Genomic DNA, 102,312 nt, shown 5'->3' with positions numbered 1-102,312 from the left:
GGTAGTTTGCTTTTTAATGTGCTTACGTGATGAAATGAAAAGTGGGCAACTCCACTGAAAGAGTGTGCCCAATGGATACAATCAAAATTTAAAAATTTGATTCTATTCCCCAATGTCCTGTTCACATTTGTTAGATACATCATTCCCTAATCCTGAATGAAATCTTGGGCATGCCCTATAGCTTCTCTACTGACCTTTAGTTAATAAGAGGTTCTCTGGTCACATTCACTCACAATAATAGTCTCTTTTTAGTAATATGTTCAAGCTACTTAATAATCAAAACTCCACACTTCATATTAAATTAGTGCTTCTCCTCCACCAGCTCAGACCTGCTCCAGGCGAGAAGCCTGTGGGGGAGGGAGAGATATGCTGACCTCCGTCCCTTTTAACCTTTCTAGCTGCCCTCCATGCCCCCACCCCACACACATAATGAGTTTTGGCTTCTGACTACACCAGGTTTGGGGACGAGAGGGAGTGACAGTAAAACAAAGGACTGGTTTTAATTAATGGTACAGCTGACATCTGGCTTTCCTCTGCACATGGCAGATATTTAAATTGCATACAGTGTTTGAAAGTTGCTAAGAGAGTAAATCTTAAAAATTCTCATCGTAAGAAAAAGAATTTTGTAACTGTGTATGGTGATGCATGGTAACTAGACGTACTGTAGTAATCATTTCACAGTGTATACAAATATCAAATCATTATGTTGTACACCTGAAACTAATATAACATTATACGTCAATTATACCTCAATTTAAAAAAAAAGAAAGATGATTCTTTTATGGGAGTTTTCATGTTATCCAGCCACATTTCTACCTCTCAAAATTTTTCTCAGTGGCCTATCACCATTCAAGACAAAAACAAAAACTTAATGAGTACCTACTGTGTCTCATGCACTGTACCAGATGCCAGGATATTTATCCAAACCTCTGGCATCCCAAAAACACAATGCAAAAGGACATACTAGAAAAATAAAATAAATTTTCAGTATCAATATTATGTTAACTTCTTTAACTTTTCAGCTGTATTTGGTCATGAAGTCTTACTTTACAAGATAATTGCTATTGTGAAAAAGGGCTAGGTCATTAATAGTCTCATTTCTCACATGCTATTTGATATATGCTCTAAATTATGTTACCTCCTGCATAGTGTGCACTTTGAACTTATAAGCATAAAAACTATCTTCAGACAGTATGCATTCTAATTCTTGAAATAAATGTGCCCACAAATTGCAGTTTAAGACAGAGTAGGTATGCTTATCATGTTTGAATTCAGTTGAATTTCAGAAAAGAAGCTAAGGAATTTATAAAAAAAGAACTAGAATAGCTTGGAATTTGTGTAGTTAGGTGACCTCTTGAACTTTAAAATTCCTCATCACAGTACAAAGTTAGTTCTAAGAAAAGAAATAGAGTAAGTTCTCTCCTAAGGAGAGACCTGACTCTGATTGCCCAGGGGCTGACTCAACTGGACATCATGGCGTTTGATGGTACTTGGAAGGTAGACCGGAGTGAGAACTATGACAAGTTTATGGAAAAAATGGGTAAGAGCTTAATTCTTTAGTGGCTCATTCTCGTGTTTCTCACAGACATTTTTCTTTCTACCTCCTTCTAAACCTCTGGGCTTAGAGAATGGCTCCTATTATGGCAGTGAGGATCCAGAATGTGTGATGGTTCAGAGTAGGGAAAACTATACCCTTACTTCTTACTTTAGGAAGAAAAGTTTCTTGGGTGCTGTCCTCTGAAACAAAAAAAAACATCCAGATATGCTTCATTCACATTAACTGCACATTGAGCCTATATCATTGAAAATTGACCACTTTTTTTTTGTTCAGAAAGTAAAAAATGGCAGTGCGTAATAACAACTTCCCTGGCCTTAAAACATTGAATTCTACAGGATGGAAAAGCAAAGACCATATAATAAAGCAATGGAAAAGAGTTCTATCAAAATTCACAGCTCTGAATAAATGAGACAATTCTCTTTTCCTCTGACTTCTAAAATTTGGGGAATAATCTCATGACACTATGTCGTTTCTATGGCAATTTTAACTGATTTTAATATCTATACTGATTTTAATATCTTTAATATTCTGGCAGCCCATACGCTGCACAAGACGGGCAAACAAACTTGTGTCATTCCCCAAAAATAAAAATCTGCATCAATTATATCCTATAGTTCAGGGATTCCAAGTTTAAATTTATGAAATTTGTACATACTTACAATAACAGATTTAACTATAATATTTGCTCATTTTCTCATTTTTGTGACAGTAAAAAATGCCACAAAAAGTATAGAGAATTATGAAGTTCAAAATTTAAAAGGTATTATGGAAAGCAAAGGAGTACTAAAAAAAGAACACTGTATACATGGAATTAAAGTTGTATACCCTTATAAATATATGAATATACTTTTTAATCCTTCATTTAATATTTCTGGAATTTGATTTACTTAACGCTGAAATGAGAAGTTTGATAATTTTTATAAATTACAATTTTTGTATAAATTACAAATTTTTTGGTATAAATTACAAATTTACAATTCTATGCTTCATTTAATTTTTCTTAAGTTTTGGAAAAATAGCTTGAATCAGTACTCTTGATCTGATTGAGCTTGAACTTTTTCTACAGAAGCAATCTGAATGCTCCTGTGCCAAGGCAACGCTGTTAGGTTTTCCTCCCTGCCCTCAAAATATAAATAAACGAACAAATAAACAAACAAATAAATAAAACAGAACTTGGAAAAATAAACACTTTCTATGGCATTTTGACTTTATTTTCTTCAACTTCTTTCTCTTTGCAGGTATTAATATAATGAAAAGGAGGCTTGCAGCTCGTGACAATTTGGAGCTGACAATTACACAAGAAGGAAATAAATTCACGGTCAAAGAATCGAGCACTTTTCGAACCATTGAAACTGTTTTTGAGCTTGGTGTCACTTTTAATTACAGGCTAGCGGACGGAACTGAACTCAGCGTAAGAAAAATTTTATAAGCAATGCATTCTTGATTTTTCTACACAATTCTAAAATAATCTCTGCTCTCTGTCATTGGATGGTTTACTTAATGTAGTCTCCTTCATTTACTGAGCAGCCAATGGAGTTTATCCATGTTATACATTGTACATATTGGGAGATTACTTAAATATAATGTTTTTATTTTCATATACATCTGTAAAGAACCTGGATTGAACAGTAAGAATTAGAAAAATACCCTTTGAGGGGGCTAGCCCCGTGGCGTAGCGGTTAAGTGGGTGCACTCCGCTGCTGGAGGCCCGGGTTTGGATCCCGGGCGTGCACCCAGGCACCGCTTGTCAGGCCGTGTGGCGGCGGTGTCCCACATAAAGTGGAGGAAGATGAGCACGGATGTTAGCCCAGGGCCAGTCTTCCTCAGCAAAAAGAGGAGGATTGGCATGGATGTTAGCTCAGGGCTGATCTTCCTCTAAATAAATAAATAAATAAATAAATAAATAAATAAATAAATAAGAAAAATACCCTTTGAATGACTGAGTATAGATCTAGTCATAAAGAAAACTAAAGCTCAGTGTTTTCAACTTTACACACCTGACAGCAACAGAAGATTTTAGAGTTATCTAACTTAAACAAAATGGGCATTTAACAAATGTACTGAAATAATAAAATAAATGAATAAATTAGTGAATGAGTGAGTGACCAAATGGAAAGGTCTAATGTTACATGGTTTAAGATATAAAATTCTAGAGAGGGGCCAGCCTGGTGGCGCAAGTGGTTAAGTGCAAGTGCTTTGCTGCGGCGGCCCAGGATTCACCAGTCCAGATCCCAGGCGTGCACCGACGCACTGCTTGGCAAGCCATGCTGTGCTGGCGTCCCATATAAAGTGGAGGAAGATGGGCCCAGATGTCAGCCCAGGGCCAGTCTTCCTCAGCAAAAAAAGAGGAGGATTGGCAGATGTTAGCACAGGGCTGATCTCCTCACACACACACAAAAAAGGTAACAACCAATGTAATTATGCAAGAAAAAGCAATAAAGGGTATATTTAAAAAAATACATAAAATAAAATTCTAGAGAGTCACATTTTTCAACTAATTTTTTAAAAACTTTTTTGTCCTCATAATTTTTCTAGTTAAATTATAGATGTTTGCAATGACAATTAAACTGTCAAATATTTTATCAATTGTGGCCATTTTTTAATTTCTACAATTATATAAATTAAAATAAGCATAGGGTTATTAGCCTCTCCATGAAAGTAATTTGAACCATGACTAAATTTAGGATACTTTTTTAAACATGAAAGATTTAGAAAAGAGAAGCCCTGATCATCTGCCTTTTTCTTTTTTTTTTTGGCAAGGAAGACCAGCCCTGAGCTAACATCCATGCCAATCCTCCTCTTTTTGCTGAGGAAGACTGGCCCTGAGCTAACATCCATACCCATCTTCCTCCACTTTACGTGGGACACCACCATAGCATGGCCTGACAAGCGGTGCATCAGTGCGTGCCCGGGACCCGAACCCGGGCCGCCAGCAGCAGAGTGCACGCACTTAACCACTATGCCACGGGGCCGGCCCTTGATCATCTGCCTTGAATTAAAATTCAGCATTTAGAAATTATTGAATGAGATGAGCATAATGGTTACCAGCACATACTCTAGAGCCCAAAAGCCTGGGTTTGATCCTAGCTCCATGACATTAGGTAAATTACAGTGTCTCAGTTTTCTCATCTGTAAAATGGAGATAATAATATCTACTTCATAGGGTCACTGTGAAGATTGAAGAAGTAGATCTATAGAACTCAGATCAGTGCCCAACACATATAAAATGCTAAAAATAATGCTATTTTATTATTATATTTTTATTTTTATATAGGGGTCTTGGAGCCCAAAAGGAAATAAACTTGTTGGAAAATTCAAACAGGTAGACAACGGAAACAAACTGACTGCTGTCCAAGAAATTACAGATGGTGAAATGGTCCTGGTGAGTTATAAAAAGATTATAGCTATTTCCCAAAGACAAAAACAATTACATAACCATACTTTTATTTTTGCGGTTGCTGAGTTACATCTTCAATAAATAGACTATTACTTTTCTCGTAAATCTTACTATTTTAAAAATATAGATATTTTCTGATGCCTATTTATTGAAGGAAATATACATATGTCAAATACACCGATGCCTATTTTTACTGAACATGTAAGTGACTACAAACCAAATGTCTTTTTTAAATGGGTGTATCCTGTGTCTGTATAAAATGTCTCTGTCAAGTACAAGAAAAAAATACCATAAATTCATTTCAAAGCTATAATAATACTAATATTTTTCTTAATTAGCCTTAAATCTTAATGGCAAATTCTTCTACATTTGTTAACATCTTTCAGACTTACGCATATGAAGGAGTAGAAGCCAAGAGGATCTTTAAAAAGGAGTGAGCACTGTTGTTGGAGCACAGCCCAGAACACAAAGCGATGGAAAATCTATATTGTACCAGAACTGTTTTTCTCTCATCAAGTATAAAGTTACTGACCGCTTGGTCCTTTTATGAACATTGGCCAATGGCTTATATTTCCAGTCTCGCCAAAGCAAAAGCAGTAAAAGCTAATTAGGATTTAACTTGTTTTACATTCTGTAAGATGTACATTTATTGGTGTTCTAAGAGAATTTGTGACATTTTTAAAAACAGATGAATAAATATTGTTCCCACATTGTTTTATACGTAGCCTCTTCTTTTTTTTATTTTTTAAAAAAAGCTATATGACACATACATTAATGGACTGGGTTTTTCCCCCATATTTGGTAAACTAAAAACATGGACTGCATGGGGGTCTTTAAAATTTTGTACTGGTTGGAAATATTTTCCTTCTAATATCTATTATTATAAAAATAATATATGCTCAACCAGAAAACTTAGAGATAAGAAAAGCAAATGCAAAATAAACATTTCCATAAACCCACAATCCAGAGAGCACCACCATTCTGACTTTAATAGATATCCCCCCAGTCCTCTTCTCTGGGTGTGGATATATATATTTCCCCATACATACTACTTTGAATAAAATGACAGGAAACAAATGATGCACTAAGTTAAAGAATTATATTATATTTTTCTACATGGTCAGTGATTCCCAGACCTGGCTGTGAATCAGGACCTGAGAAACTTAAAAATTTTTTGCATATGTAATCTCCACTGTTAACCTACTAGATCAGAATCTTTTTTTTTTTTTTTGTGAGGAAGATCAGCCCTGAGCTAACATCCATGCTAATCCTCCTCTTTGTGCTGAGGAAGACAGGCTCTGAGCTAACATCTATTGCCAATCCTCCTCCTCTTTTTTCCCCAAAGCCCCAGTAGATAGTTGTACGTCATAGTTGCACATCCTTCTAGTTACTGTATGTGCCACGCTGCCTCAGCATGGCTGGAGAGGTGGTGCGTCGGTGTGCGCCCGGGATCCGAACCCAGGCCGCCAGCAGCGGAGCGCGCGCACTTAACCGCTAAGCCACGGGGCGGCCCCTAGATCAGAATCTCTGAAGAACGAACCAGGGATTTTAGAAAAAAATCCCAAGTGATTCATTCAGATGCAGCAGGGTGACTAACCAGTCTTTGAGAACAACTGGGCTATCAGATACCAAAATTGTCATGTTCAATTGCCACCTCTTTTTTCTCATAAACACATACATTGCCAATTTGCCAGGGCCCAAAAAGTTTCCTTTTACTCATATTCTCACATGATGTACTACTTTATGTATTTCTACAGCAACTGCATTTTAGTGGGCATGTATTAGGGGATAGAGAAGAAGGTCAATTTTTTCAGCATTTAACTCTACAGACTTTCATTTTGATCTAATTTGTTAACTCTTTTTCATACCTATGAAGGTGACAGCTAACGTTTATATAGTTCTTACCACGCACCAGTCACTGTTCTCAGTGGTATATACACATGGCAGACACATTACAACATCGGAAGAAAAATGTTTGAGTACATGATGAAAATGAATAGATTAGAGAACACATATCTGGATCTTTTTTGTGCTTCAGAGGACAGCACTCAAATGATCTCTTCTTCCACTAGTGAGACAGTGTATTCTTCCTAATGCAAGAAGTGAGAATATGGTTTTCCCTACACTGAACTATCACACATTCTGGATCCTCACTGCCAGAACAGGAGCCATTCTCTAAGCCCAGAGGTTTATGACATGCAATCTTCTGCAAAAAACAAGAACTTAAATCCAATGTTCCTTTTATGACTTCATTAAAAACTTCACATCGAAAATAGTAATTATTTAGATTTTCACATGCTTTTTTTTTTTATAATTTTATTTATTTATTTATTTTTTCCCCCAAAGCCCCAGTAGATAGTTGTCTGTCATAGCTGCACATCCTCCTAGTTGCTGTACGTGGGACGTGGCCTTGGCATTGCCGGATAAGCTGTGCGTCAGTGCGCGCCCAGGATCCGAACCCGGGCCGCCAGCAGCAGAGCGCGCACACTTAACCGCTAAGCCACAGGGCCGGCCCTCACATGCTTTTTAAAATAAAAGTTCAAAGTACTTTTATTTCTCTATTCTTGTCTACTTATGTGAAAGAGGAAAAGGGCAGGTATTAATCTCATTTGAAAGTGGAGAAACAAAGGCACAAAGAAGTTTATTAGCTTATCTAACCTTGTACAGAGTCTACGATGAACAGGAACAAATGTCGGTCTTGACTTTCAGTCCAGTACGTTATGATCTATGCTATTACTCAGCCTGTTATAAACAAAAATATCTTAAGAAAAAAATGTCCCTTAATTCCTTAGTGCACCCAAGAACAGTACTCCAAATGAGTTAGGTCAGACTGTAAAATGGTGGCAATTAGTGGTTAGGCACTTTTCTATTTCTAGCCTTACTACAGGCTCACTTTTTTCACAATTTATATCCTTTCCAGTATTCAATGTCCACTATTTATTAGTATTGAAGAGCACCCCATCATTTGCTAAGTGACTGCCATTGCTATAACCCCTCTTTGGGAAATTGACCTTGATATCACCCCAACCTGATTGACCAAGAGAGCGTGACCCAGGAGCAGCCAACCAACCACAATTTGGGGAGCTTATGAACTCTGTGCAGAAAGAACCATACAACTAACTGAACTTAGAAAAATCTCTCTTTAGGGAGTTTGAATCTGAGAAACACACAGTTAGTAGTTGGTAGAAAGGAAAAAGGTTTAAAGAGGACAAAGAGGGCAGGCCGTGAGTTATTAAAGTCATGAGTATGGGAAACTACAAGCAAGCAGAAGCCATAGGGTAGAGAGCAGAATAGAGGGACAGTTAGAAGCAGCTGGAGTAGTAAAAGCTGAAACACTTACACATGAAATGTGGTATCTGGGATCTGCTTCAAATTGCTTCCTCTTCAGTCTGGAATTGGGGAGACAGTGGGGAAGGGTATCGGTGAAACAAGATTGGTCACAAGTTGACAACTGTTGCAGCTGTTGAAAAGTGCCTGACGCATGATGACACATGATAGGTTCACTGATGAAGTGAATGATGGAAATTCATTTTACTTTTCTTCCTACTTTTGAATGTATTTGAAATTTTCCATAACAAAAAGTTAAAAACATAATACTTAAATACATATATAACTCCAGAAGCCAACCACCTCCCATCACTTCCATTGCTATCACTTTGGTCTGAGTCACCATTGTCTTCCCCCTGGATTACTGTAATAACCCCCTAAAAAGCCTCCCACCTCTACGTTCCCTACCCTCCCCCCTTAGTCTCTTTTTCACTACAGCAGCCAGAAGGATCCTTTAAAAATCTAAACCAGATCATGTCACTCCTCTGAACAAAGCAGTGCAACGTCTCCCATTTCATTCAGAGAAAAAGCCAATGCCCTTAAATGGCCTAAAAGACCCTATGTGATCAGATCCACTATTACCCAGCTGACATGCATTCTATTTTCAAGGATTATCTGGCGGACTATCAAGTGGAGAAAACACTCTGGAACAAAGGCCCTAAGGCAGCAGCAATCCTGGTAAATTTGAAGAACATGGATAGCCTGGTAAGAGTCCCCAAGGTTGTCCAGAGCTGACTAAAAATAAGACCAATGTTCAGGAAATACAGGCTAACTCAGCCTTCCTAGAACTCAGAAATGATGTGGTAAAAAGAGAATGAGTTTTGGAATCACAGAGACTTGCTTAAACTCTTGTCTTTTTACTTATTGAAACTCAAGTTCTGAGCCTCAATTTTTCTCACTTGAAAAATAGGAAAAATAGTAATGATTTTCTGAGATTGTTGTTAATTGAGGTATTACATATAAAACAACTAGCATGGTGCCTGGCATATAGCTGGTACTCAATAAATGTAAGTAATACAAACCTGCACCCTTCTCTTGTTGAGAAGACAGAGAAAAGTATGTCTTGAGTAAATGGGAAAACTCTTTTCTCAAAATACCCTCCACTGAGCCTGTGTGGTAGAGCAAGCCTTGGCCTGATAAATGCAAACTCTTAGTTCCAGTCCAGTCTGTGACATAACTAGCTGGGGACTTTGGGTGACTCACTTCATCTCGTTGGAATTTAGTTCAATTATCTTTAAAATAAGGCTACTGGACAAGATGATCTCTAAATTTCTTTCCAGTGCTAAGATTCTATGATGTCTGAATAACATCCAGTGATTCTTCCTTTAAGTAGTCCCTTTGGTGTGTGTCACAGGAAGGTGTTGCAATGACAGAGGGTGGGTGGGGAGAGGGAGATATCTTTTAAGCTCTTAAGCACGGCTGGCTTCAAGGGCCTTGTGCTTGGTTTAATGCTTTGCTGTTACTGTCTTAAAATTCTCGATAAATTTTAGAACAAGGATCCCTGCATTTTCATTTCACACTAGGTCCCGCAAATTATGTAGCTGGTCCCGTTCCTATAAGCTGACTATGAGTAAATATAAAATATTTTCCAGTGAGCAACTGGAGACTGGCAGCAAGACATGCCTGGGCACCTGAAGAGAGGTGACTGGGTGGGTAAGACAGTTGTCTGGGGTAGAATGAAAGTGGGAGGGGGTTTTATGTGGATTGAGAGGGGAGGAAGGTGGTGGATGGACACTTCAACCAATTATGAAATGCTTCTTTACGTTCTGCTACTTGCTTTCTCTGAACCCTAGCATAAGACTGCCATCTACTGGTCAATGACACGAACTCTTTCAAAGACTTCCAATGCAGGGTCTCTGCGTTTCAGCGTCTTACACGGTGTGCCAGAAAGGGCCAATATACCATATTCTGCAGTTTGAAATGATAATTATTAACTTCTTCCTCAGTGCCAACTTCCAAACTAAAGTAATACAAAGACTCCTTTTCTGTCCTCCTGAACAATCCCCTAAAGCTGCTTTCATTTACTCAACAAAAGATAACTTTTAAAAAGTACTATGTGCCAGGCAACAAGTATTCAACGATGAACACCACTGGCAGAGATATTTAGGTCACTAAGAACTTCATCAAATGGATTCAGATTCTCAGGTTCATCTTGGGTCTGAGTCGGAATACCTAGAATAGCATCATCTTCAAAACGGGATGGTCATCTAGCAGTAGGGTTACACTTGCAGTGTGTGCTAATATGCAAGGTGGTGTATAGCTCTGACCTACAGGACCAATGACCCACCTTCAGGCTGTTGGCTGGAACAGACATTACCGCAGAATTGACTGGAAAAGAAGAGTAAGCAAGGGTGGCAGAAGATGAAGAAAGTTAGGGGCACAAATAAAGAACAGTGCCCCAGGGGCTCCACTCTTTCTGAGAGCTCCATCAGAATGAAGGGTACCAGAAATCCTCCCTTCTGTGATATCTAGATTACCAGGAAGAAAAGAGTGACCTTGAATACTTGTCCAGCAATTAGTGGTTTGGACTGCTGTGAAGGGACAAGAGTGGTAGAAATCTGAAGGAGGGCGAGGAAGGTCTCCCAGGATCTCAGCCCAGTTTCAAGGCCACATCTCTTAGATTACAGGTGGTTCTTTTCACACAATTCTGTACAATCATTACGCAAGCTGGAGAAAACACCTGAGAGCAGAAGAGCAGCACTCCTCCTCCACTCAAAAACAAACAAGTCCTTCAGGTAAAGGAGTATGCGCCTAATGCCATTTCTTGGTTTTGCTGTAGACAATTTTTTAAAACAAGATATCAAGATAACAAGGGTATGTGACACAGACTTTCTTCTCTTCAACATATCCTTAGAACAGACAGACCTGAGTGAGGACGGAGCTTATCTCACACTCTTGGTCCCCACTGAGTGTTCACCCTGTGTTCCCACAGCACAATGTGCTCGCCTGTATCATATACCATTGTTGGGTATTCAATTTGCTTGCCTGTCTCCTCTGAGCTCCACGAGGGCAAGGGCAGAGTCTTGTATCTATATCCCCTCTCCACACTATAACCCTCTAACACATAGTCAACCTTAATAATTGTAGTTGAATGAATAAATGGGGCATATGCTGGACAGCCTCAGCCTCACAAGCCAGCCTTCCCCATCCTGTATCCTGAAAACTTTTACACAGAAGCTCTACTGAAGGAATCAGCCCTAGCTGTTCCTTATGCACAGATAATCTTATTCTGAACCAGATCATTCCCACCTTGGCCATATCTGATTAGGCCACCTGATGCAAGGGCAGTCAACCTATATACTTGAGAGCAGCCTATAATATGAGAACTTTACCCAAGATCAATAATTCTAATTAATTAAACCAGTTAGGGTCTCTCTCTTGGGAATTTGACTTCAGTACACAGAAAAAGTCATCAGCTAGTAACGATGGGCAAAAGTTGAAAGACACAGAGGAAAGGCAGACAACAGTTGAGGCCATGAGGCAAAAGGGATCATGGTGAATTCTAGTAAACAAAAATCAGATAGAAGAAAAGAATGTGAGAGGACAGGTTCTTAGAGGTGGAAATAATGGATTCTTGCTTCTGATGGATAAAAATATAATTTGTTCACTACAGCTTCCTAGGATCCTGAGTGGCCAAGAGTACATATTTCTTTAACCAAATTGAATTAAGCATCTACCATGTGACAAATATGACATGAGTTTTACTGGTGAATAAGGCAAATTTTGCTCCCATGGAGCTTTGAATCCAGCTTAGAAGCTTAGAAGCTAGAGGTAGAAGACTGACATTGAACAAGTAAAAACAACTGAGATAAGCTTCACAAAGAAGTAGTGTAGGCTCTCACAGAAGCATATAGTATCTTGAATTATGTGTTCCATTGGCTTATTTTTCCTAAGATGCCTGATTAGATGGCCTTTCCTAATTCCAAGAGACCTAAGATTCTTTTCATCTGTAACCATCTACGAAAAGGCTAGTTTCCAGGGCATACAAAATCTTCAAAACACAAAATGGCTCCAAAATACAAAGAGAAAATTGTAAAATCTAAATAAATAAATGTTTTATCCAGAAAACATAGCACTAATTCAGATTCAGTTCAATCAACTCTTACTACCACTACAAGTTAACCCCTTCACGGTGTTTACAATATGCCAGACATTGTGCAAAGTGCTTTATAAAAATCAACTCATATTAATCTTCACAAAAACTCAATACAACAAGAACTAATACGACTATCCTCATTTTACAGATGAGGAAACTGAGAAAAAGAGTTATGTAACTTGGCTGAGGTCAACAGCCAGCAAATTGCTGAACCAGGATTTGAACCCTAGCAGTCTGTTTCTAGAGTCTAGATGTTCCAGAGTTCAGATTCAATTTTATTTAATGTGAGTATGTAGGTAAATTTTCTTTCACATATTCAGCAAATATTTATTGAGCATTTATTACATGTGGGTGCTGATCTAGGTGTTAGAGATACAACAGTGAGCAAAACATAAAACATTCCTGTCCTCATGGAGGGGATACAGACAATTTACAAGAGAAGGAAGTACAATATATATGGTACATTGGGTGGCATGGACGCTATGGAGAAAACAAAGCCAGGAAGAGGGATGACGAGTGCCAGGGGTCAGATCATGGGTACAATTTAAAATAGGATAGTCAGGGAAGTAACCTGAGTAGGTGACATTTGAGCAATAACCTGAAAGAAGCGAGGGAATGAGCCATTCTAAGTATGTTTTATATGATATCGGGTAGAGTAAGAGCCCTGGGTTTGGATCCTTGGACCCATGACAGTCTTAAAACAGTCCTAGAGTTATATTTAGTGAGTGTCTGGGATTTGCAATATAAAGAGCCTAACTAGTACATTCTATGAGGGCTAGAAGTTGCTAGCTTAGGAAGAGCAGAGCATTACTAAACAAGCAACAGCCTCTTCATTAATTTTGAGCTGGAATTTGTGTAGGATTACTTTGTGAATTGGCAATGTTGAAAACTTTATGAACCTGATTCTTCTCAGTTTCTAAAGTCAATACATGATCTATTTTAGTCTGCCTGGGTTACCAATTGATGTGTATATTCTGCAGTTACTGGGTAGAGTATTCTAGATATGTCTGTTAGGTCTACTTGGTTTATAGTGTTGTTCAAGTCTTCTACTTTCTTATTGATCTTCTGTCTAGATGTTTTACCCATTATTGAAAGTGGGGTATTAAGTCTCCAAATATTATTATAGAACTCTCTATTTCTCCCTTTAATTCTGTCCATGTCTTCATATATTTTGATTTAGCATTTGTTTGGTTGCTGTGAACCTCTGACTGTTTCCCAGAGTACAGACAAACCTGTTTCAGATAGTTTCTACTTATTTTTCAATGTTTCTGTGGAGGGATGGAGGCTTGGGGTTGCCTACTCCACCATTTTGAACATGGGTCTCCCAAGGTGACTTTTGACACAGCTCTCACCAAGGCAGAAAAAAAAGTAAATCTGTTTTCTAATGGGGCATATTTATAGTTACGAACATAAAAGATGAACTTCTCCAGTAGATGCTTGAAGTCTTATTCCCTACATCTGTCTCCTCCGTTTCATGTTGGCCCCTGAGTGATCACTGAGGAATCATAGAACTCCATGGAATGTAGTTTGAAAAGCACTATTATGTGTCTCTATAACACCTGACACTATGTGCCTAGTGCCTGTGATCTGATGTTAGAATAGCTAAATAATAATTTTGGCCTAGACCATCTCTTGCTTATTTTCTAACACACTTGTTTTCAAAAGACTTTCTTCCCAACTTGTAATGAATGCATTTTCACTGAGAAAACTTGGAAAATACGAAAAAGCACTAAGAATGAAATGATCTGTGGTTCCATCTCCCAGAAATAACTGCTATTAACATGTTGACACTTCCCACGCTTATAAAATGAGCCTAATTCTGGTTAATATTTTACACACAGCGGTTATCACCTTGGTATCCATTTACTTAACACTGTTACTCTAGTTCATGTCCATGTTAATATTGCCATGTCTACTCTTGGAAGCCTATTATATAATTTTATCAGAGAAGATATCATGTATTGACTAACCTTTCAATCTCCACCCTCATGACTGTCCCTCCAAAGTCTTTCAATAAAACAAAAACAGGTTAATTGCTGAGTTAATTAGCATAATGAGATTTCAACATCTTTGTCATCTTGACCTACCAATTAAGCTTTGCCCTACTGAAGCGGTTTTTAAACTTTAAAAAGCAGCAGAATGCCTTCTTTATTTTGAAATAAAAACTTTTATGAAACCCTAAAATACAAAATAACAAAACTGAGCTCTTACGGTTAAAGTCTGTACACGTGTAGGTAGAGGGAAGAGGGTAGACAGTTCGTTCAGAGCCAATCCTGCTTAGCCTTCCTAACACCCAAACCATTATGCAGAACTTCAGGGCTCTGGAACAGAATGTTTGAATATCCCATTGCTCTGTCAAAAGTCCTCAGTCAGTACAGCAGTTTCCCCTTATATACGGTTTTGCTTTCCAAGGTTTCCATTACCCTCACTCAACCATGGTCTGAAAATATTAAATGGAAAATTCCAGAAGTCAACAGTTCATAAGTTTTAAAATTCTTACCGTTCTGAGTAGTGTGATAAAACCTCTTGCTGTCCCACTCCATCCTGCTCGGGACATGAATCACCCCTTTGTCCAGCTGATCCATGCTGTATACACTACTCTCTGTTAGTCATTTAGTAGTTAGTCATTTAGTACACTACTCTCCGTTAGTCATTTAAGAGCAGTGATCCTGGCAATTCGAATATGCCAAAGAGAAGCCGTGAAATGCTTCCTTTAAGTGAAAAGGTGCAAGTTCTCGACTTAATAAGAAAAGAAAAAGAATTGTATGCTGAGGTTGCTAAGATCTACAGAAAGCATGAATCTTCTATCTGTGAAATTGTGAAGAAAGAAAAAGAAATTTGTGCTGGTTTTGCTGTCACACCTCAAACTGCAAAAGTTACAGCCACCGTGTGGAATAAATTAAGACAGAAATAGCATTAAATTTGTGAGTGGAAGACAGAAGGTCAAAGCAGCCTAACGCTACATCACAATGCCTACATCATTCACCTCACTTCACCTCATCACATAGGCACTGTATCATCTCACATAATCACAAGAAGGGTAAATACAGTACAACAAGATATTTTGCGGAGAGTCCACATTCACACAACTTATTACAGTATATTGTTATAACTGTTCTACTTTATTACTAGTTATTGTTGTTAATCTCTTACTGTGCCTAATTTATAAATTAAACTTTATCATAGGTATGTAGCTTTAGGAAAGAACATAGTATATGTAGGGTTTGGTACTATCCGCAGTTTTAGGCATCCACTGGGGGTCTTAAAACATATCCCCTGCGGATAAGGGGAGACTACCGTACTTCTAAACAGTTGGATGACTACTGCATCTATATCTCCTACGGCTCCTCAGACAGTGCCTGACACACAGTAGGAATTCACTGAGTATTTATTGAAATTAAAGAAGAGAAATCCAGGGGGCCGGCTCGGTGGCGCAAGCAGTTAAGTGCGCACGCTCCACTGCGGCGGCCCGGGGTTCGCCGGTTCGGATCCCGGGCGCACACCGATGCACCGCTTGTTAAGCCATGCTGTGGCAGCGTCCCATATAACGTGGAGGAAGATGGGCACGGATGTTAGCCCAGGGCCAGTTTTCTTCAGCAAAAAAGAGGAGAACTGGCATCAGATGTTAGCTCAGGGCTGGTCTTCCTCACAAAAAAAAAAAAAAAAAGAAGAGATATCCAAAAAGGGGGAATGGATTTAGTGCATATCCATTACTAGTACTTGAAAAAACCTTAGAAAGTATCCCCACTGAGAGTGGTAGATCAACAGTAATAGATCTTAGTGGTATCATTATACTATTATGTTACAAAAGAGATAATTCAACAAGTTTTTTTGTGTGTGAGGAAGATTGGCCCAGTGCTAACATCTGTTGCCAATCTTCCTCCTCTTCTTTTTTCTCCCCAAAGCCCCAGTACACAGTTGTATATCACAGTTGTAGAGTTGTAGCTCTTCTACGTGGGATGCCACCCTAGCATGGCTTGATGAGCGGTGAGTAGGTCCGCACCCAAGATCCAAACTAGTGAACCCCCGGGCCGCCAAAGCTGAACACGTGAACTTAACTGCTATGCCACCAGCCGGCCCCAACAAGTATTTTTTGACCAGGATTGTATTAGTAGTTTCAGAATACAACAAAATATAATTGAATAAATATTTAATTTTTTTTCCATGTTCAAGGTACTGTTTGAGGGACTTGTGGAAGCTGCAAAGATGGTAAAAATATAGCCTCCTTCCTAAAGGATATTTAATACTCTCATAGGGGAGACAATTTACATAAAACAGTGCTACAAAGCAAGCCAATGTGCCAAACAACATGTCAAGAAGATTTCAGTGTTTTTTGAGGTGAGGGTAGAGAAATTTTGAAAAATGACCAGTCCAATAGATAGCCTCATCAATAGGTGGGTGTTATAGAATGTAGAGGGTAATAGTAATGCAGAAGGAAGGCCAAAAACTATGGGAACAAATACTTCACTGCCTTGATCTTGAGAAGATAATCCTCTACATGACATATAAAGTAGTTGAAGATGAGTTAAAAGTGAAGTTTTTGCAATTTGTATGTTAGAAATACTGAGAATGGAGAGAGCAATGTGAATCATAGTGAGGGAGACTTTATGAAGTTGGCATTTGAATTGAAAAAGGATGGGTAGATTAGATAGGGGGGAAGCATTACAGTTGAATGAGAACAACATGCACCAAAGCCCAAAGGCCAAAAGGAGAACAGTTTCCGTGAGGAAGATAGAAGCAATCTGGCTGGAGCAAAGGGTGTTTGCTGGACACTAGGTTGGCTGAGTAGGGTGGAGACATATTAATAGTGGGGTATACAGATGGGAACTGACAAAGGCCAAGATGAAGATAAAAGAGAAGCTGCAATAAATAGCAATTAGTTATGATGACTGTACAACTCCCAAAGGAAACTATCATAGGTATGTATAGCAGTAATGATGAAAGAGAAAAAAAAAGAAATAGATAAAATTCCCCAGAAGACGGAGAAATAACTTGCTGTACCCATCAAAGGGTTATTGTTGGGACACTCATCCAATTTGGAAAGGAGGGAAAAATGAAGTGAAGATGAGAATGGGATGACTTAAGACAAACACATGTTTTCAGATGAAAATTACAATAGCAAAGTTTTTTTTACTGTTGGAGAGGTTACTCTGTAAAATTAGTTTAATTCCTAGGATGATCATGAGGATGCTTTACTATATGGACATAGTAGCCTAAAGAAATCTGCATTATCACCTTAGGTTAAAGCCAAACTTACCACATCCCTCTTGAGAACTTACTGCACTTGAACTTCAGAAGATTTGTCATGTCTTCTTAAAAATACTTTCCTAACATTGGCCTGTTTGTTACGGCATTCTCAAATACTATCTTCTCAACCCTAGCCCCAATCAGATTAATTGTGTTGATGGTATCATGAACATGTTGGATCGTGGGTGCAGTGTAATAATTCAATCTGTAATTCCTGGTACATATTTTTCACTTGAACATATAAGGTAAAAAAGTCTAAGGGGTAGGGAAAATGCTGAGCTTTTGCGTTGCTAACAGTGTACCTGGATTTCAGTAAAGTACTTTCTTGGAAATTAAATTGCTTTTAATTTAGGGACATAGCAAATTCCACAACAGACTCCACATTCATTTCTGTCTGTCATGTGGAGTGATCAAAGGGATTTTTACAGGGATGAAGTCTGAAGAGGTGACAAGACCTTTTAATTGAATTTAGTCTAAAGGACCCCTCCCTGTTTGCATTAATTACTCTCCCAAATGTGACAGATCTTCCTGACTCAAGAGATCAGACTAGAGTACCAACATCCTCTCAGAGATGAGTGGGTGACTCTGCCAAGGACAAGTTTAAACCATTTCAAACCTTTTTCTGAAATGGCTACTTCTACCCTGAAAAGTTCAATAATTTTTATCAATCCTATTTCAGTAATTAGAAATAATTGATCAACTCTTGCCATTGAGAAAGATGCGTCCATCTCTGCTATGGGCAATAGTTTACCCTCCCCCTGTAATTTTTATAAAGCCTCAATGTCACTTAAGATCAGGGTCTTTTCCAATCTACTACTAGCAGATAATCTGGGCTACATCATACAGTTCAGTTAAGTCTCAGGTGATGGTCTTCTCATTCCCAGAATCTACAAAGCAAAGGACAGTGGTATTTATCTCTAAGGAAGTACACTATCTTTGTCTCTATTATGGGGCAACTGATTTAGAGGCAAATTTAAGCGAAGTTAGGCATCTGTTGAACAGCATCAGGAAAACTGGATTCAGAGTCAATTTTAGGCTTTATAACTTTTTTTTAGTAACGTTAGACAATTCACTCTTTTTGTGTCTCATTTTCCAGTTCTGTAAAATAGAGTAATCACAGCTTCAAAGAGGTTTTACAAAGATTTAGTGGCAGTTTATTAAACACACACACAGTCACATCTTCATTCATCACACTAAGAGAACCACTTATCTGTCTAGATATCTGTATTTCTGAACAATCCAAGATTCATAATGTGATAAGGGGAGAGATGTTTAAAATTGGAGCCACCGGGGAAAATCCAGGCAGTACAGTGAAGGAGTTCAGAGTATGTCACCCCAAACACATGCCCCTTGAGCATATTATCTTGAGTTAAAGGCAGAAACAACAGGTGCAAGAAGGGCACTCTGACCTTTCTTTTTCTTCCTGAAAGAAGGAGATAAAACTCCCATGTGAAAGGTGCCCTCCCTATACCAGGAGGAAGGGAGACATTCTTATCACCAGAGAAGAGAAGTCCAGGCAGAGAAATCAGTACAAACACACCTTGTTAAACTGCTTGTCTCAATCTATTCTATTTTCCCTCTGATCTTCCACTATGGGCTCTCTTTCAAACTGTCTCTCACTCTTACGAACACTTACTGTTTTATCAACAGGTCAAGCACAGACCCAACACCCCCTTATACAGTTTTCCAAACCCTGGCCACATTAACTCATCAATCTGATTGCTGCTTATGTCAACATTTAGATCACACAAAAGAACCTGAACTAATTTTTGTTCTGCCAATGTGAGCACCTGGTGGACAAACTCTGGAAAACGAATGCATGACAGGGTACAGCATCCACAACCAAGAAAATACGTCACTCTTCCTCTTCTTTTGGTGAGTTGACTGGACACAGAAAAACCTCTGTGGAAGCTCAAGTACTGTCCTTTGTTCAGATAAAGACATTAGAAGGGAATTTTTCCCCTTGCGTTGAAAACTGTCATGGTGCTGGAACTTACTGAATAAAACCCTGTGGTTTGATTCCACAGGTAGCATCCTCCAGCCTCTCATTAAGGTGCTAAATGGTCTTAGCACTGACTCTTATGGTACAGACACCTGCCAAATCATCAGATGTTATGGCTGGCTCACAAGCCATCCCTGTGTAACCTGGGGTAGCTCAGTTGCTCCCCTAATTAGCTGCCGAAAACCAAAGATTACATAAATAGACCAAAAATCTAGACTAACTTGGGCAGGTAACAAAACCAAACCGTATAGCTGCTAAGGCCTAACTGCAGGCCTCCTATATCAGATATTTTGCAACCTGTTCTAATCCTACCGACTGATAGGGATACACGGAAGGTGGAGATGTGCAGATGCCAACATGACAGGTGACAAGATATACCAAACCCCAACCCGGTAGGTCACAAGTTCCATTCTGATCTTATCCAAGAACAATACTGGTCTTTTCATCTCATGTGATGACAAGATATATAAAGGGTTCCCACCTAGATGGTCAGGACAATATGGACTTGGATTCCTGACCCCCTCTGTCACCAGGTACTCCACCTTAAATGCCAGCCAAATTACAAACTTGGGCTCCTTTGTTCATAAAGTAGTGCCACACAAACACACTAGACGAGATGTCAGAGAAAACTGGCTTGTGTATCACAATTTTAAGTTCTTTTCAATACTGAGATCTGTTTTCCCAGGCTTTGGAAGTTACGAATTGGAGAAGATAGCTCTAAATCTTTCCATAGTAATAGAACAAGAGTTCAATATCACTCTGCAAACACTGAAGCCCTTCAATCAGAAGTTTTTAGCCTCTGTTGTACTCCCAAATCTCCTTGCCTTGGCCACACTGACCGCCCAAGAAGGGGAACCTTGTGCGGTCACTGGAGAAGCAGGCTGCTTCTACGTAAATCACTTGGGACAAACAGTGTCTAATCTGCACCTTTTGAAGGACAAGACAAACACTTGCCATTGATAAAGGAGGCTCAGCCAGTCTATCGGACCGACCTATTCCCAGGGACGAGAGACTGATTTAACGGGATATGGGGAAATGTGCTTAGATTTGTAATTTTCAGTTTATTCATTCTCATTCTAATCTGTTCTTCTCTCCCTTTGCAGATCCCTCGCCACTTGGCTACTAACCCAACTCTTCTCTCCACAGCCACCAATGCAGCTTTTATGTGAAACTTCTAGGGAAGTTTCAGACAGGGGAAATGAAGGAGTTCAGAGCATGTTACCTCAAAATAAGCCACTTTGGCATACTGATTATTTTGAGTCAAAAGCACCTGAGAAACAAGAGGTGTAAGGGCTCTGTGACCTTTTTTCTGCCTGAAAGGAAGAGGTAAAACTCTCATGTGAAAGGTGCCCTCCCTTGACTAGGAGGAAGAAAAACATTTTTATCACCAGAGATGGGGAATCCAGGCTGAGAAATCGGTACAAACAAACATTGCTAAACTAGCCCTTACCTTCCTAGTCATCTCTCCACAATTTACTGCCCCTTAGCCCAAACCCCTGTCTTGTTTCTTTGCCTAAAAGGCATAAAAGCTTTTGCTCTGGTCACTTCTTCAGGTCTTCATTCTCTTGCAAAAGTTCTCACGTACATGTAAAAAAATTTTAATAAAATCTGTATGCTTTTCTTCTGTTAATCTGTCTTATGTCAGTTTGATTCTTGGGCCCTGCTAGAGACCCAAAGTGGGTAGAGGAGACTTTTTCCTCGCCTACAATGGTCAATCATTTTTTCGGCCAGCACTTTAATCTCGCTGTGGATCACACTCCCAAACCCTTGCATTATTCTTAAATTCACTCCCATGAAGTACATGCAAAATTCTCATGTTTTGCTCTCTGGCCCCCTTAAAAACTCAACGCTCGTAATTAAGATGTCCACCTCATTAGAGCTTTTTCAAGGATTAAATAAAGTATGTGTAACCTGCTAGGGACAGTGCAAACCCCATCATAGGGGGCCCTCCTTAAACCTGGGCATATGGATCCAAAAGGAATACAGAGATAAGGAGAGGCGACCGTGGGCAGTTCCAGGGTGGAATTCATCACCTGACAGGAACGGAACGTGAGGGTGACTTCCGGCCCCGCCACAGAGTATTTCTTCTGGCAAAACCTGAAGACCCAGCTCTCCGCCAGGGCGCTGGAGGCGGAGCGGGCAGCTCATCTTCTTCCGGGCGGAGCCCGCGCTGCCTGCCGGCTGTCACGGAGACAGCGGACCGCCGGGCTGCGCCTGCGCGCTGGGAGGGAGCGGGACCCAGGGCCCATTTCCGGGGCGGGAGTAGCGCGTGCGCAGGGGAGCGCACTCTGTCCAGTTTCTGGCGACGGGAACGCGGAAGTGCGGTAACTGAGGGTTTTGCAGCTGTTCGAATTGCAGCGCGGCGACTGGTGCGAGATGGAGGTGGACGTGGCGGCCGAAGATGGTCGGGACGGTGCCCGGGAGCGGCGAGGCTTGGGTGAAGCTGGGAGGCAGCAGCAGAACCACGAAGTCCAGCCTCAGTCCGGGGCAGACCGGTTTCCGAAACAGTCCTACTGGCTGGATCTCTGGCTCTTCATTCTCTTCCACCTGGTGTTGTTTTTCATCGTGTATCTTTTGCCCTGGTGAGTACTCTGAATGCAGAGTTGAAGTGGTAAGGGGCTTGGAGACCATGTACTCCAGTTTTGGGGGGGAGGGGGCAAGGAAACTGAATTCCGGAGGGTGTGGTATGTCCAGGGTCATACAGCCGGTGTGGCGGGGTGGGATGAAGACTAGTGAAAGTGTCCTTCTTCAGCACCTTATGGGAGGGTCTTCGAAAAGGGGTGGCGGAAGCTTGGCTTCATAATTTTTTTCTTATGTTTTGGAATGAAATCAGCTGGATTTGAGTTCCTGCACTACCACTAGGAAACTGGAGAAGTTACTTAGCTTCTCGGAGCTTTATTTTCTCGTTTACCATTTGTGACCAATAGTAACCAGGTCATAGGGGTGTAGTGAAGATTAAATGAGAGTGATTTATCTGAAAGCGGTTTATTAGCATGATGCCTGGCAGCAGTAATCGCTCAGCTAAAGCTGTTGTTACTCTACAACAGTCTGACCATGAGCAGGCCACGCAGGTGTCTCAGGTCCAAAACTGAACTAACTTCTTTCCCAAATGTACTTATTTTTCAGTGTTCCCATTTCAGTAAATGTTAACTTTATTCACTCGGTACTCCTCCCAGAAGCCTGGGACTCTTTGACTTCCCTGTTTTTTACACACACCCACACATCCCCAAACACCAACTGATTAAGTCACGAAATTATGTAGGTTCCACTTGCAAAATCCATGCTGTCCATTTTCATTGCCACTAACTCTGAACAGACAGTTCTGGCAGGGAATAAAGGAAGGGAACTTAGAGAAGGGGGAGAGGGGAGCAGAACAAGAAGAGGGACACAGGACTGAGATGATAAGGGACAAGTTGAGAGAAGCAGTGAGCTGAAGAAGGGGGCGTGGAGGAAAGCAGTGCAGCTCATTTACTCTTTGGACTTGATTATTTACTCACCATGAGTTATCTTTTGGACTTTGGAGTTGATTGTTTACTCACCATAAGTAAACTTCTCTCAATCATCATGCTTATGAATTTGCACTCCTTGATAGGCAATTGTCTTCTTTCCCCACCCCCAAATTTTGGCAAAGATTTGGGCATAAGCTCATTGTATCTGAGGCCCGGTTGTCACTGATTTCTTGGATGGTGTGGAAAGTTAGAAGGCAGAGGGTCAAGTGGGGCAAATGGAAGAGGGGGGTATTTCTATAGAATCCTGTGTCAAGCCATTTCTAAAGGAAGAGTTTCCACTCTTCTCCACCTCCCCTCCTTTTTTGGTAGACTAATACCTCAACAAGAGTAATTTTATTTTTTTTTAATGGCCTAAATTTTCAGCTTTGGATTGAAAATGGCATCCTAAGAGCAACAGTCCAGGCCTTTTTTTTGCTCTTACCGATATGTAAATCATATAGGAGTAGGCAAGTGACTAAGACAATCAAGATTTTCAGAAGTTGGCATAAAGTATTAAGATGGGAAGATAAAGGAAACATTGTTGACAAATGTTTGGTTTTTACAGAATGGTTTGCCTGATATCTAAATTAAGAAGTTGGCTCCTGGAATGGATTCTGAAAATGACTACAAACTTCTTGAGGAAAGCAGACAGACAGGATTGTGCAACAGAAGAATTTCACACTCTAAGGGACCTTTTCATTTCACACATTCTGTAATTCATTTGGGGGACTATATTAAATGGGTTATGATCTCACCTATTCATACCTAAGTTCTTAAAACTAGACTCTCTGATTCATGTTTAAAAACTTTTTTTGAACATCTGATGGCTTTACAGGGGCTGAAGATAAAAGTATTTATACGTAAAGGTTTAGTGTATTACGAAATATAGTAATGTCTTTAACAGTTTTAAAAATTGGCCACGGTTTAACATGATGCAAATAACATGGTGAAATAATAAGGTGGAGTATTTAAAAATAAGTTACTCAAAAGCAAGGGAAGGATTTTGAGAAGGGAGTTAAAAGCTAGACAGAAAATGCAGGCCCACAATGTGTTGGCTCTAAGTACCAGTTTAATTTTTGGATTAAGTGGGCATCTCTTAGGGTTGCCAAACTGATACAGTCTTAGAGAATCCAGTATTGGAAAGCTAGCGTGAGTGTCCTCTTACCTCGATGCTTCCCCTCTTTTAAGCTCTTGAACTCCCTAAATTAGGACTGTGTGTTTCCAACCTATTTTTTATTATTATAGTTGCATTAAGAATGCTTGTGAGCAAAACATGTTTATTTTTATGTCTGTAACTTAAATACTTCAGCAAAGTCAGCACATTTCCTCATTCAACAAATATTTGAACACTTACTATGGGCCAGGTACAGCAGTGACCAAAACAAACAAAAATCCTTGCCTTCATGGAACTTACATTCTTGTTTTTTTATCTAAATATGTTAAAAATTGACATTCTAGGAGCGCTCAGCTGGCATTTAATCAGAAAGGCCACCCTCTCAAAGCAGCTACATAAGCCCTTCAGAAGCTATTCCTGTTACATAACAGATACTCCTTTATACAACAGATGTTAGAAATGGGCTCTTAGTCGTTGAAACTGGTGACATTTGATATATGTGAACTGCCTGGATATTGGGGATGTTCCCCTCCCTTAGAAACAGGGCAGAGATCTGGTAAGCTCCACATCCTGTACTTTTAGAATGGCATTGAGGTTAGAGTGAAATCTGGGGTTGACATCCGAGGATTTCAACTGCCCAGTGCCAACCAAAGGTTAACAGTATGCCGTCAGGGTACTGTTGAGTCTGCCTAAAGAGAACCTTTCATGCAAAGGTTGAAGCATCTAGAGAAACAGAACTGGGATTTCATTGAGGATACCAGACAGATTTATGAACTGTTTTTGTGCTGCTTGCTAGTAATTTTGTCCAATAAATGTTTATTGCATAGCTAAATTTGGTCTGATTTGCATTTGTTTTAACAAATTACTTGTAGTGAGGTTGTGAGAGGATTAACAGTTCTCATATAGTTTACTGTTAGGTCACATACAAAGACATAATCCATACTATCTTTCTGAGCCTATAATCAGCCTACTACCACTACTATTGAATATTCTGAAAATTTCTAGTACAGGGAAGATGGCGAGATCTTAGCATTAATGACATGACTGTAAATGTTATACAAAAATGGTGGCAGTATGAGGTTGAGTCTTTCCTACAGATGAGTAAGAGATTGTGCCTTCCACTGAACTGTGCCACCTCAAGCATAGTGACTGGTTACAGTACCCACACTTGAAGGCTTCTAAGTGGATAAATGGGACACCAAGAAGAGTTGGCAAACTTACTATGACAAAAACAAAGAGACATCAAAAGAATAACATCAATATAATTTTAATCTGATAAATTCCTTTGTAAATTTCACAAATTCATATAAGTGAAATAGTTGTATTCATAACCATTTGAAATGAACTGGCTGATTAGCAATTGTGAGGAAATTTTTAGAGGTCTGTTAGCCTGAAAACTTTAGGAAGTAAAGTGCTCCATATCCCTAGTCCCTAAATGGCATGGGAATACATTCAGAAGAGTTCAGGATATTTAGGGTCAGGATGAGCATTTAATGTCGAGATTATGCTCCAGGGCAAGGGTCATCAAACTGGCCAATGGGCCATATCTGGCCTGCTGCCTCTTTTTATAAGGCCTGTGAGCTAAGAATGATTTTTACATCTTAAAATGATTGAAAAAAATCAAAAGGCTAATTCATGACAGGAGAATTATATGAAATCCAAGTTTCAGTGCTGATAACAGTTTTACTGGAACGTGACATGCCCGTTCATTTATATATTGTTAATGGCTGCTTTCACCCTATGATGGCAGAGTTGTATAGTTATTTCAGAGACCCTATGGTCTTCAAAGCCTGAATTGTTTACTGTCTGGCTTTTCACAGAAAGTTTGCCAACTCCTGCGGGAACCCTGCTTTAGACTTTGCTGGAGTTTAACTATTAGGAGCCTCTTGTGATAACATTGTATGATCAGTGATATTCCAAGTGCTATAAATTAAGTTACATTTCCATAAAATACATAATCCACATGGGGGTGGGAGGGTGAGGAAGCCACAGTTCATGAATGCAAAGAAAAGTCCAGCCATATTAATTTAAAAATCAGTTTATCCTAAAAAAAAAATTTGAACCAGAAGAAACTGATTTCACATGAAAATATAACATTCTGAAGATAAGTATTTTGAACATTACGACAACTGCTGGTTGCATTATTTTAAATGTTATCATCATAAGCTTATAACCAGAAGAAAACATCTATAAAAATAAATAGGCACCCTAGAAATAAAAATTTTACATGTGAATGATTAGTTAGTAAATATGTATTCAATCTATATTTGGAGTGTTGAGTCAACATAAAAACAAATGGTCAGTTTCTGGTTTGTTAGTACTTATTATATGGTTCAGGAGGTTTCAACTGGACAGTACTTTAAATACGAAGAGCCAAAATCGGACATTTCTATTTGATGTTTGCAACTCAATTGTGAGTTGAAAATGCAAATTTCTATGAGACAGCTGTTAAATATCAGAAATTAGTTCAAATGTTTAAAGTAATACATTTAACTGAATATCTTGACCAAATAGAAATTAAAAAAACTTATACAAAGTTTTTGGAAGTTATTAAAAAATACCTGAAGCCCATTTTTCTAGTATTTTACAATGTTATAAAAGCAATAATTAAATACATGGACATTTCAAATACAATTTTACAAACTTTACAATATTTACAAACCATACTAAAAGTTATGTTAAAAATATGCTTTCTTAAAAGATAAAATTTTATTTAGTTGATATTCAAGTATTTCTAAATTAAGAGATTATAAAGTAATAATCACCTACAATTATAGTTAGAAAAGGCTATTAACTTTTCTAGGTGTAAGACAACATTTGACCAAGATTTGGTAACTGGGTGAGGTTAGACTTTTACAAACAATTATTTTCTATTTATCTAGAAGTATTCATTTTTCATCATTTACATTTTGGAATATTTTAACAATTTATGGAACTGGTCAAAATATTAAATTTACTGATTTACTTTATAGCATTATTAAGTTATATCTATAAAGTTTATCCATTGGTGAATATAAGGAAAATTTTAATTCTGTAATTCTCAAGTCTTTGGAGTGGACAATATAAAACTATCCAAAACCATAGTTTACCAGCTTAGCATAAAATCAAATGACAACCAGTTCAATAAGGCAATTAAAGTAACTTATTTTCACTTGTAAGGTCATCATAATAATGGAAAATTCCTTTATTTTTTAAAATAAAGGCCTCTCCATGCAAGTTGTTGGGATAAAATTACAATTTTTTTAGAGTAGAAAAAAGGGAGGGAAGCTCAAATTAAGACATTTCATTAAAATTAAACCCTTTATATGAGAGGCAGAAATTTAATCTGGAAACCCAGAAAAATTCTCAGATTCAAGAATCTGAAAATCACTAAAATGAGTTGACAACCTATAAACAGGTAACAGTGTAGCAGGGAAAATTTAGATAGTCACGGTGAGATTCCCAATAAGAGGGCCCTAGGTTAATTTCTAACACTGGTCATTAGCCCAAAGTAAACCAAACCAAAATAAAAACCTTTCCCATTTCATCTAAAATTAGAAAAAAATGTAACAAGAGAAATAAATATACTAAAGTTAAGCATTTTAATTATTTTTAGCTTACATGGCTGAAGTAGTGTTTATGAATACATACAACAGTCCAAGGCCTAATTTATGTTAGTGAGGCATTCTGAAGATAAAAGTTCTAAGAGCAAAATTAAGTTTTTTCTGTTCTGACCTTGAGAATTTAATTTAAAAACTGCTTTAATCATTAAGGCTTTTTTTCCCCAAATGCTATCAATTTCATGGGTCAATATTTTTTAAGACACTTAAAGGGATCATATGCAATAGACTATCACGGAAGTCAAAAGCACATGGGTGAAGCCCTCTTACTTACCCACTGGAAAGTGCTTCTCGCAAAGCAAATACTGCTTTCACTACACAAGCTATACATCACCTGGTCTTTTCAACTAGCATAGTTTACCAATCCACATACATGAGTACTAGTTAGTTTAATACTTATGGGTCTACTAGCCACAAAATAAAGGGACAAAGGACATTTTTATTCAGTGGCAGCATACGATCAATGACTTTTTCTATCCCCCTGAGTTTCTATTTTTCAAGGCATGCCAAAACTATGCAAAGTGAATTTCTAAAATATCCAAAAGTTGTTCAACATAAAATAAAAAATACAGATAGAAAGTTAAAGTGATTAGTGACTTTAAAAATGCCATGATTTTAATTTCATAATCACCAGGTTTGGTCAATCGATTCTTATTATATTTTAATGGCCTCTGAGAAGTATAAGGTTGCTGGTTTCATCATTTATCTATTACAATGTATACTAGGTTTATATCTTTGCTCAGAAGGGTAGTTTGAACCAAGACTATTTTGTAATACAGGTGCTAGCCCTCTTTCACTCTGAGATGGTGAATTATCATTACAAAAGCCACTGCTCTCTGGAAAACAGAGCTTGGGCCTCTGATGGTATTTCAATCTATATGTATCAGTCATGCAGCTATCAACTGAAAAATAGGTAGTTAATGAAACTGTCTCATTTGGACAGGTAGAACTAGAGTCTATTTCTGGTTGGCAAAATGTATCAACAACTGTACCCAAGTCTGCTTGAAAATCATTAGTTGAAGAGCTGGACAGGTGGTTTGGTGTGTTGCCAACATGCTCTCTTACTTGAAGTGTTGTTTCCGTAAGTCTTTCATCATTCACATATGTACTAACTTCTGAACCTGGTTCTGAAGCTGTACTTGAACTGTGCTTCGGAAGACTAGAAGAATTGGCTTTAAACATCTCTGTAAGTTTGACATCAGGTGTAGAATCATTTTTCTCTGACTGTGGCACACTAGTTATAGCATATTTCTTTGGTGGCAAAGGGGGCGGTAGATCCTGGCAAACAAGTTTTGGCATCTGACAACCATCAGATCTGCAGGTTGACTGAATTATATGTTCCTTGGATAGAGAGTTCTCAGAGCGACATTGTTCCATCATAGCATGCTGCTGGATGAGGGGAGCAGTTTCTGGCTTTAACCCAACAGTTCTCTTGTGTGAGGACCACAATGAAGATGGTGAGACTACTTCACTACTGTTCATTCTCTTTCCAGAAGCAGAATTATCATCAATGTGAAAAAGTAAACCTGTTCTCTCAGAATTTTCTATATTAAGCCTCTCAGAAAATTTGTATTCACTTGATTTTTCAAGTTTCTGTTCATCTGATTGGTGGATATGTTCTCTTGCTGTATGGTCCTTGAGTATTTGTGGACTGGACGAAGGGAATAACTTTCCATTGGATTCACATATATGTGACCTAAAATATAAAAACAAAACAAAGCTAAAAACACCATATGCAAATACGCAAAAGTGGAGGAAAAACGAACACTTGTCTTGTAGTTTAACTTCCCAATATATAATTTATGTTATTTTTGTAATATAACAAAAATGGAAAGATATTTGCAACCATTAACATGTTACACTCTCTGAATCTAAAATCTTTATGCCAGAATACAGGAATGCTTACCAGAAATGCCTGTCATTACCAAAATCAGATTTCTAATAATTAAAAGTATAATTAAAGGGGCCGGCCCGGTGGCGCAAGCGGTTAGGTGCGCGCGCTCCGCTGCGGCGGCCCGGGGTTCGCTGGTTCGGATCCCGGGCGCGCACCGAAGTACTGCTTGGTAAGCCATGCTGTGGCGGCGTCCCATATAAAGTGGAGGAAGATGGGCACCCATGTTAGCCCAGGGCCGTCTTCCTCAGCAAAAAAAGAGAGAGGAGGATTGGCGGATGTTAGCTCAGGGCTGATCTCCTCACAAAAAAAAAAAAAAAAAAAAAAAAAAAAAAAAAAAAAAAAGTATAATTAAAAAAACTCATTTCAACTTATAAACACTGAAATTATATTTATTTGTGATAAAATATAGCACAGACTTCAGGAAAATGTTACAAGCAAACAATTCAATACCCTAAAACACTTCCCAGCCAACAAGACAAAGTTTATAGCAATAGAGGTATTTTAATTTTGATATATAATGCTATAAGGATAGTATGCTAATTAAAAATAATTTAGTTAATCAAGATTATTTAGGTAATAATTAACTTGTTTGTTTTTTTTTTTTGAGGAAGATTAGCCCTGAACTACCATTTGTTGCCAAACCTCCTCTTTTTCGCCAAGGAAGATGGGCCCTGGGCTAACATTCATGCCCATCTTCCTCTACTTTATACAAGACGCCGCCACAGCACGGCTTGATAAGCAGTGTGGGGTCCACACCCAGGATCCGAAGCTGTGACCCCCAGGCCGCCAAAGCGGAGCACGAGAACTTAACTACTATACCACTGGGCCAGCGCCTAATAATTAACTTATAAGGTGAAGATAAATGATATCACATTGCAAATTATTTTTCCTCATATGATTAAATTATTTTTCTCATATGAATTATGTGAATTCAATTAGAACAGAATGATGAGAGGTGAGGCTTTGCTAGAGATAAGAGCTATATTCATTTCAGCTCCATTGCTTTGGGCAAATTACTTAATCTAAGCCCCAGATTTTCTTTTGTAAGATACCATCTACCTCATAAGAACACTGTGAGGATGAAAACAATCGTGTGTTGTACCTGGTACTTTGTAGGCCCTCTATCCTTAGGTCTACATCCTTTTAATGATCCCAATAAGACAGGCATTGTAATACTGTAGACCCACTGCTTTCAGAGCAGTAATATGTATTGATGACTTTCTGACAGAGTTCCTATAATACATGCAATTAATAAAAAAGATTTTAATATTTCCAAATATCTTTGATTACCTTTTTATCAAAGGATTTTTTACTTGTAGATGTGATTCTGGGTGGAACTCATGAGATTTACAGCCAACTTCCAAGTTTTTGAGTTCTTTTCTAAAGCCTGGGGAGGGAGGGAGAAAAACAAAATTATTTAAATCATCTTTTATAATTTACTCCATAATTTACATAAGGTTTTCTATAAACAAGTAATTCTCTTCCAATTAACAAACGAAGTCTAATTCTTCAAGACTCAGCTCAAATAACACCTCTTTTCTGAACTCTTTCTACAAAATGAATAACTCTTTCCTTGATTTGTTATCACTTGAAAATGTCAGCAATGCCCAAATAGTGCTATTCTCCCTGGATCGTGGGGAGCCATGTGTTTCCCCTGTTATATGAGACCACTCTTGCTGATGAAGTGGTGGGGAAATCCCGCATTTGAAGACAGATGACTTGGGGTGAAGTCTGGATTCATTACTTATTGGTTGGTAATTTTAAGAAAGCCTCTTACCCCTGAGAATGTTTCCTTGTTTATGAATTAAGATAATGATACCTATTTTACTCACCTCACAGGACTATTAGGAACATCAAGTGAATTACAATGGGTGGGAGGGCATTATGATAACATGTAAAATGTTATACCACCACTAACTAGCCACCATTTATTGACTGCTGACTCAGGTTGTAAGAAGTTGATAATTATTTCATTTAATCTTTACCATTGAACACCATTTGTACTTGAAAAGATGACAAACTTTGGTTATTCAGACTTGAGTATTCGACCAGAAATTTTCTTGAAAATGAAAGAAGCAAATCTGTCACTTCAAAGAAAACAACTGGCAGTATTTATTGCCAATGATAAAATTCAAGCTTTTAGATGAAAATAATAATTTTGGAAAACCGGTATCCACCACCATCAGTTTTGTGGCTTCCCAATAATTATAAAGACTTTCTGCTAATATTTGTGGTGATATTAACAAATGCGGTTTTTAAAAAGATATTATATAAAGAAATGTATCAACATTTGGAAGACTTGCATAATTTAGCAAACCAATCTTTTCCAAATGAGGATACATGGATGTTACAAAATCATGCATCAAGTAAATCATTCTTTAAACGAATATTTAAAATTTTCAGTTTTAATGTCTAATACAGCACATATTAATAGATATAACCTATAGAAACAAAAGCTCTTTGAGGTCCTCAATATTTTTTAAGAATATAAAGATATCCTGAGGTCAAAAGTTTGAAAACCACTGTTCCAGTTGATTGGAAATAGTTGTCTTTTAAAAATTTCAGTCACAACTATTCTGTGAAACAATTCCCCTTTTCATACCCAAGGAAGTTAAGTGACCTAACCAGTGTTACACAGCTGGTGAGTGGCAGCATTCAAACCAGTCCAAGGCTGACTCCAAAGCCAGTGCTCTTTCCACTACCTGCAAGCTCCCTTTCACATATGCCACTAAAATACAAGGGCATGATACAGCATCTCCTTCTGATGAAACTAGGCCATTAGTTTGAACATCAAATAACAGGATATATACTTTGATGTGCTAATGCTCACAGAGGATACCAAAATATTGGAACTAGCTTGAAGTTCCAATTAATTGCACATACTTCTGTACAATTCTAGTAAGTTTTCCTGTATTCTCCCTTATTTTTAGATGACGTTTTCATCATGTTCATTTATCTCAGTGTCCTTTCATCCTCATGCTTCTAATCTACTTTACACCAACCTATGAACTGAAGATCACAAAACCAAATTGAAGAAAACAAAACCAAAGTACCCTGTCACTCAAAATTCAACTGGAATCTATAGTTGAGCAAAAGACCTAAGTATTACTCTATGGAAAAAGAAAATCTGTATTTGTTTAGGATCAGGCTCTGCAAGTTAAATCTTGAAGTAATTTCCAAGAAAGAGTTGTGTAATATACACGAGAATTTAATACCCTATGTGATAGTGCTCACATAGTAAATGATATCTCCCAATAAAAACTTAAGATAGTAGAATAAGGGCAACTACAAGTCTGACACTCATTTGTTTAAGATTTAACGCTCATTTCCACTAGATTGCAGTAAGCTCTTTACTGTATGATATGTTCCCATTTTGTTGTTGTTTCCCCAGAGGCTAGCACAGTATCTAGCACATAGAAGGCATTCAGTGCAAGTCTGCAGGATGAATAAACAATTGCATGAAAAACATACTATTCTCCTTCCTTTAAATCACTCCCACCCTGTCCACCATGTTCCCAACTCATGGATCCAGGACAAGATAAGTATAAACTGAGACAAATTCTTACTTTTCTTCCCTACCTATCTCAAGTCTATCAGGTGCCCTACTAATAAAATCTTAAAAATCAAAGGCACTTTGTAATTTATCCCAGGGAGTCTTAGTTGCTTGTAAGCTTGACACACTGTCTGAGGCTCAAATAAGCCTCTCTTCGACAGTGACTTTATGATTTAAAAAGAAAAAAAAAAGTAGTGTCAAAAAGAACCTCAAGGGGCCGGCCCAGTGGTGGAGTGGTTAAGTTTGCGAGCTCTGCTTCAGTGGCCCAGAGTTCTTGGGTTCGGATCCCGGGCACAGACCTAGGCACCACTTATCAGGCCATGCTGTGGCAGACGTCCTACACACAAAAAAGTGGAGGAAGATGGGCACAGATGTTAGCCCAGGGCCAATCTTCCTCAGCAAAAAGAGGAGGATTGGCAACAGATGTTAGCTCAAGACTAATCTTCCTCACCAAAAAAAAAAAAAAAGAACCTCAATAATTTTTCAATCTTTAAAGCCTGAAAACTTTTTAATTGAAGTTACATTATAATTTTCCATCCACTGTGATTTTTAACTTCAGAATGTTTATTTTACTTCTGAACTTATCCATAATTTCAGAGTTTAATATTTGCAAACACAAGAATAAATAATACTTAACAAAAATAAAAAATTCTTTAAGAATTAAAGTATCGACACAATGGGCAGCAGGAGGCAGCAGAGGTTTTATAAATATACTTGAAATTTTAATATCACTATGGCAGGCATTCAACCAAGTAGTCTGACTTCAGAATTCCAACTAATTTAAAAATAGATGTGTTCTTTTTCTCTTCTGCTGACATAGACATCCATGTGTCTTTACTGGGAATTTTGGCTCCAGGTTCCTTGCAAATCTAAGATAGTCCAATTTTAACACTTGGCACAGAAGATATCTCAACGTCAAGGCAAGAAGCTTTAATTAATGTTAATTTTGATACTGTATACAAAAAAACCCAAAGCCCAACAGTCAAGAAATCATATATATATTTCATCTGAAAAGATGACCTAGGTTTAAAACAGACACATAACAATAAAACCAAACTGCTGGTCCAGATAATGTAATCTTCACTGGTCTTTTCTAGGGAAATTTCAGAATATAATGGGAATACTGCCTAAACATTCAAGAGCAATAATCTAATCAATGTCCTAATTTACAATAAAAAGACATTTAAATAAAATTGAATAGTTTGGAAAGATCACAAAACTTTAATTGGGTAAATATTCCCAGCTAAATTTAACATATACCAAAAGGAGTAGAGAAATACTTTAATATATAATAATCTACACTATCAGATACCTAAATCTGGGGACAATATAAAATAAAAAGGCAGAAGTCAGTAACTTCTTTTCTCACTGGGATTATAATTTAAAGAAAAAGCAAATAATGCTATTTTGCTACAAATTAAATTTCAATACTGAAAGTTTATGGTTTTAAAAGTACATAGATAAACATTTGGTGGTGGTGGACCAAGCAACAGAGAAGAATTATGTGTAATAAATTGCCTCTCAATAGTCTATGAGACTCTTAGAAAAAATAAATTTAGTTGGCATAGAAACAAAATCAACTGTTAAAAGTAACTCTTCCTCTAGATACACTTTCTTATGTATTTATTTTAAATGAATATACTCTGCAGTTTGCGAAAAACATCTTAGAGAAAATAATCAAACTTATATAGATGTACAAACTCTTCCAATAAATTTTTTTTTCATCTACTAATTCTAGGATTTAACAACATTAAAAGTAGTATATTTCACTTAACAAAGTGGAGGTACAGACTTTTTTATAATAATTAAGGGAGTTAACAGATTTTTTGAGCACTGATTAACTTCTTTCACTCTTGTCATTTCCAAGATCAGGATTCTCAGCTTGAACTAATCCTGATTTCTACGATCAACTGAGATTAAGCCAAGTATTGCCGCCTCCAAAGCAAGTGGCAAAAGTTCCAGAAAGACTTAATGATTCCTTTGTGATTTGTTATGTATAATCTGTAAAGATCCTAACATATATTTACTTCAGTAGATAACCTTACCTCACAGAGAAAAGAGTCCGTTAGGTATGAACTACTTTCCTGTCCCATCTAACGCAACACACACTGAAGGATACCTGCACACACCTTTATCGCCCCCTTGACAGGAAAGCTCCTTCCCTTAATTCAAAGCCTGTCTCTTTACCTTGTTTCATTCTTACTCTAACCCCAGGGATCTTACTCCATCCATTATTGTTCTGTTCTATTCTTATCTTCACACCTTTCTCTTCCTCTGCACATCACTCGTTCCTTACCTTCTCCAACATAAATGCCCAAGCTCTCCATTTAAAAACAAAACAACAAACCCAAAACTAAGCTCTTGGTTTCACTTTTGTCCTCTAGATACTGCTTCTTTGCTATTCACAGCAAAGGTTTTGACAGATGTGCTAAATCTGTTTCTTTACTTCTCTTTTATTTACTTTTCATTCTACTGTAATCTTTTTTAAAAAACTTATTTGAAAATAATTTCAAAAAGTTCAGGAAACATGAAAGATTAAAACTAGTACAAAGAATATCTGTATATCTTTTACCAGATTCACCTATGCTTAACATTTTACCCCATTTTTTCCTGAACCGTTTGAGAGAAAGTTATCAACATCATGGCCCTTTACTTCTAAATACTTCAGTTCTACCTCAATCTAGCTTCTATTTCCAATGTTCTTCTAACATTGCTTTTACTATATCACTAATGACTTACTAACTGCTAAATCAAACTGGCACTTTTTTTTTAACCCTTATTCTGCTTAATCTGTGACCACTTTTATTCTTGAAGCTCCCCATTTTCCTGGTTTCCCTGTGATAACCCTCTCCTGTATTTTCTCATACCTTTCCAGCTACTCCTCACACTTTCCCAAAGTCGCTCCTTCTCCCTATCCTTGGCTCACCTCTCTTACTCAGCAAACACATGTTCTTTTCCTCGTCTATTTTTTGCCCTGAAATCTCCAGTTTTCCTGAGTGATGTCATCCAAGTCTATGGCATTTAATTCCTATATATGCCAATGGTTACCAAATACATAATCTTTCCTGAGTTCTAGACTTATGTTCCTAATTGTCTATTAGATCTATTTACCTAGATGATAACCAATTAAATCCAAAAATAAATTTGGCATCCCCTCTTACCTGCCAAAATTTGTTCCTTCTTGCTATACTCCTCGATTTGGTAAATGGTGTATGTACTTATGTAAGTCCCCAGTACAGCTACCCACAGCTTCCTCTCTTTCCCCCATTCTGTACATTTGTCACAAAAACTGACTCCCTAGATTCCTACAATCTCTCAAAGCTTCTCTCTTGACCTTGCTACTGCCTTAGTTTATGCCCTCATCTTTTCTCTCTGAGGATATTAGTCATCTAACTAATTTTTCTCCCGTGCTTGAAATTCACCCTGTACACCACCACCCAAGAGTCTCTGCTACGGTGCAAACTGGAGTATGCTGCTCTGCTTCTCCCTTGGTGCCTTTCCACTCACTGGAGGATGTAAAAACAGCATCCAAGTTTCACCATGACTTGGCCTCTATCTATCCATCTATCCATCATCTCACACTTTCCACATATGAATTCCAGCCTCGCATATACCAAACGACCTGTATTCTTCCAACATGTGATACTTTCTCCTCACCATGTGCTTTTCAACATATCAATTTTTCTGTCTTGAACATAATTTAAGGCACTTGAAATTCTCCCCATTAGTGACTCATTTTAAAAGAAGAGCTAAAATAATCCAAATGACATTGTGGAATTTCAACAATGTTCCCAAATAATAGCTTTAGGCAGTGTAGATAAGGGTTTTTGCAGCAGAGTCCATCATGACATAGGCAGACAAGTCTATATAAGATTTCCAACAATGAAATAATTACAACAGCATTATTATAGATTTTAAGTTCTCTACCATCAAATAAACTTGTATAGACTAATATTAAAAATTTGACTTAAATGTCAAACAAAATATGGAGATAAAAAAATTTCTAACATCACCCTGATACCAAAACCAGACAAAGACAATACAAAGAAAGAAAATTACAGGCCAATATCGCTGATGAACATTGATGCAAAAATCCTCAACAAAATATTGGCAAACCGAATACAACAATACATTAAAAAGATCATACACCATGATCAAGTGGGATTTATACCAGGGATGCAGGGATGGTTCAACATCCGCAAATCAATCAACATGATACATCACATCAACAAAACAAAGAATAAAAACCACATGATCATCTCAATAGACGCAGAGAAGGCATTTGACAAGATATAACATCCATTTATGATAAAAACTCTCAATAAAATGGGAATAGAAGGAAAATACCTCAACATAATAAAGGCCATATATGACAAACCCACAGCCAACATCATACTCAACGGGGAAAGACTGAAAGCCATTCCTCTGAGAACAGGAACGAGGCAGGGCTGCCCACTCTCACCACTCCTGTTCAACATAGTACTGGAGGTTTTGGCCAGAGCAATTAGGCAAGAAAAAGGAATAAAAGGAATCCAAATATGTAACAAAGAAGTGAAACTCTCACTATTTGCAGATGACATGATTGTATATATAGAAAACCCTAAAGAATCTGTTGGAAAACTATAGAACCAATCAACAACTACAGCAAAGTTGCAGGGTACAAAATCAATCTACAAAAATCAGTTGCATTTCTGTATGCTAATAATGAACTAACAGAAAGAGAGCTCAAAAAGATAATACCATTTACAATTGCATCAAAAAGAATAAAATACTTAGGAATAAATCTTACCAAGGAGGTGAAGGACCTATACAATGAGAACTACAAGACATTATTGAAAGAAATCCATGATGACATAAAGAAATGGAAAGATATCCCATGCACATGGATTGGAAGAATAAACATAGTTAAAATGTCTATATTACCTAAAGCAATCTACAGATTCAATGCAATCCCAATCAGAATCCCAATGACATTCTTCACAGAAATAGAAAAAAGAATACTAAAATTTATATGGGGCAACAAAAGACCCCGAATAGCTAAAGAAATCCTAAGAAAAAAGAACAAAGCAGGAGGCATCACAATCCCTGACTTCAAAACATACTACAAAGCAATAGTAATCAAAACAGCATGGTACTGGTACAAAAACAGACAGACAGATCAATGGAACAGAACTGAAAGCCCAGAAATAAAACCACACATATATGGACAGCTAATTTTCGACAAAGGTGCTAAGAACATGCAATGGAGAAAGGAAAGTCTCTTCAATAAATGGTGTTGGGAAAACTGGACAGCCACATGCAAAAGAATGAAAGTGGACCATGTGCTATCGCCATTCACAAAAATTAACTCAAAATGGATCAAAGACCTGAAGGTGAGACCTGAAACTATAAAACTCATAGAAGAAAATATAGGCAACACACTATTTGACATTGGTTTTAAAGGAATCTTTTCACATGACATGCCTACCCAGACTAGGGAAACTAAAGAAAAAATAAACAAGTGGGACTTTATCAGATTAAAGAGCTTTTATAAGACTAATGAAACCAGAATCAAGATGAACAGACAACCAACCAGCTGGAAGAGAATATTTGCCAAACATACATCTGCCAGGGGTTGATCTCCATAATATATAAAGAACTCACACAACTGAACAACAAAAAAACAAACAACCTGATCAAAAAATGGGCAGAGGAAATGAAGAGACACTTCTCCAAGGAAGATATACGGATGGCCAATAGGCACATGAAAAGATGCTCAACATCACTAATCATCAGGGAAATGCAAATCAAAACAACACTAAGATACCACCTCACACCCGTTAGAATGGCTATAATCACCAAGACAAAAAACAACAAATGTTGGAGAGGATGTGGAGAAACAGGAACCCTCATACACAGCTGGTGGGAATGCAAATTGGTGCAGCCTCTATGGAAAACGGTATGGAGATTCCTCAAAGAATTAAAAATAGAGATGCCCTATGATCCAGCCATCCCACTACTGGGAATCTATCCAACGAACCTGAAATCAACAATCCAAAGAGGCTTATGCACCCCTATGTTCATTGCAGCATTACTCACCATAGCCAAGAAGTGAAAGCAACCTAAGTGTCCCTCGACTGACGACTGGATTAGGAAAATGTGGTATATATATACAATGGAATACTACTCAGCCATAAAAAAAGACAAAATCGTCCCATTTGCAACAACATGGATGGGCCTGGAGTGTATTATGTTAAGTGAAATAAGCCAGAAAGAGAAAGACAAACACTGTATGATCTCACTCATATGTGGAATATAAACCAACACATGGACAGAGAAAACTGGACTGTGGTTACCAGGGGCAGTGGGGGTGGGGGGTGGGCACAAGGGGTGAAGGGAGTCATATATATGGTGATGGACAAACAAAAATGTACAACCCCAAAATTTCACAATCTTAGAAACCATTAAAACATCAATAAAAAAAAATTTGACTTAAATGTCAAACAAAATATGGAGATAAAAAAATTTCTAAGGCTCCATAACTAACTAAAAGTCTTTTATCTATTGTTAGAAAGTGATTCTTCAGGTCAATAATGTAAGTGTGCCCCCATTTTTAAAATAAGAAACAGGAGAAAACCAAGAAAATCATACCAAACCACAAAGAATTAAATTAAATTGTGCCTTATTGAAAAAAAAAATCCATGCAGGGAAAGTTTTTAGCTTGGGAAAAAATTTCTATACCACTTTACCATGTTCTCAGTCCTAGACTAGGGGAGGGGAATACACACACAGATGCCTCAAGGCAGGAACATTAAAAAAAGGTCTCAAGGTTAAGACCAGCTCAAAGAACTATGGTAGGCTATGAAGTTTATTTATTAAATAAGAAATAATTTTAACAAGCAATTTATGTAATTAAATAAAAAGTGCATTACACAAACCACAATAAGATACCACCTCATACTTATTAAGATGGCAATTCTCAGAAAAAGAGAAAACAACAAATGTTGGTGAGAAGGTGGAGAAGTTGGAACTCTTGTACATTGCTGGTGGGAAAATAAAATAGTGCAGCTGCTACGGAAAACAGTATGGTGGTTCCTCAAAAAATTAAACATAGAATCACCATAGGCTCCAGCAACTGTATTTCTCGGTATGTACTCAAAAGGACTGAAAGCAGGCACTCTCAGATATTTGTACACCAGTGTTCACAGGAGCATTATTATTCACAATAGCCAAAAGGTGGAAACAACCCAAATGTCCATCAACAGAAGAATGGATGAACAACATGTGTCATATCATTCAATGTAATATTATTCAGCCTCAAAAAGGAATGAATTCTGACACAGGCTACAATATGGATGACCTCTGAAGACATTATGCTAAGTGAAAAAAGCCAATTGCAAAAAGACAAATATTGTATGATTCCACTTATATGAGGTACTTAGAGTAGTCAAATTCATAGAGACAGAAAGTAGAATGGTGGTTGCTAGAGCCTGGTGGGAGGGGGAAATGGGAAGTTGTTTAATGAGTACAGAGTTTCAGTCTGAGAAGAACAGAGAGTTGTGGAGATGGATGGTAGTGATGGTTGCACAGTTATGTGAAGCTACTTAACACCCCTGACCTATCATGTAAAAATGGTTAGAATGGCAAATTTTGTTATGTATATTTTACCACAATAAAAAAATTACTTTTAAATGGGTTACATACTCATACATAAATATTCTTTCATATTAAATAGGGAAACCCACTACAAAGCTCCTATAGCAATGCACTCTGGACCATCAAAATCTCTACGGCCTTGTGTTTTTATTACTACCAGGAAACAAGCATCATTTTGTTAAGAGTACTGAACTTGCAGTTATTGTTCAATCTCACCGACTTCTGCTGTTGATTTCTGGCCAACCCTCTACTGTTTCCTGTAATACTTGGTTACTAGACTTTTATCAGATTTTTAACACAGGCAAGACATTTTATGTGGGAAAGGAAGGTTATTTCCTTAATATTAAGTGTTTCCTTCTGATATTATATCATTTGATGAAAACAAAATAACTTAACATTTAATCATATTCAATGTCTGCCACCTAAAAAATAATCTCCATAAAAGCCTTAAGGATGATAAAGACTAGAAACAAATTTTAAAATATGTTCCTTGTGGGTATTTTTTATTGTGAAAAATTGTATCCCCTTCTGGTCCTCTGAATTCTAAAATTTGAAAATAGTGTCTTTGTAACGTCAGTAATCCCCTTGCTCATCATTTTTCTTGATCCCTTTCCTCCAGATCTTTCAGGTATATCCTCCCGATAGCAATCCTGAATTCTGTGTACATTCAAAAGTCTAATTTTCTTTGTTTCTGGGCTGCTGTGTGTTGCTAACAAATCACCTATAATAAATAAAGCTACACCATTCCATATTACTGTTCCCAAACTGCACTCTTCCAGGAGGCTGTTTATCAGTTTTTCTATTTGTCCTTACTCCAGGTCAGTTCCAGGCACCTGTAAACCTGGACTTTTCCACCCTCTGTGAAATTAGGTCTGGCTGAAAGATTGCCCTGGCCAATGAGATGTGAATGGAAGTGCGTGTACCATTTCTGGGTTGAAGTTTTAAGAGCTTACACGTGGTTCTCCATGTTGTGTCCTCCTTCAATCCTCTCTCCCTCCAACACTGCAGTGAGCAGAAAAGTATTTGTGGAGGTGGGGTCCCATTAGCCTGGGGCCCTGAGCAATTACTAGGAACAGACTCCAGGTGGACCTCCACTGGACATGTATCATGAGCAAAAACAAACTTGCATTACAGATGTTGAGATTTTGATGTTGTTACCGTTGCACACCAGGACCTAGCCTATCCTGACTGACTCACTTCCCCTTTTCCCATTCCCTGAAATAGCTATTCTCATCCTTAAAAGCTTTGAAGCTTGAACTCTCCCAACTTCTGTCCTCATTACTCATAAACTTATCAGTAACAGGAGACTTCTTAGCTTCTTTACTCTTATCATCACAATTTATTCTTTACTGCTACTATTACAACGTATTGAAATAAAATTTTTACCTTCCAAGTGGTTTTTGCTCTGTTGGGAAGTACAGTTCACACGTTCTATATTTAGGTTGCTTGTCTTAATCTGGTCACTAGAAAACAGAACAAAACACATACCAAACATATTAGCTATCATGGATTAGTACTTTAGTTTATTCTAAGAAAAGGAAAGGAAATAACATTTGTTAAACAATTATTATATGCCACATGCTATTCTAGGGGATTAATGTACATTGTTGAATTTACATCTCACAGAAACACTTATAAATAGTTATGATCTTCATTTTACAATAGGAGATTAAGGCTGTGAAAGTCAAATTAATTTGCCCAATAATTAAAATCCAAGCCCATCAGGTTACAAAGTCCTGATTTTTCTAATACTCTTGACTACCCCTTTCCAAGAGGCGTTATAACATTACCCTGCCAAATAAAAGTTTCCCTAAGTCTTTATTACAATGATTATTTTAATAAAACACAAGTAGTTGATTTTTGCAAATCTGACTTTTTAATAATGAATGTGGTAAAAATACCAGCTATTAACAAATTAAGATGTTTTAGATGGATTAAAAGCAGAAATGGTGGCTAGACTGACCTAAGAAATCAGCTACTTAAGCTGTGGACATGTTTTAGAGGTTACACGAGAAGTGCAAACGTATTCACTGCTAACAGTAATATAATAAATGTATTCAGAATTAATTAATTAAGAATTAATCGAACACAAACTGAGTTATTTGGTTGCATTCTTTTAATCTGCTAAAGGAAAAAACATCTCTTTCATGGAACTGGATTGTGACAGCAGAAAATAACCCCAGTTCTGAGTTACAGACGTTAGAGGTAGAATAATGAGCATTATACAGATTGAAGAATTAAACAATTAACTTAATGACTGAGATGCAACCAATTTAAATCTATGCTTTAAAACCTGTAGTATATATAAACAGTTTTCAGTGGCAACAGTGGTAATATATTTCTCCACTTTCTAAATTTCCTAAAAATAAACAGTTGTCACTTTTGGAATCAGGAAATAACTATTAAAAATAGAAACTTGAAATATCAAATAACCTGCAATATCCCAGGTTTCTTTACTCTGAGCTCAAGTTCTTTTCATTACACTTAATTGTCTCCAAACTTTGAAAATTACTTCAAACACTTGACAAGAGAGAATGGTGGGGGGGAACCATTCATTTAATTTGTGTATTACCTGAAGAATACCAGTTCTTTAACACCACTGACATCCATTATTGTACCATTTCCATCGATAACAGGTGAGTCCAAATTAGCAGATCCATTACTGATATGATCACTGCTTTCATATCCAGACTCAGTCCTTTGCATCTGCCAATTGTCACCAGGAACTTTAGTCTCTTTGAAGCCTTTATTTTTCTCTGTTCCTTTTCCATTAGATTCCAGGGAACTTTTGCTTCCTATTTCCTGCTTTATTTCATCTTCATATATGGTCATTAAACTTTTTTGCTTTGGATTCTCTTTTGGCCAATAGTTAAAACTCTGATCTTTGCTACATTTAGGTTTGTTACTTATATTTGATTTATGTCTTGGACTATGCTGCCTTTTTTCATTTTCATTAAAAATACTATCAACATTCAACGTTTCTCTCATAGGTTTCCACCCTCGGTTCCGGCTTTTACCACTGCCATTACAGCTGCTTCCTTTATCCCTAGAATCTTGGCTGCTGTCAGTATCATATCCAGTGCCACTGTCGCTCTTCACTTTACCAGTGATTTTCTCTCCTGGAGCAAAACTCTGGGATTTACTTGAACTTAACACTTGTGCAGAAGCTCGACTCTGATGGGCAACTCGGTCATGTTTAAATGGTCCTTTTCCTTGACTGTGATGTAGATGTGGATTGCCATATTGTCTAATGTCATTTGGGGCAGGAGGTGATCCAGGCTTGAAATGTGGAAGGTCTTCATCAACCAAATCTTCAAAAATATATAATAAAGATACAGATGAACTACTCTTCAGAGCCACTTTTTAGTGACAAGCCAAATACATTGTTTGAGAAGAAATGTTAAACAGTAATAAGTAAATAATAAGTATTTAAATTATATCACATAGTGCTTTGAGATTGAAAAGTAATTTTCAGTCTCTATGCTTAATGAGAGGCATTTATAAAACAAATGGTTATATACTGATTTTAAAAAATGATTTCTAAAGTAGATCATAAGATAAAGAAGTTTTTTTAAAAGAAAGTATTCTATTTCATACATAATTAATGAAAATCATAAAAATAAAAATATTTTCCACTTCTTACATTGGTAAAGATTTAAGAGTTTGTTAAACTAATTGCTGCTGAGCGTGAAGAACAGACATCCAATCACTGCCGGCGGGAGCACAGACGGGTTCAGTCTTTCAGGAGGGCAACTGAGCCACGTCTATCAAACTAAAAATAAACATACCCTAACCCAGCAATGCTTCTGAGAGAATGTTATGCTGTGGCTATTCACAAAAAGTACACAAAGGTATATGTGAAAGGATGTCACTGCAGCAAAAACCTCAAACCATCTTTTAAAGTCCAGAGGATCAGTTAAATTATGGAATGTCCATAAAGAAAAGAGCATAAAACCGGAAAGAGTAAGACATGCCCAAAATGAACTGGAGAGCAGCAACAGTGGAACAGAGGGAAGGTTAGGAGTTACAGGAAAAGAAGGTCTTTTCACTTAATTTTATAACCTTCCTTATTATTTGAATGTGCCACATGGATGAACTGAATTTATAATTAAAAGTAAAGTTAAGACATCAAAATAAACACAAGTATTCCAAGCTAGAATTAAATAAGAACCAGGAAAATGTTACATTTACAGATTTAATAAGTGTATTAAAGAAATCGTATTAAGATATATAATATATAAAAATATATATAATAAAAGATAAAGAAATTATGTTAAACTGCATTAAAGTTATAAAATTTGGTTTTCAAACAAGATTTTAGGAGCCGCCTTTCAAATGAACAGTATAAGCTCTTAACTTACCTCTTTGTCGGCCCAAATCTTTTTTTTGCCCCCTCTCCAAATCTTTCCTTTGTAAGGAAAGTAAGTTTTTCTGTTCAATGGCTTTTAGAGCACATTCTCTGGAAATGTCTTTTATTTTTTCCCTTTGATCATTGTGACTTAACTTAACTGTAAAAGAAATCATTTAAAAAAAAATAATGATAAAGATCATTTTTCAAATTGCTCAATAAAAGTATAAATGGAACTATATAAAAATTTTAAGATGTTATATATTAAAAACAAAATATAAAGTATATAATAACTCATTTTTACACTTAACTAAAAACTCAGTGTGGTTTATCCTGACAATGGAGATGCCTGCTGTCTTTTAAAACTCCCTGTACAGTTCCTAAGGCGAGTGTAAAGGGAAAAAGAGCCTGGCTACTGAAATAATAGCTACAGGTAAGTGAGGGTCACTGTGTGTCAAGCACTACTCTAAGCGGCTTAGCTCATTCAAGTCTATGAGGTGAGTACAATTACTGTCTCCATTTCAGATCAGGAAACTGAGGCAGAGAGAAGTTAAAAACTCTCTCTGTTCACACAAGCTGTTCACACAGCTTGTAAATGCAGAATCGGGATCATGAACCCAAGTTGTCTGGTTCCAATATTTGTGTTCTTAAACACATACACCGATTCTGGGCCTAAAAAATAGATATTGGCTTAATCTAAGAGCACCAACAATATATATGAGAGGGAAAAAGGTATAGTTCCATTAAGAACTTTTAAAAGCATTTATTGTAAATCTTTGTTGACGATAACGGTTAATTCTGAATTTTACCACACTTGATGAAACAGGTTAGTTTTATGGTTAGACATTATTTCATTAATATATTTAAAAGTTGCTGACAAAATCATCCTGAACATCCACACAATTAGAGTTCTATGTATTTCTAAACCACAACTACACACAATACCATGATGTTTCATTTTTGACTCAAGTCACAGAATTTGGTCTGTGAAAATTAAAGCTGTGGGGTGACAATAACAAGACAGAGTTGAATAAAAATGAGGTTAAGAGTAAACTACAACCATAGTAACTTTGAACTCCTGCTGCATTCACTAATGGTAAATTTAATTTTGGCACATGAGCCAAATTACTAACTCATGTGTTTCCTCTCCAAGTTAATAATTAACTCCTTGAAGGAAAGGCCACATTATAGCTTTCTTTGGTAACTGTCCAGATTGCCTCCAAGCTACTACCGGTCTGAGAGCACGGAGAAACTCAAACACTGGTCCAGTCAAGTTGTTCAGATGAAACTACAGGTCTCAGAGAAATGCATATGTCCAAAGACAAAATTTTGTTATCTACTTGTTATTTTCTCTTCATGGCCAAGGAAAGTTAATTAAGCACCTTCCTTTTGTACGGTCCTTACCAGGAATTATAGATTCAGTAAGAGAAGAAAGGAGGAGGCTTAACTACTCAGGAACAACGTAAAAATGACAATGAAACGCATACCTGGTCCTCTACCACCACTTGTTTGAATGTGGCTCCGATTAAACGGTGAAATATTATCTGCGTGAACTTTCTGATTTTCTCTCTGTTTTGCTTGATCACCAAATCCATTTTCTTTTAAATTATCTGGCTTATAAATTGAGGGCTTCTCAAATCCTTAAAAAGACAAACAAAAATGCATCATCCCCTTCCTCCTCCGCACCAGAAGACGACGTGTTTGAATCATCTTTTCAGACATTTTTAATACTGCAGATAAAATTACTCAAAAGTTTAGAGGATTGACATCTCTTAAGGATTTCTACATCTTTATAACGCATCCCAAACCAGCCTGGCTGCTCTGGACTACTCCCAGTGTAGTAACTCATTTTAAATTTCAATATTTATTGCTACAAAGAGCTACCAGCCAAGGATCCCTTTCTGTGCTTGTGTGACCATAGCAGTGGGGGCTCCTGCAGGTGCCTCTGAGCCCAATGATGAAAAAAGGTTTCTTTCTGAAGATTAACTCAAAGTATGAGAATTTTCCTGAACTCCACTTTACTGAAACTACATTTTGAAATTATCCTCAACACTCATTTTATATTCAGTATTTTAGTATTCCTAGTGTGACTGGGATAACAGAAAAACACTAAAAAGAATTTAAAAAAAGAATTACCCATATTTTCTGCAGCGGATTTATACTGTGACCAGTTGACGACCTGCCTGAGCGCATCTTCAGTAGACACTGCTGTGCCCTCTGGGTTTGCATAAAACAAAAGCAGTGGCTGGAAGTGGCACCGGATGCACTTGGAGACCACGTCTTTCCATCGAGTTCCAACCTTTTAAAAAACCACCACGAATGAAAACCAAACAGAACCTTGCATTCAACGCATTACATGAAAAGGCAGAAACAACTAATTGGTATATTAAAAATTTTAAAGACATTCAGATACTAGTAGTTCAATTGTCCATCATATTATATGATTAATTTTATCTTATTTAGTAACGAGTCTAAACAAAAACCTTTTAAACTTTACCGTTAAAAAAACTAATGGACAAAGTTATATGCTTTCTGTATCAAGATTTAGATGCTCATATTTTAAAAAGCTTTTCACATACATGATTGACTTTTGACAAAGATTTCAAGGCAACTTAGTGGAGAAATATAAAAGAGTCTATTTAATAAATGCTGGAAAAACTGGATAGCTATATGAGAAAATGAACTTTGACCTCATTATAAATAAAGCACAAAGATTAACTCATAATGAAGCACAGGAAAATGATAAAGCTTACAGAAGAAAACAAAAGAGAAAATCTTAACAACCTTGGGGGAGGAAAAGATTTCTTAGGATAGCAAACAAACCACACACACAAAAAAATGTTTAAACCAGGGCTTCATCAAAATGAATTAATCACTTCTTCTCTTTGAAAGACACTATCAAGAAAATGAAAAAAATAAGCCACATATATCTAATAAAGGACTGGTGTGCCAAATAAAGAATTCCTACAACCCATTAATAAGAAGATAATCTAACTTGAAAAATGGTCAAAACATTTGAACTGACACTTCACCACACAGATTTAAGAATGGCCAATATGCAAATGAAAACATGCTCAAAACATTATTAATCATAAGAGAAACGCAAATTAAAACCACAGTGAGATAACGTTATACATTCACTAGGAGGGCTAAAATTAAAAAGCCTACCAACACGGAGTGCTTGCTAAGAATGTGCAGCAACTGGAACTCTCACACACTGCTGGTAGGGATGTAAAGTGGTACAATCAATCGCTTTGGAGATTGATTTGCCAGTTTCTCGTAAAGTTTAACATACACTTGCCATACAACCCAGCAATCCCACTTATGGGTATTATCTAAGAGCACTGGAAAAAAATATGTTCCCACAAAGACTGTTCCTACTTCAACAGGTGAAGGGATAAATAAATTGTTATATAGCCATACAATGGAACACAATAATAAAAATGAAGCACTGATGCACATAATATGAATGAATCTTAAAAGACATTATGCTTAACAAAGGAAGTCAGACACAGAGGAATACATACTCAAGAGAACATTCACATAAAACTGCAGAATGAGCAAAATTAATCTATAGTGAGATCAATGATTTCCTGGGGCCTGGGGTGGGGTGGGGGGCTTGACAGTAAAGGGGCATGATAGAATTTTCTGGGTTGATGAAAATATTCTATATAATAACTGTAGAGGTTACACAGGTGTACGTATTTGTCAAAACCCTAACTATAGGGGCTGGCCTGGTGGCAGAGTGGTTAAGTTCGCGCACTCCACTTCTGTGGCCCGGGGTTCGCAGGTTCGGATCTTGGGTGCAGACCTACACACTGCCATCAAGCCATGCTGTGGCGGCATCCTACATACAAAATGGAGGAAGACTGGCACAGATGTTAGCTCAGCGACAGTGTTCCTCAAGCAAAAAGAGGAAGACAGGCAACAGATGTTAGCTCAGGGCCAATCTTCCTCACCAAAAACAAAATAAAACAAAACAAAACCCAAAACCCTAACTATACACCTAAAATGAGTGCATTTTAATGTTTGTAAATTGTAACTCTATAAAGTTGATTTAAAAACAAAACAAAACCAACAAACAAAAAACAAAGCATTCTAGAATATTAATTTTGTAGGAAAGGGGCCTTTAAAAAAAAATTCCTAAGAGGCTTTTTCAAACTACACATATTTAGCTGTTTACTTTCCTTACCTGGGATTCTGAGATATGTGAGGAATTAATCTGAAAACAAAACAAACATAAAACTCGCAGGGTGATTAACAGACCCAGTTCTTCCTCCAAATTTTGACAATTTAAACTATGTGCATGCAAAGTAGGAGCACCAAAATGTTGCTACACACCAACTCAAAATGGAACTTCTTAATAAACTGCTACATCAAAGCACTAAGTAATTCCAGCAAAGTGCTGATTTTAGAATATAAATACCAAAATTTTTTCATTGCCTTTATTGAGTATAACTTCCATGAAGTAAAATTATCCAGTTACAGCGTGTAAGCCAATGAGTTCTGAAAAATGTACAGTCATGTAATCCTCACCCCTCAAACTTCCCCATATCCCCTTTGAAGTGCCTGCCAACCAATGATCTACTTTTTATCACTTTGTTTTTTCCTTTTCTAGAATTTTCTATAAGCAGAATCATAGTATTTAGTTGTTTATGTCTCACTTCTTTCATTTAGCATAATGCTTTTGAGATGTGTCCACATGGTTACATGTATCAACAGTTCATTCCTCTTCACTGCTGAGTATTATATTCCACTGTATAGCTATACCACAACTTGTTATCCATTCACCTGTTGATGCACATTTGAGTTTTTCCAGTTTGGGTTATTATGACTAAAACTACTACAAACATTTAAGTACAAGTTTTGTGTGAACATATATTTTCATAGGAGTGAAACTGCTAAGTTGTATAGTAAGCATGTTTAAATTTATAAGAAACTGACACATTGTTTTCTAAAGTGACTGTTCAATTCTGCATTTCCATAAGCCTTGTATGAGAGATCTAGCTGCTCCACGTCCTTGACAACTCTTGGTATGGTGAGTCTTTTTTCATTTGAGCCATTATAATGTTGTAACAGAATCTCAGTTTGAATTGAACTTACATTTCCCTTGTGCCTAATGATGTCTCGAATATCATTTCCAGGGCCATTCATATATCTTCTTTGGTTAACTGTCTAAATCTTTTGCCCATTTTTTAATTGATTTGTCTTATTATTATTGAGTTGTAATAGTTCTTTACATATTCTGGATACAGCCTTTATTAGATATATGCTTGACAAATATTTTTTCTGGGTAGCCTTTTCATTCTTCTAACAGCATCTTACTGAAGAGCAAAGTTTTAAGTTTTAAAGAAGTCAAATTTATCAGTTATTTTTATGGTCCATGTTTATTGACTGCTACCTATTAAATCTCTCTATATATAAACAGCAGTTTTAACATTGCTGTCTGATATTCCCATCTCTCATTTTGGACTGTTTTTATTAATATTTCTTCAGGTTATAGGTCTTATTTTCTTAATTCTTTGCAAATGCTATTTTGAAATGGCATATTGAAATTTTATTGAATTTTACATTTTTGGGTATTGAATTTTGTTATGTTCCTCTAAAAAGTGTTGGACTTTGCTCTGGCATGTAGCTAAGTTATGTGGGATCAACTTGGTCCTTTGAAAGCTTCATGTGTGGTGATGGGTTGTAATTAGTATTTTGGTGGTGAACATGATATAATCTATGCAGAAACAGAAGTACAATGATGTACACCTGAAATTTTTACAATGTCATAAACCAATGTTACTGCAATAAACAAAAAATTAAAAAAAAAAAAAAAAGCTTCATGTTAAGCTTTTTACGTCAGGTCCAGAGCAATCTTCAATCTAGAGATAATTCAGCCCCACTATGAAGGTAATACTTTCCTGAGGATTCTACTTGATGCCCTGTGTATTACATCTTTCCACTTTGCTGGTGGGGATGCAAACTCTTCCTAGCCCTGTAATGGTTTTGGGGATTGTTTGCCCTTCTGTTTTCCAGTTGTTCTTTCCCCTACCTGGTGCAGGTTTGCCCTACACATACACAGATCATACCCTTCAGCCAAAGATTAAAGGGGACCCTCTCCCAATCTCCAGCACTTTCCCTCTGTATTTCCACTTTCTGGTCTTCTGACCAGCAAGTTTTAGCCATCTTGGCCTCCCTGAATTCTAATTTCGGTTTCCTGAACTCAGGGAGACCACTGGGCTTTGTCGTTCCCCCTTCCCTGCTGGGCGACCCTGAATCTACCTCCAGGGCATAAGCAGGGGTAATTGTAAGGCTCATCTCATTCGTTTCCCTTTTCTCTGTTCAGCTGCCTGTTGTCCAATGTCTAAAAAAGCTGTTTCATCTACTTGGCTTTCTAATTTTTCATAGTGGAGGGGCTATTCCCATAGCAGTTAATCCTTTGTGGGCAGAATAAGAAGTTCACTAAATACCAAACATTTGAACTTTTATTGACTTAGTAAATCGTGGTGCTGAAAAATGGCCCTTTGTTATATATTTAAACAGAAGTAAATGGAATTGTACGTCATTTGCTTCTTACAATCACATAAGTTATATTTTCAAACCAGTTTGCTGCTTAATGACAGGACTCTCAAAGCCAAGAAGCCTGAGAGCAGCGCAGACAAGATCGGCAGTTTCCAACTCTGGCGAAGGCTGAATCTCCTGCAGAACTTCCAACAAGTTCAGATATCTGCTCCCACCACGGAGTCAGCAATTCAAGAGTACGGGTAGATATGTTTCTTAAAAAGCTCTAAAGGCGCTTCTGACACATGCTCCTTATTAAGAACTATTATTCACTAGTTTTCTAGACATTATTGTAATGTTTGAGTAAATAATTTACCAAAAGATATAATAGATAAATCTAATTCTGAATACCAGAAACAAAATTTGAAAAGACAGTTACAATAAAAAGAAAAATGTTCCTCACAAGTTACACAAAGCAATTGCGAATCACCCACAAAGAGATACATAACAATTATGTATCAGACAAAAGAGTGTACATATGGATCACTGACCGTTACATATGTGTATACTAACATTTATTAAGCAGTCATCTTTTTATTATTCTCGAAATTAACTGGTTTAAAAGCTAACTTCAAAATAAACTAGATTTCAAGAATTAATAAAAGGAAGTGTGAACTTAATGATGCTCTTATCATTAAGTTCATTTATTATTTTATATAATAATTATATCATTATTTTATATAATTACATCATTTCATCATATCTATATTATATATCATTAATTCCTAAAAAGTAAGAATCACAATAATTATTCCAGTTAGTGAAAGTGTCACTTACCTCCTTCACATTTGCATCATCAAAAAACACCCATTTTGAACTCTTGGTATGAAAAGCAAAGGCACAATAATGTCGGCTAGTGTAGCAGATTATACCAACAAGGTGAAGTTCACTATTTTTGGCATTTTCATCAGTAACCCTATAAAAAAGCTATTTAAAAAATTAATAATGTACATTTAATACTGTATATTTTTAAAAATGAAGAATAATTTGATGAATCATGTATTTGATTCACTATGAAAAATATTTCTCATGCATACTGCAATCCAATTCAATATTATATTAGTACTGACATCACCACTGACACTGCACTGTTAACAGAGTTACTATTTTTCATTGGTCCATAAGAAATATTAAATCCAATAAAATGAGTTTGCTACAATTTAGTTCAGTAACACAGTTTCTTCAATAACAGAACTGATACTTCACATACATAAACTCAAAGTATGAGATAAATGACACATTTCCTGATAATTCTTGATTGAATCATGAATTCAAACATACATTAAACATATTATCTAAAAGATAATTATCTAGAAGTTTAATTGTAATATAAACCAATTCAAAATATATTAAGATGGTAATAAGCATTTTAAGAAATCACTGCTGTAGATGAATTTTAAATCTTAAACCTTTCTAGATTACTATTTATATTTATAATCATTATCATATATATACCCATACACACACACATATAACATCATATCATCATCATTCTAGAGCGAAACAGGGATAGGGTATGAGACAGTTTAGTTTGTAATTGATAAGCCACTCCCAGTCTATGCATGAAAGGCATTCCAGTTAGCCTGATTTGATTAACTTGATCAGAGTTACAGCTGAACATTATTTCCTTTAAAAAGAAAATTTAGGGCCAGCCCGTGGCTTAGCAGTTAACTGCACGCACTCTGCCACTGGCGGCCAGGGTTTGGATCCTGGGCGCGCACCGACGCACCGCTTCTCCGGCCATGCTGAGGCCGCGTCCCACATACAGCAACTAGAAGGACGTGCAACTATGACATACAACTATCTACTGGGGCTTTGGGGAAAAAAAGGAGGAGGATTGGCAATAGATGTTAGCTCAGAGCCGGTCTTCCTCAGCAAAAAGAGGAGGATTAGCACAGATGTTAGCTCAGGGCTGATCTTCCTCAAAAAAGAAAAAAAAAAGAAAATTTAGTTCTGAAAAACAAAGTGTATTATAATATATGAAGATGTTTTAGAGGAACTGAAAGATAAAAGGGAAGAGAATAAAAACAGTTGAGATACCCCAGGAAGATAAAGATGTGTTGCCAGATTCCGAACAACATCTTCGGTCAAGTCAGAATGCTCAGAATCCCAGACTAAACCAATTGTAACAATCTCTGGGCAATTCATTAAAACACGGCGAATTTTTATTTTTTGGCCACAGTTACTCTAAAGAAAAACACAAAAGGCAAGTTTTAAAATTTTCTAACAGATTGTATTATGCAATGAGAATCTTAATATATATCAGAAATTTATTTCTTCAGCAAAGTAAAATGGACTTCGAGCAAACTATTTGTCTTAATTATTGATTAAAAAGGAAGTTTATTTTAAATCAAAGTACTTTTCTTTAATATTTTTGTAAATTTGTTAAAACAAGAATTGAACCTAAAAAAAGTAGAAAACCCTTGAAGTCATTAATATTACATGAGAAAAGAATGATACCATTTGTAATGTTTATTTAAAGGAAAAAAAAAGAAACTAACTTTCTCTTTAGTTAAATGATAGATTTCAGAACTTAAAAAAAATTAATCAACATATGCTACCTCAAATCCTTCACAAAATTAAGAGTTTTTAAAGAAATAATGCTAAGATAGATAGCTCCCATGATATAGTTATCTAAAATAATGTTGAAAAAAATTCTTAAAATTAATTCCATATAATATTTACATGATCATTTCTGAATGTCTACTTTCAAATGTCTAGTTCAAATTTACAAACATAGACACATACTAATATTCTCCAAATTATACTTACAGGACATTTCCGATAGTCATCAGTTGTATTTGCTGCTTGTAGCAATTCTGCAAACATTTCAGGCTTAAAGCGTTCATGCCTTTCCATCATTCTTTCAACTTCATTGCTACAAAAGAAGAAGCAGTCCCAAATCTGGCCTATGAACTTATAAAAGATCTAATAAACTATGCATTAAAAATACTAAGTTGTCAATATAGGTATGATCACTTTTTTTCTCTTAAAACATGAGTTTGTCTGAAAAATTAACCATAAAGTAAACTTCCATAAAGTGAAAATTGTGAAATTTGGCAAGTGTATGATGAAAATATTATGTCAAGAATAGAATAAAATAACATGAAATTATACCATTGTTCCGAACTACACGAACGAGGTAAGATGTTCCGTCTGAAGGTAGTTCTAAGTTAAATGTTTCTTTTACATTATTACTTAACAATTAGGGACTTGAGTTTAAACTGTGGTCTAACATGAACAACAAACTGTAGGAAAGGCTCCCTCTCCGGCTTAAAGTTCCCAGAAACAAAATTATCATTTTCAGCTAAAAGAAGGGCCCGGCCCTTTGCTGATTAATGTAGAAGTCACAACCAAAGCTCTTTAAGCCAGGCTTGTGTCTTTTGTTCCTATTATGAATGCTAATCATTTCATAAGAACCTAGGCAGGGTATCTGTGTCACTTTTTATTCAACTTCCCCTTGAGTCACATTTTTACATATCAAGGTATTAAGTGCCTTTAAGCAACTAGTTAAACCTTTCCACAAAGTGATGTATTGTAAACTCAAATACCCTTCCTAGTTTCCATTCTAGATGCTCTGGTTCTACCTCATAGTAATATAACTGTCCTAGAGCTGCATATATTTTAGGTTCAGCAGTTTAAATAATATACAATATTCAATAACAACTAAAAGTACCCATTCTTCTAAAGCACTTCACAAATATACTAGAAAGCATAAATCTGATAGGCTCCTTCAAATTGCACATAATGGTTTCACAAAATTGACAGCATCAGAGTAGTGGTTAACCAAACAAATTTTGAATTTGAAATGAAACCAGACCAGGGTTTTAATCTTAATTAGTCCATTTACCAGATTAACCTCATTAAACCTATTTCTTCATCAACAAAATAGTGTTTTTGTTAAGATTAAAAGCGACAATTTGCGCAAAGACTGGAACACAGTAAACATTCAATAATTGGCATTCAATACTTATTACCAATAAAAAGAGAGAGATTATAATTAGAATTCAAAGTCTGGGGTCTTATAATGTGGTTGTGGACCAGGGAGAGACTGATCTAATTACTTAAGATACTGCCTCAGAGCACTGGCATTTAAAACAAGAGTTTCAAGGTAGACAAAGTTTTATAGGTTTTTTTTTTTTTTTTTTTAAATTTTATTCCGGTCACGTTGGTTTATAACATTGTATAAATTGCAGGTGTACAACATTATACTTCTATTTCTGCATAGATTACATCACATTCACCACCCAAATACTAATTACAATCCACCTCCACACACATGTGCCTAACCATCCCTTTCGCCCTCCTCCCTCCCTCCTTCCTCTCTGGTAACCACTAATCCAATTAATTTGTGGTCTATTCTTGTTCAAACACCATCTTCTTTTTCATACAAAATGAAAAAAATGAGCAGACAATTGAATGAAGTTTAGGGAATATTTCTCTAAACAAATGTTTCCCAACTCTGTATATATAACAAAGATACTAAACACAACCAAATAACCAAATTGTTATTATTCAATAATCTGTAAGAAATAACGTGCTACATCCAAGAAAGCCAGGAAGTTTAATAATATAATTAAATGGATAAACACCTCATATTCATTTTGCACAATGATAAAAATATTGGTTGCATTTATCAACTAACTGTTGTACTGATGTACTCTGATAATTATTGATCCATGTTTTATCTTTTGAATTAAAATATCTGTAAACATTTATGATCATATTCAATGTTTATCGTACATCAAATATTTATATTCTCAAATACCTGTTCGAAAGTGTTCAAACAATTCTTATTATGTAAAGTCTAGGGATCATTTCTGGATCCCTAACTAGCTAATGTTTCATGGATAGGGAGGAATGGAGGATGGAGGGAGAGAGGGGGCAGGCAAGCATGGAAAACTTTTATTTCAGGTAAATGTTGAGGCCTTAAATGCAATAAACCTAATGGAGGATTATTTTTCCTTTTTTCCCCCTTTTCTGCTTACCCTAGCTTCCATCATCACCATGAAGGGACATGGTGGAGGTGACAGGAAACATGGCCACTATAAAGGTAACACCTTAGCAAAAATGAAGAAATCACATGCAATTCCATTTACCACTGAGTTTGTCATTTTAAAATCTCCTTCATTGTTCCAAAAACTTGCTATAAATATAAGTAGATGTAAATTTTTTGTGTGTGAGAAAGATCAGCCCTGAGCTAACATCTGCCAATCCTCTTCTTTTTTTTTTTTTTTTTTTTTTTTTGCTGAGGAAGACTGGCCCTGGGCTAACATCCATGCCCATCTTCCTCTACTTTATATGGGATGCCGCCACAGCATGGCTTGACAAGCGGTGCATCAGTGTGCGCCCAGGATCTGAACCGGCGAACCCCAGGCTGCCGCAGTGGAGCGCGCGCACTTAACCACTTGTGCCACCAGGCCAACTGTAAATTTTGACTGTTTAGTACATTTCACTAAATGGTACATAGATTAGGCTCAATCAGAAAGAGCCAACTAAGATAGACAACACTTGTATAGTATAGAGGTACTGTACCTCTGATGATAGTATATTTGTTAATCTCAGACAGAGAGTAGAAATTCACATATGTCATAGTTTTATAAAATAAATGCTCAATGTGCTTAAATGCATTATTAACATCTTTGGTAAATATGCTTTAATATATTCTTACCATAGGGCTGTTGTAGAAATGTACCGCACAAATTCTGTAAAAGGGAGAGGATCTGATGATGCTCCACAGCTACGACACACACACTATAGGTAAAAACATATGTTTAATTTATATTTAATTACATTGATTACATAAATATCTAATAAACTAGTGAAGCCATCTCACCTGTTCATACAGAGTCATAGCAAACTTCTGGTGAGTGACACAGGACTTGGAGGTACACATGTCTGCGTCTCTGCTTGGCACTATGTGAAAATGAATCCTCTCCAATATATTTTCCTAATTTAAAAATTAAAAGACAAATGAGTTGTGGATCTTACAGAGGACACTTCGAAATACAACTCTTTTTAACTTTACAAACTTAAAAATCTTTTTAAGATTTTCCAAAGTGTTACATACAGGAGTGCCATACACATTGTCAGCTTTTCAGCTTTCCTCTTTCATCAACACAGCAAACGTTGTTCAATTATTCACCTTTTGTAGCATTACCTTAAAAAAATTCTTAACAAAACAAACACTATAATGTAACATATGATTTTAATAAAGATTTTTAAAACTCTTTTAAAAATCAACTCATGGTGGCTGACATCTAGAATTTAATATTAGAAAATGTTGTTTCCTATGTTCTCAGCTTTCTCATATGATTTTGAAAAAGCAGTTAATTTTTCAAAAATCCTACTTGGATCATCTGGATAGTCTATATAACTTACATCAAAGTATCAATGATAAAGGCTTTTAATATCTGCACTAACACCTTAATGCAAGGAATGTGCTCTGCAACAAATTTCATATGAAAGTTCAGATTTGTAATACAGATCAATAAGGGGTATTTATTTCTTTAACAAAATAATCCTTCTTTTTACCAAGGCTTAACCAATAGATTCTTTTAATTAGCCAACTCCTCCCCCACCCCTCCATTCTGCCCCAGGACATTTAAAACCATCCAATTATTTAAGACTGCATTTCCAGATATTCCATGAATTATCATATCATGTATTAGTACATTTAAGTGAAAGTAAAACTATAAAGTACAGTATTGTGCAAAATATATTTATGTTTTAAGCAATGGATCAATTATAAATATAAGAAATATGAAAAGCATATTTCATGACTGTGTATGCTGTTTTTGACACACCTTAATCAACATAGCAAGTTTGCTAAGCAGTACACTAGTGAAGGAGCTTTCCAGCTGTCCAAGGAAACAGTAAAGATGCTCATTAAAAAAATGGTAATAACATATAGATGCCAAATGAATTCTACAGATAGTAAATTCTACAGAAATTCAGAGAATTGGCTGGGGTGGTGTAATCATACATTGTCCAGTAGGTATAACTTAGATGGACCCTTAACAAACAATAGATTAGAAAAGTGTTAAATGTTTCAGGAACTTGAAGAAAGCCCGTAAAGCAGGAATTGAAAAGATGTGTTTGAAGAACAGAACGGAACCATCTCACTGGAAGGGAAAATTCAGGGAGGAAGCAAAGAGATAAGCTGGAATTTAACTGTAAAGGGGCTTAAATGTCAGAAGAGCCTAGATTTGAATTACAGAAATATATGAAGAGCAATCACTAATCTGAAGAAAACTACGTTAATCTGACGGCCGTTAAAAACAGCCTGTAAAGAGGATATGCTGAAAGGACACTAGTAAAGAGGCTTAAATCATATCGAGAGTAGAGGCCTCGACAAGGAAGGAGTGACGACAGAGAAATCATATGGCAAGGAAACCCTTAAAAGGGTTTCTGATGAAAAGAATTTACAGAATTTGCTGAACAGATACAGGACTAAGAGAAGAAGTGGTTATACCTTAACCATAGGTGACATCTATGTTACCGAAACATTTAGGAATCAACATACATATTTTAGAAGGTGTATAAGGTACACTGCTGATCAAAGGAATGCTCTCCTTATCAATATGGTGGTAACAGAGTCTCAGAACATTAACCTCAGGCAGTGATTCTCAACCTGGAATGAGATACATATCAGAACTGCTGCCCCTGATGGCTGCCCACCAAGATCCACTTCTTTCCCACAGAGAATCACTGCATTGCATGTAATGAGAAATGTTACTGCTGGCAGTGTGTTGCACATGTAAATCCTGTGGAGGCAGAACACTTCCTTAAAAGTGATATAATTTATATTTAATAAACTGTTTTGCTCCAATAAATAAATTTTAAAATATTCTAGTATTTTACAAACACTCAATACAAATTAAAGCAGCACAAATCATCAAAAGCAAACATACACGAAACACAGATGGATTTAAAGGAGCTCTGAAGGATAAGTCATGGATTCACTGACCAATTCTGATACTTTTCCATTGTTATAAATTTATGTTTAAGTTGTCTCAAAATTTGCATCATTTAAGGAATGCAAACTAGTATCCAGACTTAAGGATTATCAAAAATACTTACAAAGCACTCTGCAGCATCATCCATAAGGCCAAGCTGAAATCGCTGCTCATCTTTGAAGCTTTCTGCAAGAGCGTGCCTTATGTTATCTGAGGGGAGTGCTTTTTCTCGACTGTGCTGAAACTGTGCAAATGTTGTCTGCAAATCAACAAGTACATCAGTAAGTGTAATGTCAACAACCATAAAACACTTCAATAATTTCATTACAACATAGTGAAACTCAAAACACTAGACTTAGACACTAATACAAAACACTGTTTTGCTTGAAAATCCCATAAAAAATTAATTATTTGTATCAGTTATGTTAGAAATGACTGCCCCAGACTCTAAATCAAGTGTGAGCAAATGTGTGAACAAGAATTAAACACATAGCGCTTTCAGGTCGCATCCTCAGAGATTCTGGTCGACTAAGACATTTTTAAACTGTTCCCCAGCTGACTCTGATGCGGGTTGTTTAAGGAAGAGTTTTGAGATAAATTGCCTTAAATCTAAAAGTATACTATAGGAATTAAAATTATGTTAAGCAAGAATAAGTATATAATGACATAACCAAACCTCAATGCCTGCAGCATCATTTCTGCCACACTCTATGTGACTGAAAAGAATCACTAAGGCCAGCCCATATTCAAGGAATGAGACTCCACCTTTTTAACAGGATGAATGCAAAAGAACCTGCAGACATGTTTTAAAGCAGCCACGACTCACCTCACCCCTGAGCTCACCTCTATCACTCTCCCCGTTGCTCACAAAGCTTCTGCCACCCAGGTTCCTGGAACATGTCAGCACACTCCCGCCTCAGGGCCTTTGCAGTTGCTGTTTCTCTGCCTGCCTGGAACGCCCTAGTCCACTCCGGCACCTTTTCCAGGTCTTGATTCAAATGGTGCTTTCTTGGTGAGGCTTTCCTGTCCACTCCACACTCTCTATTCCCTCTCCCTGATTTATTTCATCTCCTGAGCAATTAACATCATCCAGCATACTCTGTATTCTGCTTCCTTACTGTCTCCTCCCCTATGAGAATACGAGCTCCATGAGAGCAGGGGTTCTGATCAGTTTGTTCACTGCATATCCTCAGTAACTACAGCGGTGCCCAGAATTCAGTAGTAGCTCAAAAACATTTGTTAAAATGAATAGAGAATTATTTCAGAATAATGAAAAATGTAATGTTCCTAACAATTTATACTATTCAGAATATTAATTGTAGCTGTCCTTATATAAAAGTGGAAAATGAAAACAAGCCTCAATAAACCATACTTTAAGAATTCAAAACTATAAATCACTTGACAATGAAGTTGAATTACAAATAAACTGACCAAATATCAACTATAAAATAAAATAAAATTTTTGGAGAAAGAATTGATAGTAATTTTTCAGAACTATTAAAAAGTTACCTTCAACGCACAAAATATGCAGGCATCTCCTTGACAAACATGTCCAGTCAGAACTCGCAAGCTTCGTCGGAATATATCCAATTGCCATAAAACCTAAAAAATAGTGAGATGCGAAGAAAGAACACAGTAAGATTTTTCTCACCGTGAGAAAAGACAGATTTAAATATTTTTAAAATAAATAACTTCTCTTAATCTCTTGTACACAATCAGACATCCACAACCACTAAAAATAACAGCAAGTATAAAACTGCTACATACATGTAGTGCATATAAAAGATGGATTTAGAAGATCTTCCTATCGACTCACATGTAAAAATCATGACAGGAATATAGCAGGAAAAACCTAATTTCTCAGTTAAGGATTTTATATGAACAGAAAACATGGCATACTGAATGGAGGACTTGGCAGAGACATGAAAGAGGAAGTGATTATAATACTCATTACAAACCGAAATTTAGGAAGGAAATATCATTGGAGTCGAAAGCTAGGGTGTACCAAACAGGGGTCAGCACTTTGTGGAAAGAAAAAGGGGTGAGCAGTGGCCCATGTGGTCACTGTATACTAAATGAGAGAGGGGCATCTCTGTGGTAATGGGGGGTGCAGCATGGTAAGAGACAGCAGTTAAGAAATAACCTGAATATATTTTCTGCAAATTATCCATTTCTCATCTGCTACTAAAAGACAAAAACAAAACAAAAAAAAAGACTGTAATTGTTGAAATAAATCAATCTAGCACTTAAAATCATTCTGAAAAACCTGAAATCTGCACCATGAGAATAATAATAGTCATGCCCCATAGAGTTTTTGTAAGGAATAAATAGTACGTAATAATATGTAAAGTGTTTAGAGCAGTGCCCAGTACATAACTGGCATGCAATGCGTGTCAGCTGTATTTGTTGCTGTAAATACTACTACAACAAACAATGAAACTCTTCAAGTTCCCCTACATCGTTCAGTCATTTCCTCAAGTAATATAACTAAGAAAATTCATTCATGGCCTCTCGTTTCTCCCAACTAAAAACAAAGGTTAACAGAAACAAATGATTTTAATGTTTCCTACATTTTCAATTATTCAATAACTAAAGGTCACTTCAACATTTCCCTCTGAGAGTTGCCTTTCTTAAAGCCTAACTAATAGGACCCATTTACCTATCACAAATAACTCAGTGTTTTGTAAAGCACTTGAAAATGTTTCATAACTTTCTTGTATATCATATCCTATCATACCATAAAATACACTACATGAAATTCATATTACCAACAAGGAAGAAGAAGATCATGACAGCAAAGCTTTGGGAAGTAACACAGCATGGTGGTTAATAACAACCTCTGAAGGCAGGCTGCCTGGGTTCTAACTCTGGCTTTATTGTTTACCAGCGCCTGGGCTGACGTGGGCAAAATATTTTCTGAAACTCAGTTTTCCCATCAGTAAAATGAGGATAAACATAGTACCTACCTCTCTGGATTGCTGTAACGTTTCAATTAGATAAAACGTAGTGTTCAGATAAGTGTCTAGCACACAGTAAGAACACAACAAATGATAGCCATAAATATTATAACTTTGCTTTTAACTTAGAGACTTTAAAACCACACCAATATGCCATACATACTTAATTGTACTACTTTCTCATCAGGAAAAGTTTACAATATTCAGCCAAAAGACAATACACTCTATAAACTGTTTATAAGGCTAGCGAAGTGAGTCTTTCAAACGTAACCGGAAAGTTTTCTGGGATTAGCAAAATTTTTAAGTTACACTGGATCCAAGCTACAGAAAAGTATTTTATGTGAATTTGCAAATTCTCTGTACATTTTTCAACACAACAGTTTAAAACCTATTTTAACAAATTCATATCAAAAATTGTTCTAATTATTGTTAATCCTCATCCTAGTTCTTTTTAAAATGTTAATTGTACTGTACCACTTGTTTAAAAAAATTAAAGTCTAAACAGTTTGTTGGACTAGTTGTTTTCTTTTGCATTATTTGCATGTAGCATTTTAACATGGCACCTAACAAAATTAATGTGCTTATTTTTGAATGTTTATACATGTTTCTTATTTAATTATTTCCAAAAGATCAATACATATATGCACATGCATTTAAAAAAGGAATACAAACCTCTCATATTTCTCATTTCAAAAAGATCTAAAAAATAACTTTAAAATTAAGTAACAAGAAATGGCATATAAATTCATTTTTCTGACTTATATCACATGCATAACATTTTTTTTTTTTTTTTTTTTTTTTTTTTTGTGAGGAGATCAGCCCTGAGCTAACATCCGCCAATCCTCCTCTTTTTTTTTTTTTGCTGAGGAAGACGGCCCTGGGCTAACATCGGTGCCCATCTTCCTCCACTTTATATGGGACGCCGCCACAGCATGGCTTACCAAGCAGTGCGTCGGTGCGCACCTGGGATCCGAACCAGCGAACCCCGGGCCGCCGCAGCAGAGCGCACGCACTTAACCGCTTGCGCCACCGGGCCGGCCCCACATGCATAACATTTTAAGAATGTCCACTTTCAGTAATTTCTTACAAGAGGTATTCCACAATATTTCTCAGCAGTTTTAAAAAGTATTCACCAAACTACATATTAACATTTGTATTTTGAATTCTTTAAAATGAAGTCAGGCTTTTTCTGACAAAAACTATTTGAATAGCTGTTTTGTCAGTGAGGATTGGCTTTGCAAATTAATTTATATGGCAGACATTTCAACATCAAAGGCCAGAAAATCCCCTACATTGAAGAGATGGAGCTGGGAGTTCAGGGAAGCCAAAGCAGTCAGAGTTGGCAGGGCAGTGCTGCAGAGGAGAGAGCTGCCCAGAGAGTTAACACCAGAGCTCTGTACAGGGTCCCCTTCGAGTATTCAGGTGAGTCATGTGAGGAAACTACCTGAGGCCGTGGAAAAAAATACCCAAAAAGATTAGAGGGAAAGTACCTAGAGCTCATACCAGCCTAGGATGTGCCTGTTTCCAACAGCGAAAGTGGAAAGCTTCATAATTCACAGAATTTTGATTAAAGAAGAAGGATCTTGCCCCAGTAGCAGAGAAATTAACCCTAGAATGAACACAGCTCTGGCACTGCCTAAGAAACCTTAAAAGTAAAGCGATCAAACTGTTTCCCAATAAAGTAACCCTAGCGCAGAACAAAGTTCAAGAATATTTTTAGGAATATAAAACTATCCATCACCCAACAAGGTAAAACTCAAAAATTACAGGGATTAAAAGACATTCAATAAAAAATTACCAGGCATTAAAAGAAACAAGAAAATATACTCCAAAATGAGGAAGAAAAAAAAATCAATTGAAACACCTAGAATTTGCATAAATGACAGAATTAGTAGACAAGTACATTAAAACAACTATTATATTTTGTACATCTAAGAAGCTAAGGAAAAGAGTGAACATATTAAGTATAGACATGAAAGAGATTTTAAAAAGACCCAGATCAAACTTCTAGAGGTGAAAATTGCAATGTCTGATATAAAAAATACACTGGATAGGATAAATAGCAGATTAGACACTGCAAAGGAAAAGTTAATGACCGCGAAGACACAGCAAGAGAAACCATACAAAATGAAACAGAGAGAACAAAAGACTGAGAAAGAAAATGAATACAGCATCATGGAGCTGTGGGACAACTTCAAGCAACCAATATACGTAATTGGAGTCCCCCAAAGGAGGGGAGAGACAAAAAAATTATTTGAAGAAATAATGGTCAAAGTGTTTCCAAATTTGATTAAAATTATAACCCACGGATCCAAGATGCTCAATAAATCCCAAAAGAAAACTATGTCAAGACACATCATAATCAAATAGCTTTAAACCAGTGATAAAGAGAAAATATTAAAAGCAGCCAGAGAAAAAGAACACATTATATACAGAAGCACAAAGATAAAAATGACAGCAGGCTTTTCATGAGAAATAATGTGAGCTAGAAGATACTCAATGGTGAAAAGTTCAAAGTTTTTCCTCTAAGATCTGGAACAAGACAAGGGTGCCCACTCTCACCACTCCTATACAACACAGTACTCGAGTCTCAGCTAGAGTAATCAGGCAAGAAAAGAAATAAAAGGTACCAGAATTGGAAAGGAAAAAGTAAAATTGTCTCTACTGCAGATGACATGCTTTTATATTGAGAAAATCCTAAAGACTCAACCAAAGAACTATTACATCTAATCAATTAATTCAGTAAAGTTGCAGGATACAAAATTAACAAACAAAAATCTACAGCATTTCTATACACCCACAATGAATTTTCTAAAAAATAAATAAAGAAATCAATCACATTTACAATAGTATCAAAAACAATAAAATACTTAGGAATAAATTTAACTAAGGAGGTGAAAGATCTCTACTCTGAAAACTACCAGACATTGATGAAAGAAATCGAAGAAGTCACAAATAAACGGAAAGGTATCCTGTGTTCATGGATTGGAAGAACTAATATTGTTAAAATCTCCATACTACCAAAAGCCACGTATAGATTCAATGCAATCTCTATCAAGATTCCAGGGGCATTTTTTACAGAAGTAGAAACAACACTCCTAAAATTTATATGGAACCACAAACAACTCCAAATAGCCAAAGAAATCCTGAGAAAGAAGAACAAAGCAAGACGCATCACACTTCCTGATTTCAAGCTATACAATAAAGCTATAGTCATCAAACCAGTATGGTACTGGCATAAAAACAGATGAGTAGACCAATAGAACAGAAATGAGAGCCAAAAAATAAACCCAAGCACATATGGTCAACTAATATTTGACAAGGGAGCCAAGAACACTCAATGGAGAAAAGACAGTCTTTTCAATAAATGGTGCTGGGATAACTGGATATTCACACGCAACAGAACGGAACTGGACCCATATCTTATACCACTTACAAAAATTAACTCAAAATGGATTAAATACTTAAATGTAAGACCTGAAACCATGAAATTCCTAGAAGAAACACAGGAATAACACTCCTTGACATGGGTCTTAGCAATGATTTTTTGAATATGACACTTAAAGCACAAGCAACAAAATCAAAAATAAACAAAAGGGACTACATCAAACTACAAAAAGCTTCTGCACAGCAAAAGAAATGACCAAGAAAGTGTAAAAACAACCTACAGAATGGGAAAAATATTTGCAAACCATTTACCTGATAAGGGGTTAATATTCAAAATATATAAAGAACTCACACAACTCAATAGCCAAAAAACAAATAGCCCAATTAAAAAATGGGCAAAGAACTCGAAAAGACATTTCTCCAAAGAACATACACGAAGAGCCAACAGGTACATGAGAAGATGTTCAACATTACTAGTCATTAAGGAAATGCAAATTAAAACCATAATGAGATATCACTTCAGAGCTGTTAGAATGGCCATCATCAAAAAGGCAAGAGATGAAAAATGCTGGCATAGCTGTGGAGAAAAGGAAACCCTTGTGCACTGTTGGTAGGATTGTAAATTGGTACAGCCACTATGAAAAACAGTATAGATGATCCTCAAAAAATGAAAAACAGAATTACCATATGATCTAGCAATTCCACTTCTGGAAACATATCTATAGGAAACAAAAACACTAACTAGAAAAGATACTTGCACCCCCACGTTCATAGCAGCATTATTTACAACAGCCAAGACATAGAAACAGCCTAAGCGTCCACTGATGGATGAATGGATAAAGAAGTTGTGGTATATACATACAATGGAATATTATTCAGCCATAAATAATGAGGAAAGCCTACCATTTGCAACAACACAGATGGAACTTGAAGGCACTAAGCTGAGTAAAATAAGTCAGGAAGAGAAAGACAAACACTGTATGATCTCACTTATACGTGGAATCTAAAATAAACAAACTCATAGAAAAAGAAATCAGACGTGTGGTTACCAGAGGCAGGGGATCGGGGGAAGGGGCAATTGGAGGAAGGTGATCAAAAGGTACAAACTTCCAGTTACAAGATAAATAAGTACTAGAGACGTAACACTGCTGTATGATGTATAGGAAAGTTGTTAAGAGAGTAAATCCTAAGAGTTCTCATCACAAGGAGAAAATTTTTTCCTTTTTTCTTTATCTTCTTTTTATTGTGTCTACATGAGAAGATGGATGTTAGCTGAACCTACTGTGGTAATCATTTCATGATATATGTAAATCAAACTATCACGCTGCACATCTTAAACTTACATAGTGATGTATGTCAATTATTTTTCATTAAAACTGGAAAAAAAATAATGCAAGCTAGAAGACAGAGGGGCAAAATCTTTCAAGTACTGAAAGAGAAAAACTGTCAACTTAGACTTCTTTAATGAGTGAAAATATCTTTCAAAAACAAAAGTGAAATAGAGAACTTTTTTACAAACACACAAAAGCTGAAAGAATTCATCCCCAATACACCTATACTACAAGAAATGTTAAAAGAGGTCCTTCAAGCAGAAGAAAATGATACCAGATGGAAAGCTGGATCGACACAAAGGAGCGAAGAGCACCAGAAACATTAACTATGCAGATCAATATAAATAATCTTCATGGTACAGGTCAGTGGAAAGTTCATTTTTAAAAAATACATCATCATAGGAACACTTCTCCATTTTCTTTACCATCTAAGTGTCCTTACTCAGAATGTTCTCTTGTTATAATATGCTTTTGATCTCCCCAAACTACACACAGTTATTTTAGGAGCCAAGAAAAGGAAAGAAACAGAGGGAAAAATAGAAGTGCAAAAAGAAGATCCGGAAAAGGAGCAACAAGAAACGATGTGAAGTGACAGGAGCCCTGTCTCACAGCCTGATTCAAGCAGAAGCATTTAATTCCAAGTCTTTGGGGGTAGGATATTTCCCTAGATCCAGGGCCATTCAATAAATATTTTCCTGCATTTCTCACAGCACTTGATGCCAGTGGGATCTTTGAGTCAAGGCAGAACAGTGACTGCCATTTAAGGAGCCCAAAGTAAATCAGAATTAATGCTTTCCTAATACCAATTTCTCTCTTTCCTTGGGTAAATTATGAAACTTTTGAGCTTGCCCATCTGCCCACAGGGCAACTGAGAACACAGGTCTGAGTCAGAAGTCTGAGCACCTAACACATTCTAGATGTGTTCTTTTATCAAATGAGTCAATTAACCAATATTTCTCTTTCTACTCCAGTTTTCAGGAAGAAAAAAAAGCAATAGAAAAAAAATATGTGAAAAATGACTTATTTTAAATAAATTCTTTTACAGTATATTCTAGGGTCAACAGAAAAACATTCCAATATTCTAAATCTTCCTCACGTTTAGTACAGTACAGCCAATGGTCAGAAGGACACAGGACACTACAAGATCTGGAACCACCGAATAAAAACTACACCATACATAAGAAAGGATATTTATCCAAGGCAGAAAAGCAGGTTAATACATACTATTAATTAAAAGAATTTTAACAAGGATTGAAGCAAAATGGATTAACCTTCAATTTAACTAGAACAGTGGTGTCCAAATTATGATTCCATAAGAGGTGATGTAAGAGCCACAGTAGGGGGGAGGGGGAAGGGTCTTTGAGTACTGAGATTAAAACTCTGCATTCTCATTTCAACCCAAGCAGCTTGTTTCTTTTTATATTAACTATTGGGATTCTACTGGGTTTCTTAAAAAAAGGGAGGAAGGGGAGTAGATTAGCTGATTCAAAAAAGGAAATTTACGTATTTTTAGGAAGATATTCTTAATTTACTAAGTAAACATTATAAATCAAAAGATTTTTTAATACCATATCAATCTGTTGAAAAAACCATTTCCATTTATCATAAAAACTAAAATGCCCAGCCAAAATATTTTTGCTACCATTAAAAGTGACATTAGGGGCCGGCCCGGTGGCGCAAGCGGTTAGGTGCGCGCGTTCCGCTGCGGCGGCCCAGGGTTCGCTGGTTCGGATCCCGGGCGCGCACCGACGCAGTGCTTGGTAAGCCATGCTGTGGCGGCGTCCCATATAAAGTGGAGGAAGATGGGCACCGATGTTAGCCCAGGGCCGTCTTCCTCAGCAAAAAAAAGAGGAGGATTGGCGGATGTTAGCTCAGGGCTGATCTCCTCACAAAAAAAAAAAAAAAAAAAAGTGACATTAAAAAGTCATTCCAGTCAATACTAACTTTATTCTTTTTTACTAGTTAATTATTTTATTGAGGTCATATTGGCTTACAAGATTGTGTAATTTCGGGTGTACATTATTATATTTTAGTTTCTGCATAGACTGCATCATGTTCGCCACCAATAGTCTAGTTTTTATCTGTCACCATACATATGTCCCCCTTTATCCCTTTCGCCCTCTCCCCATCCCCTCCTTCTCTGGTAACCACTAATCTGTTCTCCTCATCCATGTGTTTGAATAATAACTTTACTCTTAATTTACAAGTTGAAAAAGCATTAAACAAAAGATTTCCTGAAAAGCACTTTTTAAAATGTAAAAAGTAACTATGGTCTCACCTGTACAGCACTATTAAGAAAGCAGCTGTTCTGTCCCGGTTCATTCAACAAGCCTTTGGTAGGAGCTAGGGATAGCATACTCCCAGGTTGATAAGCTTTTGCAAGATTGCCACCAGGTTTCCGTAAGAATTTTACCCAGGCCATTGTCAAGCAACTTTGTTTGCATTAAAGCTAAGAATTACACACTTAGGTGATATTTCTGATGATAAAATGGATGATGTCTTCAACTGTCCACTTAAATTCACCGCAGTCTATTATTATAATATAAGTTTCCAAGTCCATATCTTTCCTGATGCTGTAAATTTTTGAAGACTTTATCAAGTGAAAAAAGGCTACATAAACATCAAGGTTCTGAAAGCTTTTTTAAACAAGGCCTTAAAGATTTTTAAATGTGTTAAATTTTATAGGAGAGTTGTATAGTTTAAGATGAAAAAGATTTTTTAAAAAACTGCTAAAAATAATGTCGAAGAACAAATCATTGTCATTAAATCACAAGCCATTTGTCTTGATGGTTTAAAAAACAGAATCTACAAAAAGACGTAGAGCTGGCGTTTGGTATGATTCCTTTGGTCATTTGTTTTCCTTATGGTTTTTTAATAAGAAAGCAGACTCTGTCTTTCCCAGGTGAAGTTATCAAAGGTGACTCCGTATTTCATATCAATGTCACCTCAAAGCAAATCTACAAGAAAGAAAAGAAATGTTTAGACAAAAGTAAAGGCTAATCAAGAAAATTCCTACTTTACTATTTGAACACAAATATTAAATATATAATTAAAACTAATCATCAAAGGATGAAAACTAATAACATTCTATGAAAACAGTTCAACATTTAAATTTTTTTAAAAATGTCAGTGTAAGATCAATCACTGTCTACTCTCAAGATTTCAATATTCATATGATGGTTTCATAAGGAGAATATTCTACAGAAAATCAGAATTAAATTAGATCTTAAGTAGTATTTTGAAAAATACTAAATTGCTGTCAACACTAACTAGCTTTCTTTATTAAAACAAATGCATAACCAGAGACTATACTGTTGTCTATCTTATACACAGAATCATATTATTTTTCTAAGAAAGTAGATTTTATGTAAACTGATATGCATAACAACTCAGAAGAAACTTTAAAATGATAAACAAACCTGAGTAAATTAAAGTAAATTTCCATCTTATTCGCAAATGCATGCTCCTGGCTAAAAGAACTTTAAATGCTAAACTTCTTAATTAAAAACAATGAAATATTACTAACAAAATTTTGTTTAATCGATTGAATTTCCTTCCTACATTCATTCATTCAACAAACATTTATTGAGCCATGTACTGTGCCAGGTACTGGAACTAACATTATAATGAGGAAAGGCAAGCAATAATACAATGAATAATAAATTGTAGCGTGAACTAGAAAAGTTATATGCTGAATGCTAACAGAAAAACAATTCAAGGAAAGGGAATGGGAAGTGTATATACAAAGTCAGACGGCTTGCACTTTTAAATAGGATAGTCACGGAAAGTCTAATTGAGAAGGTTACCTTTGCACAAAGATTTCAAGGAGGTGAAGATGCCACCTGGGAGCAGGCATTCCTAGCAGAGTGAACAGCATGACTGGTATGTTGGAAGAACAGTAAGAAGCCCAGTGTGGCAGGAGAAACGCGGACAAAGAGGAGAGTAGATGAAAACGGAGGATGGGAAAGAGATCATGTAGGGCCTCAATCATCTAAGTCCTCTGTAAGGACTTTGGCTTTAATCTCTGGGTAAAAGACATTGAGTTTCATTTTCCCAGCACAAAAAGATGAGAGACAGAATAGGCACAGGTCAGTTCAATACCAGTGATCAAATACCCACTGGGATAGCAAAGCATTGAGGAACGAAGAAGAAAAGCATCAGTCTCTAAATAAAAGTCAGGAGACCTGTTTCCAGGCCAATGTATCAGCTCATCACTTACTAGCTATTGGGTCTTAGATAAATCCTTGTCATCTCTGATTCATAGCTTCTTCATCTATAAAATGGGGCTAAAAATAACAGACCTGCTTAACTTAACATAGGTTAAATGTTTCAAGAATTATAAAACACTATATTATGTCAGTTGTTTTCTTCTTTTTATTTTAACTCTATGGGTTGTAACATCTTCTAAAGTGATCTAAATGATCCCAAAACCTTTCATATGAATTAAGTTTTTTAGTAAATGTAGTCATGATTTTACAACATTAAGGGAGCTCTGTATTGGTAGTAAATTCATATTTTTAATGGAAGAATCCTTTTGAAACAATGTTCTTTCAACAGTCATTTACTAGGCACCAGGTCTGTACCACGAACTGTGCTCAAGTCTATGAAACAATCCCTACTCTTAATGAGTTTAGTTTGGTAAGGGGCACAGACTCAAACAGATAATTTAAAAACATTGCAGCTTCCATTCCTGCGCAAGACGTCAAACTAGTGTGTGTTCCTGGTTCTCTCCCTGCAACCCAACTCGGGAGATTATACAAAAGCAACAGGTAGTCTAATGAGAAACAGAGAGAAACCTTAAGGATGCCAAAAGTAACTGGCTTCAAAAGTGGGAGGGAAACAGCAGCAGAGAGAGAGAGAGAGGGCCAAGTGCTACAGACTGGGAAAGATCTTTCTAGTTCTGACCTTTGCCGTTCCTCACATTGCTCAGGGCAGAGAATTCCCACCCCACACAATGCAATGAAAGAGGACAGCTCTGCTACCACCCCAGTGCCATCTGGAGGGTAAGGGAGACGATGACATCAGGGAAGCACGAGAGCAAGGCCAGTTTGGGAAGTGGTAACAAGTACAGGTGCCTGCAAGGCCCCTGTGTTTTCTGTCCTCACCCCTGCTCCACAAACAGGACAGAGGATATGAGGACCTGGAGAAGATCCTGCCTCTAGGCAGGGCAACAGGAAGTTCTTTTTGGAACCAACTCTCAAGCTGCATGACCCCAAATCAAGCCCTTACATCCCCACGTCTCTCCTTGAAATCATCTGAAGAAACAAATTAGAGCCTAGTGCTTTTACCCTTCTCCTCATGTAAATATTACCAGCTTCTAATTTGGTACTCCCAGGAAAAGGATAACCAGACACTTGCAGAGGAGGAGCCCTATGAAAGAAAGGCAACAAACTGAACAATCTGTACTACAGGAAAGAGAATGAACAGACCAAAGGGACACAAATTTAAAATAAACTTAATAAATATCCACCAACTGAATATGAGTATATTTTTTAAAACTACTGAAATTAAAAAAACTCAAAGGATGAGTTAACTAGCAAAATAAATAGAAAGGAAGATCATATCAAAGAGCAGTAAGTTTAGGTCAAGAAATTCTCCTACAAAGCATTAAAAAAGGAATAAAGAAGTGGAAAATATAAACATTTAAAAAAGCTAAGAGACATGGATGAAATCTACAAGTGTCAATATCTAACTAAAAGGATTCCCAGAAAGGGGAAAAGTAAATTGAGTAAATACTTTTAGAAATGATTAAGATTTTTCCAGAATTAAAGACTGAAAAATCCAGAGAGACAAATAGAACAGATAACTCAAAAATCTAAACACGATGTGAGGAAGGAAGGAAGGAGGATGAAAATTAGGAAACCTTAAAAAAAAAAAAAAAGTAAGAGATTTTCAAGCCCATTTATAGGCAAATAATAAAAAGAAAAATAAACCCAAAACTAAACATTTGTAAAAACTAATACAACAGACAAAATCTTCACAAGCTTGATTAAGCAAAAAAAAAGAAAAATAAACAAACACCGATAGCATTGATAAAGGAGAAATGACCACAGACAAATAAGCAACTAAAAGAACTGTAAAAGAATACCACTTAAATCTTATGGCAATAACTTTGAAAATTTAAAGGAATAGGTAATTTCCTAGCAAAATACAAATTACCAATATTAACCCAAGAAGGAGAAAAGTTTGTTTGTTTGTTTGTTTTTGGTGAGGAAGATTAGCCTTGAGCTAACTTCTGTTGCCAATCCTCCTCTTTTTGCTGAGGAAGATTGGCCCTGGGCTAACATCTGTGCCCATCTTCCTCTACTTTATATGTGGGACGCCGCCACAGCATGGCTTGATAAGCAGTGTATAGGTCCGCACCCAGGATCCGAACCTGCGAACCCTGGACTGCCAAAGCGGAGCACACTAACTTAACCACTACACCACCGGGCTGGCCCTGGGAAAATTTTTTAAAAGACTAGTTTAGAAGAAAATGGAAAGGAAACAAAAGTTCTCCCATTGAAAATGGCATCTGGATCACATGGATTCAAAGCTAAATTTTACTGAATCTTTAAAGAACTGTTAATTCTAACGTTAAATTATTGCAGGCCACAGGGAAAATAAAAAGTACCTCACATCCTTTCACGAAGCTAACATAACCTTAATACCAAAACATGATGAAATTCAGCCCAATGTGACATATGATTACAGATGCAAAACTTATAAATAAAACTCTAGCAAACATAATCTATCAATGTGTCAAAAGAATAACGTACTATTGAAAAGAATAATAATCAAGTAGGGTTTATTCCAGGAATGCAAATATGATTCTATATTTATTCTTTCAATAAATATTTGGGAGGCTGCTAAGAGAAGAGCTAACAGCAATATTCATAACAGCCTAAAAGTGGAAACAACCCAAATGTTCATCAACTAATGAATGGATAAACAAAATATGGCGTATGCACACATGTGGACGTGCATATGTATTTTCATATAATGGAATATTATTCAGCCATAAAAAGGAATGAAGTACTTATACATGCTACAATATGGAGGAACACTGAAAACATTTTAGAAAGTGAAAGAAGCCAGTCACAAAAGACCACACATTGTATGATTCCATTCATACAAAATGTCCAGAACAGAGAAATCTACAGAGACAGACAGTAGATTAGCGGTTGCTTAGACTGGAGAAGTGGGGGCTATAGAGATGGGGGGTGAAGGAGTGTTGGTTAAAGGGTACAGGGATTCTTTTCGAGGTGGTGAAAAATTGTGGTGATAGATGTACATTTCTCTGAGTATATTAAAAATAACTAAATTGTACACTTTAAATGAATGAATTGTATGGCATGTGAATTATATTTCAAATAAAGCTGCTTAAAAAAAGACAGGAAAAGAAAAGAAGACAACATAGCAGGCCAGAGATTGCTATCCTCAGAAAAGCCTGCTTGCAAGGTTTTAGCCTTTGGGAACTTACGGCTTCAGGAGGATTCCCACCACAATAACTGGTAAGAGTCACTGACTGTACTTAAACTATACCAGTAAATATGGTTTATCCTGAACACCCGCTTTTCTTTTGGAATTCTGGAAATTTGGTACATCTTAGGCGGAGGATGCCTATGTGATTACCCTATCCCCCGCAAATAAAGACCCAAGGCACTGAGTCTCTAACGAGCTTCCTGGCAGACATTTTATATATGTCATCACAATTCGTTGCTGGAGGAATTAGTGTGTCCAATGTGACTCCACTGGGAGAAAACTACTGGAAGCTTGTGCCCGCTTCCTCCAGACCTCACCCCATGATCCTTCTCTGTTTGCCGGTTTGCTTTACATCCTTTCGCCATCATAAAGCACAGCAATGAGTACAACTATATGCTGGGTGCTCTAAGTTCTCCTAGAGAATCACCAAACCTGGGAGTAGGAGGGATCCTGGAGACCCTCAACACAGAGGCATTAAAACAGTGCGATTAAGAGCTACTTTGTTTCTATCAGGCTGGCAAAAACTTAAAAGTGACACTGTTGGTGGGGATAAACGGAAAGAGGTGCTTTCCTTTATTGTTGATTCATAAAATATGTAATTATAGTATAATATCCTTGTGGCAATATTACATTAACCTGGCAACAACTATTAAAATTAAAAACAAACCACTTCAATCTAAAAAACTCAATATCGAGAATCTATGACTCCAAAATAGAAGTACCACTTTATTGAGATATATTACGTAGGTGCAGTAAATAAGGAAGGAAATAAAATGAACGTCCACAAATAGGGACATAATTATATAACACGGTGTTTCTGAGTGACAAAAGTAAAATGCAGAACTTTAATATGATCCCATTTTGGTAAAATAATATATGTGTGAAAATATATATGCTTTATATGATCATCTGAGCAAGGAGGAGTATGTATATGTGTAATTGAAATGGGCGTGACAGCCAAGCTAGAAAATAAAAGTGGGGAAAAGGCTGCACTAAAAAAAAAAACCTATAGTATGTATATTAATCACATTTATGCATTATATAAGTTGTGTGTGTGTGTGTGTGTATGTATACACAAATATAAAATTAAAACAAAAAAAGATACACCAGAAAAGTATAAACCAACAGAAATTTGATGTAGCAATTTTAGGGTCAGATAAAATTGATTTAAAAGTGAATATTACATGGTAAAACATAATTTTATAGAAAATTAAAATTAAAAAGATAGTACACCAGAGAATATACATTATTTCAGAACAAGCTTAGAACAAATGCAAAAATCAACTGTATATTAGGCTGCAAAGGAAATCTCAAGAAATTCCAAAAAATCAATATCATACAGACTATGTTCTTTGTCTATAATATGAATTAGAAGTCAACAACAAAATCTAAATAACTCTTTGGTAAAATAGAAAAACATAAGAGAAGTTATTAAATATTCAGAACTGAATGACAAAGAGCTACATACTAAAATTTATAGGATGCTGCTAAAATAATACTGAGAAGAAAACTTCAAGTTTAGAATCCAACAAACAACAAGAGACGGAATACTGATCAGTCCAGCTCATGGGGCTACAAAAATAAGCAAGAAAACAAACCAAAACAAAAAACAAAAAACCAACAGCATGAGACAAGGTTGCTACAGCAACTATAACCAATAGACAATGATTATTTTACAGAATACCCAAGGAACTCCTGAAGATTAGGGGAGAAAAAGGCAAATTATACAACAGAAATATAGGCAAAGACTACAAGTAGGCAACTCAAAGGAGAAAAAAATGGCTAATAAATATACAGAGATATTTCAACTTCAGAAAACGGCAAATTAAAACATATTACCACCTTTTAGATCCATCAAACTGGCAATAATAACACCACTATTGTATTATGCGGGAAAGTGCCTGCTCTTATGTGGGAACCTGGGGGCACTTCAGGCACCACTGGTGGGACTGCAAACTGAGGTGGTCATTCTGGAGGGCAATCTCAGATTCACTGAGTGGAAGCACTCAATAACATTAAGAATATGCATATATTAAAGCCTATAATTCTGCCCCTGGGTACAGGACTTCTTGCACAAGCCCATAAATCAGCAACATCCATTGTCTGAGGTCACAAAGAGCTGGCATCCCACATATGGATTACTACTAGAACAGACAAGAAAAATGTGGAATAGATACAGGTTGGACAACTAAGCAGTGTCAGAAATATTGAATTACTTTTATTACAGTAACATAAATGTTGAATAAGAAGAATTAGATTTATAGCATAAACCATTTTTTATGAACTAATAACACATACTCAAAATAACACTAGGTAGTTCAAAAGTTCGTAAATACACACAAACATGAAAGGTGGATTGGAAGGACCCATATTAAATATACCAAAATAGGTGCCTATTGGTGGAGAGACAGAAACTAAGATGAGAAAGGAGGAGGAAGGAAGAGAAATACACCATAAATGAGAAGAGTCTTATACATGTTGGTAGTGATGTGTCATGAACTGAAGATAATGATTAACTCAATTATGCAGTTATTAGTGCAGCTGAAGTCCAAAGAACAAAGAATATGCGGACATGCAAAGTCAGAGCTATGCATATCACACCCTAAGATTAGTGTAGACGCAGAAACAGGCTCCCTGGAAGATGCCATATCTTACACCTGAAAGAACAAATGAAAGGTTCGTGTGTGTGTTGGGAGAGTGGGATGCATTCCAAAGAATACCATGAACCAAGTCAGGAAGTAAGAATCCATACGCAATAAACTACAAGGTGGACAGATAACCAGAGGCCAGATCATGGCTAGTCTTGAAGGTCATATAAGACATCTGAATTTTGACATCTGAATTTTACCTAATACTAAGTGGTGAAAAGCCTGTGTCGGTTTTAAGCAGGGAAAGGACAAGGAGACTTGTGGTTTAAATAGACCACGGCAGTGAATAAGATGGATCTGAGGTAAAAGTCCATGGGTAAAGGTGGTAAATTGGGAGGTGAGGGAATAAATGTGGATGGGAGGTGACATGAGACTGAACTAGGGAAGTGGGAGCAGAAACAGGGGAAGAATAGAGACATCTCTTAGAAGTGAAGTCAGCAAGACCTGTGATGCAGAGAAGAAACCAAGTTTCCAGGTTTCTACACTGGCAGTAGGACGGTTATGCCAACCCAGACAGCATAAACTGAAATCATAGTTACCATTTCTTGTGTGTACATAGTGAGAACTTTTAAGATCCACTCTCTTAGCAAATTTTTCAAGTATAGAATACAGTATTATTAACTATAATCACCGTGCTGTACATTAGATCCCCAGAACTTATTCTTCTCATAGCTGGACGTTTGTACCTGTTGACCACCTTCACTCATTCCACCCCCTGTTCTGCTGCCCCTGGCAACCACCAGTCTACTGTTTCTATGAGTTCAGTTTTTTTAGATTCCACATATAAATATTTGTCTTTCTCTGTCTGACTTATTTCATTTTGAATAACGCCTTCACGGTTCAACCATGTTGTTACAAATGGCAAGATATCCTTTTTTATGGCTGAATAATATTCCTCTGTGTGTGTGTGTTTGTGTATGTGTATCACATTTTCTTTATCCATTCATCTGTTGACAGACACTTAAGTTGTTTCCATGTCTTGGGTACTGTAAATAATGCTGCAATGAACATGGGGTGCAGCTATCTTATCCAGATAGTGATTCTGTTTCCTTTGGATATATACCCAGAAGTGGGATTGCTGGATCATACGGTAGTTCTATTTTTAATTTTTTGAGGAACCTCCATACTGTTTTCCACAGTGGCTGCACTAATTTATATTCTTAAAACAGTGCACAAGTGTCACCCATTCTCTACATCCTCACCAGCACTTTTTATATCTTTTTGAGTAACAGCCATTCTAACAAGTGTGAGGTGATAGCTCCTTGTAGTTTTGATTTGCATTTCCCTGATGATTAGTGATGTTGAGCACCTTATCATGTACCTGCTGGCCATTTGTATAACTTTTTTGGAAAAATGCCTGTTCAGGCCCTTTGTCCATTACTGAGTCGTATGAGTTCCTTATATATTTTGGAAAACTAACCCCTTATCCGATATATGGTTTGCAAATATTTTTTCCCATTTTGTAGGCTGCCTTCTCATTTTGTTGATCATTTCTTTTGCTGTGTAGAAGCTTTTTAGTTTGGTGTATTCCCACTTGTTTATTTTTGCTTTTGCTGCTTGTGTTTTTGGTGCCATATCAAAAAATCATCGCCAAGACAAATGTCAAGCAGATTTTCCCCTATATTTTCTTCTATGAGTTTTAAGGTTTCCAGTCTCACATGTAAGTCTTTAATCCATTTCGAGTTAATTTTTATGAGTGGTGTAAGATATGGGTCCAGTTTCATTCTTTTGCATGTGAATATCCAGTTTTCCCAACACCATTTATTGAAGAGACTATTGTTTCTGCGTTGAGTATTCTTGGCTCCCTTGTCAAATATTAGTTGACCATACATGCTTGCGTTTATTTTATTTATTTAATTGTTGGGTGAGGAAGATTAGCCCTGATCTAACATCTGCTACCAATCTCCCTTTTTTTGCTGAGGAAGATTGGCCCTGGGCTAACATCTGTATCCATCTTCCTCTACTTTATATGTGGGACACCTGCCACAGCATGGCTTGATAAGTGGTGCATAGGTCTGCACCTGGGATTCCCAGGCCACCAAAGTGGAGTGCGTGAACTTGACCACCACACCACTGGGCTGGCCCCTGGGTTTATTTTTTGGCCTCCATTTCTATTCCATTGGTCTATTTGTCTGTTTTTAGGCCAGGATCATACTATTTTGATGACTACAGCTTTATTGTATAGCTTGAAATCAGGAAATGTGATGCCTCCTGCTTTGTTCTTTTTTCTCAGAATTTCTTTGGCTATTTGGGGTCTTCTGTGGTTCCACATAAATTTTAGGAGTGTTGTTTCTACTGCTGTAAAAAATGCATTGAATCTATAGATGGCTTTTGGTAGTATGGACATTTTAACAATATTAATTCTTCCAATCTATGAACACGGGATACTTTCCATTTATTTGTGTCCTCTTCGATTTCTTTCATCCAATGTCTGGTAGTTTTCAGAGTAGAGATCTTGCACCTCCTTAGTTAAATTTATTCCTAAGTATTTTATTGTTTGTGATGCTATTGTAAATGGGATTGTTTTAGTTCTTTCTTTTGCAGATGGTTTGTTGTTAGTGTATAGACATGCAACTGATTTCTTTATGTTGGTTTTGTATCCTGCAACTTTACTGAATTCATTTATTAGTTCTAACAGTTTTTTGTGGTTTTTTAGGATTTTCTATATATAAGATTGTCATCTGCAAACAGAGACACTTTTACTTCTTCCTTTCCGATGTGGATGTCTTTTATTTCTTTTTCTTGCCTAATTGTTCTGACTAGGACTTCAGAACTATGTTGAACAGGAGTGGTGAGAGTGGGCACCCTTGTCTTGTTCCTTTTCCTGGAGGAAAAGCTTTCAACCTCTCACAGTTGAACATGATGTTAGATGCAGGCTTGTCACATATGGCCTTTATTACGTTGAGGTACGTTTCCTCTATACCTACTTTGTTGAGAATTTTTATATGGAAAAAATACTTAATTTTGTTAAATGCTTTTTCTGCATCTATCGAGATGCAGAAAAAGCATTTTTTATCTTTCCTTCTATTAATGTGTTATATCACATTTTTTGATGTGCAAATGTTGAACCATCCTTGTATCCCAGGGATAAATCCCACTTTATGGTATATGATCCTTTTAATGTGCTATTGAATTTGCTTTGCAAATATTTTGTTGAGAATTTTGCGTCTATATTCCTCAGGGATATTGGCCTGTAGTTTTCTTTTCTTGTAGCATCCTTATTTACTTTTGATATCAGGGTAAAGCTGGCCTAGTAAAGTGAGTTTAAAAGTGTCCTCTCTTCTTCGATTTTTTGGAAGAGTTTGAGAAGGATTGGCAATTTTATCCTATGCAACTATTTTAAGCTTATGATTAAAAAATTAAATTTTAACTTGAAAATGTGCCAGGAGTTTGAGCAAAGAAAAAGAAAATCACTGCTGTTTTCTTTCTTTTTTTTTTTTTTGTGAGGAAGATCAGGCCTGTGCTAACATCTGCCAATCCTCCTCTTTTTTTGCTGAGGAAGACTGACCCTGGGCTAACATCCGTGCCCATCTTCTTCCACTTTATATGGGATGCCACCACAGCATGGCTTGCCAAGCAGTGCGTCAGTGTGCGCCCGGGATCCGACCCGGTGAACCCCGGCCCGCCGCAGCAGAGCGCGCGCACTCAACCGCTTGCGCCACTGGGCCGGCCCCCTCACTGCTGTTTTCTTATGAGTCAGTGCTTTACCAGCAGGCAAGATTCCAGAGCCACTTTCCTCCATTACCCCAGGTACTAACTCCATTCTCCCCTCAAAACTTAAGCCAGTACCTAAATAATTACCACAGTAAATCTACACCACAGTACTTAAACTCCTTAGGGTTTTTCTTCCCCTTTTTAAAATGGAGAAGACTAGGCTACATAGAATTTATTCAAATTCTAATATCCAATGACTTTATTAGGCTACTAGAACAGTCTAGGTAAATGGTAATGATAGCTTAAATTGGACTCATTACAGCTGTTATGGGTGAATCGTGTCGTGTGTCCCCACACCCCCCCTCCACAATATGTTGAAGTCCTAGCCTCCAGTACCTGTGAACAATGACCTTATTTGGAAATAGGACTTTCTCAGATGTAATTAGGTTAGGATGAAGTCATTAGGGTGGGCCCTAATCCAATAAGACTAGCAGCAGTCATTAGAAGAAGAGACAGATAGACTGAGAGAACTCGATGCGATGGTAGGCAGAGGATGGAGTGATGCAGCAGCAAGTCAAGAACGCCAAGGATTGACAGCCACCAAAAGCCAGGAAGGGGCAAGGAAGGATTCTACTCAGAGCCCTCAGAAGGAACCAACCATGTTAACTCCTTGATTTTGGATTTTTAGCCTCCAGAACTGTGAGAGAATAAATTTCTATTGTTTTAAGCCATCCAGTTTGTGCTACTTAGTTACAACAGCCCTAGAAAACGAATACAATAGCTGATAAAGCCATGAGACTCCTTTGTTTGTTCTTTTAAGTTTATTGGTTTTTCTTTTAATTATAAAATAGTATTTGTTTATTATTTAGAATTTTAAATAGCACAGAAGTACTGCATAAAGAAAATTAGAAGTACCATAATCCCATGTAGTAGAGAATCACTTCTAATAAAGCTATTGAAATATATTCTTAATAGTATCCTGGCCTAGCCATCAAACTGTAAAGTCAAATTTCATTTTAACATCTTTTTACTAATAAACAATATAACTACTCAAGGACACACTGAAGACTTTTCACTGATATACTACAACTGTTCATCTTACTACTTTTAGTAAGATTCCATTTTTCTTTTAGATACCTATATGGCAAGCTGAAGAGGTATAGCAAGTTGAAGCAATAAAAAAATCTCATTCATTATAGAGGTATCTTCATTTTTATAAAGTTGAAGGATTACAGTAAGGAAGATATAATTGAAAAATAGATGTCCTTTTATATAAAAAAACCCACTGTCACTCTACAAATGGGGGAATAGGAGAAAACTATATTAGAAAATTTATAAAACGAAGACAGAAAATAAGATTAAAGTAATAAGGAAATGCTGTACCACCACCACCAAAAACAGCAAAATTTTTTTTTCGCCTTTATGACTTTATAAATTCCGAATTCAAGTGTATATTAGTGATGATGACAAGGTCATATTGTAGGTCAAGGGATAGTCTCTTTGCCCAAGACACAGTCACTTTATATTTAAAAGGAGTGAAGGTCATGCAAAAACAGGAAACATAAAGCATTTATGACTGCAGATTACTTAAGATCTAGACTTCACTGCACTTACACTCATCTAGATGATTGATTTATTTTTTATTAGGCAGTTAATTTATCTGTTCTCATAACATCAATAGCTCCCATTGGTAAATAACATATCTTTAGAAGGGACATTAAATTACTTCTTGTCTAATCCGACCTAGAGATATGTTTAAACATAATGCCATAAGCCAAGAATCTTCAATATCTCAAACCTAAAAATACCCTGCAGCATTTGAAATTACCAAACGTTCCTTCCATGTGACGTGTATGCAATTCTCCCTTTCTCTAATCTCTTTCCAGAAAGAATCACAAAAATTACTACTTTTTAATTAATTTAACAGATAGTGAGATAGTCTCTAATACCAGAGAGCTCACCTTCTAGTGTGGAGAGATGAGAACTCAAATATATATATAGTCATATGCTATGAAGAAACATATAATACTGTAGATAATTATGAAGGAAATTAAGGAAGGATCAGGAAACAGAGAGCTGACTGAGGATGGTGCTTTTTAGACAGCACTGTCAAGATCACCTCACCCGAGGAAAAGACATTTCAACAGAGACCTGTAAAAAGCGAAGGAGCCAGTCATGTGGGAAAGACAATTAAGCCAGAGTGAACAGAGAATGTGAGGCCCTGAGGTAGAGACATCCTTAATATCTTCAGGGAAAATCAAGAAGGCCAGAGGAGGAAATGCTGAGCAGTGCGAGTACAAGATGCTGGAGGGTGGGTTGTAGGTCATGACAGGCCATGTTAAGGACATTGGATTTGATGTGTACAATGGGAAGGAATTTGATGGTCCTGAACAAAGAAAGGATATGATTTTATTTAAATTTTAAAAGGATCACTTTGGCTACCGTGTGATCATTGGCTACCAACAGATCATTGAGGAGAGAGAACAGAAAGATAGTAAGGTTAGGATGCTACTTTAAAAGTCCAGAGTAGAAATTATAGTAACTTGAACTTATTGGAGAGCTGTAGCAATAGTAAGATGTCAGAATCTGAAAATATTTTGAAGATAGAGCCCATGGAATTTGTTGCTAGATTAACGTGAGTGTTGAAAGAAATACAGAAGTTCGTGACGACACGTTTTCTGATTTGAGTAACTGGAAGAATGGAGTTTTTTCTATCAGAATTATCCCACTCACCGTCATAAACCTTTTTAACATGCTACAATATTGTTCTAAATCTATATTGTTCTAAATCTACTGCATTTACTGAGATGAGGAACATGTAGGGAAATGCCTGTCAGGCATGGGTGCAAAAAAGAATTAAGTTTTGGATGTATTAATTTCCACCTCCCAGTGGATGTATCTAAGATGATGGGTGCCTATGAGCCTGTAGTTAGGGGAGGTGTTTGGGTCAGAGATAAACATCACCATGTATTTGGAAACCAAACATTTATAAAGCTGGCTTTCAAAGAAGATACATAAAGGAGACTGAGAGAATTAGCCAGTGAGGTGAGAGGAGAGTGTCCCAGGGGCCAAGCAAAAAAAAGTCAATGATGAAGAATCAATATGTATGCCAAATGTTAAAGGGTCAAAGACGGTAATGATGAAGACTTGACTGTCGGATTTCACAGTGCTTTTCAAATTGCAAGTAATTTTCACTGTTTTACACTTTTTTGCTCTATTTCTTTGTATCCAGTAAAGAACTGTGCTTTATTTCTTGTGGCTTTTACCTACTCACTACTTTCCACTGGTAACTAACTAGAGAAAGACAAAAGTGTGTGTGTATCCAGAATATAGAATATGAACATTAAAGACAATGGTTTATGACAATCTGCTTTACAACATGATCTCCAGAAGAGAATCAGGCCAAAGCAGGCATAACCTAACATTTCTTTGTCTTGACAAAGCCCAAAACTGAACTCCTGTATCTTCTTCCCCATCTCAGTTGAAGGTAACTTCATCTTTCCAGTTACTCAGAACAAATATCTTGGTATCATCTTTGACTCCTCTTCCTCGCATATTTCAGTCAGAATGTGACCAATTCTCACCACCTTCACTTCTACTATTCTGGTCTTAGCCATCATCAAATCTTGTCTAGAATGCTACAATAGCCTCCTAACTGTCTCCTAGCTTCTACTCTTTACCCCTTACAGTGTGTCAAGAGTAGACAAAAAAAATCCTTCTAAAATTAAAACATAATGTCATCCCTCTGCTCAAATCCTTGCAATGGGTCTTTATAACATTCAGATTAAAAACCAGAAAGTCTTTATAATGGCCTGCTAGGCCCCTATACTATCTGCTAAAAGTAAAACACACTTCTTTCTATACTCTCACACCACTTCTGAGACCAGATGTGTTGAGACCACAACAAGCAATTCTCTAGTTCTCAGTAGACACTGACGGGGTGTACTACAATTTAACTCAATTCTGACACTATCTACCTGGAGTTAGTGTCAGAGTCCACACGTCAAGGACTCAAACCCACAAGACTGCCCCCCTCACTTCAGACACCAATCACAAGTCCCAAGTTGTCACCTGTACTTCTGATTGAACACCTATACATTGGGGGTTCCAATGACTTCCTCCATGGGTTTGATTAATTTGCTAGCACAGCTCAAAGAACTCAGGAAAATAGCTTATTGACTAGATTTCAGGTTTATTAGAAAAGAATACAACTCTGGAACAGCCAGATGGAAGAGATGCATAAGGCAAGGTATGTGGGAAGGGGCGTGGAGCTCCCGTGCCCTCTTCAGACACACCGCCCTCCCAGCACCTTCACATTTCACCAACCCAAAAGCTCTCCAAACCCCTTCAGTTAGGATTTTTTTATGGAGGCTTTGTTACATAGGAATGATGATTAAATCATTGGCCATTAGTGATTAACTCAACCTCCACCACTCTCTCCTCCCTGGAGGTGGTGGGGGAGGCTGAAAGTGCCTTCCTCTAATCCCGTGGTTGGTTGCCCTGACAACCAGACCCCCATCCTGAGGCTATCCCAGAGCCCCCAACCACTAGTCATCCCATTAGCACACAAAAAACATTTAGCACTTCCAGAGATTCCAAGGGCTTTAGAGCTGTGTGCCAGGAAATGGGACCAGAGACCAAATACACATTTCTTATAATGTCACATCTGCCCATTCCCTCACCTCTAACCTCATCTCTATTTTCCCTTTACCTTCTCCATTTCTGCTCCACCGGCCTCCTTGTTATTCCTGAACACACCATGCAGACTCCTGCTCTAAAGTTTCTGCACTGGCTATTCCTCTGCCTGGAATACACTTCCCCTTGATTTCCACACGGCTTCTCCCTGGCTCCCTTCACGTGATTGCTTTGCTCAAAATCACCTTCTACATGAGGCCTACACTTACTTAAAATTGCAACCCACCACAATCTCCACTCCACATTCCCAATCCCCTTGCCCTGCTCTACTTTTTCTTCTCCCCTTGGCATTCTTCGCCATCTAGTATACTATATATTGACTTACGATGTTTATTATTGTTTCTTCTCCAATCCTCTTAGAATGTGAAGTGACTCCCAAGCATCTAGAACAGTACATGGTAGGTACTCATTAAATACTTATTGAATGAAGCTCAGGAAATCAAGTGAAACCTCCATCAACAAACCCTCTGAAATGAGTGTTCCTAACAAAGATGACCTAGGCCCTAAGGGAACAGGACAATTTCCACCATCTGGCAGCTATAGGCCAGTGTCACTACTATACTGACAAGGAGGTAGGATTATCTCAGGCCTATACAGCAGGGCCACATAGGAGAAAAAAATCTTCAAGGGGTCAAACAGCCTGCTCACCTAAAAGTGGGGAAGACCACCATGAGGGGGGCAAGAGCTTATTACGCAGGCTCAGAAGTTTGGAAGAAGCCAAAGCATAAAATGTCTGGAGGACAAAGAATGCCCTAATGGGTTCTGGACAAGGATGGAATCCATGTTCTGATACTGACCTCATGACTCTCACAACTATTTATTCCATCTCTGATAAAGTTTCCAGCTACACAGCACATTACTCAACAACCCAATCATTAAAAGCATATCAGTTCCATCATCTATAATCATAATCTATATAAAAAGGTTCATAGAGTTATGAATCATCTATCATGTATAAAATACCAAGTAAATGTCCAAAACATAGCAGGCATTAAGTAAATGCGAGCTACTTATAATGATAGCAACAACACTATCTTTGATATAAAATGATTTTTAACAATATAAACAAACATTTGAATAAAAAGTAAAAGCTGTATTATATGATATTTTATATCCCATTTTGCTCTTCATTTCCTTAAACTGATGTATCAATCTTGCCTACAGCCTTAATCCAGATTAGTGGGATCAGATAAATTATACAATAAAGTATCAATTTCTAAATTTTAAAATCTGTTAATAAGTCATTCTTAGCAGAAAATAAGCAATTTCATTTAAAGAGCTATACTACTTTAAGAAAACTTAATATATGAAAAATTCTAATTTACAAAAAATGTTTGGGAATGCTTCACTTTACAAGTGGATTCACCACAGTATTATCTTAAACATTCATTTACAAACCATTTAGACTAGAAAAGGAGAAACTGAGTTAAAATGTTAGAAGGCAATGGATCAGAAATAAAGGGAAAGCAACTCTGAAATAACAACATAAGCAACAGAGAAGATTTAATTTAGAAAAATTCAACCTATGTACAACTTCTCAGAAAAATAACTACAAACTTCCTTAATGACAATTTTAATTCATAAATAACACGATGATCCATCCAGCCACAAAAAATAACTAGAGCACCCACAATGCACCTTGACACTGCTCTCATCCTGTCTCTGGGCCCCTGAGAATGCCCCCCCCCCCCCGCCTGTAATACTGTCCATCCAGTACTCTCCTTACAATTAAGACCACAGTACACGCGTCATCACCTTCAGATTCCTTTAGTTGTTCTGTCTTCCCTTTACAGCAACACACTATAAACCTTTAACAAAGGGATGTACAAAGTACAGCAGTAATGCAAAGAGGAAGTAATCTACTATCCTTTGCTGGAGGAGAAGAGACTTCACAGGTGTGATGTGAGTTACTGGAAAGTTGAAAGGGGAATGGGAAGAGAAGAGAAGCAGCATCTCGCAAAGGCAAGGGTGTAAGAAAAAAGATAATCTTTGGAAACCCACTGTAGCTGGGGGAGGATTGGGAATAGCCAGAGATGAGGCTTAGGAAAGGAAGAACTCATATTTCTGACTACTTTAACATTGGCTTATTATTTTTGATCTCCAGTGCCCAGCATACCACAGGTCGATAAATGTTTATTGACTAAATTTGCTAACTGAGAAAAGCACAAAAAGTAAGTAAAAAACTTCCAAATTCCAAAGGAAAAGTATGTCTTCAAACTGCTTTTGCAGGTCAATATTTGCAAAATAGAATTATTTCTAAATTAATTCAAAAATACCATGACAACTTAGATAACTGATTTTGTTCATTAAAACAGCTAAGGTATTGAAATATGGCTTATGGTGCATTACATTTTATTTTCTGGGGAATTACAAACATGAATGTATGACGCAATTTTTCTGAAGTGACTCATGTAAAACAAAAACAAAAATTCTTCAACCAGATGCAATGGCTTGCAGCATTTTTGCATGTGTCATGGACACCTTTAGTGTAAACGCATAATATAAAATTCATAGGATTAAAATAAGGAAGAAGGAAAAAAAATCATAAGATCACAAAGAAAACGAATTATATTAAAATTCGGTTCTAACCAATGACCACAATAGGCCTCCAGTTGAAGAACTCCTCATAGAGGATATGCATTAACTTGGAAAAGCAAAGAACAGATACTTTCTGCCTAGATATTATATAGTATTCCTATTATTTAAAAAAAAAAAATCATAACAACTTGCCAAGATTAGAATTTTATATAAAGTTACTAAAGTTTAAATAACCTTTGAAGATTTTATCTATGGTAGAACAGGTTACATCTACTTCCTGTTCCTATTATGTGCATATATGGTAACACAAAATTTTCTAAAATCATTACATCCACACAAAATTAATAATATATTAACGCTACATTTGTATCATCGATTTCTAGCTAGCTCTCCAAAGATGACATAAATCAAATTAGCACACTTCCTCCCTTAATCCAAGAGCTCATGAGCAACATGAGGCTAGCCTGACAATCTTTTGGGTCCCAGCAGATCTAGCACACTGTTCAAAATACTTCCAGATTCAATATACAAGCTACCTTTGCTGTAGTTTGTTTTGGGGGTCTATAATTAAGAAATACCTTACAGTTAAAGCTGTCAAATAATAAGATCTGCTAAGTATTTTAGTAACTTAGCAGACATCTTTGTAGGATAGCTTAATCTACCACTTTATAGATTTCAAACATATTTTTGGAAAATTGTAGGATAAAGGAATGTCTTCTCCATCATGATAGGTGTGTGAGTTCCAAATAGTTCCAGCAGGGAAAATAACTGATTTTGGCTTTTAAAAGTGTACATCACCTTAAAATAGATCAGAATTTTCATTTTTTAACTCTTAGTCTTGTTAAACTTCTAAACCATATGATTCTGAAATTGTATTTCTTGATACTACACAGTTTAAAATAAATATTTATTTGACACTAAATAATATAAAAGATCTTGAATCACATTACATACTAAACTCGTAAGAGCTTTGAGATTTTTCTTTTTTTTAAAGAAAAGAATAAACTAGGTGTAAAAGTTGTCCCTCCCCCATTAAAATAGCTCTCTTTTTGAAAATTACTTTTTTTATCTTCTAGAGAAAACAATAATATTAATGACACTAATAGTGTCAAGTTTTATGAACTATATACAATCTACATACATTTATGAAAAGATGTTTTTTCTTAATTCATAGGGGAAAGGAAAGGCCTGTTCTTGGTTGCATATTTTTTACACTGTAAGAAAAAATACACATAACAACCAATGAGTTGATTTACGAACAAATGTAAATAAATCACTTTCATGGTTTATCAACAGTAATCATGAACCTAGACAAACTGTCCAAAGAGCTCGTTTTAAAAAGCCTCTAAAATGTAAAACAAAACACAAACTCTGTTTTTTCAGACTATAATTAACTCCTGCCTACAGTGAGTTTGTCTATTTGGAATTCTTATGACAATAGCAGATAAATCATATATTACTTTTGCAAAATAAGTTTTGCTGTTTTTTGTAAATTTCTCTTTAACAGGATGAAGGAGCTTTGCCTAGACCATTATCATGGAACTGAAACGGACAGAAAATAAAACGAACGAGTATCAATTTAGCCAGAAGTTCTTTCAATCAGAACTTTGTGTCAGCATTTGCTACTCTTTGTAAATATCGAGAATTAGCAATGCTTTTCTTTAAAGAACAGAACTCAAGGAGCGAATCAGTGCCTCATCACAACACAAAGAACTCCCTAAGTTTATTGTTAAACATCCCTCAGAAATTGCCTTGAAAATTCCTTGCAAAAATATATATTTTTTCCAGATAAGGAAACATTTGGCAAACTCTGCTGTCTAACAAATAAAGCCTTGCAGTACATTTTGCAAGCATTAATCAGACTTTGCATTGATAAAGAAAACCTTGTAGCGGGATAACAAAACCTCAGAACACGCTCAGATTGCAGGCTTTAGAAATCCTCCCTATTACACCTGTGCAAGTACTTCCTGTTCTCCAACGACGTTTAAAATTAGTTTGGTAAACGTCCCATAAGTCGCCGTTCAGAAGCTAAACATTAACTTTATACATTACTACTACCACCCAGAAACCACCAGCCCAAAGAGTCTCACGAATCCAGTCATCTCTCTTCCCCAAGCAGGGCACCATAACCATCCTGGACCCCTTTAGAAAGCTGCTGCTCGGGAGAGGCAGTGGCTTGGAAAGTGAGAGGTAGGCGCCAAGTATGCGTAATACTCAGAACCCCAATGCACTCGGCGACCCAGCAGGACTCCAGGGTCTGGCCCGAGCCCGCCCTCAAACACAGCAGCAATTAACAACCCTGAGCCAGTAAGAACAGCACCTCCTCCCTCCTAGCGCGCCTGCAGCCCGGCCACAGGCATCCCCGCCGGGCCCGGGACGCCGCGGGAAGGAGGCAGGAGGTTGCGTGACCTCGGGCGCCTGAACCGCCGGCTAAAGAGCCGGGGTCTGCCCCGAGGGATGGGGGGCGGAGGAGGTCGCGGGGCTGCGAGGGCAGAGACGGGGCTGGAACGAGGGTCTCCCGGTCAGGCCCGTGGGGGTCTCAGGTCGCTGGCTCTCCATCCAAGGTCTAGTTTCGGAGACTTACCTAGAGCTCTGCCCTCCCAGCGAGAGGAGCGCGCGATCCAGGTAGAGAAATACCGGCCTTCCAGTCCTACAGGGCTCCCTCCCGCCGGCCCAGCTCCTCACGCCGACACCAGGCTGACACACCAACAGCTGCCACCGTAACCGAAGCTCACCGGGAACTGGACCAGACGCCGCTGCTCTCTGCCGCCCAGAACCCGACCCTGTGCACAGAGCATGCGCACACGCCCCAACACCCAGGCCAGTCAGGGCAGTGACACCTGCGATCAACAGGTCCCCGGAGCCCCGCCCCTCTCCCCGCCTCGCGCCCGCCCCGCCTCCTCGGAGCTGGCCCCGCCTACACGCTCACCGACCTAGCTCCGCCCCCACACGCAATTTCCCGGCTTTCCGGACCTGAGGAACTGTATTCCCGCGGGGGTTCGATGGCACGCACGATCCAGTTGACTTACTCCGGGGCGCGAGATCCCGCGAGATCAAGAGTTGGAACATTTCCCATACGGGGAGGAGCGGAGCGCTAGGGCGTAGGTCTGGGAGAAGGTAGCTGAAGGTTGAGCTCTGTGGTGTGAAGGGAAGGAGGGGATAGTTCCTCAAGTGGAGGCAATTATTCCGGTGCTCTTGGTTATTTATTCGGTATTTTGTAAGCTCAGGAACGTAGATCCACCGAGGACTGGGCTTTAGGTTAGGTGGTGTTACCTGAGAAAATCTCTGCTGCTTGCCTCAAAACCCCACGCGGATGCGCAGTTCCCTTTAGCTCTCTGTGAATCATTACGAGCTGTTTGCAGTCACGTGGCTTCCATTGGCATGAGTGTGTAGTCTCCAACTAGTTATTTCGTGACTATTAATAAAATGAAAACTTTAATAAACGTGTTGACCGGTTAATGGTTAAGTGTAAGCTGCCTCCTTACCTTGCTTTCGAACAGGCGCTAAGTTAAAAGCTGCTGCTTGGGAATGGAGCTAAACTTTGTTTTGTAATAAATTGTATCGTAGGAATAGTAGTATGAGAAAAACCCACTGCCGTCTTTAGTATCCAAGATCCCTCTCAGTAATTAGTAATTAAGGTTTTGGAACTCATTCCAAAGCTGGTGCAGGTAGAACATACAAATAATAAAATTGGTTTAAATGAACTCGGTAGGTTAAGCTTAAAAGTTTACTTGAAGAAATAGAATAAAGAAACATTTTAGGTTGATATGGGCGAATAATGCCTGAGACTGAATCAGTGAGAATTTATTGAGCATCATTATGTTCCCTTTACTAACGTAGGCACTGAAGGAAATACAATGAAATTTAAGACATGGTTCCTGCCTTCAAGAAATGTAAAACTTTTGGAGGAGGAGGAGGAAAAAACTCTACATTAAAAAAATAATAATAATAACATCACTGACTCTCCCCTTGGTTTCCCTAGTGCCACTTCTCGTTCTGCAACTACTTCTCTGATGCACTTTAAATATTTTTATTCCTCTGCGTGCCCTTTGTGTTCCCAAGGACTCCATTTTCTTTTGTTGTTTAACAGTTACTCCTATTGTCGCTGGGCAATCTCTTCCCCATCATGGTCTCCTGTGCACCAAGGACTTGCAGGTGTATATCTTCAGTTCAGACCCTTTAAGCAACAGCATCTTCATTTGGATTTCACACAGGTACCTTAAATATGTCCCAAATTGACACTGGCATCTTTAGCATTCCCTACTCCTGACTCCATGTCTCTCCCCACCCATCTGGAACCTCGCCCATTTTCATTCCCTATTTCAAATAATAGCACTTAGTTGCCCAAGTCAGAAATCCATGAGTACTCCCGATACTACATTTCCTTCATTTCCTCTATCCTAATATCAAATCCTATTGACTCTTATCTCTTTTAAGTATCTCTCAAATCCACCCTGCTTTTTAATCTCCACTCTCACTGTGGTAATCCATCAAGTCATCATGATCTCTCCTGACTCATTTCCCACTGTTGCATTAGTCTCTAGTTATTTCCCACTCCAGTTGAACCTCCATTCTATTAATACTTTCTCTTACGTGAAATATGATCATGATATTCTTCTGCTAAGATTTTTTCAGGGCTCCCTATTACCGGTAGGGCCCTTCATGATCTGGCTCATGAGATGTTAACCTCATCTACCACTCTTGCCCATTTACTCCACACTAGCCGTAATGAACTCCTTGCTGTTCTGTCACCCTACTAGGTTCTCTCCAGATCCTTCAGGTCTCAGTTGAATACTTATCTCCATGAAACCTTTGAAAACTAGCCAAGACAGACTTGCCCTTCCCTCACCCTTTCTGGGCTTATTTCTATTATAACAATCATATTGTACTATAATTATTTCTTTGCAAATGTAACTGACATAGCAACCCTCACCTCTACTCTTGAAAAATAATTTGAACTGTGGATAATAAAGGCTCTTATGTTCTCCCTTCCCCATTTAGAGATTACAGAAGAATGCCCTTCGGTTCACCCTGCTCAAGAATTTGACTATACCCTGACTGTACACTTTTTAAATCATGTAATTTGAAACTTTCTACCAGTTCTTGGCATATCTCAGTACTGAGTTTTAAATGATAGACTTGTAATAAGTCACAAGTTAAGCATCAAGAGGGCAGTCTGAAGCAAGCAGATGAAACAAAGGAAAATTGACATTGCACCACGTATTAGGACAAGAGTTGTTCCCAGAAACTTTGTAGCTAGAAATGTCACAACATAGGTTTTAAATGTATTGCCCCTGAGAATTACTATTTGTCCTTGAGGGATGTATGTGCGTTTGATTCAATAGTTATTTATTGGTTGGACTCAAATGTATGAAGAAGGATCTCTGCACCTTACACTGGCGTGAGGTCATGAAAGGGAACAGGCTTGGAGTGCCAAAGACCACCTTACGTTGTTCACCTGAGGCCTAGTCAAAGTTTACGTTACCAGCACTATCACACTACACATCTCTCACTATTATTCTGGAGTGATTATAACTCAGACTTCGGGAAATGTGCTACCTTGTGGCTAGATTCACCCTATCACTAATGGGTTGTAGCAGCAGCATCCTTCTTTCCTGAGGTGCTATGATCCAGTAGTTCCAGGAGGTAATCAACAGCTGTAGGCATGGCAAACCATGACTGAGCAGGTTGGGGTAAAGGGAAACACAGCATAGAGAAGTAGTAGCTGAATGGCTGACTCAGGATTAGATACTAGACACACTCCTTTCTTCCTAAGTGCATTAAGGAAGTGATGAGGGCTGACAAGTGTTATTTTCTTACTAAGACTCTATAGAGAGCAGGGACAGTATTTTTTTACTTTTGTATTTCCAGGGCATAGCATGCTTAACAAATATATGTTCATTGGATGGAGTGAAAAATTGGAAGTTTTGTTGGTTTTTTAAAGGATAGAGACATCTGTGTTGGCCAGGGTTGTTGGGGAGGGCTTCTGTGCGAGATCAAATATGAGCTTCAGTTTGGAAGGTTCGTAGGTAGACATATTTGAAGGCATTGAGGAAGAGACATGACTACTTCAAGAGCAAAGTCTTAGGAATGAATAAGGCCAATGCAGGGCTATCAGAGGAAGCCTTTGTAAGTTCTTGAACAGGAAGATTAGTTTGGAATTGCATACAGAAGATTTATAGGGGAAGTCATAGCCAGGCAGGAAGATGACCTAAACTAGAGCAGTTCCAGAGAAATCTTCAGGATGTGACTTGATGATGAGGCCAACCAGAAAAATCTAGTCATAATCAGCCACTCCCTCCTTGACACACTCACATCCCAATTTTTGTGACACCATCCTCTCATGGCTTTCCTCCAACTTCATTGGCTGCTCCTTTCCAATCTACTTTTCTCTTCTCAATGATGAATGTGCCTCAGTGCCTGGTCCTGAGATCTCATATCTTCATGGTTTTAAATGCATTTCCCACACAGCAGCCAAAGTAGTCTATTTAAAATGTAGACATGTTATTCCCCAGCTTAAATTGTTCAGTGACTTACCATTTACATAGAGTAAAATCCAAATTCTTGCCAAGGCCTACTGACCCTGAATGATCTGTCCTTACCTCCTTAACAGCATCTCATGCTATTCAAGGTTTTGCATTCTTTATTCTCTAGGAAACAGGGTTTTCACCTGGGAGTGATTTTGTCTCCCAGAGGCCATTTGCCATTTGGTCAGAGACATTTCTTGTTGTCACAGTTGGAGTGGGGGGGGGGTGCCATTGCTGGTATCCGGTGAGGCCAGGGATGCTGCTAAATGTCCTACAATGGACAAGACAGTCTCCTATGACAAAGAATTATCAGGTCCTAAGTGTCAATAGTGCCAAGGTTGAGAAACCCTGACCTACAACACTCTTCCCCTGAGTCTCCAAGTGGCTGACTCCTCGTCATCCTCTATACCTCAGTTTTAACTTCATCTTCTTAGAAAAACCATCCTTGACCTACAACTCTCTGCTGATCTCTATCAGTGTCCTGTTTATTCACCTCGTATCATTTATCATGCACAACCTGTGATTATTTAGCTTATTTATTTGCTTACTTGTTTATTGTCTTTCTCACGATCCAGGAAGAAGATTCCACGGAGGGCTTGCCTCTCTTGATCATCATTCTATCTGTAAAGTGTGATACAGTGGGGCAAAGTAGACATCAATAAAGAGTTGTTCAATGCCTGTCTTAGTGTCTACAGTAAGTCACTGAATAGAAACTTAACAATAAGACTTTCTTTTATTCTTTTTCTTTTTTTCTGTAAAATTGAAATGTACAGTTACTAAGAGAGCAGAGTGAAGAATCTGGAAAGAAGTTGTCGTGACTAACAGCATCTTCTGAAAAGGCTGCTGATCTGTCAGTCATCAGATGCACTCCACAAATCCCCTCTCATCCTGAGTACCTTCTCACAATCAGAACCAGAAGTTGAGTAATATTATGGCCAAATTAACTACTGTCTGGGAGATGATAAAAATCAATCAGGAAGGAAAGAAAGAAGATAAGGGAGAATAGTACCAAAAAATGAGATAAAATTATAATATTTTTGATCAAATGATCTCAGAAGTTCAGAAAACCTGATTTTTTAAATATGTGCACATCTGAAGAAAGCTGTGTCAAAAATGTATTGCAGAGCCAGCCCTAACGGCCTGCTGGTTAAAGTTTGGTGTGCTCTGCCTTGGCAGCCTGGGCCCGGTTCCTGGGCGCGGAACCACACCACTCATCTGTCGGTAGCCAAGCTGTGGTGGCTGCTCACATAGAACTAAAAGGACCTACGACTAGAATATACAGCTATGTACTGGGGCTTTGGGGAGGGGAAAAAAAAAAAAAAAGAAGATTGGCTAACAGATGTTAGCTCAGGGTGAATCTTTCCCAGCAAAAAAAAAAAAAAAAAAAATGTATTGGGAAGTGTCTGGCTAATATACGTTTCAGTTCTTTCAATTGAGAAAGTATTGGTTGTGAACATATATTGCTTTGTCTTTTCCTGATTTTAGTAATAGATCTACACTACTTAACCATAGGGTGTACATAACTCCAAGTGGAGTATTTTACCCTGTTTTGGCTGCAGTGATTGGTGAATGGATGATTCAGGCTAATCAGCATCCTTTCCCAGGAGTTTTCAAATCAGAGCTTATAGGCAAGATTCCTTTTTTCTCTGATTGCAAAGCTGTAAAGATGTGAGCTCAGAGCTGCTTGTGGCAATGTGCCTTGCCCTTTAGAGTAGCTGATCTGAAAGAATAAGGCAGATATGAAGGGAAGAGGGAGAGAGAAAGAGAGTCCCTGCGGGTCCTCTATCTTCTTATAAAATGGGGAATTCAGGAGTTGAAGCTTTAATGGACTCCTCTAAGCTCTGAAGCATGACTTTTTGTTAAACATCAGAAGAGAAAATTCAATATCCATGGCATCTTAGTCAGCTCCTCCTTAACTGAAACTTTACTGTCCATACGTCCCAATCTTTCTAAGCCTCTGCTATACCAGAGTCAACACTTGCTAGTCAATCCCAATTAGGGCTTTAACCAGTGGCCTCCTTAAATTTTGCTGACTTATTGTCAGCTTAGGCAATCTCATTGCTCTTGTATGTAATTTCACTTTGAAACATTCTAATTTTCTTATCTGTGAAATTGGGATGAGAAATAATACTTATATATGATGCCTTTTGATAATGCCCCAGATAAAAGCAACCGTAAAGTCTTATACTGTGTTATTATGGCCATTAGTGTTGTTATTATGATTACCAATACTGTTGTCATCAATGATAATGTGATGCTACAAGAACCTATATATTGTTTTTGTTGCTGTGATATGTATTTTATTACAATCTCAAAGATGCAGGAGGCTTTAGATTTTATCTGGTCTAGCCTCCCACTCACTAAAGGACCATCCCTGCCAGTGACTGTCCAGCCTCTGTTCAAATATGGGAACAGTGATAGAAAACCTGATGCTTTGTGGGGCAACCTATTCCTTTTTAAGACTTCTTTAACTGTTAAGAAATTTTCATCAAATTTCAATGAGTTGAAATCCACCTCACAGTAATTTCCACGTGCTGGTCTTATTTCTGGCCTTTGTAGCAACAGAAATCTATATTCTCTTTTCCATAAGACACTATTTAACTTTGAAAACATCTTTTATATTTTCAAGCTGAAAATACACAGTTCTCTCGACAATTTTTTGAAGGCCTAGAAAATATTAAAGCAATGCACTTATTCTTTCATTTGTTTATTATAGTTCATCCTACAAAGGCTTTAAAGTAAATTCTAAAAATAAAATAAAATGAATTCTAGCATATAATGTAAAGTAGTGGTCAAATATAATAAGAAAAAGAATCAGAACTATAGGAAATTAAAATAAGAGTAGAAGAAAGACAGAATGAGCAAAAGGACAGAAATGTGTGTGGGCCTGTAGCTTAAACTTGTTTGGCTCTGATCTAAAATCAAAAGTGGATATGAGATTTAAGTTATCAGTAACAGGAAAACATTTTTCTGTCATCACCTAAAATGCTTTTTCCCCATGTGGGCCTTCATCTAAGGAGGCTGTTATCTGTGTTCACTGGCAATGTTCTCATCAACACATCCCTGTAAAGTGCAGTAACAGGCTTTATGTACCATTCGTGTCATTGAATTCAGGACGCACTCTTGTTGTCAACTTCTCAAAAAATGTGGTGCCCAAAAATAAAAACGGATTTTTGCAATTAGCCTGATTATGGTTTCGGGAGATTATTTCCTCTCTTGATTGAAACACTGTGTTTTGATCAGGGCAGTTTGAGTAAGATTGTTTTAATTTATTTTGCAACTTGTTATCCAACGGAAGTTTATGTTCAAAACACTGAATTTTTTGTTTGATTATTTTGTTTTTATGAATTGATATTAAGCCAGGTTTCCCAAATCTTAATTCCATTAGTTTTTTGGGACCCAAATGCGTATACTGCCTTAAAACGCAAGCAACTTCATCATCTGTTTACTTCATTTCTTTAAAACATCCTATTAGGTTTTGAAGTTTTAGTCCATATCTCGTAAGATTCACTATTCTTCCTAGATTTTTGTTTTGCCAAACTTAACAACATCTACTTTGTCTTCAGCTAAATCATTGAGGAAAACATTGAAGAAGGCTAGATTCCTGACATTAAGCTCCAGCTGGAGCCAAAGTGAACCCTAATGGCAACATTAGAACTGTCTAGAGAGCCAAGAAGAGACCGTGTTTGAGGGCAATGTGGTGTCATAGCGAAGCAGGCCATTTAGACCTGGACAGTCCTAGGCTCAATTCCTGACCTTACCGTTTTTTGTTTCTGTGACCTTGAGTGGTGACTAACTTCTCCAAACCTTAGTTTCCTCTTCTGTGTGTAGCCGGGTATCCTAGCTAATCCCTAACTGGATTGCTGCTAACAGGATTAGTAGGATTGTCACCCCGTGTGGGCATTTATTTGCACTTTTTTTTCCTGGCAATGTTGTGTAATCCGTGAGAAAGAATGAAAGAAACAGATAGAAGAATTGCTTGTGGGGCCGGCCCCGTGGCTTGGCGGTTAAGTGCGTGCGCTCTGCTGCTGGCGGCCCGGGTTCGGATCCCGGGCGCGCACCGACGCACCGCTTCTCTGGCCATGCTGAGGCCGCGTCCCACATACAGCACCTGGAAGGATGTGCACCTATGACATACAACTATCTACTGGGGCTTTGGGGGAAAAATAAATAAATAAAAAATATTAAAAAAAAAAAGAAGAATTGCTTGTGTTCAAAAGCAAAATGATACGATAGAAAGAATACTGGCTGGAGACTTATGAAATTCTCTTGCTCTTAACGAGTAGCTGTGTGGCTGTGGGCAGGTCACTTTCCCTCTCTTAACCTCTCTTTCAGGATCCATAAATGATGAGATTGGACCACAGGGTTCTAAATACTAAAGATTTGAAATGAAGGGGCCTTTTCTCAGTTGTTATTTCATTCCAAAATATTTATCAGGAACTAAGTGCTTTATGCAGATTATTTTATTTAACTTTCCCAACAACCCTAAAATATTAATATTTAGATATTATTAATATCGTTATTTTAGAGACAATGAAAGCAAGGTACCTAGCACAATGTCTGGCACATTGGAGGCCCTCAATAAACATAAGCTTAATGATGAAATAAAAGAATGTTTTAGTTAACTGTGCTGTCTGGTTACAGTCATGGAAATGCAGTAGAGAGGTAGAAATGAGCAAAGGCAATATGTACTAGACTAAGACCAAGAAGTAAAGGCCAAAATATCTAGAGATTTTGTCATGAAACCATTCACTAGGACTTTTGTGTATAAATATAATTTCTTTTTAATTTTTCATAAAACAAGTTTTAACACAGGTTTTATATGTAAGATTCTTTAATCTTAGAGATTAGGTTGTTAAAATCCCTCACTGTACAGACAAGAAAACTTAAGCTCAGGGAGGTAAAGTTACCCAAGCTCATGCTAGACTCTGGTAGAACCAGGACTGCAATCCAATTCCTAAACTCTTGGAATTTGCCTGGTGTGAAATATTTTCTCTGAAATATTCTGAAGTTTCATAGGAGATAGTACTCTTTTTGTTTCTTAAAGTGCAGTGAAATTTCTTCTATTTTCCAGTATTGGTGATAAACATACTTGGCATATTTGTACCCTTCTGAAAGACAAGGGAAGGAGAACATAAGGAGGAAGTCAGGAGCATTTCACAAGTGAAGATTTTCTTCTTCTGAATTGTGATATCCATGGTACTATTCCGACTTTATGAAAAACACTAAAGTGTCTGGAAATTTACCAAATTTATTTTCCCACCCTTTGAGAAATCTAAGCCTCTGTGTCACGTATACATACACACAAACACACACGCACACACACACACACACACACACACACGCACACAGCTTTACATCTTGAGTTGACTTGTTTTTAAAGTAGTTCATTAAGAAACAAAATAGTGAAATAACACTGTATCTTTTGTTCTTAGCATATTGGCTGAAGCAACGAACCCAAAGGAAGTTGCCCTGGAGAGCACATTTCTTTGTAAAGATGACAAAAATATTCAGGGCACCAGTGTTTTCAAATTGAACTTCCTTGTTGAAATTCACTTAAGTCAAAAGGAAAGAGGGAAATAAGACTTATTTTTTAATAGAGTAATAAAATTGTTGGAAAATATTCAGTGATAGACATACTTCAAAGAATTATAGATACACTATATGTAAAGGCAGAAATTCTAGAGTACTGAATTTCTAATTCTTAACTGTTAGTGCTCTTGAGTCTTACATCCTCTTATCTATAAAACAAGCTCTAAAGCTGAAATTGTGCTGGGGAATAAAAAACTAACTCTTGGCAAATAATATCCCTGGAATGTGTGTTTGAGCCTTTTTTGTACATTTAAAAAATCAGTTTTCTGATTAAATTGTTTTCTACAAGTTTTTTTCTGCTACTGTTTCAAATTCTTTTAATTCTGAAGAACTCTCTTTATCAAGTTAGTTATAATTACTTTAATGTGATGGAGAGAAGCCATTTCAGTTGTTAAACGCAGTGCTGACATTTCAGTTTCCAACAGGAGCTAGCAGGAGGTAGAACAGCGACTGCAGCCCACAGTAAGCAGCATCATTTACATCGTGATCTGGTTCACCTGAATGTATGCAAAACTAGATCAAAAGTTTCATGAAACAACACTATTGCCATGAATGATGTACTCTGATATATTATTTTATTTTATTCTATTTCATTTGAAAAGCTGCTGATCATAACCAGCTAAATTGATGTCTAGACCCCTAATAGAACACAACTACAATTTGAAAGACATAGAGCAAAAGGTTTATAGTGAAAGAAGCAACGTTTACTCTTTTCTTTATTACAGTATGGAAATTTACTTCCAGTTAGAAAAGAACATTTATTTTGTTTTGATATTGTTACATTAACATTTTTTTACTGATTAATCACCTCCCAAAGGCCCCACCTCCTAATACCATCATGTTGGGGTTAGGATTTCAACATATGAGTTTTAAAGGGGACATACACATTCAGTCTATAGTGTTATAATAAGTTTAATGTGTTTTTAATAGATTTTGACGAGTTTGTGAGGAAACTTACTGTAATTGATCATATACTATGTTCACATCTCTTTCCATGTATCAGAAGTAAAGAATATGTTTCTTAAATAAATGTAGTCCATGTTCACATTTGACTTTATGTTCCGAAATAGGGGCTGAGTCTGGAGTGCTATATGGCCTGGAAGAGAGCCCTGCCCAGGAGGCCTGGGACCTGAGGCAAATCAGCTATGTTGTAGAATCTTCATTAGCTCCAATTTTCACATAGGTAGAATTAAGCTAAAATGGATATTAGGACCTGAATTTAAAAATTAAGCTTGAGAATGGAAATTAGAAAGTAGTCCATCCTGCTTTTTCAAGGTAAGGTGGAAAAGAAGAGAAAGCTATTTCAGATTGGTTGCAGTTAGGTGAGTTTTCCATTATTTTAGCATCAGCTCATAAACGAATCACCTCCTTTCCCTGCTTATGACTTCCAGATGCCTAATTTCTTTAAGCAAGGTGGAAACCCCCCAAAGAGACTTGGGGGTGATCGTTTTTATTCATTATACTCTAGAGATGATTGTGCCAAAGCAACAGAATCCGGGTGCAATATGCTTCCTGATTTGAAACATTCTAAACAGGTATTTAAATGAAAAGCCATTTCAATTAAAAAAAAAAAGAAAAGGAAGGGTTATGTAGCCATTGGTCCCATGGGAACTCCCTTCTGATTGTGTAATGCATTTTCTGAAGAGGTAGGGTATACTGATCAAGGAAAGGGTCCACCATATTGATTTTTTTTAAATTCTCAAGTGACATACAAAATATGTGAATACTCACAAGAAATAAGACAATTTTAGCAA

The 102,312-nt window shown here is 37.1% G+C and overlaps 3 protein-coding genes across 7 annotated transcripts; 2 read left to right on the top strand and 1 right to left on the bottom strand.

Moving 5' to 3' along the window:
* The first annotated feature begins 1,473 nt into the window (after positions 1-1,473).
* Positions 1,474-5,458, top strand: FABP2 (fatty acid binding protein 2). Its single transcript, XM_058549974.1, has 4 exons — positions 1,474-1,540; positions 2,797-2,969; positions 4,833-4,940; positions 5,342-5,458. Exons 1-4 carry the CDS (start codon positions 1,474-1,476, stop codon positions 5,390-5,392), a joined length of 399 nt encoding a protein of 132 aa, XP_058405957.1. The 3' UTR covers positions 5,393-5,458.
* Positions 5,459-21,911: 16,453 nt separating this feature from the next.
* Positions 21,912-25,061, top strand: C11H4orf3 (chromosome 11 C4orf3 homolog). Its single transcript, XM_058549976.1, has 2 exons — positions 21,912-22,209; positions 23,681-25,061. Coding segments are annotated over exons 1-2 (207 nt in total). The 5' UTR covers positions 21,912-22,003; the 3' UTR covers positions 23,682-25,061.
* A 428-nt stretch (positions 25,062-25,489) lies between these two features.
* Positions 25,490-91,207, bottom strand: USP53 (ubiquitin specific peptidase 53). Of its 5 annotated transcripts, XM_058549970.1 has the most exons (17): positions 91,024-91,207; positions 89,581-89,653; positions 69,719-70,397; positions 61,275-61,367; positions 59,890-60,024; positions 57,644-57,757; positions 57,479-57,561; positions 54,580-54,685; positions 53,848-53,994; positions 52,585-52,734; positions 47,395-47,557; positions 46,746-46,898; positions 45,272-45,418; positions 43,483-44,221; positions 42,297-42,373; positions 31,013-31,109; positions 25,490-29,524 (listed from the first exon to the last, which is right to left on the bottom strand). In XM_058549970.1, the coding sequence occupies exons 3-17, from the start codon at positions 69,860-69,862 to the stop codon at positions 28,531-28,533; spliced, it is 3,342 nt and encodes a 1,113-aa protein (XP_058405953.1). In that variant the 5' UTR covers positions 69,863-70,397; positions 89,581-89,653; positions 91,024-91,207; the 3' UTR covers positions 25,490-28,530. The 5 variants fall into 5 exon arrangements, with proteins under 5 accessions (XP_058405953.1, XP_058405952.1, XP_058405954.1 ...); XM_058549969.1 differs by lacking the exon at positions 89,581-89,653; XM_058549971.1 differs by lacking the exons at positions 89,581-89,653; positions 91,024-91,207 and adding an exon at positions 71,660-71,708.
* Between the last annotated feature and the right edge of the window lie 11,105 nt (positions 91,208-102,312).

The sequence above is a fragment of the Diceros bicornis genome, chromosome 11 (assembly GCF_020826845.1).
Source record: "Diceros bicornis minor isolate mBicDic1 chromosome 11, mDicBic1.mat.cur, whole genome shotgun sequence".
In the NCBI taxonomy this organism is placed as follows: Eukaryota; Metazoa; Chordata; class Mammalia; order Perissodactyla; family Rhinocerotidae; genus Diceros; species Diceros bicornis.
This window is presented reverse-complemented; position numbering and strand designations above follow the sequence as displayed.

Bases quoted from the DNA above. Each gene is read 5' to 3' on its own strand.
- FABP2 (XM_058549974.1), top strand. From the start codon at position 1,474: ATGGCGTTTGATGGTACTTGGAAGGTAGACCGGAGTGAGAACTATGAC. The intron at 1,541-2,796 runs GTAAGAGCTTAA...TTCTCTTTGCAG, and splicing joins CAAGTTTATGGAAAAAATGG to GTATTAATATAATGAAAAGG. The intron at 2,970-4,832 runs GTAAGAAAAATT...ATTTTTATATAG, and splicing joins CGGACGGAACTGAACTCAGC to GGGTCTTGGAGCCCAAAAGG.
- C11H4orf3 (XM_058549976.1), top strand. From the start codon at position 22,004: ATGGAGGTGGACGTGGCGGCCGAAGATGGTCGGGACGGTGCCCGGGAG.
- USP53 (XM_058549970.1), bottom strand. From the start codon at position 69,862: ATGGCCTGGGTAAAATTCTTACGGAAACCTGGTGGCAATCTTGCAAAA. The intron at 60,025-61,274 runs GTAACTTTTTAA...GTTGATTTGCAG, and splicing joins GCATATTTTGTGCGTTGAAG to ACAACATTTGCACAGTTTCA. The intron at 44,222-45,271 runs GTAAGTTAAGAG...ATATTTTTGAAG, and splicing joins AGATTTGGGCCGACAAAGAG to ATTTGGTTGATGAAGACCTT.